Source organism: Harpia harpyja, chromosome 5, assembly GCF_026419915.1.
Source record: "Harpia harpyja isolate bHarHar1 chromosome 5, bHarHar1 primary haplotype, whole genome shotgun sequence".
NCBI lineage: Eukaryota > Metazoa > Chordata > Aves > Accipitriformes > Accipitridae > Harpia > Harpia harpyja.
The window spans coordinates 52,549,962-52,694,140 of NC_068944.1; the positions used below are offsets into that span (position 1 = coordinate 52,549,962).

Genomic DNA, 144,179 nt, shown 5'->3' on the forward strand with positions numbered 1-144,179 from the left:
TTTCAGCTCCTGTTCTGAAATACTCTGAACTTCATTCTCTGCTCAGGTGTGAATACTTCTGGAAGTTTGAGAACAAATGAAAATAAGTTGTTCCACATTTTTGAAGTGGAATCAATGTTATTTTGTAGCAAATTAAAATTAAATACTCTGAAGATATTCCTTACTTTGCCACAAACATCTTACATGACTATATTCAAGCCACTGAGTCTATTTTTCTGTGTTCCTATAGATAGCAAAAGATACTTCTATATTTGCCAACTGCAATGTTTTGTGCATGTAGTTAGTTACCATCTCACAGTTCTTCCGAAATCTATGAAAACCTGGAAAGACAGTGAATATAAAAATGTTAACTATCCATTTCCTTTTGCATTCATTTTCAAAATGGTCACAATCCGTGTCCAAAACACTTTAGCTTTGAAATAGGAGATGCTCAGGACACTAGTTTTAGAGGAACTTGTAAGTGGACCATAAACTTTATGGTATATAATAGGCAGAAGGCTGGATATACCTGCACTTACTCAGTTTAAAAGGCCAAAATTATTTTTTTTAATTTCCAAGTGTAATCCTTCACACTGCTGTGTTTACCTCCAAGAGACAGGAGTGCAACCCCTGTACCCAGCAGAACTGAGGCTTCCCTTGCACAGCAGCCATCCATCCCTACCGGCAGGGCTCGACCCGCACCAGCTGCCACCTTCAACGCAAGGGATGTGCTCTGCTTCGAAGCAGTTCACTGCCTGGATAAACAATGCTGCTGTTTGTTTCGACAGCTTAAAAAAATATCACCGTATCACTGACATGCCACTGAACATGTCAGAAGCTAGGCCATTTCACTGTGCTGAAGTGCTTTTCCTTTTATTGCCAGGTCTATAACAAGATTATTGAAATGATTCAACAATAGTCAAGCTGCAGCTATAGATACTTGTTGAAAGTAAATAATAAAAGCATTTTATCAGAATTGCTGTCATTTTCCTGTTGAGGGATACATCTGTTTCATAAGTACATTTTTATGTGTGCCTGCCTTATGTGAACCTGCTCTAATTTAGTTACACTGATAGGTACAGTTGTAGCTTTCTTTCTAACAATATTAACAGATGAATAGGGCAGTCATTTTCAGACAGCAATTTGCCACGGCTACAGTCAAAGTGGATTGGTTTGAGATTGCAGCCTAGTAAGAACAGGGTTTTTTATTATTACCGTTGCAGTTACTTTGTTGTCACATAGGGTTTTTTCTTTTTCTTTTTTTTTTTTTTTAAGCAGGCTATTGGAAACTGTTAGTTATGTAGTAATTTGAGATAAAAATTTATCGCAAAGAAAACCAAATGGGGGTCAAAAACATTCTTATGAGAAAACCAGTGATAAAGTAAAGCCTATAGATATGGAAATGTACAGAGAACATCACCTCTCTGCGTCCTGGGTACTGTCTAGAAATATAAACCCTGATCATGCGACGCAGCTGTCCGACATACATACAAACAGCAAGGGCCATTTTTAGAAGATGACAGTTAAGGAAAACTGTAAAGCAAGTGGATGCATCATTGCGTTTCTGTGTGAGGAGAGGAATCTGCCTGTGCTTGGAGATGCAGGGAAAACGTGTACTATTTTGAAAACCAAGTGCTTTTGTAGTCAGACTCAAACCTCAAAGGTATCAGCAAGATGAGTCTAGATGCTGTTGTTCAAAATAGCAATCCCATAAACCCTGCCCGAGCACTATCAGCACCTAAGGCAACTAACCTCCATCCCAGAAGCACCTGTCCACCCTTGCTGCCAAGTGAGTTTCAACCCGACCAATTTCAGCCAGTTTTAACTGACAACCAAGGGTCTCAAAATTATGAACTTCCACCTAGAAGCTGGTGACTTGACAAAGGAAAGAGACCTGAACCAACAGCCCCACCTAAAGGAAAGGTGGGGTTTAAGCTCATAGGTTCCCCTTTCTGCTTGACCTCCTGGCTATCTAACCAAAGCACTGCCACCGTCTTGGGCACTAATGGGCATCCCTGTCCCTGCCCAGCCCCCCGGGGCTCCCCCCATCCGCAGCAGGGCTGGTCTCCAGCTCCCCACAGCCCTGCCCTGCCCTGCCCGGCCATGGGCCCTCCTGAGCCAGGCCCACCTGCAGGGCCATGTCCTGGCCCAGCCTCGCCATGTCCCTGTCCCCAGGGAAGGGCCCAGGGCTGGGGCTGCCAGGATACCCTATCTCCACCTTCCAGATCCTTTATGGACTGAACTGGTGGTCCTGCAAACACATAAAGATATCTTTATATCTAATCCCGTGTGCATGTGCTAGAGGTTCTCAGACCTCTCCCTTCCAGGGGTGTAAGTAGGGAAATGCCTTACTGCTTGACCGCCCACAAGGAAAGCCCCACAGAGCTTTACACCCAGTGCTTTCATCATGGTAAGCTTGCCAGGGAGGAAAACACTTCATGCACTTTATTCCGTCATCTAACATTGTGTTAGACACCAGCATCCACCCTGCATCTATTTTCAATGGCTAATAAGTCAAGGCAATGAGTAATGATGAATAGCTCCAGATCATCTGCATTTCCTCTTCAGTGAAGCAATGGTTATAGTGGTACCCCTGCCCCACCACCCCACCCTTCTTGTGTGATAAGGCACAAGGAGAAAGATGGCCATAAACAAAATAATTTTCTTGTTAAATAAGTAATGACCTCTTCTTGGGTCAAGAGGCTCAAAAGGTTAAATATATTAAAAATGAAAATAAATCAATAAACATTAAGACAAACATTGAATTAGCAGCTTTGCAGCATACAAATTTCCACTGTTATGAGTTTACAGATGTCAGAGTGTTTAACTCAAGTTACTTTAATTTTCTACTTGCCTGTTCTCAGCTGGCAAAATTCAGGTAGTGGGGAAGACCGCCGAAGCCCTCTTTCCTTTAATTTGCAAGGAACCAGGAACAAGAGCCCAGTCATCCTCCAGAGACAGCGGGTTCTGAACAATATTGCAACCTGGCAATAATGAAATCCCTTCGTCCTCTTTAGTGTTTGCTCCTAACAGTGAAATTCAGAAACTCTCAATTGCTGGAACCTGGAAATATCAAAGTGTGCTTCAATATCGATCACCACCACCGCCCCAAGAATACCTATTGGAGGAAACACAGGCAAAGTCTGCCCATCTTGTCCCCTGCTCCTGAGCAATATGGGGCAGTGAAACCTTACAGGGTAAGGGAAAGTGCAGGATTGCAAAGGCAGCTTGGACTGTGTCAGAAATTCAGTTTTAACAACATTTTTTTCAATTCCCTTGGTTTTGCTAAAAGAAATACTACTTTCCCTCACATTTATCTCCATCCTCTTCTCCTTTTAAATAATTGCAGGAAGGAGAAGGTTAAGCAATCAACCCTGAGGGAACACCTAAATCAAAGGTTATCTTCAGGGGTATTGTCCTTAAATTTATTTCCATAAAAATAAACAATGGAAACAAGGTATCATCTGTTCCGTAACACAGAGGAATGGAGAGCTGTGGCTGTATGACCTCAGAGACCTGGTATGATGTAGGCTCCAGGGGGAACTACCCCCCTCAAACCTCACTCCAGAGCACCGAGGAAGAAATGAACCCCTCCCTGCTCCCGTGAGTGCTGCCTCCGCTGCTCGGCTTCACAGGAGCTGGCAGGAGCATCAACGTGAGCTTCCGCAGAGCCAGAACTTCTCCCCAGGATATGAGATCCAGCACGGCGCTGTTAAACACATCCTGAAAATCTGCCACTCCTCATGAAAAAAGAGTTGGAGGTGGTTTCCCCCTTCTCCTCCACAGTGGAGGGAAGCTCTTCGCATTGTTTGTAATACATCCAAATATCTTCTTCAAACAAAATATTTCCCTCATGAAGCACTTCAGCCAAAAACCTGGTACAACTTTCCCTCTGAGATGACAGTCCTTACTGAGAAAAATAAAAGAGTGTAATTTTGTGACTGGGAAAGACCTTGACATCAGAGATGTGGGATGTCAGAGTGGGGAAGGGAAATACTTAGTTTCCAACATAAAAACTGATGTCCTTGCTCGTTGACCTTTTTAAAAAGAACTGAAGAAGCACTCAGGTTTTTTATGTATACACATGTTTAGATAGATAGGTAGAAAATTTATCCAAATATATTTTGTACAGTAGGTATTAAAAGCCTAAATAAGTGTGGAAGTTTGTTTATTTTACCCAGGAAAACTAGACTAAGATCCTTGAAGGCAGAGACTTTTCTTCTGTCCTACAAATTTAGCACAGGGAGTACTGGATAATACCAGCGACTCCTGGGTAGCGCAGTGGTATAAAAGGTAGCTTACCCTTCTTGTCCCACTGCACCTTTTCCTGTCACTTGCATTCATAAAGGCTTGTCAATCCTTTTCTTCCTAGTTACTTCTCAAAGCTTTGCTGCTCTTGCATTTAAATAAAAAATTTTCATTAAACTCTTGAAGATAATTTTCAGCACTTTAGAAACTCAACTCCATTGGGCTCTCTGCTTACAGTTGTCAGACAGCTGCATATTGTCCTTTCCTAATCAAAGTGGTCAAACTGAAGAGACAAGAAAGACAAATAATGAAGCTTTCTATCCCTTCTGAAGTAAACATTTCTCTAAGAAGTGAGCTGGTCCATGTGCAGCAGAACTAGTAAAACCTTTTGTCCTAAACATACATGTCCAACAACCCACACTTACTTACACTCATAACCCCCCCAGACCTTCCCACAATAACTCCAGTTTCTCGTTCAAGTCCTCCCACTTATTACCAGGTCCCATACCCATCAGATGGGTGAACCAGAAGTAGCCTATGTGGTGGATTTTTGTGAAATAGGCATCCAGCAATTAGTTGAGGAATACATGTCTGTTACTTGGCTGGTCACCTACACAGAACAGAGCTGCTGGGCTCATGCTCCAGATGCGCTCTCAGTGGAAGTATTAATTTTGGCTATCCTCTTCTATCTGCTTGGTGATTTTCATAGATTTGGTACATTCCTATCTTTGAAGTCAGTTTTAGTAGAAATTGGTAAATGGGCTCAAAAAGTTATGGGGGGGAGAGGACTAAGATTTCATGATTGCTGAAGTCTTTTCACATAAAGCTAAAAATGCCTACTCTCAAAAAACATCTTTTAAAAGATATTTTATCCACCAAATTTTCCATCAAGTGGTTAATGTGCCACAAGGAGCAGAAAATCTGGAAAAAGATGTTTTCAGACTACTTTTCTTGGGCCCAGCATCTATTTTTTCATTTCCACATTAAACAAAAGAGCCAGTCATATGTAAGTTAATAAAGTGAACACAAGGGAGATGTACCTCCAAATTGGAGCCAGACGGTGAATAACATAGCAGGAATGTACTTAAACCTCGGTACCAGCTCGTGACAAGGTCTGCTCTCTGTCTTAGCCCTTGGATTTTGGAAAAAAGCTTCAGGAGCTAAGAGAAAAACTTTCAACCTGACAAATACTCCTTGGCTGGAAAAGGCTCCTGTTTTAATTCAGCACAGATGTGACTTTTAATGAAAGCATTATGGCTTTGCAGCTGCATGGATGATACAAACCTTTTAAAAGGAATAAATGACTCAAAATGCTTTATTTTCACTGCACCATTATACTTGACCTTTGCCGGGGTACAATCCTAAAACCAGCTACAATGCTGTTTATGGTTACCTGTCTCTTATCCAGTCTAATCCTGGGAGAAATGGGGCAGCCTGACTCCTGCTAGATGGGAAAAGAGAATAGCCCCATACCTCCCAGGTGGGTCTCAGCACTTTGCAGGATTAGGTGCCTGGTGAGTATAAATGCCAATGGTAAACAAAAAGGGAAAAATCTAAATGCACCAGCCAGCTAAGAGCAAAGAAATACTGGGTCACATTAGCACAGAGTCACTAGATAACACTGAAAACTAGGTCAATGTGAGGAACACTGGGAGCTTTTTCTACAGCAGTCATTCTCCAGAAATTAAGCTGGATCTAAGGGCTAGCTATTTGGCTCGCATTCAGACACCTGCTTCATGCAGGCACAGGGGTAAATCGTAAACTTAATTTCTTCCCTTCATTTCATGTCTTAATTCTGCTGGGCAAGAGACAAGACAGACACCTGTGTAATAAGTAGGTTTTTTATAGTTAGTTAGGTAGCATCAACTTCATCTCACCTAACTTCTGTCTGATTAGAAAGAGTCCACTTCTCTCTCTCCACACAGCGGCATCTCTGGGGGTAATTCACCACACATACCCTAGGATGGGATAAATCACCTCCTAGAGAGAGCCTGTCTCTTTCAACATAAAGAAGCCCAGACTAGACAGTTTTCAGATAGCCATTAAGGTGCAGCAAATCCCACCCTTATTATATATGACCCCAGTGAGTAATTAAAAAAAAAAAAAGCCATAAAAATAATGAAGATCAAGCAAATCTTTTCCATCTCACAGAACAAGCACTATTGTTCTAAACACACAACTTAAAGTTACTTTTAGGTAAGACTTTGTGTTCCATCTTCTTTCTTGCTATTGTTTCTGTATGCACATAATTCTCCTGATTTATTTCAGGTTCGTTCCCCTATAAGGAAAAAAAAATCAAATGCCTGTGGTCAACATTCTCTTTCACCCAACATGCCCTGTACAGGTATTGCACTCATCTGGCCCCGATTCAGCAGAGCACTTATCCATTTATTTAAGGACTGCTAAATCAAGGCCAGAGGTACCATCCTGTGCCCAGCAGTGAACTAATAAGCCAAATACTGTGGAGTCAAGTTTGACATGCTGACAAATTCACATTTCTCAACTTGGATTCCTGGAAGTCCCCACATTACTGTAAAAATTTGGACTTCCACTGATTGTACCCTTTGTACCGGAGTTGTAATATGTTACATCTTCTTATTGACTCAGTGAAGTTTTAAAAAATATTTACCAATATTCATATAAAACACTGGTACGACAGTCTCCAATAATTAACCCAGAAAATGTATATCATATGCAGAACACATGGAAAGAAAGCAAATATTGTAAGAGAAAAGTTCATTTCCAAGCGTAACAAGCAAAGGAGATAAGAGGACCCTGGACAACTGATGAGAGAGCACTAAACAATTCTGTTTAAAGGGAGAAAGTTTAAAGTTATTATTCTTTAGCAAATCATCCTGAATGAATTTCATCATTCTTGATTCAAATGTGGGGTTTTGACACTTTAATTATGAAGAAACTGTTCCTGAACCTTACAATATGAACAGAGATGCCATAAGTTTAAGTAAAATGCTATTACCTCCTCATTTTGCAAAATTCACAGTCTCAATCAAATTAAACAGCATTTCTCTGCAATAGATGAAATGAATATTGCAAAAATGAAATTGTATGCATGGGTTCAGGAACATTGTAATCATTTTATGCTTTATATATATATATGCATATGTGTGTGTATGTATATATCAAGAATGGCATGCTGGCAACTCTGCAGTTTAATGACTATATCTTTTTCCCATAGTAACATACCCTCTTATCTTCTTGGAAACGAGAAACATTCACTACAGCAGTATAACGAAGCAATGTTCATTAAAACAGGGTATGTAGGTAACAGATTTCTATTCCTACATTACACCACCCACTGAACTAAAATACAGAGCACTCTATGCATTCACCTAATTTTATTGCTTGTACCCTCCTGCTCCCCATTTATTATTGAGCTACCACATTTATAATTCATTTGGACAAGTTTGCTCCAGAATAAAGCACAACCAGTCTGCACAGTACAATGTTTACCTCTCACCCCTCCTCTTTTTTTTTTTCCCTCCCTTCCCTTTTATAGTCACAAATCATTTTTACAAGCTAAGGCTGATTAGTTGTCAGTTTGCTCCCCTTTTTAAATTTAACACAAAAAAACTTCAGCTCAATTTGTTTTTTCATTAATAAATATGTGCTTCTGAATAATGCAGGTTGAGCAGTTACTTCAGGTATTACATAATACTCTAGCTCAATTGATAACATTTTAAGCCTGTAAATCAGGTTTTAAATTTGCATGACAAGTACAGCACATATGACATTTAAGCTAATGACTTGCTTTACAAATTTATGGACCCTTCTCACTCCTATAACGCTAGAAAAACAGGAAGCTTTTGTGCTAAAGTATTTTGATTCCGAAACGTTGCAAACTCTGTGTTTCACATTTACAGGATCTGTGTTCCTCTGCCATGCAGTAAATTTTCAGGCGGTAAAAGGGCACTGCAGAGGGTGCAAAACATAAAAAGAGACAGACCATAACAAGTCCTTTTCAACACTAGCCAGAACTGAACTGAAGCAGTTTGCTCTACTATATATAAAGAAAAAAAGCTTAAAAAAAAAAAATTTCCTTAGGGAACAGGGCAGGCATTTGTAGAACTTCTTTTCTTATGAGGTATCCTCAACTCTATTTTGTCTGAGGGAGAGAAGCAAGATGATAGTTGCTGAACAGAAGCGAAGACACAGGAACAAACTAAATGTCCCACATTAGCTCACTTCTCCATTTTCACATTCAGGGTAGATGAACGTGCAAAGGAAAAAAAAAAGCAGTCTGGCAACACTGTAGGTAAATATGTAGATATTTTTGTCCCATTGGCATTAGGGCAGTTAGGTTTTCACTGAGTCACTTAGTTCCTTACTGTACCTCCTTTGTCCAGCTGTATTAAAATATAGAACATGCATAAGTGTATTAATTCAAATTACATAGTTGTATATATACCTACTAACCTAATTTATAAGAACAGTCTTCAGTAAGTACTTAACACCTTGAATCTCCAGCTCAGCTGCACTCAAATGACTTATATTGGACTCAATTCTCACCTCAGCTTGCTCAAATACAGAATTCCCTGTTGTTCAGGAAACTGGTGGCTAATCAAATACCAACCAATTAATGAAAAATAACAAGTAAGATACCAGATACACTGAAAAACACCAGCCAGCACAACAGGAAACAAAGCTTGAGTGAAACTATGATTTCAGAATGCTATTATTAATTTGCAGTTGAAGAAAGAAGACTGGTCTTGTGGCTAAGAACCTGTAATAGGACTTAGGGCCAGACACGTGATTTGCTTCTTAGCTATGTTGAAGTCTCCCTGAATAACTTTGCACTGGCCAATTTCTCTTCCATATCATTTTCCCATATATGACATTATGATGCTTATACTTGTTTCTTTTCCTGTCTTTCTGTCCTCTTTCCTCACCTTCACCCATGGAAGCACTGGAACAGCAGCTGCTCTCTCCTAAATGCCTGTTACTTAGAGTTTCTATCCTACTAGGGTTTTTCTATCTCTATCATTATCAAAATGGAGTTTCATTTCCTTTTCATTAAAAAAACCACAAGGTGTAGGTTAAGGAAATCTGAAATGCAAAATTTTACAATAATATTGTTTCAAAAAAATCTACTACCATTGCTAAAGAAAAACACTATCTGAGGACTCAGTGAAACTGTATCTATCTGCTAATCATAAAATACAAACATTAAGATATTAGCTATATATTTCAACACTACTCAACCTTACTATATCACAGGCCTTAAGGTCTACTCTGTAGAATTACTATTTTTTCAGTAGTATTGAACTGCACAAAACCTTCTGCAAAATAAATAGAAACAGATATGAATTAAACATGATTCAATCTTAAATAAGTCTGCATATATAATTTTATTATAAAATCAATAATATTTTCTATTTTCCTCTTAAACAATATAGTCAGCATTTTTCTCTAAGCAGGGCTGTCTTTTGGTGATGTTCTAGGGCTTGTATTATGCAAAACATCAAACTACAGGGCCCACTTCATGAATATATATACCTTTTCTTCCAGCAACCTCAGCAATTATAAAACTTCCCAATTTTTTTTTTTTACTCTACACTGAAATACATTAATTGAATGGACAGTATCCATGCATGTTAGACCAAAAGGGGTTGAGTGACTAGTTGACCTATACCTATACCAGTTGACCTACACCTATACCAGTTGACCTACTGAAAGACTTACTTCTCTTCACATAAATATCATTAATAAAGGCTAAATTTAATATTATTGAGACAAAAATGCAGAAATGCTTGAGTACACATAGAAAAAAAATACAAATTAAAAATTCTTTAAAAATAGTTTTTCTTTACTTTAGCAATATGTACAGCATGGCATATCTCAACACATTAAGTACATTAATATATGTGTGCGTTAATAGATCAATATCCAGAACATACTTGTTCATAATGCATTACAGATGGCTCTCCTCTAATTATTTACATATTGCTATATGGAGGCTATAATGCTTACTGCTTTGATGGTACTCTGAGTTACTGTTTTGATGACTCTGTATAACTTTGAAGAACTTCAAGGTGATGCTGCATTTCACTTACAAGTCCTCTCTTGTTCTTATATATGTGCTTAGCATACAAATTGGAAGATTTCTATTTACAGGTCAGACACTAAGTGAACAACAATCTGTACCAGATAATCTAAAGAATGTGCTAACCCATGCTTCTTATTCATAGTTTATATGTTGACCAGCCAGCTTAACAACTCAAAATTTAAGAATGATTTCTCTGATTGCAACGTTCATGTTGCTTTCTTAAGTCTTCGTGAATAATTATGCTCAACAACTTTTCCAAGTGTTTCAGGAATAAATCTCACACCAACCCTCTGATCTGCCCTATTCTACTGGAATGACTTAAAAAAACATTAGTGGAAGCATCTTCCTTTGTAAATTAGTTTTCTCCATCCAAAATCTTATTTTTTATAATGAAAGATACTTCAGAAGAGAAAATTATATTACTTAATGTAATTGGAAAGAAATAGCAATGTTATATTAATCAATAATAATATAAAGAACTGATTTAAACATTCAGAATAATCTTCCAAGCACGTACATATTTTAATATACCATTTTGATTGTTTAAATATAACTATGAAGTCAATTTAGATTTATATATGCTTTTTTGATCTTCCTGAAGGAAGAATGATATAAATCAGAAGAGCGAAGCACTTTGGAGATGGTCTTGCTCTCCACTCTTCCAGGAGCGGAAGGGGAGACTGTTTGTAGTTTAAAGGTGGAAGAAGGCTTTTGCAAAAACTCTTCCAAATTACTTTGTTCCTCTGAGTCAATTTAATCCCTTGGAGAGAATATCTTCTAGAGTGACCTGCTTGAACCTTTGTGATCAATGCAATAAAACACTAAAAGACCTGGAGATTAGAAAAGAGAGCCTTGAAACGAAAAAGAGTGTTCCTCAGGGCTATAAGTTACACCAACAGAGTGAGCATAAATCCCAGTGGGAAGGGAAGATCCTGTATCCCTACCATTAATTATCTGCTTCGTAATCTACTCCCATTATAATTGTAATACTTTCCAAATGCAGCTCTCCTTTCTCATGCCTGTAGCAATGCACATTGTTCCCTGTCTGACAAAACCCCTCTTTGTTTGGGAATCACAAGCTATGTAAACTGCATAATAGTCTTTAAGAAAAAGAATCAGATCTTTGTTGTGTTTATGCTACACATTTCTATTCCGTGTTTTATACAAATGATTTGCCCATGGAAACCGCATGGATATTCCAATAGCATAACTTAAGAAATAGTGATCTACATGTCTAAATGCTGCTTTATTCTGTGCATAGCTTTACCCACTGTATGTGTCTTCATTAATTATGTTTGTTCTTCCCTGTTATTTAAAAATAAAGAAAACCAATTTTATCCTTGGGTACAACTGAGGACACCAAAGGCTTGTTCAGAATTATCCACAAGAATCTCTTTGACCATAGACAAATACAGTGCATATGTTTAAAAGAGGAGGAATGTGTTTATTCCCACAGATCGTATCACTCGCCTCCACCTCAAACTAGGAGCATTGTCCATTGGTACAACATGAACTGCAAACTACACTCCTGCACAAGCCGGTCGCAGGCATGCCAGTCGTATCCCCTGTTTTACTGCCTGACTGTCCCATGCTGTACTCTGCCTGAAGCCAGAAGACAGGCTCTTGGGACCAGGACTAAATGCTGTGGTCTCTAGTTGCAGAAGACCTCCCTGGTCTTGCCAGGGTTGCTCTGGCTCTGTTACTGCACAGGCACTGATAACGGAGCATTTCTCACAGCTTCGTCGTCCTGGGTCTTGAAAAATACAGGACAAGGAAGTTTTCAGAGAAGGTAATAAGGCATGAAATGCACACCTGTAATTTCACAACGAAGTCAGATTGTATTTCATGCCTATATTCTACATGGCCATATATAGTGTATGGCAATTTTAGAGGTTTTCATCATTTCTTGCTCATGTTTTTTCCTTTTCCCAAGGGTGCAAAATTACTAGAGCACTAAGGCTCCCTCAGTTGGTATTGCTGAGTACAATCTTTGCTAAAGTCTAACTCCCGAGCATATCAAATGTAATTCAGCAATGGCTCAGTTGTTAATGAAATGTAAGAAAGATCCCTAAAAAAAGAATGAGGCCTATAGTTTATGAAAGGATTTGTGAGAATTGGGGAACAATTACCATTCACTAAGACACTTGCTTTGCCAGCTGCATACATGTATTCTATCTCCATGAAGACCCTAATCCACAAAGCTGAAACAATCTTTCAGGGAAGGCCAATGTTTTGAGGGGTTCATTGTTACAAAGGCAAGCAAGATAATCAAGGACTAGTCATTTATAATCAGAGCTGTTAGTAATAGAGACACTGGTCTGAATCAGGAATGTTTCTAAATTATTTCGTAGTTATTCAATATCCTTTTTCTTCTTTGCTTTGAAATGATTTTTTTTTTAAAAAATATTTGGGTCAGATTTTATCTTTAAGGTGTGCTGTTTAATTTTCTAATACTTTTAAAACACAGAAGAAAAGTGGTAATAGAGTAATCACTTCACATTAAGGAACAGCAGAAGAGTAATGAAGTGGAATCACAGTGTTCAAGTCCTTCATTTACAAAACACTCTTTTATCCCAAACACCTGCATCTTTCCCCAGGCTGAGGCAGCATTTTGACTTAAAACAGAATGTTAAAAGCTCTAGTGCATTATCGCTTCAGATCACCTACAGCCAACTGATTCTGGGTGTCAATTAATGTTATTACCACCTAATCAAATGCTACTTAATGCAAACTGTGGGCTATACCCTTGGCTTTGTATACAGCTTGGGATTCACAGTTGAAGAAAAGAAGCTGTTTGCAAAGGGCAGTTTACAGAAACTGCAAATATTACACTAGTTTCTAAGCCAGACAGAGAATTAAAAAGAATCGTGTATTTCAAGGGGGAAATTTTAGTGTAATTACTTTCAATGTATTATATGCAAAGGTCATACTTTCTAGAGTATCACAGGTTTAGAGGTCTCAAAAGCATAAAGTCTTTATATTAGGTGGGACTCTCTCCCTGGTCTGTAAAAATATTCCCCAAATTGGAGCTGGGGGCAGGGTGGACTAGATGATCTCCAGAGACCCCTTCCAACCTCAGCTGTTCTGTGATTCTCTGATAAGTAGCGTTAGCCTTCCACGTGGTGGGCATGCAATTATCATATGCAACCAGCTATGGTATGCAACCTTGCACCTTCTCACAGTCACATGAGTGATATGTCACGTACCAAGGTATCTTCCTTTTCACCTTCATCCTCCTGAGAACACACCTTAATCAACAGATTGTAATCTAAGCTGAATTCCTCCTATCTTCTTCATAAGCATCAGTGCAATATTCATAGTAAGAGACCAGACATACAGAGTGTGCTCCTCCCGTGCTCAGCAGAAAGTGCAGGCACAGAAACATTAGCATTTGCTACAATTATGATATCATGAAACACCAAAATATGCACTGCAACATGGTTTGGAACTTGGGGAATTTAGTATTTCTTCCCTGGGTGATGCCAGGACCACTAAGCCTCCTTGTTCTTTCATCCCAGTAACTGCCAACATCTCCCCTCCAGGTCTCATAAGAGCTAGCACTTACAGCTGTCTCCTGGGAGTTTGCTGGTAGAGTGTCATATCCCCACAAATGAACGAGGAAGAAGCTAAACCCAAGACCTTCTTCCCTTAGGATTGTACTCCAGTTGCTGACACCCTGAGTAAAGAAAACAGCAGCACCAGCTCTCCGCACAGGCATGAGCATTGGTGACAGCATGAGCTTTACCACCAGATCAGAGATTGCTAAACAGAACGTGAACAAACCTGTTCCTGTAAATCCTGGTGGGGCAAAAACTGCAGTAGCCATATGATACAAAGAGCTAATCCAGCTGTTTACTTCACTTTCCCAGTCCAAATTCATTAAAAAGTTCCAACAAAACTCTCTTACAACCTTAATGCCATATTCTTTGTCCTGCCAGAGGAAGAGTAAAGGCAGCATGAAAACATTAAGTCTAAACCATGTATTGCACGCTCTGGCTGATTCAACAGAAATGTTCACATACTCATTTTTGATCCAGATCAAATTTGAACTTAACAGATCGTATCCTGCACCATGCAGCCACCCCACACCTGCAAAAGGGAGTAAGTGCTTCTCACCTTCCCAGTGGAGGCCATCCTATCAACCTGCTTTGGTCAGGATTTTTTGGTTCAGTGTAACAGTACACTTCTCCACCTCTGATGCAGTATCATAACATCTTGCATACAAAAGTACCTGAATGCAGATTGAGCTCTTCCAAAACCTTCTCAACACACCATTAAATTTGGATGGGAGCTGGGCTGCGGTAGCTGGGCCTGTATAATGTGTTGGGTTAGTCCTAATCCTGTCACACAATATGCAATATCTATCTATCTGATTGATAGATTATTTGAAACCCTGCCAAAACACACTTGAGAAATAAGTTATCTTACAAATGATTTCTAAAGAATTTCTTTCCTATTATAATTAAAAGCCCACTTTATATACACTAGGCATCTTATTTCCTTAATTATTTTCAAACAGTTCCTGAATGGTTTATGCATTCATCCCCAAACACACCAGCCTGTTATTCCCCACTGGAATATAGCATATGCTGAAAATTAATTATTTGAATATCTAAATGAAATATATTCTTTTCCAATATCTGTTTGCTGACCAAACTTTCCATTACGAATTAATCATAGCTAGGGAAGTTGCCTATTATTGGAAGAAAAGAGCAATGACATAACACAAAGACTGATTTATGGTATGGACTGGTCATACTGCCAGATCTGCGCTAACTGTTGCATGCTATGCCATGGCTTGAGTACAGAAACCCTTTAGACTATATAACTGCAACAGCAGCACCTGATTTGCATTTGACATCATTGCCTAGGGTTCTCCAGCTGGAAAGGCAATGTCCACCACTAGACCTCATTGGGGCTCCAGGCCTTGCAGAATCAATCTCCAGGCTGTGTTTGATAAAGTCTGTCATGCCCAGACCTAACTGCTGCCACCCTGTCGGTCTCTGCGATCTTCTTTGCTGGCCTTTGAGAGCCACCTTGAGCAATTTCTCTCAGAGCTGGTCATAACTCTGCCTTGAGTTTTAATGCCTAGTGCTTCTATTCTTCTCTTTGGTATTATTTTCCAGTGAAATATAGATACAACCATCTATATTTAAACAAAATCATCATTATTCTCTTCTGACCAAATGCTAAAAAGCTTTAAAATTAATGGCATTCAATCCCTGAATAACACCTTTCTGCAAATTTAAACATGGCAAAGAAACACTTTGAGCTTTCAGTTTGGATTTTATTACTGTATTGCACATGACAACAAACTCAATAAAACAGGAAAACAGTTTTTTATTACATAATATCTTTGATTTTTAACAAATCAAATCCTTTTTGGTAAATCTTCATGCATCTATCAGGAATTCTAAAATACACTTCAAACTGCATAGAAATATAGGAATTATAGTTTTAACCAAGAGAAAGGAAATATAAGGCTGGGGTTTTGGTGTGCTCCAAACTCATATCTAATCCCCGATCTAGGTGCATGAGGTCAGTGCCTTGATTCTAACCTTCAAAGAAGACAACAGGTAAAGTCATTGCCATATTAATACCTGCTTTCAACTCAGAAACCACCAAGGTAGCTGCACTTCTATATACTAAAGATACTATAAATGGTTGTGACCATAATGAAGGCTTTTGAAATTTGGAAGTAAAATATTTGAAGTGGAGGAAGCTGTGAAACCAGCTCCCAGAAACAGGTCAGAAAAATGCAAACTGCAACTATTTTTGAATATGACTCTGTATACAAGGCCTTTTTGACTTGAACATGCTTTTGCTGTAATGTTTCCCAATGATTTAAGAGGTATAAGTGTAAAAAATTTGTCCCAGGAAAACACAACCAGACAGTCAGACTGAGAAAAAAGTGAGAGAGTAAAAGAGGTGTTGTATATGGCCAGTGTTTTGAATGACCAATAAGTTAGTAATGCAAACTGCAGAGCAAAGTTTCAAGCTTTCTGAAGTTTGGGGTTTTGGTTGTGGGTTTTGGGGAGGGGGGTGGGGGGGTGTTTTGTTTTGGTTTTTTGGCTCTAGTTGCAACCTATTAAGGAAGTAAGGTCTTGCTGTAATTATAGATGAAATTCTAACTGTCGCTTCTAAAAAAGAGCACAACCAGTTCTTTCTAAAAGACAAGTCCATGAAAAAAAGTCATATTTTGATGTAATAAAATGTTGGCTGCAGAGTTTCTTAAGAGAATGCTCAAAAGCAAACAAAAGTTGCTTGGGAGTTGGATTTATTTTAATGAGCTTCCAGGAACATTTAAGACATATCTACGCCAGTGACCACAGGTGGATATCCCTGCTGGGTAACACTCGGCTGCTCCTGAATAAAACAGGAAAGAACAAACAAACAGAAGAGACGAAAGAAAAAAGGAAGAGATTTATGTCAGGGTACACTTAATGAACACCTGCACTTCACAGGCCTGGGTAACTATTTACCACCTTCTTCCCTCCAGATAAATATCTGCTAAGAAATTACTCCCCTTTCTGTATCACTGACAAATTAAATGAAACCCTTGAAGAATGCTTGGAGGCAAACTACGCATAGGTTAATTTTCCTTTTTTGTATGCCAGGAAAATAATCATCATGGGAGCATCTAATTAAAAAGGACTCGACCCTTTGTGCGCGGTCATGCTTGTTGCTTCATAACAGAATGACTATTGATCTAGACATGGAGAATGCAGTTAAACAGAGCTTCCAACTTTAGTGGTCCAGCTTCTTGGGATCAGAGCACCCTAGCAGTTATCCATCAGAAAATCACCTGTGTAAACTTCAAACTGGCCACAGTGAGAGAAATCAGAAGGTATTATTACATATGGGAGAAAGGTCTCAGCATTCTTTGCTTCACTGCCAGTTTAGGAACTTCACCCATTTGTCTGGATCTGCCTGCCGCCTTCTCCTCATTTGTGATGACGATTTATGCATGGGCATGCTGGGCCCGTACAAGACATTTATAAGCCCAAAATAAGCTACCCAAAGAGGCTAGCACCCTATAATCAATCCTTAGCACTTTGCAACCTGAATTCAAGCTTTATTTGCAATCCATGTGCCACAGCTAACAGGGACCCTGATGTACAAACACCCCACCCCAAGAGTGCTCAAAAGGTAATTCCACAGAGAATGTAGAAGGGCAGCAAAATAAGCAGTACATTCTAGATACTGCTCAAAAAAAAAAAAAAAAAATCCTGATCAGAGAATGGAAAACAACCACTCTGCATTGCACACTACAAACCCACTAGCAGCAGTTCAGCAAGGTGAGGCCATAAGTTTCTCCAGAGCTGCCGAGACCAGAAGCTGAAATTCTGACATGTCCAGCACACTGTTGTTCACAGGCTGAAATCTGTCCCCAGGACAGCGTGTCATCCTGCCCATCAAATGCTTCTGTAAACCACCAGTGCCCTTGTGCTATGAAAAACATGTATGCCAACGGAGGACAACCTGTTTTTCAAAGATGGTCCCCCAAGGACTGACAGAAACCTGGACTAGCTGAAAAGTGAATTTTAAAGGCCAGAGGTAGAAGTCATCTTAATCAAATTTACTTAGGTATCATTTAATCCAAATTAGTCACCTGAGCATATCCAGGAGGTTTGTCCCACTTAGCTTGCAGTCCTGACCACAGGCTGGGATGTCAGTTCCTCTGGAGAGGACTATTCCTGCTCAACGAGCATAAATGGAGATTAAACATTAGTCTGGAATAGCCATGGAGTGTCAGACTGTTTAGACTTGGGTTAGATTAAGACACTTACATGTAGGTACCCAAATACACATATCTTAATCTCAGACTGAATCCTGCCCTGACCTTCTAGGCCAGCCTAGGAAAATATTGTCTTCATCGGTTGAGGAGAAGCTACACCTGGAATAATCTTCCCCAAGATCTGTAATCAAGCAGAAGTCTGTGCAGTAATTTTTCAGCTCCTCACTAATCCAAATTGGTCATTTTCAGATTTTCAACCTTTATGAGCAAAGAGCGAGCAACTCACTGCGCAATCATAGTGCAGACCTTTTTCAGGTGTTAAACTCCTATTGCTTTTTGTTTTTCCTTTAAAGCACCCCAGAGGAAATAATTTCTTTCTAGAAATGCCAGTGCTCCTTCCTTCACTCTTTCTATTTATCTCAGTCCCCTCTTTACTTTCTGCTACACCATAAATGATAGCATTTTTGCTTTATCTTCTCTCTCTCCTGGTATCATAGCCTCAAATGACTCCTTTTATAAGTGGTTACACAATCTTCTGCTGCACTGACCTGGATCTGAATAAAACAGATCTTGTATTCTTTATTTTAAATGCTAAACAAGGAGAAAAAGATGAAAATTCTATTTGCAAAAGATTCTTCACTCAGATTTCTGCATTCTTACTACTGAACATGCATTTTTTGCATTCACAAATTTTGGATACATAGTCAGAGCACAATACTTAGAGAAAGTAGCAGTACTGGTATTATTGCATTAATGTCAAAACAAATGTTCCATGCTCTGATGGCAAGAAAGTTGGTCCATCACCAAGGGTCAACTGCTTTTGCTAAAGGTGGCTTAGTTGTCATTAAAACAAATACACTGTTGTGACAAAAGCATCATAGGAATTATGCTCTGTGCCCCATACAAAAGGAGCCTTGACATCCTACAACAAAACTGGACCCTTAGTACAAAAGGCCAGAAGCTTCAAATACTCTGCATATGACAGAAGAGAACAGGAGAGGTCAAAGTGCACCTCCTGGTGTCTTATGTCCTCATAATAGCAGCTAGCAAAAAAATGGATTATTTTAGGAAATGGACCATATACTACAAAGGCAGAAAAAGGGCTCTCAATGTTCTTTGCCAGCCTGACCAGGGGAAATCCTGACCCCAAGTGCCCATTGTGCAAGCGGCCGTGTACCCAGGCTGCTTCACAGTCAACTTGGAACATCCCCTGTGCCCTGCCCAACATCTTGACTCTGGCTGCTGGGAAACACATTCAAGAATGTGGGATTCTGTCTCATTTGGGAAGTGTGAATTTGCAGATTCTTTCAAACATATTGCAAGATGCTTATCTCACAGTGTGTCGATACCAAAAAGATCCCCACTATGCTGTAGTCTTCATAAACAAAACAATATATTGCCTCAAACTGAAAATAAGACAGTAATTCAATAGAGAAATTTATAGACAACATACAACACCTGAATTCATTTTAAAGACTGCACTTACAGTCCCCCTTGGGTTAAAGCTTTTCTAACACATCAGGGAGAATCAAGCAAACAAAGTCTATATTTTCGCATAGAGTGTTTTATGTTCAATACTTCAATATTTATGTGTGGCATTATTTACCCTACACAAAAATAAAGTCTTTATGTCTTTCATTTATTCAACACTTCAGAATTGCTAATACCCATGGGTATATTACACCCACAGGTTTATTCCTCTGACAATCCTTACCTCAGGAAAATGAAATTTTTACATTTTAAATTAAAGCTAACTCTAATTTGCAATTGTAATGTACTGTAAGAGATTATTATACAGCATGTGTGCCAAAGGAGCTGCCTTACTCTGGTAAGGTACACTATAGTAAGGGCTGCTGTGAATGAATGTGACACATGAGAACCGGGAAAAAAATAAATCAAGTAACTCAGGTTACGAACTATAACAACTCCACCCTGCTAAAGTAATTTCGGACGTGGCTGATAATCTGTTAGAACCCACCAATCTCTCCAGCCTGGCAAGGAAACATGACTCCACACACTACCCACCTGCAAAACAAACAATGTCTTTGTATCTATGCAGAAAAAGTGATGTCCCCAGGGTATCTCCCTTTTTTAGTTGCTTTGACATTAGCTCGGCTGTTGTAGAACATTTCATCAAGGAATCTTTCTGGATATATGTGGTGGGTTGACCCTGGCTGGATGCCAGGTGCCCACCAAAGCCGTTCTATCACTCCCCCTCCTCAGCTGGACAGGGGAGAGAAAATATAACAAAGAGCTTGTGGGTCGAGATAAGGACAGGAGAGATCACTCACCAATTACCGTCATGGGCAAAACAGACTCAACTTGGGGAAAATTAACTCAATTTATTACAAATCAACCAGAGTAGGGTAATGAGAAATAAAACCAAATCTCAGAACACCTTCCCTCCACCCCTCCCTTCTTCCCAGGCACAACTTCACTCCCGGATTCTCTACCTACCCCCCCCAGCGGCACAGGGGGACATGGGGAATGGGGTTTATGGTCAGTTCATCACACGTTATTTTCTGCTGCTTCATCATCCTCAGGGGCAGGACTCATCACACTCTTCCGCTGCTCCAGCGTGGGCTCCCTCTCACGGGAGACAGTCCTCCATGAACTGCTCCAGCATGGGTCCTTTCCACAGTGTGCAGTCCTTCAGGAGCACACTGCTCCAGCGTGGGTCCCCCACGGGGTCACAACTCCTGCCAGAAAACCTGCTCCAGCGTGGGCTCCTCTCTCCACAGATCCGCAGGTCCTGCCAAGAACCTGCTCCAGCACGGGGTTCCCACAGGGTCACAGCCTCCTTTGGGCATCCACCTGCTCTGGCGTGGGGTCCTCCACGGGCTGCAGGTGGATATCTGCTCCACCGTGGACCTCCATGGGCTGCAGGGGGACAGCCTGCCTCACCATGGTCTTCACCACGGGCTGCAGGGGAATCTCTGCTCCGGTGCCTGGAGCATCTCCTCCCCCTCCTTCTTCACTGACCTTGGTGTCTGCAGGGTTGTTTCCCTTACATGTCCTCACTCCTCTCTCTGGCTGCCGTTTCCGTCCGTCCCAACTTTTTTTTCCTTCTTAAAAATGTTATCCCAGAGGCGCTACCACTATCGCTGATTGGCTCGGCCTTGGCCGGTGGTGGGTCCGTCTTAGAGCCAGCTGGTATTGGCTCTGTCGGACACAGGGGAAGCTTCCAGCAGCTTCTTACAGAAGCCACCCCCTGCCTCTACCAAAACCTGGCCACACAAAGCCAATACAATATATTGCGTAAAGAGAAAATTCTCAGTGCATCAGTTACAAATGTGCATCTTCCTATTGAGCCTAGATCTATTCTAGGTGTCGATGTCAATGATCCCTATTCCAAGAAGCCGCTCTGAAACAAAGCTGCTAATGCTCTTCTCAGATCTCTCTGAAGTGCTAGCCTGCTAAGCTACCTTTGCTTAATTCCACTCCCACACCAAGGAAGCTCCTGCTCCATCACCATCCTCTTCTTCCTTCAGAACTGGAAGAAGGATACCAGGTATAGCTTGGCTATACCATCTCCAGGACCCACTTCTATACTGTGAGTGGTGAAAAAAGGAAAGATTCACTCAGGATGATGCTGTACCTGACACACATCAAGCCTAAATTACTTGCTCCCTGCATCCCAGAGATCACTTCCCCAGCCCTGCTGCAGGACACAGAAGTTAATAAATCTTCAGAGCGTTACTATTTCTGAAGGTGTAGTTTGTTGTCCTTAATGCAGCAAGAACAACAGAGCTCATGCTCCTTGACAGCTTTAGGTGCCCTGCAGAAAGGGATTGCCCATCCCTCATGAGCAACCACAAGGGTTCATAGGATCTGTGGTCTGAAACAGACCAGACGTTCCCACGGAGCACTTCCAGGGGCCGGAGACAGAGGTGCCAAGTGTCCTCTTACACCGGTTATGTGCATTGGCTGGCCTTATATTAGAAGAGCGTCTTAAAAAGGCATGTATGAAAACAGACCCCTTTGCCATCATGCTTTGTTTGCTGCCAGTGACTGTGGCATGCGAGTTACTCTCCCTGATGTGGTCTATCAAGTGTTTCCTGCTTAAAACCAATAAGCTGTGAGAGTGTTATTTGTTCCCCCACCTCCCACTTTTTTAATTTTCACTGCAAACACAGCTTATTTACACTCTGTCTCTTTTAAAAATCAAGTGTCAACCAAGTGCTAAACTGCTGCTATTTGCCAATGTTTCATTAACACCTTATTAACTTCCAACAGCTGAAGGTGACTGGACCCTCACCTCTGTTTATTTCCTCAAAGTAACAGTTAACTGAAGCATCAGGATAAAGGCACCCCTGTAAATATGACTGAAAACAAATATGCATGCAGTATATAATCATGCACAACTTCAGCCAGATCTGCTAACAGACACCTCTAGTTAATTTTATGCACAGTCACATACTCTCCAGTTTGGAGCTTCAGATTCTTATTAGAGATGATAATAAAGATCTCTGTGTGTTTTTTTTCCCTAGTCCTTACCAGAAATTGGCTAAAACAGAAATACAAACCTTGTACAAATTATGCCACCAGTAGTTTGCTATTTCAGTTTAAATACCAGGTAGAAAGTTGTGATCCTCTTGTCATGTAAATCAGCATAGCTCCACTGATTCCCATAAAAACTGTGGTGGCTTACACAGCTGAGCCTCCAGCATGTGTATATACATTCTTCTATACTGAATCCCAGCGTATTGGGTTTGCATGGCAAGGTTTTGGTAGCAGGGGGGTATAGGACTGGCTTCTGTGAGAAGCTGCTAGAAGCTTCCTCTATTTCCAATAGAGCCAATGCCAGCTGACTCTGAGACGGACCCGCCGCTGGCCAAGGCCGAGCCCATCAGATACAGTGGTAGCGCCTCTGGGATAACAGATTGAAGAAGGGGGAAAAAAACCTACACAATAGCAACTGCAGCCAAAGAGAGGAGTGAGAATATGTGAGAGAAACAACCCTGCAGACCCCCAGGTCAGTGAAGAAGGAGGGGGAGGAGGTGCTCCAGGCACCGGAGCAGAGATTCTCCTGCAGCCCGTGGGGGAGACCATGGTGAGGCAGGCTGTCCCCCTGCGGCCCATGGAGGTCCACGGTGGAGCAGATATCCACCTGCAGCCCGTGGAGGACCCCACACCAGAGCAGGTGGGTTCCTGAAGGAGGCTGCGACCCTGTGGGAAGCCCATGCTGGAGGAGGATCCTGGCAGGACCTACGGACCCATGGAGAGAGGAGCCCACGCTGGAGCAGGTTTTCTGGCAGGAGTTGTGACCCGATGGGGGACCCACGCTGGAGCAGTCTGTGCCTGAAGGACTGCAGCCCGTGGAAGAGACCCATGCTGAAGCAGTTCATGAAGAACTGCAGCTCGTGGGAAGGGCTCACACTGGAGAAGTTTGTGGAGGACTGTCTCCGATGGGAGGGACGCCACGCTGGAACAGGGAAAGAGTGAGGAGTCCTGCCCCTGAGGAGGAAGGAGCAGCAGAAACAACATGTGACAAACTGACCCCAACCCCCATTCCCCGTCCCCCTGTGCCATTGGAGGGGAGGAGGCAGAGAAAATTGGGAGTAAAGTTAAGCCCAGGAAGAAAGGAGGGGTGGAGGGAAGGTGGTTTAAGATTTAGGTTTTTATTTCTCATTATCCTACTCTGATTTGATTGGTAATAATTTAATTATTTTCCCCAAGTTGAGTCTGTTTTGCCCGTGACGGTAATTGGTTGAGTGGTCTCTCCCTGTCCTTACCTTAACCCATGAGCCTTTTGTTATATTTTCTCTCCCCGGTCCAGTTGAGGACGGGGAGTGATAAAGCAGCTGTGTGGTGCTTAGTTGCTGGCTGGGGTTAAACCATGACACCAGTCCATGTAGATATAACTGTGAAAGAAAGAAGTTTAAAAAAAGCAAAACACGAGAAATGGGACTCCCAGAGCAGAGAGACAGGAAACATCCTCCTCCAGAGGGATCTCTGAGGTATTAAAACCTTTCTTCAGTTTTCCCCGATTCCCCTGCCCTAATCTCTCTCCCCCTTCTCCCGCCCCACCTCTCCCTTTCCCTGTTCTCATCTAATTTGAAAGGAAAGGGACAGCACAGTTTAGACATATATGTTTGCTACCTCTCTCTCTTCCTCTGTTTTCCATTTTACGAAAAATCTTTCCTGTTGTTTTTTGTCCCACACTTCCAGACCACCATTCTGCACACATGGAAAAAGGATCCAGTTTGATGGAAGGCAGTTTATAGAGATTTCTGGTCTCCTGCCCAAATGGGCAAGGTCTTTTGAGCTCCCCTATGCTGGGGGAGCTGGCGCTGTTCTGGTGGTTCTCCAGTTCATATTTCTATTTTTGATGGCATATTGGTTTCTACAACTGCATTGCACATGTATTAACACTGGGAGCTTAGCTATCAGAGTGCTAGTTACCACTTTTCATCATCCAAACAGGAAGAATTCACCGTGCTAAAAAGTGGGAAGTCTCTTCTATCATAAGAAGCATTCAAAGAGAACTTGAACCAATCTTTTCTGATTTTGGTAATCGCTCTCATATCAACCATCAAATTTTCATACTGTTCCTCATACATATAATGAAAAAAAATTTTCTTTCTGAAATATTCTCTGTAAAAGCTGATGAATCACAAAGAAGCTAAGGTGGAAAGAGTAAAAAGAAAGGAATTGGCAGGTATTTGGGAACAGAAATACAAAGAATCATACGGGTGATTAACAAAACATGACTAAAATAAAGGGGATGTTGGTGCCACTAAAACCAGTCTTTGCAAGGCTGGAACCTTGAATTATTCTCCTCATCTCAAAATATTGTGTTAAACTGGAACATTTTAAAAATAATTGCAAACTCCTAACGTGAGCATTCATGTAGTTTATCTGATATGATCAATATTTTTTTGCATCTACCCAGGAACACTCCCAGATTTTACTAGTTTTGATATAGGTTAGTGGATAAATTTTAATCTGTTATTCTTTTAGTGTTCACTCTGTTTATTGTAATTGTTACACACAGACTTGTGTTCAATGATTTTAAAAAGTCTGCAGAGCAGTATATTTTACATGAGGACTGAAATGAATGCTTTGCCTTCAGTTCTATCTCTGCAAGTACATTGGACCAGATTTTGGTCTCATTAGCACCAATATAAATCTGGAATAGTTCCACTAGTCTCTGTAATGTTACTCCCAATACATGCTGATTTAACTGAGATCACAAGCTGGTCCATTGACCTAAGTGGTGTCAGTGGGGATGTACTGAGAACAAAATTTGATCCACTAAATTCAAATCCTTGAGGTGTTGTTCTAGCAGCCAAGTTATTTAGAAAGAAAACACTGAACTTGAATGTTGACCCTCCATCCCAGCTGGATCTCCATGTAAACTGTGCTCCTGCTGTAGCCTTTTAAATAGATCAGCAATTTACATTTTAAATAGATCAGCAATTCAAATTAGTGAAATGCCAGAATGTAGGTAGCATGGAGGGGGGAGAACTTAGCGCTACCTGAAATTTCATCAGCATTCAACAGTGTAACTCTCCTTACATTTTCTGAGAGCAGGGACTGGATGGGCTGTAAGGATTCAACTACTGCATGTCTGTGCCCAGAGACAGCAGAAGTGGCTGTTATATAAAGGATGGGCAGACATAGACATGAGATCCCAGATCTTGACCGGACCTTGACTGGCCATAGCAGGTGGGCTCAGGCCTGAATCTTGCTGGGGAGAAACCTGCTAAGGAAACAGTTCAGACAACTGCAGGAGACACAACCATGTTTTGGCCTGGTGTGATTTGCTAGTTACAGATGTGTCCCACAAATCTCCTCCAGAGCGTGGGATAACCTGGGGGAGCAATGTATACAAAGCAGGGGTGTAACAACCCTGCTGCTGACACTGGGCCCCGAGCCGACACAGGCTCGCGGGTCAGAGAACCCAACCATGCATCGGTTGCCTCTTGGCTGCCACGCACGAGCACAAGATGATGGCTTTGTGCTCTGGTTCTTGCTCCTTTAAAAGCCCAAACATTTCTGAGAACGGGAGGTGTTTGTTCCCGGGAGCTCTGGGGTCTAAAATGGGTACCTCTAGGGTTAAGCTGCGATGGCCTGCAGGTTTTTAAATCACATTCTTGGATTTTAGCACCGAAGTAGGTGGTCTGAATCTCACCAAAGATAAATTATTGGCACCGAGAGCAATGCATAAATATAGGAAAATGTAAATGGAAAGGCCAGTGTAACACTGTATGACTATGTGGCGTTTTCTTCTGAAGGCTCCGGCCTAAGTCAGTCTGCATCATACAACGGCTCATCGGGCCCCGCCAGCCAGAGATCTGTCCTTATGTCTTCCTGTGGAGCCACACACACAACAACAGTCACTTGCCACTGAGGGCCCAACCTGTGCTCCTTACAACAGGCTTGTGGGATTATTTGGGAGCTAGAAGCAGCCAGTTCTTCTGAACCAGCTGCAGGAAAACGTAAGGCTGACACAGAGCGAGATTTTAATGAGATGTTTTGTTTGCTGCTTTTTCTTTGCTTCCTCATTTACTTGTCTCTCCCTTCAGGTATTTAACCATTGTTGCTGGACACTGAAAGGACTTCGAGCTACATTATTTCCACCTTTGACCTTCAGCACTGATCTTACTCTGAATGCACTGGATGATTTTGGGGTGATAAAATGCTGCTGCAGTTCTCAAGGCCAGGATCATTTCCCATGCAAGAAACAGTGAAGCCTGGGTAGTTATGTTCATCTACATCACTTGCTTCCCATGCACAAAAAGCCTTTAATTGCTGCTGCCAATTAGAGGCACGTAACGCAGGCATACACACCTCGTCCCCTCGGTACTGAGTCTGGCTGTCCTTTGCTGAAGGAATACCATTGCATTTTATCTGCCTGCCTCACGCCCTGACACACAGCATACAGCAGTGTCACGAACTTCAGTGTCTGCCTTAAAAAGCATCTGTGCCGATCACAACACAATTATTCTTAATCCCTCCAGCTCTGATATTTGTTCACCTCACGCCAAGAGGAAGAATAGGGGGCAGTTGCTCGGGATAAACACGAACAACTGTGGGAGATCCCCTCAGGAGCAGCTCTGTCACTGAGGACGTTTGCCTCATTGACAGCCCCGCGCAGCCTGTCGGCTTGGCTGCTGCTCTCTGCGAGAGAAATGGCAGCATTTCAGGCTGTTAAAGGTGTGATTGATGGGTGCTGTCGGTCCCTACCTGTCAGCCCATCGCACTGACAGGAGCGAGATCCCCCCAGGGGAGACAGCCTTACACGATACAGCCCACCTATCCTGTTCAGTAAGACGCTAATGTCCTGCTGCAGCGCTCCAGGCAGGTGGTAATCTGCTCGGCAGGGCTGGGGAAGGGCAAGTGAAGAGCTGGGAGCTCTGTTTTTCCTGGCAAGGGCAGTGCCATCTCTCTCAGAAGTCCATGGAGGTGCCGGAGCAGGGCTGTGAGTGCAGCCGAGGTGGGCTTGCTGCTGCAGAGGGCTGGTTCAGCCCGAGGTTAGGACAGATCCTGCTGCCGCAGCTGCGGCTGTGGGGACGTCAGTGGGAGAAACTTGTGGGATGCTGGCATGACTCCATGGCTTTGCATGTGCAACATTAAACACGTGCAGAGGGTTTGCAGTATCTGCTCCTGAGCCTGAGGAATGACAGAAGTGATACAACCATTTACCCCTGCTTGGAGGAATCCCCCACGGATTCACATGGCGGTGCTGGCACACGTAGGTGTGAATTCTTCACCCCACGGGAGCGAGGCTCAGCGTCGTCTGACTGTTCCTCTGATTTTGCGTCAACCTAAATAAAAGTATCCAGTCAGAATAACAAATCACCCTAGGAACCAGGGATTTTTTTTTCTATTTTGTGTTTGCTAGCAGGGGATTTAAGGTTGTTTTTCAACACTGCAGTTTAAAGAGGATCTTTTCATCCACAAGAGCATCTAAATCAAACCTCAGACCGTTCAGCCAGTGTCAACACAAGAAAGCAACAGCAAGAAAATCCAGTTACCTTTCAGCAGCCCTTTCCCTCTCTTGCTGTCCCCTTCTCCTCCCCACCCTCTGCCCCCCAGACCAGCGGTGGTTAAGCTTTGCGCAGCTTGACCTGCCTCTCCTTGCATCTGGCTCACGGCAGCACTGGGGCTCTTGGGCCAGGAAACCCCAGCAGGGCCATCCAAAGCCCACTGACGTCAGTGGAAAGACTCCCACTGACTTCAGGGAAGGCTGCATCAGGCCCAGGTTGAAGCGGAGTCATCTTGCCTTCAAACCTTTACTTGACAGTTCATAGGCCGGCACCAGCCCTGCATTAAGACTTCTGGGGACTTGCCACAGTGCCTGCAAGGCGAGCGCTGACGCCACGGCTGGATCACTCGTCTGATGCCTCAGATACGAGTGCGTCTCACAGCTTCCCTTTCCCCTCCAAATCAAAGGCAGCAACTGCAGCTGCACAGACCGTCGAGTCTGTTTAGTTTCTGTGGGCCAACAGCCACCAGCTGTAGAGGCTGCTGTGCCTTTTGCTGGATGGGAGCTTTTAATTCCAATAGACTATGTGTACAAATATTTCCCATATCAAAATTGTTCCATATCTTCCTAAGTTAATTAAATGCTAATTTTCTAATGAGGTGACAACAATGGCAACAACCTGTTATCAGCATGCTAGCTAGTGCCCCTAACCAATGGGTGAACACAGAACCCTTGTGCTGTTATTAAACTGCATTCCTATATTAATTAATTACTTTTGCAGCTGTATTATTCTGAAGCTGGACAGAAATGTGGATAGTAATTAAATGAAAAAAACATTTACATTATTTGGAGATTGCAGAGTTCCTTTGTGGTATTTATTATTTCGCAATGTTATTATAAAAACCCTTTATGCGTTTTCATGCCCAGTGCATGCTAGTTTAGCAAGAAATGCTGGAAGGAAAACTCAGGATAAAAGTGCTGTTCAGTATACATGGAGCATAAATTAAGGTATACAAGTTTCCTGAGCTGTGCAGTAAGAATGAAAAAGCCACTCGGAGTTCAGATTGAAGGGTGGCCATATATCTGTCACATCTTTGTACTCAGAAAAGGATTTAGATTCTTAAAACCTGGCAGAGGTGGAATTTACGTGCTTACATCCAAAACAGAGATTCTGTTGTCTACTTCAGGAGGTTTCCAAACTGTCTCTGACTTCAGCTGTCAGTACAAAAGCTCCCCAGACATCCTGAATTCTGGTCATACCCAAGAGCTCTTCAGTCTTAAAAAGGTCAAGTTGCCCAACATCCAGTTCAGGCACCAGCTTAGTTGGGACCCAAAAAGTATGTTCCTCTGTTTATCTTCCCCCAGGGCTGGTTTGAGCTCTCTGAAAATTCCTACCAAACAGCTCTGAAATTGGATTTTTCCTAAAACACAATGGCAGCTATCAATTTCTTTTGAAATATGGCCACTGGAGTCCTCCCCCTTTCTAAGCTACTGCAGTATTTGAATGGGATATGAGAGATATAGTCCAATGCCTCACTCTGCCCGGTCAGAGCTCATTCCTCCTGTGATACATTCTAGTCAGGAGACTTCATCTCCCTGGAAGTGCGTATGAGATTTTCTCACCCCTTCTCACAGAAAAGGAGTGGTAATTTCCATCAGGACTCTGATTTAGAGACATGATCACCACTCCACCTTTGACAGAGATGGTTTAGGCACATACCATCAAGAGAGCATTCACATGGTGGGGAAAGGACAAGCCTTCATAATGGCACAGAAATTCAAAAGCCTATTAAAGACCTGTTCAAAAGTGGGGAAGGGCATGGGATTTCTGACAGGCTCCTGACTTCCACGTCTCTGTGTCCTGTGATCAAGGTAAGGCAGCATGTTCCACCCTTGGGCACAAAAAAAAGAGAGAAATAAAACCCAAGAAAAACAAGTGATGCACAATGCATTTGCTCACCACCCGCTGGGCTGGGCATTGGTCAGCCAGTCCCTGAACAGCAATCGGCCCCTCCCAGACAACTGCCCCCAGTATATATACTGAGCATGATGTCCTATGGTATGGAATATCCCTTTGGCCAGTTTGGGTCAGCTGTCCTGGCCATGCTCCCTCACAGCTTCTTGTGCACCTCCTCACTGGCAGAGCATGGGAAACTGAAAAATCCTTGACGTAGGATAAGCACTATTCAGCAACAACTAAAACATCAGTGTGTTATCAACATTATTCTCACACTAAATCCAAAATACAGCACTGTACCAGCTACTAGGAAGAAAATTAACTCTGTCCCAGCTGAAACCAGGACAAAAGTTTTTCAGCCATTCCCTTAACGGTATGAATCTTGTCAGTATGAGTAACAGGTGAGGTGCACCTGTAAACCATTTCTCTGAGTGCTTCACACAGTCAAGTGTAATGATGTCCTACAATGGAATAATAAACCCTGCCAGGAAAATGAAGCCGTAATGTGAAATTCATGTTCAAAACTGTTCAAAGCAATTTGGTTACTGAATTCAGACAAATATCTCCAAACTGTTTTCATTACATTTAGTACTAGCTGCATCAAGGCAAAAAATACGAGGCTGATAATAAACTTGAGTCCATTCACATTAAGCAATAGGTAGACAATTATCTTTGCTGTATTCCTCTGTGTGCTTCTTTCTACTCCAAATGTGGATAAATAAATTCTTATTATTCCCTCCCAGTAGTTGACGATGATGATAATAATAATGTTAATAGTAAAATAATCTACATTTAAATAGAATGTTTCCTCTCAAATCATTCTACAAACTTTGCAAAATGATGCAGTGGGACCATTTTAACCAGTTACTGAAATGCAGCCACCTCTGGAGTGAATCGCAACATCTGCCTAAACACGGAAAATGTCAATGCTGTGTGATAGATTAGGAACAGGAGAAGGGAGAAGCGCTATAACTAAGTAATAATGAAAGCGAAATTATTTGAGTTAAGGTTTGTAGGAAAACCATGGCTAAAACCCCTTAGTTTTGGAGAAAAGTTCTACAGGGTCTTTAGTAATTATTAGGTTTTTGAGATTTGCCTCATCCTGATGGCAAAATCTTAAGCTGTACAGCTATCCCAACAGCATACTGGAAGAAGGAAAAACCTGCTTGTGACAGACCAGCACTGCAGCTTCCCTATGGCTGTGAAATGTGTTCTGAGCAAGTCTTGGGATGAAGCCTGCCAGCACCATGCAGTGAGTGAAGTGAACCGCTTTTTAAGATGCCTATTTTTGTCCCAACCTATCACTTTTATCTTAATGAATTTGGTATTATTCAGTGTGGTGGATTTAATTAAAATATTTAAAGTATTTAAATTATTAATGATTTAATAATTAGAAATAAGTATTTTAATCCATGACTGAATAATGTATACAACTATTCATTTTTTGGAAATGAGGGTTGAGGTTTATTCTTTTCCCTGTATTTTCAATTCAGAACTATTCAGAAGTTGCAACTCTGCCATATTGGCTTCCTGCAAAATATAGTGAGTGCAAAACATCTTATTTGATGCAGCCCAAGAAAACACACATGTGTGTGGGAGACAGAAAGTGATACAGCTTCCTAAAGTTCTGCTAAAATCTCGGTGGTGGTTAGAGATACAGCTGTGTGAAAAACATCAGAAAAAAACAAGTCACGAGTCATAAACAAAAAGGATATAATTATGCCGGAGCAAATGTAGAACATTTACACCAAAAGCTGAATTACTTTGAATGTGCCCACGGAGTCTTTCTCAATGCAATATGCATGCATATTCATGCACGCTTACCCTTCATACACGTAACAAACATGGGCTATCCTGGGAGCAGCTGGGGACAGCCCTTCAGAGATCACGGGCCCACAAACCCGAGCACACCCAGAAGTAAATTTAATATTGCCGCAGTGTGAAGTGGGTCAGTGTGTTACCAGACAGGTCGTTGCAAAAGTCACCTGTGGTCCCATTGTGGACAGGGAGCAGACAGCCTGGAGGGCAGCAGCCCTTTGGAGGCTTGTTCACACACCTGCAACTCCAGACTGCCTTCTGCTCTCCAGAGACTTCTGATGTGGGCAGTTGCTCACTGTACATTCAGGATCAGCCGAGAATCAACCCTAAACCAAGCCAACCTCTACATTCCCTTCATTTCTGACAGGAGTTGGATTTAGGCACCGTCCTCCTGACAATTTAGTGTATAGGCTCTGTGTCCTCTGGGGCTTCTGCTCATCCTCCCACGTGCATTCCTGCCTTGGTTTTACCTCCAGGGTATTGCTTGCTCAGGTCTACTGCACAGAGAAGCCCTGTCAATACTGAAACTGCTGGGAGGACTGATGCAGCAGGAGGGAGCACCGTCAGCAGCCCTGGCCCTGCTGGGACTCAGGACTCCCGGACCAGGCAATACCACTGGGAGAAGTGCATCATGAGGGTATAACTATGAGCAGACTTCTGCCTTCTCCAACACAAGCTGCTCTGCCGGACGCACTGGACCCATCGCTGTGAGCAAGGGTGATCTGTGCCAGCCACAGTGAATCAAGCCACTACCTGCGTGGGCTTTTTTTTTTAAAATGCAGCTGCCACATAGCCAAAAAACAAGTCATTAGGAATATTACAGTATTAGTCAAATCAGCTTTGTTTTTCAGAGGGATGGAAGCCAGTGATATAATTCACAAATAGTGGGTGTTGGTGGGTGGTAGCATTATGCAGAGGTTTTCAAGCTCTTTTCTCCTGCGTGAGCAAATTTTCATTCTTGGACAGACATCCTGTGTAATTGCTGTTGAAGAACCACACCAGGTTTGTTTTTCCCAGACTCCCAGGCAGAATGAGCTGGCCGAAGGCTTGGGCTTTGGATGGAGAGGCTGCTCCTTTGGGCCATAGCACTGCTGTGGATTTGAGGCTCTGGAAGAAGGGGCCGCACTGCTTGCTGGTTGCTGTCCTCATTTCAGGACCATCTATTCAGCCTTCCACATCACTGATTATTCCTCCACTGGGACATAGACAGCCCAAAGCTTTTTCCACTGTGCTTTCCAAAGAGGAACAAGTGTCTTTCCCGGAGTACTTTATCCCAGTTCCATCTCCAAGGATGGCTGTGATGTCTGCCTCTAAATGATTAAGACTAGCATATAGTAGAGGTTTTACAGAATATCCTCTTTTTCCTCCTCATTAGCCTGCCAACTTCAGTCTCAGCCTATGCTAAGGTCAAGGAACACCTTGTGAGAGGAGCAACATAAGACAAAATCTCTCACACATGTGACAGTCTCTGTATTCCTCAAGACTTCTGAGACATGGGAGAACTTCACAGCATGTGAACATGTTGCTGGTGGATCTGTTTTTGATATTTGGCTGTGAGGCATGTAATAGTGGGGTATCTATATAAGCTATAATTTAATGAACTGAGAGCTTGATTTCTGTAGCTCTCTAAATTGGGGCAGTTAGGTAGCCTGGTGTTTTGTAATCCTGTTTTACTTAATTAAAGTATTCCTGTTGGCTGGGTGGAAAGATGTGTTACCCTGTTACTAGCACATGATGAAAGGAGGCAGACATCATTAGTGTACACGACTCCTTCCTCAGACCCCATCGGAGCTAGGGCCTCTGTAGTTCCTTTGGAACAGAATTAACATATTTCTCATTGAAATGTTTTTTCTCTCATATTCAGCTGCATAGATTTCCCTGTTACAAGTATTAAACTGTTTGGTTATCTGTACTGTGCCTAGACTTTTGCGAAGGTTTATTTACAAATGAACCCTTGCTGTTAGGTTAAGGAAGGTTTATTTTAGTACTTGCAGTTCCTATAATCCTGAGTTGTTAATGAATTGACCAACTTTTCCTCATCCTTAGCCTGAGAGATACTTCTCATGATCTCGACTCTTACTCCTGAAGACCAAGATTGCACTGGGGTCCTCTCATAAGTTTTCTTGGGTTTGTGCCATTGGAGGAGGGAGTGCATAAGAAGCAGCATCTGGCAGTACATCTGCATCCAGTCCCTGCTGACATCCTGAGATCCGTCTGCCCAGGCTCACTCCTCCCTTCGTGCAGAGCTTGACATATCTGGTACCTCACTGCCAGACAACCTCAGCAAATACTTTTCTCTCCGAGGGAGGCTAAGTCACTTTTTCAGTGTCTTCATCTTGTGTTATCTCATTGCTGATCTGGTGGAAGAGAGTATGCAGTCTCTTTTCAAACTGCTCATGGCTCTCTGGAAGAAATCTGCCGAAGAGCCTTGATCTGAGCAAGCTGGAAGGCCTCATCTAGATGCAAAGATCAAAACCAGCCTTCTTCAGACCCTGAAGTTTTAATTCTTTACGAAGGACACAAAAACTAAGATGGTAACTGAGATAAATGTTGATGAGCGGATGTGACAGATCTGTTCCTCAAGGCTTTGCAAGGAAGCACTGAAGGCCCCCAGGCCAGCTCCATAGTTAGCTAATTAGTTGAAAGTCAGTTATAATTTTTTTCTGTTATTCTACATCACTTTGTGTTACACATTACAGTACATACCCTCTGATAGACCCTTTCAAAGTAACTGAATAACTCAATGCTTAACAAGGATACTTCTCTTCAAGTTCTGAGAAATACAAGATCATTTTTCATTCCGAGTTGGCAATGATGATCCCCAAACTAGTGGTGGAATAGGGGGAATAATAGCTTTGTGGAAACTACTTGAGATCTATACTGTAAGGAATGATGAATATATGACAGAAGAGTGAGGCCTACTTTTATCCTTTATAAATGTGCAGTGTAATGAAAACTTCCTTTCTGTATTTGTATTATCTTTAAAATTTAACATGTTTTATGCCTATGCATAACTCCTGTCCTGCAGGAATGATTCCTGTTTCCAAATGCCCTTGCTCTCAGGGAACATTTTTTCTTTCTTCTATCTATATATTTTACATGAAGATGTACAAAACAGAAGTTATCTTCTTCTGTAGGTAGGAATTCTATTAGTAAGAGACATCTTTTCTGTGTATGAGAGCATAACATAGTGTAGCAGAAACACTTGCCCCTGTGAGTTTGAGGGTGCAACAATCACAAGCAAAGTAGATGATTGTCTCAGATGCGTTGCCTCTCCATCACCCTGTAACACTGACATAGTCCAGTCACAGCAGTGTGTATACGAGAGGTTGAATAATGCATGTGAAGTGTCTGTTAAGCATCTATTTTGTTCTTTCCATTTGTCCTTCAGGCATTACCCACTCCATCATGACACCAACTTGAAAATTTCCTAATACAGAAGGTAAAACTCATTGACAAGGAAAAATTTCAAAACCATTGCTGTTGTTAGAGTCATAGATCTGATATTTCTGTAGAGAATTTACCAAATTTTAGCATCACAGTCTTTGGAAAAAGTCACACATATTACAAGTAATCCCTATTTTGAGGCAACCTTTAGCCAAAGGGAGGTAATTATCATTCTGTAACATTTCAGATGAGAAGCTACATTTGACCAAACTGTATCACCCACAAACAAAGCCACTTTTCTATTAACTAAAAACAGCTGATGACTGTTTTTTGAGAAAATTCTGACATATTCTCATCAATAACACAGTCATGTTTATAACTTGTCTTATTTTAACGTGAACTCACAAGCCTTCATGCATAAGGGCAAGGACTGTCAACTGGCATTCACAAGAACAGAGCAGCTTTTAAAGGGCTGCTCTTTGAAATAAAAATCTATATAGCGCACTGGGAAAATTCCCCCCCCATATATTGCCTAACTTTAAATGGATTTGTGGCTTTGGTAATGATCTGAAGAAGCCACTCTACTCTCTTCTCCATTCAGCACATCCCGTTATTACTGGAGCAGCAGAGACACAGTGGCACAAAGGTAAAGTACTGCCTGAGAAGAGCAGCTTGAGAATGGCTACGATTAATGAACAGATAAACACAAATATGATTGTCTGCCTTTAAGAAGGAACAGTCACGCGCTCATTAGGGCAGTGAGAACCCATGATACCACTGTTAAAACAGCCCTGCTTTAAGTAGACAACCATAGCACCTTAGCTCATCTTTTAAAAGAGAAGCTGAAGGAAGCCATCAAAAGGAAAGCAAGCAAAAACCTGACTTTCACCGTGCAGTCTGCTCTGAAGGCTCCTCAGGCAGGAAAGGCTAAATACAGCTGCCCTGAATTCAGAATTTGGTGTCCTTCTCAAACCAGAGCAGGTCTTACTATATTACACAGTAATAGTTACTTGAGGCCTCTTCAGCTTCAGCCAGGCGAGAGCAGGGGAGATGGCAGATTACTCCCCAGCCCTTCCTTGCAAAAGGATAATGTCTACAGCTTTCCTACCAAAAGCAGTGGGTATGAGTGCAGCATTCCTTGACTGGAAAGCAGTCCCACAGACACTAAGGGAAACAACTATGCAGAAACAAGTTTCAAAAGGACAACGAAAGACAATTTTTCTGGCACCTCCCTGAGAACCTAATAAATAAAAGTAAAAAGCCTGAACATCTCAGCTTCTATTTATTTGTGGCAACAAATCAGGCACCAGTGATGGCAGGAGACTCGCCCTGTAGGTTAAGATCTCCTCTGTTCTTTTTTGTAGACTGTCCAAAGCAATCCAGGACCGCCGTCAAACCAGCAGCTCCCCACTGAGCAGGGGTGATGCTTTAGGAGTGCAGAATCAGCAAAAGGGATCCCCTCCATTTCCCTCCCTGTCCCTCCTCTCTGCTGATAGTATCACAGTAGAAGAAGGTATCTCTAGAGAAATGGGGACGTTGCCAGTATCAGTACATTTACATTTAACTCAATAACAGACACACAAAGCTACTCTAGCTTGGCATAAAGCAACATTTTTTACATGAAGGCAACAGCAATTAGCCTGACTTATGCTTTGTGTAAATCCCCCAAACCCCCTTTATTCCTTACTTAAATAAATGAATCATTGAGACAATGAGAAGTTGCTTCATTTCAGACATCTTTTATCCCCTCCTGGCCCTTTTTTTGCCCTATGAAAAATAAGAAGTTGAGGCAGCTCTGATTTGATATCAGAATTATGTTTTCTTCCAACCTCTTCTTCGCAACATGGTGAGTTGCAAGGTGGCTGTCTTCTGGAAGAATTGGCCATTTTCCTTTGGTTTTCTTCCACTCATTCCTGGAAGAACTGCGATAGGAGAATGACATCAGTTTGTCCCCAAACTCCATACTCACCTCCTGTGGCTTCGCTCTTTAAAATTCCTACAATCTCTTTGTGAAATGGCAGACTCCCAAAGATCTATATGCTGCTCAGTTTTTCCAAGGTTCAGCAAAATGAAGCTCTTTGTAGCTCACATTTATAACTGTTATGACCTGAACAAACACCTTTCAGGGAGAATTTGGGCAAGGCATGAACTGTGCTGCAGGGCTGTCAGCTTTTATCCGCTCTTTCAGTGATTCAGAATAAGACAACAGAATCAAGCCTATTGGTTGATTAGTCATGTATTTATTAGTGGTTTTAACATGCAAAACTAGTATAACAATTATAGAAGTTAGAAAAAAATATAGCACTGAAAAAAGTATTCATGCAGAATGAGGCTTCTACTTGAACTATCCTCCACAATCACCAGTTAGTTGATTTGTCCCAATATTTATAGTTCATCATCATAACTGCCAAAACTGGCAACCACCAGGATTGTTGTCTCAATTAAGGACAGTAAACAGATTGCCCCATTTTTTTTTAATGAAAAAATTTAAAATGTAATACTTCACAGTTTAACATGTTTATTCATTTAAACGAGCTAAAAAATAGTGGTGTGACATCTGCTTGAGAGACACTGGTACCTAACATTTTGGCTGTCTCCCCACCGATTTGGTTGTGATTAAGAAGGGATAAAAGAAAGAGTAGAGGATTCTGTCAATTAAATGCATTGATGAACTACAAAAAATATTTTTCCACTCCTGGAAAAGTGTAGAAATACATCTACAAAAGAATGCATTACAGCAAACTAAGAGGATGATGGGGAAAAGTGTTGCAAAATATCTCTGTCGGCTCTTTCAGGGAAAAACATTTTAAGCACAAGATCACAGACATCTTTGCCAGTTTATTCATCTCATGGCTTCATTTCCCAAAGTGCAGGCATAATCCACTACAAAATCTTTTAAGAAGCAGTTCCAACATCACATTTCTACTGTCTTATTGATGTGCCATATTGTTATTTTCTTAGTCATAAGCACCACTAATTATTATGCTACCGTAAGTAAAACTTGAAATGCGATCAAGATCTGTGGTATCCTGTTTGTTGGCACCCTAACTTGCCTAGTCTGCATTTCAAGTACAGTCCTTTACTGAGAATTGTCCTGAATGCATTTGACCTTCACCAACTGGCTCTGTGTGCCTTATAGGCACAATCCCGTATCAGCAAAATGAATCATCACTCTACCGGGAGCTGCTAGCAACATTTTACTCCCTGAAAGGGCAGCATTCAAATCTTGGCCCTAAGTCAGCAGATAAGCTTCTTCCATGGTAGCAACTTTCATGGAAATGGGATGAGTGGTTTCGTAAGGCTTTCACTGTGCCTTCATTTAGTAGGGTTGTTTAAAAACTGTTTGTTTTCAAACACAACTTGTTAGGTCAACTACTCTAGATGACACCAAAACATGTGAGTTTGCTCATGTTGTGTATGTTCGCAGCTACGTGTTGCAGCATCATCTCACAGTCTACGTGTCATCCCTGCTACAGCTGCCTGATGCACGGAAGGAGCTATGACAGATCCTGAATCACATGGTGTCTGTATGATATGCAACATTGAACTTTAAATAAAGTGTTCTTCAAGAAAAGTTTAAATATATCTCTAGGGTCCATTAGGGAAATGCTTAACATGCCTCCTAAGCTTCCAGTAAAATATATTTATGGACTCTAGGAAATAGAGTTAAAGCCTTTCCTTGGCAATGTTCACCAGCTGCACTAGTAAAACTACTATACTGAGGCTTCTGTCCTGAGATGGTCTACATGCTGGTTCTGCTCTTGTAGGATCAAAGGGAAAAGGAAAAGTGCTGAGGAAAGATTTACTGAGCAAAATCACTGCTGGAAGACTGTTGTGCCTTCCTAGCCAGAGACTATTCCAGGTGGGACATCCACTCCCACCCACAGCATGAGGACTCAGTACAGGCATCTCCTCCACAACCTCTGCTGGAAAGAAATTCAGTTTACTCCACAAGCAGAGGGCAACAACAATACTGACATCTACCCTTTTCCCAGAGGTGAATATCCTTGAAAAAACCTGCCCTGTTTACACAGCAGCCCTGGCTTAACAGTTTGATCAGCAATCTTTCTTTGAAACAAGCGTACAGAAGTATTACTTTTATAATAAAGTCAATCTGTCTGAAGTTGTTGGGAGCTACACGGAACAACTTTGTCTTCACAAAGAGATCTGCTCTATTGGTATTGGGTAGGATGCCAAGGGAAGTTCTCTCTATTGTCTTTTAAGTATTCATAGGCTACACTTAGTTTTAATGTGAGTTTAGGGGCTAGAAGTGCCTAGAATAATCCAGATATTCTAAAAGTGGTGAGTATCACTGCTCACATTTGAACATTGTGGTATTCAGATTGCTTTAATGTCCTTTCAAATGTATATATAATTCAGTGTGACACATCCAACATTAATAAGAGCACAAAAATAGTAAAAATACATTTATTATTAAAATAGACACCGAGCAACTCATACAAAGATAGGTGGTCCAAAACCCAAGAAGCATTCAATCTCAGATATAATTAAAGGCAAAATAAGCCACAGGTTTGCAAGATTAAAATCAGTCTCTACTTAAAATATCAGGCATTGACAATGCAGCGCTCCAGAAAGCAGAAATAATTTCAGGTCAGATTCTGACTTTCCCCGGGAGTAAATCAGTTATAATTTCAGTGAACTCAGGGGAATCATAAATTAGTAAGCTCAGAATCGGACCTCATTGCTAATACTGTTGTGCTTGTGCCTTTTAGAAAACCAAGGATGAATAATTTGATGAAAAGTGGGAGCTTTTAGCTTTAAAAAACTATTGACATAGTCCCATTAGAAATTTTTGTACCGATAAGAGAAAAAGTGTATTTGCTGCAATATTTGCCCTGTATTCCTATGTACACTGAACAGAAGTCTATCCAGTTTATCTAAGTAAAAGGAAATTTTCTTGTTACATAAGAATATCTTTCATGTAAATGAAAAGGCCTAATCTAAACGAAGCCAACAGACAAACTGCAAACTCTGGCACTTGTGGGCAATATGGACTCATAAGCCACAAATCAGGGAAGCTGCTTCAGTCACACATATACGCGCTTTGGATTTTGTCTATGAGTCATAATTATGGGAAATGCAATCTTCCTGTTCTAGAAACTACATATTCATAAATTTGACAGTAAGAATAGCTTTCTTTTTAATGTAACTGATTCAGAAAGCAGGTTACAAAACAATCTGCACGAATGGGATAACGACACATCTTTCTCAGGCCACACATCACCCAGAGAGCTATGTGCAGACACTAAGAAAGCAATCCTTCCAGCATTTCATGGAACAAGAAAACTGCTCATGCAAAGTAACAGGAGAGGTCTGCAGCTTCTTGTGACATGTGCCGTGGCACCAGTGAAGTGAAAGGCATGTCACATCCAAGGAGACAGCTTGTGATATGCTTTTCCCTCCACTGAAAGTCAGGCCATGTGTCAGATAATGCTTCACCATAAATGCAACATGTTGCTAAGCATTCGCTCATGTGTGCAAGTATTAGTGGACTGTAAGTCATATGAATGCATAAATGTTAGGATTTTGTGTCTGTAACAGTCATAATTAGAAAATGAGAAATATTTGCACGTGTATGTTTATGCTTCTATTTCATATTCTTCTCGGAAGACTGTTGTACTCTGAATTTCTAGAGGAGTTGTTTTGCATTGCATAAAGTGAATGAGGTGTACGACAGATAAGAAGTGGATCCTTAGAGACTCATAATGTATATGGTCATAGTTACTGTATAGTTTAAAAATTAACTGTATTGATCTAAGTTCCGTAAGTGGTGATAATGGGACTGTGTCAATTTAAAATAAATATATTTTCCATTATAATATTTGCTATGATTTGTATCCCTTTGTCTTCAAAATCACTGTAAGAAATCTCAGTCAGGCATTTCCGGAACGAGTCACTAAATATTTCAGTTGCAACTAAACCTATCATTCAGCCCTGAAATTGGTATCAAAGATAAAGCCAAGCTAGTTTGATAATAGAATTTCAGAATTATGATTACTTTTCTGGAAGCCAATCTGCCTAACTTCCTTGCCACTTTCAGCACCAATGACTCTATGCTTTTCTTGGTATCAAAGTGAATCCAAACTAGAGAAAGACTGGCCACATTTTTAAAAGGATCAAAACGGAACCTTTACAACCACAAGCTCAGTTATATGCCAAACCCGAAACAGAACAGGATAAAGCTAGAATTTTACAGCTCCCTGCAGCTGCTTTGACATACCAACTTCTTCAAGTGGCTTGTGGTTATCAAAGGGATCAGAAATGTTATCTACAGTGCATATTGTGAAAGGTACATTGCAAGAACTGAAGGATGTCACAGGGCCAAGATTTGCCCAATTATTAGTATGCATGGAAAAAAAAGTTTTCTTAATACTTACAACTTCTCACATTAGTGTGATGATTAAAATGATTGTATAACTGAAAAGCAATTTTTTTACAACATCCCCCTAACAGGTAGAGCAAGTTGATATCACAACCAGCAGGAAGAGTATAATTAAAATACGATTTTGACTTTATATTAATAATAGAGCAATACACTAATTAAAACCAACATCGACTGAACTTTCTATTTACACTAGTTCAGACAGCACAGGAGGCAAAGAACTGTGTTTCAGAGGCATACGCGAATGTTAGAGCTTCTGTCATCCAGGTGCCATTTCTGACAGAACACATGTGTGCTGAACAGTTGGCAAAAGAACGAAAAAGATTACTGCAGATATATGGGCACACAGAATGTGGGATGACATAAAATTAAGTCCATATAGGAGGTGACAGACTGCTTCTAAAAAGATATTTTTTCCTACAGTTTCTTCCATCTTTGTGCGTGTGCGTGTGCACACATGCACAAGAAAGATTAAAAGGGAGGGAAAGGATGAGGGGGTTTTGATATATTTTAAATACAAATGAAGAAAAGACTTTTTATTTGGTATTTCTGCTTTCTTTTGGGAAAGGAAAAGGAACTTAATTTGGCTATTAGGAAGCTTTGATTCCTAAACTTAGTCAAGGCAGACTCTCCTCCTGTGAAGTCAGCATCAATACCCATGATAATAATAGCACCTGTCTTTTGACATCAAAGTTCTCTGCCTGAGAAAAAAATAATGTAAACAATAAACTTCATGTATTGTACTGCTGCTCCTGGCTTTGGTGGTAACCAAATACACTTGCCGGGCATGAGTGTTCTCTTATTTTGGAGATCTGGAATGTGAAAGTGACTGACGTATTGGAAAACATTTTTATGAATTTGGACTGCAAGAAATGGCATCATTTACTGTCTCACAGTGAAGAGACTGTGTGTTCCTATGTAGTCTTGTTCAAGCTGAAGAAATCTTGGTGATAGATTCATTGCATCTGCTAGTTTTCATCTGGATCCAGATCAAGGTCAACTTCATTGGAAATGTTAAGATAAAAGAAAGCGTAGAAAGCCAACAAAAATACCAGTATAGCTGCAAGGACAAGGGCAACTTCCTGTAGAAATAAGAAAAAACCAACAAAAAACAACCTGTTAGAAATAGTACCATATTTTCAGATAAATCAGGAATAAATATTATTTCCATTCTATAATGCACATCAAAATAACATCTGACATATATAATTGCATAAGGCATTGATACTTAAATGATTTCTTCTTTGTGATTACCATTTCAGAATATTATAAAATCCATTCACTTAATAAAGATTTTGGTGAGTCTGGTATACTGCCAGAAATAGGATATTTGGCTTAAAGATCTTTGGTCTGACCTAGAAATAGGAGCTTTATGTCCTTTTATTATGCTATTCCTTCTTTTTTAAAAGAAAAGACAGAATTCACAAACCACAGTTTTGAACACAAATTTAGTTACAAATTTACACTGTGAATTTTGATGTTTTCTAGCAATATGTTACTGCTTTTTGCCAACAAATTTGTAATTTTTTAATGAAGCAAACACAGTATGGTGGAAGTCAATGAAAATTGCTACCTCTACCTCCCAACCTCCTGGCACGCATTACAATATGGAGCTACAAAATCCTTCAGAATTGGACGAAACTTTTCTTCCTTTCCCTCTGCAATAAGGCAAAAAGCACAACAATTTGCACTTGCACTTGCCTCTCTTCCCATATAATATTGCAACTTGCTGCATCTTCCTTAATTAACATAAAAGAGTCTTCCAAAGTATACATGATTTATAGCAGCTTTCAGAAGCAGAAAAATGTTTTTGTACTACACGTCATACTCATTATGTGACTGCCTATCATCATATTCTATCTTAAGGCTGGACTCTGTTAAGCTCCAACTTTAGATCTCACATATAATAAATCATAGTATGATCATCCTCTTTATAACACTACTTCTTTCAAAGTCCCAGTATTTCACATTTTTAAGTTTTTATTTTCCTGGAAAGCACAGCACCCTTCCTATAGTGTTGACTTTCATTTTGCTAGACAATGAAAGAAATATAAATTTGAGAAAAATCCTTATGTTCCTTCAGCTCACAGAAAGTGCCACTTCCACAGCTAACAACATGCACTGCTTCATTCCTTATCATCATGATGTATTTTAAAAATCATGCACTGAGGTGCTCAAAAGGAACAGGTTAGTTTTTACCCCCCCAAACCATTTTCCCTCCACAAAAAGAAGCAACAACGTCCCCTCTGTATCTCAGCTTCATGTTAACCTACAAACCATCTGCATCAGAACAATCCAGCTGTATACTTAAAAGGAGAGAAGAAAAACAGTTCAGTGACTTTATAACAACTAATTTGAATTGGTACAGAAGATGCCACATCAAATCTACTCTGCCAGTGGGACTGAAAGGAGATGGCTACACTGCACCTAGACAATCAGACACCCTTTACTGTCCAAGGAGAGAACGTGACCCTCTTTGGTGTAAGATTCATTGTGTCCTCTAAAAGAGGTCAGATGGATTCTTCCTAAAAATGACTATTTCTCCCCGTAGACTAGAAGGGGAGTGGAGATGATATCTCTGGTGTGGAGACCTGCACTGTAGGACAAATTCCATCCAGTATCTCTAGATTGGTGGTGGCTTTGTGACCAACTTTGTGCGTCCACTGCCATGAAGGAGTTAAAGCTGTGTTAGCTTCATTTTTTGAAGTCTAGCCCATAATCTGGCATTCTTCTATAGAACAGCATTTCATTTGCATTTACATGAATGCATTATATAGTTTATCAGAATGTTGGATCAATAATTCAACATATGCCATCTAATAAACTTTGAAATACTACTGCCTAGTTGGCATATGCTCTATAGGAGTCTTTGTTCTATAGAAACCTTTGCTTTACATTTTATATGGATGATTGAGATGTACTTTAAATTTATTTTACCACATTAAAATTGCTCCTGTAAATTTGCTGAGGCTGTTTGCTACAGATTTCAACTACATTTTCCTCTTAGAATTATATCATCCTCTGAACCTCATCCTCCTGATTTCATATGATTTGATTAAAAAAAAGACAGTACATCTAATTCACTAATATATTAAAGGAAAGTGATTTTTGCTTTGTTGCAGTTGCAACACGTCAGTATCTCACAAAAGGGCATGGCAGCATCAGACAGGTTTCATTTATTTCCTTGTATCCACAGCTGTGCTCCCAGACCCATCTGGCCACACAGCTACTAATCTTAAAAGGATGTAATAAACAAGTGACATACAACTGCAAACTCCATCTGCTCAGGAGAGTGGACAACAAAACCGTACAATGCAGGCACCGTTCACACTTGACACAGAGAGCAAATTCATTCAAGTATTAAAAAGTTTTTTCCCTTGTTTGGACGCCACTCTTGCCACGCTTTCTGCTTTACAATAAGTTTACCTTTCCTCCCCCTTCCCCCCAGTCTCCCTTATGAAGCGCTGTGGTAGCAGCAGCAAAATCTGGAGAATGTTTGCATTAAAGATTTGTTTTCTAGAAGTGGAACTGGAAAAATCTTGATTTTTATTCTCAGGCTGCCCAGTAACCGCTTTGACGGGAAGAGTTCTTTAATTCCTCTGCTTAAGTTTTACAGTGAATAACACTGAGATAACAATACTGCTTCACTCACACAGGCATTAGGAACCGGGTGGCTGGATCAGTATTTATTAACCCTGGGAATGAAAAGCCTTATTGAAATTCCAGGTTTCAGAATTATGCAAGAACCTTAATTTTGAGTCACTGAAGAAGGCGGAGTAACAAAAATCTAAAATAAACAGCGTAACAAAGGACACCTGGCTCTCAGCTAGGGATATGCAGTCTCTTAAGAAATGCATCCAGTTTATGAACTTTTATGAACATAAATTTTGCAATATAAATAGCAAATGCGATCCTACACCACTATACCGTCTTTGCAACAACAGTATATATTGTCATTTTAATTTGTTCTATACTTATCAGACTTTGTATTTTAAGCCATGCATAGAAATGAAATGTTAAAATACTCCCCACTCGGCATATATAGCTCCCGTTCTCTTGCATTTTATGGATCATCCCCACCATCCCTCTGCGAAATCCATTTACTCAGAGGATTTCAGCATGAATAATTAACCAGTATAGAAAAAGTCCTATAGAAATAAAGTTAAAATGATCACAGGGCTTTTTCTCCTTTTTTTCTTTTATAACATGGTACAGAACGCTAGGAAATAACATCCCTGCTCTAAAATCCCAAAGTACAGTCAAAGAAGCCTTTAAAAGGAACAGAATTTTCTATTATATTTTCATATATTTAGAATAATGTCTGTAGAACCCTACTGATTTCAGCTTGGTTAAGTTTTTCAGAAACTTTTCCATAAAGGAAACACATGCCATTACAGCATAACGTAGATTTAATTCTCCTATCGGTTTTTGTCAGTTTTATGTCTCTCATGCCAAAATACTTGGATAATGTCCTCAGATTCACCCTGATGGAGCAAGTTGCAGAGTTGGGATCTAAACAAGTTTAATCAGGAAATGAAAAAATAAGGGTTAGGAAAAATGTTGGCTATAACAACACAAATCTGGACACTGTGAATGGCAGCATCGTATCCTACACATATAGAGAAATACCACACTTTCAAGAAATTCTGTATTTTGTACATATTTTTTATTGTCCTCCAAAGAGAATCGTACTATTTTTATCTGAAAACAGCTTAAAACTAGGTGAAAGAGTATCACAAATCGCTGTCTTTGAAATGCTAAACTATCCCTAGCTATTTCTGAAAAGAGATGAAAAGAAAATCATGCTGACCAAGGATACCTGTAGAAATCAAACAAACATACATGGACTTGACTACCAACCTTTTTATCCCATATAATTTCTAACTAGAAGACTTCATCTGGACATTCACTGTGACCATTTTTTAGAGTTTCAACAAAATGATATTTAAAAATGGATGTTTACTTCCTTAATGCAGGTTATTCTACATCTAATACAAGGTAACAAAAGTAATTTATTAACTTTTGTCAGTAATTTTTGTGTTATAAATTTTTTATTGTAAAAATTTCAGATGGAACAAACATCATTATTGTCTCAAATAATGAGAACAAGGTACTATTACAGAATCATCTAAAAGGCCTGGCTATATGATCACAAAGCAGCAGGATTCATTTTAATATAGCTAAATGCAAGATAATATATACAGGTATCAAAGATGTAGATAGTACTTACAAAGTGGAGGACTCTGCCTTGAAAAACTGTAACTCTGAAAAGGTCTTTGGATTTAAGGGGTAACCACTCCCTCAGTGTGATCTCTGGACGTGTAAAGGTGGAGAGATTTCCAGTAGGGAGATGACTGGTATTTATTTTATCATAGAGAAGAATGAGAGGTAGTTTGGTTACAGCGTATAACTATATATGCCATACACCTGTATTTAAGTAAGGCTCTTCACAGTGTGGCATCCTTTCAAGGTCCAGCTGTGGTTAGATAAGCTCAGTCTTGAAATAAGATGCCATTTCCTAAGAGCAAGAATGACTGAACATCCCAGTTACCTCTTGGGGAAAATATGGACTTCCGTGGCTGTGAGTCTTTTATGGTCAGATCTCTCAAAAAAAAGGACATTTTTATTTAGCTATTGGAAAGAATACTTCAACTTGGGCTGATATGAAAAGGAGGTTCTGGCTGCCAGCCTTCGAGCCGGCAAACTCAGCCCCCCAGACTGCTTCAGGAACCCAAGAAGACTGGGATTACTTACATGGTCAGTGCTATATTCTGAACCCCTGAGTTGTTAAAGGATTGTTAAAACTAATGGCACCTCATGCTTTAGTGCTTCAGACTTTTCTATATAGGATCAAAAGAAGTTTCCTTCTTTTTCAGGAATTTTTCCTCCAATTGTATTGATTTCATTTCTGGGATTTGAGGTTTTGTTATTATCAACTATCCTTTGAAGTGTTAGAGATTGGTCATAAGTAGAGACCAAAGCCTGAAAAAGATGGACTACTGCTTTGAGATGGTACAGAAAATCCTCCTAAGCTCCTGCTTGCTGCATCTTGTTCACATGCTCAAACCGCCATGACTACTGTACTTACATGTACAGGTCAGGCCAGGGTCAAATGGCAGCAATCTGATTTTGTTTTTCCCTTTGTATGTTTTTTTTCCCTTCCCTTCCATTTCAAGGTCCGGGATCAAAGTCTGACTACTGGGATCACTGGGAATATCACACTTTGTTCACTGGCGGCACATTAAGCTGCCCTGCTCTTTATGTGAGGCACATAAGCTGGTTTGAAGACCCAGTATTTTGGCCATTATAAAGTGCTTGGACTTCCAGAAAGTATTTGGATGAAATTTTATGGTCTGTAACATATAGAAGGGCAGATCAAATGATCTAATAGTCCCTTGTGGCCTTAATTTCTGCAAAGCTATGAAACTATATTCCCAACTTATCTTGGCAAATGTAGTTCACTAACTTAGCAGATTCTGAACAGCGTGAAATCAGAGACTACCCTTTGCCAAAATACATTAGGAATGTCTTGTTATCTATTCATACATAACTTGTTCCAGATGAGATGAACTCTTAATAGTGAGCTAGCTAGCTACACAATAGATTAAGTAGATATGCAAAAGAATGACAGACAGTAAGCTCTCTCTTTTTTAGGCAACATTTTTTCTTTAGCTCAATCAATGTACTACATTGCTAATAATTCTCTATGGAGTGGTATTCTGCAGTTGATTATGTCTTTGCAAGTGGGTGTAAAATACTACTGTTCAGATTTGTGTCTACCTTTCAACAAGAGAGAAAACTTCATCATCTATCCCATGGACCACTGATTTATTTGTGCAGGCTGTGAAAAAAATCTCTCCCCAAGAACTCCCATTGCTTTTGGACTCTGCATACCAAACCCCAGCTACCTGGGGCTGAGCTCCCACGTTCCTCAAACCATTTTCTGCTTGCCACCCTCCTGCTGGCACCTTTTCCTCACCCACTGCAAGCAGAGTTAGCATCGATGGTGCAGACCCCTCGCTGCTCCACCTGGTGAGGACGAGCAGGTGGGCTTCCACCAGCATGAGCCCCCCGCGGGGGGGGACAACCAACCAACTATACAGAGAAGGTTCAAAGGCTCCCTTTTTGGTACCACTACAAAGAATTTTGTCTTATCCAAACACCAGAAGACATACAGCATACTGCTTTCTCTCCGAGTTGTTTCTCCGAGACGGAGTCCTGTTTTTCCAAGAGACCCCATATATTTTGGCACTGTCTGCATTAGTGTCACATATACAAACAGAGCCAGCACAACAGCTCTGCTACAATATTTAATTTTTAAACACATTTAAAGAGCAAATATTACACACCAAATACTAGCATGGTCACCCTGCCTGAACTAACTTTTGATAGTTATTAGTGCTTAGCTGCTTCTCTGACATTATCAACACAGATAAAATCTCTCATTGGGGAAATTAAAAAGTACTAAATGCCAGTGACTGAAAGAAACTTTGTTACTTTAAACCTTGCATTAAAATGACAAGGCAATCAAAGTTTGACAAGACAAGCTAATTAGTATGCCAGCGATGAAATGTGAAGGATCTCCAGGGGATTGGTTCTGAAAAGTTTTGTCATTTATAGAGCCTTTTTTTTAAGCAAATGTTGTCAGCTCTCATGGTGAAATACACAACAGTTGAATTTCATTATCTTCATAGAAATTAAGGACTAAAATCCCTTCACTATTTTCCAGTCCTCTTCTTTTTTTTCCCCTAAATACTACACCAAGTCTTAGTTTACAGCCAGGAATATAAGCTCTTCTGGACAATAGTGCAAAACAACTCTAGAGGTATCAATGAGCACTAAAAAACCTATTGTTTTAAGTGGCAGTATGGTACTTATTGTGTTAGGTATTTCACAGAATTATAAAAATATTCCTCTTTCCCAGAGAGCTTGTACTTTTACATGTATGATAAGGACATCCTTCCTCTACAATATTTTTATTAACTGCAACTTAGCTTTTTATAAGAAAACGTTAATATATTTTGAAACGCTGCATACTGTATCATGTACTGAAACCTGGATAAAAAAGTAAAATATATTGTAAATACACATATTTATGCGTTTTCTCAAAGATTTACAAGAACTTTGGACATTTCTATTTAAAGTGCTGCCTGTTTATTACATTGCACTGTAGTTGCACCACTTTTTTCTTCCTCAACACAGACTGAAGTTAGTCAACTGTCAGAGCACAGAAGTGGGGCCTACATCTTATAAAAAGACTAAAATCCCAGCCTTTGGAAGGTGAATCAGGTCACTTATCACCATCAGAAAACTCTGTTAATATGAAGTGACAACTGTGATGATACCTTCCCAAAGGAAGAGCTCAGGCACACTCAAAAGCTCTGAATATTAGGAAACAGTTAAAGGAATGCACACTCAAGCCTCAAAATAGTTTCACCACGGTAACATAATCTGATGGGACCTCAACTCTGCTGACTATTCTGACAGCCACAGGCACGAGGAGCAGTTTAACACCCTGCTGTCAACCCGAAGCAGGAGACTTCAAGAAATTCTTATTTCAAAATTTATCCAGAAGACAACAGAGGAGTATCTGGGACAGATGTGGCGGATGAATGTAAGAAGATTGCTCTTGGACACCTGGAGGAACTTAACGGGCTGAGCAGAACAAGCCCTGCCTGAGAGAGGGGGAGAGGTTACAGGGCTTCACAGCTAAGCAGCCTCTCCCGGGGTAGGGAGGGTGATTTCCCTGCAGACGCTCCAGGCGCATCCACTGCCCATGGCAAAGCTCTGCTGAACTGGAGGGATAGAGCAGGGTGAAGAGTTGTCACTGCGAGACGGGAAGAGGTGTGCAATTTTACCCTGAGACATTAAATATGCCTCGCTTCTGTGCTGAGCGCTGCAGGGTCTGTCAGCAGAAGTGCAGAGTTTTATTCTACCGGGATTGCCCATATTCTGGTAGAAGTATTGTAACATTTAGTAAGCCTGAGGTTGTTGACATTAAGCAGGTTCAGTGAGAAGGATGCATACAAAGGCCCTGCTTTCCTTCCCCCACAAACACATTCCTGGAGGGAAAGGTGCCCAACTTACTTTCCCTTTTGCTTCAGCTCTGTCAGCTTTTCTCAGCAATTAGGGAGCAAAGCAAATGACTGTGATCTGTTTGGGGATGATCCAGAGTCATATTTTAAGGTCCAGGCATGCAAAAAATATTACAGCCGCAAGACAGTATTTTAAAGAATTTCCTTCTTTTTTTTTTTTTAAAGGCAGAGGCAGAATTGCAAACCTGAGCCATTGCATACTGCAACTAGCAGAACCCCAGAAACACAACATCCCATGACCTGGAGAGCATGTGTGCGCCTTAACGGCAAAACTCATTCTTACTTAGAAGTCAGCTGGTGTTCTGCTATAACCTTCATTATACATGTGATTACACATATGCTTTCCTATTCCCCCTCATTTTTAAGTAAGAATTACTTAAGAAAATGAGGAAAAGGTTCATTTTTTTCTCACTTGTGAAAGACATGCAAAAAACTTGCACATTTTAAAAGAACTAGGCTGTACAGTAGAAGTCTCCAAGTAGAACATCACTTCTAAAAGGTCATGTCATTGAAAGTAAAATGAAAAGTAAAATTTAATAAGAAAGGAAGGAAAAAACATTGAACTCAAAAGGTTAATAATCTATCCTTTAAACAAAAAAGACAATCTACTTTTTCTCATTAAAACCTGACACACAGCACTAACCGAGGAGATTATGTTGTGAAAACATACTGCATCGCACGGTAATGCTTGATCGAGATCAGCAATCAGGAGCAAAAAGAAAGCACTGTTTCGTGATTATAATAGCAAATTCTGGAAGACAACCAAATACATCATCTGGCAGCTCAACAGCTGTTACAGCTTGGTAGTAATACCTTGGCATTTGCTATAAGCTATAACTTGAAAAAATTGATTTCTCATCTGCCAGAAACAAGAAAATGTTCTCCTTTTAACATTTCTGAAGTTTCTTTCACTAGAATACCCAGGTATTTGACCCATTTTTTTATTTTGCTTGGTTTTTTACCCTTACTAATTCTGTATCGATCTGATTAAAAAATAAGTTTTTAGGGAAAAATACTGGATGCAACTTAAATAAACAATGTGCATTCAGATGAATCCTGTTTTGATGACACACCAGGTAGTAGACAGCACAAAATATCCCTAATTGTCCTCCTTGCTCATATTCACAGCTGTGAGCAAATAGTCGTTATTATACTTCATACCTGCCTGAAAAAGGGACATTTCCAAAATAAAGTTCCGTACCTTTCCCTGTGTTTTGCTGTTAGTTAAGACTTCTTTTTCCAAGTCAGAGGCAGTATACAAGGATGTAGACCAAGATAATAATGACAAGAATTTACAATACTTACAAACCCAGTCTTTAAATTACTCCTGGATATAGGATAGGAAGAGGAAGAAGGAAGATGTTTATTGCAATTTTTAGAACTATATGAAATTGTTAAAGCATTTGTTCTGTGTGTAGAGAGGCTCCCTGAAAATATCAATTTTCTAAGCATACAGTACTTTACTGACCTTAAAGTAAGTCTGCATCATAAGAAGAACATGGACTACTTAAAATCTTTTAGCATTCCAACTATTCTAGTTATTTTAGGGTTAAGTAAAAGCAATCCATCATAAATATTTTAGATTCTGGCATTCCACTTAGATTTTGAAGTGTCATAAACAATATCTCTCAGAAATCAATATTAACACAGTACATCTGTGGGGAAAAGAAACAACATATACACAAAGGTGGTATGAGCTATCAAATAGATCTCTACCTTTACGCCTAGTGCAGTTTTCTTGGCCTCTGCTTTTAATCTTGTAGCTCTTAACATAGGCCTGGTTTTCTTATAATCTTGTTTTCCTAGAGTAGAAAAGCACATTTAATGAAAATGATGCAAAAAGATTATAAAGAATGTCAGCAATTATTTCAGTTGAAAAGTCAGATCTAACATTTTTGAAAATATCCCACAGTCCAGCACTTTAAACAGGAGCTACTCTGTAAAACAGGGGCTTAATCCATGGAACAACGGTCCTTAACACAGACAATGATAGCAACCAGCAAGAGCTGACAAATCAGCGTAGAACCTATTACTCCAGAGGGACATCAAAATACACATACGGATAGCCATCCACTAGTACAATATTTATTAAATTTTTCAGTAAGCATCAGAAAGCAAGTAAGTAGATTAAATGTGGATGACGTTTTTCCCTCACATTTCAATCAAAACAAAATTTTCATTATAATTTTTGTTGGTTAGTCATCTCTAATGCATATATAAATGTGTAATACATGACATTATGGTGAGTGTAAATGTTTCATCATTCTGAACTGGAACATTATTTGCAAGTATCAGAACTCAGAGACATGCAGGTCAGTCCAAGTAAGCGCTAATAAAACCACTGCTTCACACCACCTGCTTGTAGAAACATGTTACACAGAATCTTCTAGAAGTGCCTTAGACGGACTTTTAAAAGTTACAGGGACTATCTCTTGCAGCCACAAAGAGTGCAGCCAAGTGCACGATTACTGTGAGTCCACATGAACTGAGTTCAGCAGGGGACATGCAAGTACTTAGAAATGGTATAAATCATTTATCTCAACTTAATAATAAAGCATAAAACACTTGATATCTCTCAGGGATATTTTTGCTGTCTGAAGGGCCCGTTACTGCTGTGCTATGTACCATTAACCATAGCTTCTTTAAGTCAACAGAAGTCGAAGTACAGATACAGTCACAAAAGGAGGAGAAGGAAAAGAGGAATCTGTGAAGAAACTACTCGGAGGGGTAAAGCCTCAGTACAACCACTTTGGCTTTTCAAAAAAGTCCACCCCCCCGCCCCCCCAACACATACATGCCTTTTTGTCCTTTTTGCCTATATCCAAAGCTGAGCTACAGTGCTTAAAGCAGAAATGTTTGGCCATTTTTAAAACACTAATTTTACCTAGTTGTACATTAGCTTTCATTATTGCTCCATTCAAATAATTTAATCTTTCCTCTAAAGCTGTGCCCAGTAGTTTTGCATATGCAACACCCCTGTTTGCTCAACCAGATGTGATCTTACATTCATAATCAATAGTATGATCTTCTCATTTTATGGTCACCTTCAAAACTGGGATATTATAGTGCAGTGGTGAAATTCTGAAACATGAATTGGAAAAGAAAGGTCTTCTCCAGTGATATACTGGATTCATGAAAACACACCTCTGCCTTTGTCTACTTTTTCTATCGCTCTGCTCATATTCAATACAAAGCTCCTCTCTGTAGCATATTGTGGATGCTGAACTCGCGTTACGAATTTGCTTTCATTGTATGATCTCTCTTCAACCCTAGGGATTATATATTGTGAAGGTCTCCGTATTACCCTTTGGTCAGATATTATTCATAAAAGACTTGAAATAACTTAGAAAATACTCAATGACAAAAGGAAAAATAACTGAAACCATGTCTATTGGAAGAAAAAAAAGTAGCATATATTCAAGGAACCTTCTTAAAGGACGGAGTGAAGAAAAGATGACAGAATGACTATTTATGTCTGATGCTCCAATATATTAATCCAGCCAATGTATCTCAGTTGCAGGACAGACCACTGCAGCATTATTCTTCAGAAGTCAATAATATCTGATAATAGGATGCATCAGGAGTACAGTAATTTTTTTGAACAGTTAGGGAAAGAATTGCAGGAACCACCAAAATAGCTAAGACATGAGACGAAGCCAGCCAGAAAGAGAACGTGTTTCTTCTCCCTGAAGTACTGCAGTCGTACTTTTGCTATGAAATAGTTAAAGAGCTGTCAGAATTTCTGTTATAAATGGCAGGAGTTTATAACTCATAAAAATTCACTCCAGGCTGAAATTTGGCATAGATATACCCCAGCCTTGAATTTTTTTGTTTGTTTGTTGGGAGCCAACTTTCAATAAAGTGATGCAGCTGTTCTTACTTACTTGCGAACAAACTATAGAAACTTATCCATCTGAGATGTTTTAAGCATGAAAAATACCTTTGTTTAGAAGTATATAACTGACAAGGACTAAGTTCAGTTTCAGTTCTCATAATTCAGGCTTGCTGCTCTCCCGTCTGGGGTAAATAAAGCAGGACAGTCAGAGGTTTCGCTTCCAGTGATGCAATGGCACTAGATAATGAAAACTAGAAAGCTTTGTAAGGCCCACCAGGAATGGGAAACAAGTCAGCTACCGAAACCCACATCCCCTTCCTCACATTGCCCATTCTCCCTCCTCCTCTGCCAGGCTCAACTGTGAGGGTGACACAAGCAGGGGTAAATATTGCACAGGAGACCCAGTCTGTGAACTACATCTATCAGCACGACCAAGTCCATTCCTAGAGAAAGGAAAGCTTATTGGTGTTCTTTCCCTTGGTTTCAGGCGCTCTGCTACTCTTCATTCCAGTATTGTGGCTACGGCTAAGACTGGATTCTACTTATCTAGAGAATACTTCCAGATTTATATTAAATCTGATATGAACAACTAACCCCCCTGTATAACAAATAGGCTATTTTAATAATTACTGTAGAGCTGGTAGTTCTCCAAATCTATGCACCTGCCATTAATTTACCACTCTCCTTGCTAGATGTGATAGCCAAAAGGGGAGAAAAAAAAAAAATGGTAGGGAAACAGTCTGAGTCCACCAAGTGCAAAAGTTTAAAAAGGGCATCTGTGGAGTTCTTTGTAATGAAAACCAGATTCAGCAATTGTACTAAAAGACTCTTAAAACATCTGAACTTTCTGAGGCCTTGGGAAAGACATCTGCACTACAGGACTATAAAGAACTATGAAATGCAAAGCCCCTACCATGTGAATACTGATCATTACCACCTGGAAAACAAGCAGAAATAAATAATACAGGTTCCTTACCTTCTTTAGGGCCTGCAAATTCAACCAGTTGGAATACATATATTCACACTCCCAATGTCTTCTAGTTTTATCTCACTTATCCTGCAAGCTTTCTTGTACATTTATCTGTCAAGAGTCATCAGCTTAAGCTATTTCTTCTTCCCAGGAAGTGACCATCAACGCCAGCTAAGACGGACTTACCAGAGCCCCATTTGCCTGCTTTACCCAATGTCTATTCAAGACACTGAGTTTTCCTGAGGGAATGTATGAAGGCGTGAAGAAGCAGCCAAAAAGACAGAATTGGAAAATTGGAAAATTTCCAGACCAAATCTTTTTGTATCACTTAAGCAAAATCCTTTCCTCTTCTACTTCTTGTTATTGTTATCAATTCATCATCTTATCTCTTACCTCAAACTCCAGTGCCAGCTTTCCTTAACTTTTTTTATAACTACCCCAATTTCCTTTTTTTTTTTTTAAACAAATTTGCCACTTCTTTCTTTACAACTTTTCCCAAGTCCATCACTTTCTTTCCATTTTTAAGGCCAAAGAACTAGTCCACGATAAGGCAACTTTTTCTTACTGACTACAGCCATCATCTCTCTGCTTGTCCTGCCTCCTGCCAGTCCCTCCCAAGACCAGCTGCAAAGATTGTCCACACTTCCATTTGAGTGCTTGAAGTTGCCTTTGCCCTTTGGAAGCTCTCCAGAGCTCACCTTTCATCCCCCCACTTCCCTCGATCCTTCTGGCACAGTTTTTTCCACTCCTTTGGTGGCAAAGGGACCTGAGTAGCAGCTGAACTGAGTTGTGCCCTGTTCACAGATCCTGCTTGGAAAACGTTCCACAAGTAGAAATGAAGACTATTCTACTAGCTGTAGGATTAGAAAAGGGTAAAGATAAGGGTGAAAAACAGGGATTTTTTGAGCCACTAAACACAGCTGTATTGTGAAAAATGCCAAAGTGTCTCCCTCAGAGCGAATATTAGGGATTCATACAATATGCAACATGAATTTGTTTCTCCTCATGTAACTAGGATTAAAAATCTACAGATTTCACAAGAATTTTTGTGATTTATCTCTACTCACAAGGGAAATTGAGATCCCATATATTTTCTGTTCAATAACTTTAATAACAGATTAGAGATGACCTGATCTTGTATATTCAGTACTCTTTTTAATTAAACCTCCAATGACACCATGATTAATGCAAAACTTAAACTAAATACATATGAGCTAGACAAGTTCATTAAGTTCTGGGTGACCATTTGCTTTTTTAGTCTACAGAAATAATGTGACTTATCAGGTAGCGTGCATAACACTGTACTTTTGCATACATACCAAACGCTGTTATACATGTAACTGAGAATGCAACATGCTGAGCACTATATTTAAGAAAACTGACTATGTTTAAGATTTTGTTTAAGGATGCTGCTATTTAAGATACAACCCGAAAAAATCTATAGAATAACTTCACGAGAAAAAAAATTAGATTCCCAACCCTTCTAGATATTTACTCTTTCATTCTAACAATAGCTCATTACTGGAATTGAATAACAGACTAAAGACTGCCTCTCTGCTTTTCAATTCATCAGGCTTAAGCAGAAACAGGACTGCATCTTTGGCCTTTGTTGATGCTGCTGTCCAAGCTTATTATCATATGAATATCTAGTTATTGTTTTATAAATGTTCACATTTCGGGAGCTCCCTGCTTTCTTTTCTCTCAGTAGACTTTACAATATCCACCTTCATTATCATCATGTGGCAGCATTGCTCTTCGCCTGCATTCGCTACTTTAAAAATTAATGCACTGCTATTTTCTGAATACTGTACTGCGTAAGCTGCTTATGAGTACATTATGCTATCAAGCAAGCACATGCAGAAAAGCTTCCTAAACTGTTATTCTTTCAATGAAAATACAGCTGGTTCTGCTTCAAAGGCACTTCTTTTCACCTGCAAATGGACTTGCTCCTACACTTATTCCTCAATTCATTGTCTTTTATTTGTGTCTGCAAATCTTTAATTGCCTTTAATTAGAAAAAAGTAAATTCAGTGCTTTAATCTTGCAAATACATTCAACCATAATTCTGTCTGGGATGAATACCAAGTTCTATTCACTGACTGATCTTTATAACAAAGGTATATAAATTTATTGTCCGTTTATATAGACCACACCAATTAAGCCACAATGGAAAAGCAAATAGATAAGAGTCAAAATATTTGAAATGAGAAATGTGCAATCTAAATTTAATTACTCAGACAAATTATTTGAAGATGAGTTATTTACAGCATGCCAAAAAACCTGACAGATAGTAAAATTTGCTAATCAACATTACAGATTTAAAATTCCTTTCAACACTTTCACTATAATTCATAACAACCAACAAATTGCTGTCCTGAATCTTTCTGTGCTGGTGTTACAGTCATAATCAAAACATTAGTAAGACATTTTCCATACAGTAGCAATCCATTTCATATGTTAAAGTATTGTTTAAGGTGTAATAAAACTACAACTACTGTGCAAATTTTAGTTACCAGTAGTACTTTAACTAAAGTACATTAATGTAACTGATGCCGAAACTCATATTAAAATATATACATAGCTAATTAGAAACTAGAGACAGACTGTGGCAAGCTTTACTGTCAAACTGGAAGTGTGAAATCACACACCTAGTTAAGCTGAAATCAATGTTCTTATGATTATTGATCTGAACTAGCGAAGGTTCCAGGAACCCTCCACAAAACCCCTCAGAACAAACACAGAACAAGTTCTCCAGTCTTTTCAGGTTTTCCACAGTCTGACTTCGAGCATCCCCTCCTTTTCCCTGCTGTAACAGGGGAAAGGGAAAAGTTAGATCTCGCTTGGCAGGGCCAATGGTCCAAGATGGAGGAAGGCTCAGTCACACCATCCTCCACAACCTCCTTACATGCAACACATAGAAGGTCACAGCCATTGCACCTGACTTCAGTTTTAGGTGATTGCTTGTTTAGGTCTCTCTTTACTTCCCATAGAGAGACTTCTCCAAAGAGTGAGTGACAGCACTCTAGGACAGCCTCAAGTGCTCCCTGGCAGTGCCTATTTTACTGTCACCAACAACAGAGAGACCCTAGAGATGTTCAGCACCCAAGTCAGGTGGGATGGTTTCACCTCTAAGGTTAAGCAGAATGAATCTGAGCCAAGGAAACTAGATCTAAACGACAAGTGGAGAAGAAGAAATGGTTTCCTACATGATTTTATCTGGAATCCTGGGACATTTGCAGATATGGCCAAATTACCTTTGAAGTAATTATCTTAAGTATTACTAGTACTATAGAGAGAACATCACAGGGCCACGAAGGGACTGTAAAATGCATCTAAAATCACAGCTTGAATTCCACCCTTGCTCAGCTGTGCCATGGTGGTTCCCAAGCTGGTTAGCTATGTCTGTACTACAGAGCCACTGTTGTGAAGGTGTACCATAATTATCACACTGGTTCTTCAGAACTGTTCCTGTGTACCAGCTGTGGTCCCTAGGGCTTTAAGCTGCAGTCTCATAGGATAGTTTAGGTTAGAAGGGATTTGTGGAGGTCATCTGGTCCAACCCTCCACTCAGAACAGAGCCAACTTCTAAACTGGATCCAACCTGAAAGTTAGCTCCAGTTGCTCAGAGCTAGTCTAGCTGAGCTTGTCTAGCTGAGTTCTGAGTATTTCCAAAGAAGGAGATTCCACAACCTCTCCAAAGCAACCTTTTCCAACATTTGACCATCCTTCTGGTAAAAAGGTTTTCTCCTACCTAATTGGAATTTCCATGTTCTAATTTGCCTCTTGTCCTATCATTGTGCACCTTTGAGAAAAGTTAGGCTTCACCCTGTCTGTAGCCTCCTATTAAACATTTGTAGACAGCAATAACATCTCAGCTGAGCCTTCTCTCCTTAGAGCTGAACAAACCAGCTCTCTCAGCCTCTCCTTGTACATCCTGTGCTTAGACGGTCATCTTGGCCCTTCACTGGACTTGCTCTAGTATGTCCATGTCCTCCTCCTAGTTTTCTTGAAGATGGGCACGGCATTTGCCTTTATCCAATCATCAGGGAACACTTCCCTGGAACCAGCTAAATGGCTGACAACTCAGGGAGAATTTGGCCATTAAATCACGTTGTCTGAAATACCTTAATGTAACTACAGTAATGTAACTAAAGTGCACAAAAGGAATTCAGCAGGGTCTGTAAACAGCAAGGCAATGGACTAAAAAGTTCAAATCAGTTTGTGCTTTCAACAATTCCATAACTTCAGAGTAGTTTGGTTTTTAATAGGAGGGAATACAAGTATTTTTTTTTCTTTGTGCCCTGGGACTCCTCAAAACTGGGCTCTACCATCTCATACACAGTAGCAGAATTTTTCTTCAAGTGACTTTATTAATGCCAGCAAGTTAGGTGTCTGGCATGGGGAAAGAAGTGTTTTCTGAAGTGCTTTGTAACATCACCCAGATCCATAAAGGCACCAAGGCACTTAGCTTCTAAGGTGCATGTACAGAAGTATATGATTAAATATCTTTGAGAGATTTTAAACCAGTCACTGTATATTAATTGAGTAACAGAATTTCAACCCAGTGAAACTCTCTGAAACTCTACTGACACATGACAAATCTTAAGCATGCATGCCTCATCCGTAACACTATAACTCTAAAACTGGAAATAACTATTTATTTAGGAAGTTAAAGGAACCTCAGGAAAACAAAATTCCACAGGAAATTTCAGGCCCAACCTCAGTTAAAATCAGACAGCAAATCACACATCAGTAACAGTGTTACGTTTAAGCATCGGCGACAGAACTCTAGCTCACATCTATGGAAACAAGACCAAGCTCTCAAGTATTTATTATGGTTTTTTGTGCTCTTAGTGTCACACAGACATATTCAATGACCATTCTTTTCCTGAGAAGCAGAAGTGAGATTTTCTTATTTTTAATTGCTGTGATTCTAAATGGAGTTTTTGGAGTCTTAGGTTAACAGAAAAATTTTGATATGTCTTATACCTACTCAAGAGTATGTCTGTACTCAGAAAAGGCATGAAAACCCCCCACAGCCTCTCTCCATTTTATTCAGGTTTAATGGCAGCTCAAATCACTGACCATTTTTCAATCTTGAGAGACGGAACAGCTTGACACTAATAATACATTTGCAAAAGACACATCATCATTTAACACAACATTAAGTGCTCAGGGACAACTTTCTACCGTAGACACAATGTGCTCTGAGCTCAGGGTTGACATTTAATGCTACAAAGATAATCCAACCAGTCATTCATGAGGGGTAAATTAATTTTCAAGCAACTGTATTTCAGCTTTAAGCCAACAAGAAGGGTGCATTAAAATGAATAAGATCCTTTTATGCTGCATGCAAGATTAAAAAAAAAAAACAACACCAAAATATAAAGCATTCTTAAGTATACCAAAATATACCCATTTAATTATTGCTATCTTTCCCTGATTCCAAAACAGAAGTCTGGTAATATTTGTTAAATATAATATTCTGACTAGAAACAGAATCCCTTAGAAAATCCCTCAGAATTTGCTATGATTTGCCATGAAAAGCAGCATTTCATTAAAGAAATGCTTTACAATTAAAAATTGTATTAGACATTCGTTGATTGTAATGAGTAATTAAGAACATATTTAAATCAGCACCTTTTCTGATACTTCTTTTAAAGAGTATTTTAAAAATCTATATAAGCAATTAAGAAAAATTCAGAAAACAGATTATCAATAATGGACAAAACAAAAAATAACATCAATACTTTAAATCAGCTAATTAGTCAGGTAATTTCATTGTTTTCAATACCTGTAGAATATACTAAATTAACTGCAAGACCATAATAAAAGATCTGAAGAACAGCACTAAAAATATTGATGCTTCCTAGATACTACTTGATGGGCAGTCCTTTTTCACACCTTTCTATGCTAAATGATCTTTTACAATCTTTTGCTCAAGCCCAACAGGTTCATGCCTACAGCCATTAAAAAGTAATAGCTCCATGTAAAAGAAGTATCTTCAACACACATGATGGCAGTTCTTCAATTAACCTTTCCAACAATCTCCTTAACATTTCCTACTCAGACAACTATGAAAACAATAAATACCTTTCTTTAAAATAAGTTAACACAACTAATTTGAAACAGATCACTGAGTGGGTGTTTTGCTTCTTTTCTTCCCCACCTACATAATGTATACATGCGTTGATGTGCACATGTAGCTTTCAGCACATTTTTATTACTTTGCTATGGAACAACTACTAGCAGTTGCACTTTCATATAAACAACCATGTTTTAGTATAAATTCTGAAAATGAGAAAAGCAAAACAAAAATACTACTGCTTAGGAGTGAAGTACCTACCATTAATGCAATTAAAAGCCATATTTTTATCAAACATTTGATTAGATGACTTTTGGACAATGGGAACAATCGTACTATTTATTTGATGATGAAAGGTATGAAAAAGGCAGCGTAAGGCATGGTAAGAGGGACACACAGCACACAAAGATTCTGCCTTTGTGAGACAGACTGCGCCCACCTCCGATTTGGCTTACGCTGATTTTATTAACTTTGTTGGCTGCAGATAGAGGAAAATGTGATATACCCCGAAATAAGTGGAAACAGACTTATGGTAAGAGCTTTCTAGGAGGAGGGAGGTAGCATGCAGCTCCATCATTCCAGAGCTGCGCAAGTCCTGAGTGTGCTCTTCTGGTCTTTGCCATCTCTGTCTCTAGAGGCCTCAGACTTTTTTTTAATATATCCCATTTTAAGGTGTACTCATACCTCACTTAATAGGGGGAAAAGCTGAACAGGAGGGGATCTGCCAGGCAGAAGCTAAGTAGCAAAGACAAGAGAAAGACAGATGATTACACTGTTGTCACAGACACTGACCTGGAGGACACATCCAGCAGCATGTTCCACACAGGGACAACAGAGTCACAGAAAAACCAGTCCTTAAAAATGGAGATGGCACAGCCTCACTAGCTTTCCCCCAGTGCTTCACTAGGTTTACTATGAAAAGTTTCCTCATGTCCAGTATCTAACTCAAATCTCCCATATTGAACTCTCAGCACATTACATGTTGCCATATCCACCACAGACTTGGAGGACAGTTGATTTATTCCTTTCTTTGCATAAGGCTTTTATATCTTTAATGACTGCCATTACATCTCTCAAGTCTTCTACCCTCCAGATTGAACCAGTCCTTCAATCCCAGTCCTTCAGTCTTTTTTTCTGGGCTCCTCTTGCTCTCCTCTGGACTTTTTTTCTGATCTTTGTACAAAATTGAACACAGCACTTCGTCTGAGGCCTTACTGATATCTTTTATGTATATACTCTCCTCACACATTCAATCACAGTCTGCCTGTGACTCTGCTCACTGTTACAAACCCTTTCTCCAAAATTATTGCCTAAGCATTTCTTAGTCATATTCAGTCTGTAAGTTGATTATTTATATCAAAGTTAAGAATCTTTCCCTTTTCCTTGTTGGATTATATTCTATTTTTCCAAGCCATTTCATGAATTTCTCAAATGTAGTCTGAATTTTAATATTAAACACTTATCTCTTTACTGCCTCCCATAGTGGTATAATGTGCAAACTAAATTCATCATCCTACTTGCAATTAAAATATTGGGTCCAGGACAGACCACTTTTACAAACAGACAATAAACCATTAATTACTACCAAGAACAGCTTTCATACCAGTTTGGTACCCATCTTGCAGTAGCTTCATATTCATGCATCTGTAGTTTGTTTACTAGAATACTTTGTCAAAAAGCCTTGACAAGGTCAAGGCATATAGCACCTTTTCCTCTTCCCCATTGATAAGGTTTGCTACTTTGTCAGAGAAGAAAATTGAATTATTTGACAAATCATGCTGGCTGTTGCTTACCTCCTTGTTGTACTGTAGGTGCTTACAAGATACTGTCTGTCCCTGTCCTGAAGAGCTTACTGTGAAGGATGAGGAAGCTGCATTCAATAATTTATGAATATTATATGTCCCATCTGTTTGCTTGTTATTGTGATGTTGGCTTTATAATTACTAGAGGTTAGCTCCAATAAAAGCTAGCCTGTGCTTAGGCAGGAAGGTAGTAAAATACTACTAATAGTTCTCCACTGAGAGCACTTAAAGACAATAAAGGAAAATACATAGACTGATGACCAGGTCACCCAATTCAGTTGCCCACAATAAAGCATATCCATGTTACACACGTTCCACAAAACATCTTCTCTGTTCTCCTTATCCCTGCAACTACTTAGCCAGAAATTTCTCTCATTTGTCTTACATAAACTACTTTCTTTTGACCTTCAGCAGAACAGGAACAATTGAGGTCACAGGAGAAGTCAAAGATTCCCTACTGGAACATTTTTTTAGGAAAAAAACCACCACACATGTAAACGATTCTAAGACTGATCAAATGGAAAACAATACCCCCTTCCCTATTTCCCCACTGAAGAAAACCCCTTCAGCAGCCCTAGCCTATCTGAACCAGCAAGAAACTCTTCCAGACACATCTCTGGCAGTAAATTTAACCTCTTGGGCATATGAACAGGACCAAAGCAACCGCTTCCTGAAAAATGTTTTCAATACCAGCAATCTCAAATTTATTCCCAATTACTCTGGTGTGTATCATGCTACTGCCAGACAACATCACTGAGTCATTCACAACAGTGGTTGCTGAGTAAGTACCACAACATCACCAAGTACTCTAATAATACTACTAAACCTTCTGGATAAAGGGTCAGTGGTGTTTCAGGAGAGGAGGATCTCTCTCCCTCTGCTGTAGTTAACCCCACACTGCGTGATGTGTCCAACCGTATTAGGTGACTGGGGCCCGTCCCAGGGAAAGTCACAGTGGGACTGTGGCACCACATGGATCTGGAGTCATCCCTCCTCCCATGCCCCTGTTCCTCCACGAGCACCCTCCCAGGAGCCACAGACCTCCCCAGCCAAACCTGACCAGCCGTTCTGCTGTGGGACTTTGCTTAGAGAAGGGATGGTGACATCTCGTCCAGGAAGGGAAGGACACAACCTGTCTCCCACAGCTTCCTTTTCCCCAGCTGGAACAGAGAGGTCTTGGGGGTGGCACGGAAAACCTGAGCAACTCCGGGAACAGATGAGGCCATACGAAACGAGTACAGGACCTCCACCGCAGATACCACATTGCATCCGTTTCTAACAGTTTCACAGTTTTCTGTTCTCACACGATAGCATGGCAGCATTTGAACAGTATTAGTACATCACCCAGCATTAAGTCATATATCCGGTTTCAAGAAAAACAAAAAAAGCCTTGCAGCAAACAGAGAACATTGACAAAGTCGCGTGATGAACCAGGGACAGAGCCTCAGAGACAGTGCAGCTCAGGAGAAGCTAGGGTCACTTCTCTCTAACACCTGCCTTGTTGAGCTGAAATTTTTGTTAAAGTTAGCCTGCGTCCTTGCTGAGAAGATTAAAAACATTCTTTGCTTCAGACTGACTCACCGTTAATTCACCACTGGTCACAATTTGCTAAAGAAAAGCTTCCCACATCTGAACCAAACAAAGCCTGGACCGGAGCTAGAACCTGTGAGTAATGGACTAAATTTATGGATTTAGTCCAAGTATGGGATTCATGGTGTTCATCTAGGAGCGGAGAAGCTGCAAGAGCTGAGGGGGATGCCCTGTGAATGAACACAGCCACATTTAAAAAGGGAAAGAGTAGGAGAAGGAATAAAAGACATCTGGGCGAAGAGACTTGCGTAAGGTCAGGGACCAGAAGAATGGGACAACCGTGATCCTGAATGCCTTAACTCCTGATCCAGTGTCTTATCCAGTGGATAATGCTTTTCTCAGAATCGAAAATAAATTGGATGCTGTCTGCCAAGATGCAGTAATTCCTTACTAGTAAGTCATATCATTCTGGACCAGCTGTGTATTACAAGACCATCCCAAAATACAAGTTGTAATTCATTAATTCTGCCTAAGTAAAAGGTTTCCAGTAATACTGTCAGCATTTGCAGTTCTCACTTCAATGAAGCATATTGCGAAGGATGCTTTGTCAGACCTATATATCACTGTCACTCCAGGAGTCAATGCACTGACAGTCTTAGCAGAGGTGGATGTTACAGGATACTGTGAAAGTCATTATGTAAGATGGAAAAGCAGGTTTTTGGAGTCTCACACCAGCAATGCAGAAATCGGAGGCTTTTAATGGAATTAGTGGAGAAGGGAACATCTCTTGTACACATCACCATTATCCCTTGGGATCCTAAAATTATTGGTGAGGAATAATCTCTCCAACTCACTCATAATTTTAGCACTCTTAAGAACTACATATCTTCAGTTCCCCCACAATTTAAACTTCTTTCCTTCAACAGAAACACCACCTGACAGGTCTTAACTAAAAGTGAATGACAGCAATAGCAGCTTACTTAAAAGTGTAAAGGAAATGCATATTTATGAGCACCCAGAGTAATGGTTTAAGGACCTCAGAACTAAAGGTGTAATAATGTCTTGAAGGCATATTAGGAGACACAATTTTACTTTCAAAAGCCAAACTGGGCTACAGTCAAGGATGAGATCTGTGTTTGTGTTAAGATAATAGGATAGAGGAGCCTGGCTAACTTTAAAATTTACCTTTATTTTTCTGGACATACCACTCCATCCTTTTCTTTTCCCTTTCTGAAGGCTCACAGAAAAGGAACTATGTGTGTGCGCATGTAGTCTATTAAAACATGTAAAATAATGGGATTTTGCTCCTGAGTTCAGGGCTGGACTTGCGGCCTTACAGGCGAATGTCTGGTATCATTCACAAATACTGCAATCTTCAATATATAATGAAGAATAGCTTTACTTCACACCTTCTCTTTAGGCATATAAATTTGTCAAGTAACTTAAATGTTTTACTCTTCCAATCACTTTGCCATCAGAGTGATAGTAATGAGTTTATCTGAGACCTTTTGATTTTATGTTGTCATTCGCACCAGCATCAGTGCTCTGTTGATGTTTTAATGAATAAAGTCAGCTGGTTTCAGTAATAATCTTATTTTGAACATGACTATATTATAAACAATTTAAATAGTGAAAGGCATGTATTAGGGCAATTTATTCAAAGAAACAAGGATTGCTCACAGCATCATTTTTTCTGAAACTTTATTCCACAGGATGATCTTTTAAGTATGCTGCCTCTTGCAGGAAACATACAAAACCTGGAGAGACTGCTGAGGAAAACAGTCTACCATCTGGAAAACTATTCGATTAGAGCAGATAAAGCACGGAGCTGTTTTCTATTCCTGAGTCTTCCACAAAATTACTGTATGACCTTGGGAAATCTCTTTTCCTTGCAAGACTTTGGTACTCATCAAAAACTCCGAGATCCTGGTCGAATGGTGGAATAGAAGTGAAAAACACTCATGAGTGTTATGTATTAGAGATGATTCTCTGATGGCCTATATTAATTTCTTTTTAAAGATTTTAAAATTACATTTACAAATATAATGAGAAACAATTTTAAAAAGTACCTGAAAAAGTAACCAAGTCTGCTACTGACCCTTAAAGTCAATTTCTTATTCATTAAAAATGCATGTTAAATATTTATAAACCCATGCACAAAGCAATTTCAGTTTCTGGAATTAAAAGCATACAAAATTAAACAGAATTAAACAGAAAACTAACTTCTAGCTATGTTTGTTTCCTCACAAACTGTTTATATGGACACTGCACTGATCACAAAGGTCCTACGTAACCCTATGCCCCCCTCTCTCTTCCCTTGCTGAAGAAGTCCCTCTGTGTAGAGTCACCTAGCATGGTCTAGCATGCAATGCAAGACACAGAACTTCAGCCATGCACCATTAGGTGACCAGTGACTTGGTCCTAGTTCAAGGGCATCTCCTGCGGGAGAGTGCTGATGTGCAGCATCGGCAGAGAGAACCCCCCACCTCCCACGGCAGCGGGCTCCCAGCAGACAGGACAGGCATTGCTCAGGACAGATGAGACAGGTTATTTGTAAACTACCTGAACAGTCCTCTATTGACATTTCCCTCTCTGATTGATTCCGTTCTTTAAACATACCAGAAAGAATGCATTTATTATACATAGCATGCAGAGTGAAAAACAGTCAATGCATTTCTTTTTCAGAGTCATTTTTCAGTTCCTCACAACCTAGAGGTTTGTCTCACATTCACAGTGAACTGTTTTTCTGAATGTCTCATTTTGTAGATAGATAGATGTAGAAACACAGAAAAAAACAAAACCACACACCCTCCCTATGGCCTGTGTTTCAACAGTTCAGTTCCTCAGAAGTGAGACACAACTTCACTTTCAGTAACAAAACAGTCCTTATGACAGACATACTTTTCATAGATCCAAGAAAAAGCCAGTGGATCTGATTATGCTAAGTTCTAAGAATTTAGCAAAAGGATGTTGCATATGCAGAACAGAGGACACTAAATTATTAAAACAAAATTACTGCAATTAACATTTGAGTGACACATGCATGCAATGAAGATTTACACTGAGTTACTTCTTAGTTCTTTCGGTGCAAAATCCAAACGTGTGGCAGAAGTACAATGCTAATTTAATACTCATGTTCTAATCGGTAATTTTTTTTCTTACGATAAAAGGGCTACAGAGTGTGGCAAAAGGACTTGCCGACAGTTCACTCCGTGGTGTGCTAGTGCTTTATTTTTTTACCGGTTTTCTCCACAGAAATACCATAAGGAAAATCTTCAGGCATCCACCTGTATTTTTAATACAGATATGGTTAGTAGCAAGTTCAACGGCAGGCACTGAAAAGTCAAGGAATAAATATATAGTTGTCTGCTCCTAACATATATAGTGGGATACAGAATTTTATGAATTTTTATCATTTTATGATAACGAATGCTGCTCACAAGCCCCTTCCTCTTTCAATAGCTAAATATGGACAATAAGACTCATTGATCAAGTTGTATGATGTGTAGTAAATGAGGCAAGTGACCAATGGAAGATGACAAATGCATTTATGGTTAGGGTAATAGATGAGGACCAGAATATCTTTTCCTCATTCAGCCACATGTTTTGGGTATGACCTTGGACAAGACATTCATGTTTTGATTCATCAAATGTGCAAGGAGTCCTAGGTAACAGTATTCCTTCTTCTGGGTTAGGAAAAGTGCAGAGATTTGATGAGGTAAAACATGGCAATAGTCTTACCTCATTCTCCTCCGAGGCCAGCATCTCATGCCATGATCAAATGGCAGCCTTAGTTGGTATGTCCCTGTCACATGTTAGTGACCAACAGTCCACATAAACACATGTGCCTTGATCACTTTCTAGTCCAGGTGTTTACCCAACTATAACCCACTCTAGCTCATGTATCAACCTATTCCAAGATTTACGGAGAACGAAGTTCTTTCAATATCCCCCATACTGGTGTGCACTTCCAAGACCCAAGCAATTTTATGCCAAAGATTTCAGTAATGCTTAGTGCTGCACACCCACATGAATTTCTTTCAAAATGTGCTAAGCTAGGTTAAAATAAGTCTTGGGAAATGACTGATTTTGCATATGCTGTTCAATAAATAAATAAATAGGTGGAGAAGGAAAACTCCACCCAAAGAAAGCACTTCAGTCACTGACATATGCAGTGGAGACAGCCCGTATTACCATGCCCTTATTCCACAACCTTTGGCACCTGCTGTAAACTGTTTCCAAACTCCACCTATTTACTTACCGAATGAAGTATGTTCCCAGGTTCCTTGACAACCTACAAATACTATGCATTCCTCTTTTCTGCTCCCCTGGAGATGAGGCAATTGCTAGAAGAATTTGGTATGAACCATTTTTTAGTTTGCCAATGACATTTTTTGATGACAAGAATGTCTGAGTCACATCCTATTCCTACCAGTGGGACATGCTGCAACAGCTATGGCCAAAGGGTGACATAGGAAAGTCCTGTCACAGATGTATAACTCGGGATCCTCTGAGAAACTGCACACTATACTTACTGCTAGACTGTTAGTACTGCACTTCTGTAATATAAAGAACAAAAAGAGCAGCAACACCAAATGTACACCCAGCAGTTTATTTAAAACCCCCCAAAACAAACAGGAAAAGATGATGCCATGGAAATGTTTTGATAGTTTCACAACATTATGTTGAAAGCACAGGCACTGAAAAACAAATGTTAGTGTTACGATCAAAATGTGCCCCTTTTCTTTCATCTGTCTCCTTTCAGCCTGGACTTTCAGCATGAATTTCATATTCTCCTCAACAAAAAGGACAAAGCCTGTGAAAGTCAAGATTATGTTTTCAGTTCTCCTGAAATCTTGATTTTGGTGAAAATACTCAGTATTAATTTTTCCACAAGTAAAACTACAGTCAGAAAGTTATGGTAATCCTTCCAAATGCATTTTCTAGCTATAAATATCTTGGAAAGCTGCTCCACTTCACAGTGAAACTTTGTCCATATGGAATGTATGACTAGGAAGGACTTGGTGAACTACTGAAATCCAGTACTCTGTGAGTGAAGGCACCCATACCATTAAGTTTTGTTCAAAACTGATCATAGAAAACAATCAGTTGGAAAACAGGTTAGAGCTTTGGGGTTTTTTTGTCTTTAGCCCTACCAGTAGGACATTACTCAAGAAGATCAATCTCCTGTTGGTAAGAAACTGCCTTCTAATTTCCAGCTATGTTTCTTTATGGACAATACACAGTTACAGACTGGATATAGATGGACTATTGTATTTCCCAAGTGTTTATTCCCAAAACATTCACTGAGGGGAACAATATTTGTCTTAGTTTGTGTTCAGCTGTGCTAAACAAGGCTCTTCGTGGTCACCCTAGTAGTTCTTTCAGCATCTCTTTCACTTTTGATTCATCTTTCTTAAACATGGATGAGCACAGCAGTACTCAGGACTTCAAACGCACTCTCTCCAGTACCCTATATAATGGCTTTATTATTTCTTATCTCTACTTTAAATACATACGAGGATAAAACACACTTTTTTTCATGACCATGGGTGATCATCAGAAACAAGGGGACCTTTCCCCTAAGATTTCCAGCTGATGAATTGACAGCATTGGTAGCGAGTTAGCTAGTCATCAAAGTAAAGATATAAGCTATGTTTTAAGATGCTGATGCAACCCACCCGGACATTCCCATATAGCGATGTATGACAAGTACCGTATCATTAGTTTTCTGTTTCTTCATCTGCCCATGCACAGGAGTGTACTGAGCAGCCGTGAGAACCTTTTCTGTGGTAGGACTCTATGCTGGTACCACTCTAAGCAAATATTCCTAGCATTTCAGAAACAAATGAGAATAATGGCACAGAATGTCGGAATAATTCAGGATGGAAGGGACCTCTGGAGGTTACCTACTCTAACGAGAAGCTAGGCCACGCTAACTTCAAAGTTAGATCACGTGGTTCAGGTCTTTGTACAACTTGGTTTCAAAAAATTTCCAGAGATGGAAATTCCACAATTTCTCTGGGCAACCTGTACTGGTGTTTAGCCTCCTTTGTCGTGAAACTTTTCCAAAATTATTACCACGTTAGCAACATGCACAGTTCTTTGATAGTATTTTGACAACAGACAACAAACAAATCGTGAAGAAACATAATAAGCCTTTCCAGTATGAAAATGTTATTCATTTTATCTTCACACTTATGGATTGGATTTTGCTCCCAGTTACAAGGAAGAGCATCTGAAATAACTTGCTAAATTCAGTAGTGTGATTCCTGTCCCAAATCTCCACCACCGTAAAATCCAACCTTCCTACTCATGGCCTCTTGACTGTAGGAAGTGTTTCTCTTCAGACTAAAAATTACCTGAAAGGTAGCTTGATAAAGCAAAAAAGTTAACACTGAACTATGATTTTTAATTTCTCTTTTTGCATCAGTGAGAGAAGTAAGATGAGGAAGACAACCCTCTGTGGACTACACTTTTTCTGCTTTTGCCACAGCCAAAATATTTTATTCTCCCTCTCTGAAGAGTACGTGAAAACACTTCCCTTTTTGTCCTTTTCGTGATGATTACTCATTAGAATTTGATAGTTTCTCTACACAAACACAACAGGTCATATTTACTTTTTCCATTAAGCCATTCGGACGGAAACTCTTCCATGGAATATATGCTATGGGGTCTGTGGTTTTCCAAGCTGCCTATCAAGATACACGGAGCCTCCTGTGTTACAGACATGAGTCTGATTTTCTTGTAACTCTACCAATCGTTTCCATCTGGTATTGTACTTAACAGGTTGATTTTCTGAGACACTTCACACTATGAAGTATGTTAAGGATTGTACCTTCAGTTCTATTTGATTTGCAATTTATTCAATGTTTCTCCCTGTGCAGTTCATTCTAGTTTGCACAGTCCCCATCTATTCCAGAAAAGACACAGCGCACTGCAGCCTATTTTTTCTGATAAAGTATTTCTTCAGAGATAATCCCACTAGTCACTTCACTCCATTTCCTTCTAATGTTCAGTAGGCAAAATACACTTTACTATACCTGAACATTATGGAAAAGGCTGTGCCAAAAAAAGAACTCCATTTAGGTTTTGTTGTGCCTTCCACATCTATGGAAGACAACATCATCATCCACTGCAAACAGTGTAAAATACCTCTAAAAATGCATGGATTTAAACTATCATAGTTATTATTCATAAAGTAATTCAGCCAGTAGGACTGATCTGACCTACAGAGGCTGCTGGACTGAAATCAAAAGTGATTCTAAGAAGCTGGGGGAAGCCTACACAGGAAGCGAATCCTTCTTACACTTCCTAATCTATTCAATCTGCATGTTATACGGAATAAAGAGTCTTCCTAGACTCACTCACTCGAGGTGTGGCTTGGCTTTGCAATATGTTCGACAGCAATACTGGCTTATGGCACTTGTTGGCCTGAGTTTTGCCACACACTTCAGTCCCTGCAGTGTGCTGTCCTGCTCTTCGATGCATATTAGCTCAGTTTGTGCATGCAGCCAGATGATGAAGTAGATCAGGGAATTGATTCAACTGAAAAACTGCCCAGCACACTTTTTTTCTTCAAGCTGGATCAAAATGGCACACAAACAGCTGTGCCATCCCAGAGGATGGTATAGTATACACTGTGACATAGGGACAGGAACAAGTAGAGAGAGGTCGGTGTTGCTAAAGGTCACTTTGTAATGTCAAACTGTACCCTCTGGCTATCTGGTTGTAGGTGTACCAATATATTATGCAATGCCAACAGGAACTGGAATTCAAGGGTCTGCACACTCCAATTGTTACAACAGTCCCTGGCACAGTTTGTGCCCAGACTAGCCCTCTCCCAAGGAATTCCTACAGATGGCTCAAGACTTAACATGGGCCTGGAGCAATTTTCAATGAGCAGTTTGCCAGCAGACACTCTGTTTTAGGGACAAAAGAGTTTAACAATATGGTCAGGGTCATCTCATGCCAGTTGGCCTCTGTGCCAGAAAGCAGTACCAGACTTGCTTAACCTACAAGCGCAGACATGAATCACCAGCCCAAACTCAGACCTTTCACCCGTTAGAATAGAAGCCTACAGAGATGATTCTTACACATCCCCACTCAATGCCTGCAAAACCCCTAGGAGGCCCCACCTGCATTCTACTTTAACTTAAAACTTCTTCCAGCTCTTCAGTGACAGTGGCTGAAGGCCCCCCAGGCCAGGCCTACACAAACAGTTGCATGCTCGTTTTGCCTCTCATGTGAACCGGTTATGTGCAAGCCAACTTCAAACCAGGGGATGCACTGCCATAATACACAGCATCGTGGCCAAGTTAATTAGCGCTGCTAAGAGGCACGTCAACACAAGCACTATGCTCAAGAGGTCCAAAGCTGAGGGATTTAACACACCCTCCGAGTTCAGACTTACTCACAACAGCTTCAGTGAATCTGGGCCACGCTTTCATCAGTATGCTGTAACCTTGAGCTGAAGGGACCATGTCTAATGCTGAGACACTGTTTCACTCCATATGCTAGTTCATTATCCAGCTCCTCTCTGTTTTGACTGCCAACAAATAATGATGTTTTTCAACACTTCTCCACTAGGAACTGAATGCACAAACATCGCATCATAAATGCCACCCAACATCTGCCAGGCAGTTACCATCTTCCCATGACTATCACCTAGGCTGAACCTGAGCAAGTGATTTAGTGACAAGCTGTGTCACATCCTCTTACCTATCACACCCTAGATCATCCAAACGCCAGTTCATATGAACAAGAACACCCACAGGTATTTGGTTAAAATACCACAGGAAAATTAATTCTAACAAAAAACCCCATGCATTCTAAAATTACTGTTACTTTGTTAATGAAAAATCAAATATCACAATCAAGCATATCAATATTGCTGCAAATCTTACAGCACCAATGCAGCTATGCTGATAAGATATTCACAGAAAATAAACTAAGGAAAAGGCAGGCTTTTTCCACCTTTCCTATTTAACAGGCAGTCGAACCTCTTGAAAATATTATTATTTAATATATGACTTATTTTACAACAGTATCAATAGCTTAGCAGAGCAAAACTCACTCAGTCGGTCCCAGGGTAAATAGGGTATCTATGTAGCTAGGATGATGACAAGGACTTCGATGACAAGGATGATTTCAAGTAAAGTATTTCAGAGATTAAATAACAGATTAATGATTTGTCTTACATTATCTGTAAATTTATTAACTGCAACCAGAGCACTCAATCTGGGCAGAGTATTTGATTTCCCACATTCCACTTCTTATTGTGGAGATCTTTGTTCACTTCATGGTGCTTTGCTGTACTGATCCAACTGCTACACAAATGAAAAATCTCAAAATAACTTTGAATGTGTGAATACTCTCAATAGTGCTTATTTTTAATCAGCCTTTACCATCGAGTAAAAGCAAAAGCTAGTCACATGATGTTTGTGATTTCTATAACTGTAATTCAAATTAAGCAACTGCCTTCTTATATTTTCATTCTAGCAGTTTGAGCTTACTAAGATCATTCGCCTGCTGCCCTGTTATTTCATTTCCCATCCAACACTTAAAGCCTGCAAGTAATATGCAGAGCCTAGCAGACAATCCCGTGAATAGTTCAAGACCTTGAAAACCACAATGTAGCCAGTTCCTAACTTTCTTCCAAAATAAGGTGTAACAGAAGCAAAAGCTTCCACTGAAAAAATATTAATACAAACCAGTTACAGAAATCCCTGACAACGTGCAATTAATGGACCGCATGATAGCAATCACCAACGTGAACAAATTCATTACAACAGCCAGATGACTGCTCTATGGTCATGCTCCCCCTGAACACAGATATCTAACACATTTTTTTAAGGCCATAAATAGGTGCAATACCTGCTGAACTACATAATGCACATGGTTACATCCTGAAGCATGAAATACAAAAGTCCCTTCAGTTAAACCTCTTGAATTGAGCCAAGGGGACTCTACGTCTTTCTTCTTAGGCCAGTGCCCCCTGCAATGCTTGCCAGTCTCCTTGCTGCCTTCCTTTCTGCAAGTCCAGACAATGGAGGAGCAGCGGAGGTTTAACAAACTGCCACCCTCCACTGCAGGACGACAGCTGGACAAAACTTAACTGCACCAAAAAAAGTAGCACTACATCTCATAGCATTGTAACTGAAGAAATGCAGTTACAACTATGCATTATGTCCACCTTAAACATCTATCAAGCGCATCTTGATAGATGCATGTGCACTGGGCGTTTCATTCTTAAGCCTTCTACACTGCTGCCTTATGATGAAATAAGAGGAAATCAGATCTGTAGTTCACTGCCCAACTCTACTTGCATTTATATTGACATATTACCTACAAATATAAGCACACGCACCACACACAGAGAATGCATATATATGAATGCTGTATACATAGAAAAATTATGCCCGAGATTTTTTAGAAATGGGTGTCTAAAGTTAGATTTACAGATTCACATTGAGATATGAGTACTCTGAAGTCCACCCTTCACACATACGAGCTAGGATTTTTCAAAGCCTGGTGAAAGAATTTCTAAAAATGTTAAACTGCTCTGCCTCTGAATGTACTATATACGTGCTTATGTGTCTATAGTGAAATTTTTATGTATTTGGAGAGGGTGCAAAGAGGTTGTTTTAGGTTGATTTTTTGGACTGCAGAAATGAATCTATTGAAGAATGGATCAGAAGCTGAGAGTAAGTACAAGCACAAATATGTATCATTGCAAGAGCCCTGTAGACACCAGATACCTTACAGGAATTGCAAGTGCTTGAAATAACACCATGCTGAAATGCAGTTCAGCAACTGGAAACAGCGTGTCAAATTTCACTCTCATTTACACCCATACAAAAATTCGTTGCGACTCCACCGAGTGAAATGGTGATACTGTTGATGAGATTAAAATAAGAGCAGACTATGAGCATCCATCTGTATAAAAGTACTAAACAAGTATAGTATAAACATACAGTAAAAGTAGTATAACCAAACAAGTTCAAAGAAACTCCAGGCTTCTGCTGTGGAGAAGGGGTGGGAGCCAAGGGTTAGATACACCACATTCCTCCTTAGCACCTCTGCACGGTGTGCGGACACGCTCCCACAGCCCCCGGCCTCTGCAGTTGCCCCTCCTGCCCCTGCTCAGGCTGGGGCTGCGTCTGCCCGGCAAATGAAAACTAAGTAATACCCACGCAAGCACAAGTACATATCCAGATCTACCATCACCTTTTATGCTCTAAGCCAAAGCAATAAAACATAGCTTTACTGCTTTGGACTGTAAAAAATAAGTGATCCCATACTATATGTGCTTAAAATCCATCATCAGCCTTCACAGAACATATTTAAAAACATCCCAATCGTCACAAAATGTGGATTAAATTAGTACAGCCAGACTACGCTTCACTTCACAGGAGTGTTTTCCTCAGCTGCTCCTGCTTTAGTTTCCAAGAAGTGATGCCACTGGCACAAAACTGAAATCAAAACAGCAATCACTGACCAAAAGATCTAGTTCAATTTTTGCTACAAAGAAATTCATTCTTCATAAAACCTCCTTCCAAACAAAAGAAAAGGGACTACACGTGGTATCCGTGGCATATCCCTGTGAAGTACGAAACTCAGCATAGGAGAAGATTCCAAAACTTGCCAACAGTCACACATAATAGCAAAAGGTGGGGGTTTTTTCGAGTTCTCTTTATTATGTGCTTAATAGTACATTTTTATTAGAAAAATTCAAGAGAGTAAATGTAATGCTCCACATGCAAAGAAAAAGGCACACCGTGCACTGGAACTGCCTATCTCTTGGGTTGTTTTTACTCTCTAAATAAATAGTAGGAGAGGTCTCTCCCCTTTCTGTCTCAACTTAGAATAACAAGTATTTGTTTCTGTACTTTTCCCCTCCCTACCTTTCCCTCAATAAATAGGTGACTGACATCAAATGTGGGGGAAAAAAAAAAGATGATTAATTAAAAAAATAAGTTGGAGAATTTTAATACCATTGACATCAGTCCTGCTACATCTTTGCTTGTGACAGCGGAGAGCAATCTCGATGATGCAAATGCTGCCTTCTGGTCCTGTGCCTTTTCTTAACAGACAAAAGATATAGGAATTCCTGTTTTGTGACAAATGGTGTGATTTTGAAATTTTCAGCACAAATTCAGTCCAAACATTTTTTGCTGTTGCTGCTGTTGCTGTTATTTCAGAAATGAAATCTAAAATTTTGATGCTGATAACAAACATTTCCTGATCCAAAACAAAACAAAAGAAATCACATTTCACTTCAAAGTATGTAATATATTTCAGAAGAAAGTATCAAAATGTAACACTTCCCTTTTTTGTGAGCTGAAAAGGAAGACTGCTAGTGGCAAGTTGATTTGAGTATGTAATGGCACTACTCAGGATACAGAAGGTGGAGGGACATTAACTCTGTAAAAAAATAGAGAAGGTGAACAATAACAGAAAACAGAGAAAAAGATGAGGTGGTAGAGAGTAAAGACACTTCTTTTAGCAGTAGGGCAAGTGGAGATGGCAATCTGCCACAAGAAGGGCTTCCCTCTGGAGACAGGGGGGCAACAGGTCCATGCTCATGACTGAGCTGGTAGCTGGAGGTGGGAACCCCAGAGACGTTCTTGCTGCTGCTAGTCGCCATCCATCCATCCATCCATCTCACCAAGGTCTATTCTTCCATATTGTCAGTGCAACCGTATTATCACAAACGACTCCTGCTTTGGAGGACTGGGACTGCTTTCCTTCGCAATCACCCAGCTGACAGCTGAGCTGCTCTGTGCAGGAGGCTGGGAGGGAACAGAGCCAGCTCTGTCCACCATGCTCACGCTGAGATACAAGCTCTTCTCCATCTCATCAGGGCTACACTGGGACCGTAAACCTTGGCACTTGGATGAGGTACCTTTCTTCTGGATGAGTCACCAATTCCCCACACTGAGGAGTTTTAAAAAAGGGGTGACTTTACCCACTGAGTTTTATCTGTTGGTTCAGGTGGGCAGTTCACTTGCCCCTCCTGTGCTGCTACAGCCGAGGTCTCAGGACTCCCACCCAGTCCCCCTCACCGCCCCATTGCTCTGCATGTGCTATGCCAACAAGCACCACCACCACCACTGAGCCATCGCTCTCAGCCTAGCACCTTGTGCTTTCCAAAACAAAAAGAGAATTTATTTTCATTCATAACTTGTACTCCTTCCCGGGGGATGTGAGGAGCCTTGTTTACTCCAGAGATCCTCTGGGCTATGCCTATATAAGCTCCAGACCCTAAAGGATCAAGCCAGCAAGTCAGAAGATACAGAGCAGACAATAAGCAGACCTTTGAGTCTACAAATTGGAGGTTGAATGATTGGCAAACAACCTCTCCTCATGAAAAATTATGCTACAGCAACAATAGTAATGGGAGCCAAAAGTATGTCTATTCCCGATTTGTAGACCAGGTTTTAGTTATGCTATAATCCTCTCAGTATGCCTGCTTAGGATCCCACAATCACACGAGTCATGAACACTACCCACAAATCCTGCGGCTTCCATGCCGAGCAAGCGACACACCAGATGAAGAAGGATGGAAAATATACATGTGGAATTGTTCTGGGAACTTAAAGCACACATAACAGTAAACAAAGCAAATATGGTGCAAAACCTGTTGCTATTTTCACAGCATTTGCGGAGCAAAGCTGCATAAATGCAGAAAGATGCATACTGCCTCACACCTCTCCGATCCCAGCAAATTAAGCACAGCAGCACAAACAGCAGCAGTGAGAAAGAAATGCTATGCAGAAGAGTTGCCCCATTTGCTGCTGCACTACAGGTATATGTTTGAGTATGTGAGAGAAAGCTGAATAAAGAGCGTTAAAATTACTTTTCCTCATGCCTCCTCCAGAGCCTCAGCTGCTCATGAGGAACTGAACGTGAAGAGATTCCCTCGGTGCCGTCCTCCCTCCTCCAGGCACAGTCTAAGCCAGTTTGAAAAGGTTGCTGCTGTTGTTCCCTGTCCCACTTGCGGACAGTCTTCATGAAGCCAGTGCCAGTTTAGTCTGATAACTAAAAGGCTGCCTCTGCTCCCTACGGAAAAGGCAGCGCTGCTGTCGGATACCAGAGCACTTGCTGAACGAAAGGCACTGAAGACAAATTTTGGCTGGTGGCAGGAGACATGGCTGAAAGCCAGCTGACAGAGAAGAGCAATATCAATCTCTATGCCGCGGGAATCCTCTGAAAATGCTACTCAAGCAAACAGCAACCGCTAACGGCACAGTGGCAAACAAGATACAAGCGATCCTCCGCTCACGGAGGAGAGAAAAAGGCAAACGGCTGATCTGAAGTGATCAACATGAACTTGAACCGTGGCACAGGGCAAACATGTGGCATGCCGTATGGAAACTCAGAACAAAACAGAAAGCTTGGAACAAAATTCAATTAAAAATCTGCTTTTATTTCAAATTACTCCACTAAACATCTAACTGAAAATTGTGTTGAGTTGAAGTCGACATGACTTTGTGACATGTTGCTCCTTGAAGACTGCCATTTTCCATCAAAAAAAAGGTAATAAAACCGTTTCAATCTGGTTACCTTCTATCCAGCAAGGCTAGAAAACAATAAATTGTGAGCTAAAAAATCAACACCACTGTTAGTCAGGAAGAGATAGCTGTTCAGCCAGCATCCATCATAATATTTTCAAGAATCCATAGATATCAAATGCCTGGAAAGTAAGGATGGCAATCACTCCAAGCATGGATTTAGAACTTTAAATGAGTTTGATAAATTAATTTTTTTAAAGACAGGCCCCATGCAGCCTCCCTTCACCCACTGTTTCTAGATATAACCTATCTGGGAAAGGGTGATCAAACGTCCATCTCCAAAACAGATAAGCCTGGAGCATGACAGCGTTCTGTATTCTGTGGGGTCTTCTACTGAACAGCCTCACATTAAAGCATCCCTGCAAAAGTACCTAAGCTGCCAAATCTAGGGCTTATTTGATAAACAGATTTTAAGAAAAAAATTGAAATTCCTTCTGTATAATTTCTAATAAGTATCTGAATGAAATCAGATCATGAAGAATTAGATCAAGAGGAGTTAAAATTAAGGATCTGGAGCATCTCTCCTGTGAGGAAAGCCTGAGCGACTTAGGACTGTTTACCCAGGAGAAGAGCAGGCTCAAGGGGGACCTCATCAATGTATATAAATACCTGAAGGGAGAATGCAAAGAGGATGGAGCCAGGCTCTTCTCAGTGGTGCCCAGTGACAGGACCAGAGGCAATGGGCACACCCTAAAACACATAAGAAAAATACTTTTTACTTTGAGGGTGGTCAAACACAGGAACAGGCTGTCCAGAGAGGTTGTGGAGCTCCCCTCCTGGGAGATACTCAAAAGCCATCGGGACGCTGTCCTGGGCAACCAGCTCTCAGTGGCCCTGCTTGAGCAGGGGGGTTGGACCATATGACCTGCAGAGGTCCTGCCAACCTCAGCCATCCTGTGACTCTGTGATAAACAGATGAATTATCATCACTTACGCAAAAATATATAAGAAGAAAAAATCAAGAAGTAATGGCAAAAAAATGAAAGATTCCATTATGGCAAGAAAAGTTCTTTACTGGACAATATTTGTCAATAATACACCTATTTGTCCCATAATACACCTAAAGGCATAATTAGACTAGAGGGATCACTCCACTAAGCTCAGCTACCAGGCCTAAAACTAGCCCAAAATGCTTATACATAAACACGCCCACAACATTAAAGTATAAAACCATATCCATAAATTTTCAACCCCCACCTCTCACATTCATTAACTTCAGAGAACTAATTTCCATTGGCAAACTCTATGGCTATATCAGTGAATGACCAGAGCAGGAGCTGAAACAACCATCATCAGAGCAAAAGGCAGTGGATAGTCTATTTTAGTTCTTGCTCTCTGTCCTCTAAGGAATACTACAATCACAGAAACACCTCACAGGTTATATAGTTTATTTGCCTGCCGGTGTGAGATTCTTCCCTACGATAATTTTTAATGCTGCTTTTGCCAAGTTAACAGCAACGTGTCATATCTAAGGAAAATGAGCTTATTATGAGCCCGCTCAGACACTGTATTTTGGAGTACCCAATGGATCACGGTGCTGCATCATATAACAGGGAAGGTGCCAAATTGTTCAGACAACACGCTAGCCCAAAACTGGAGAGTCAGCAACACAACAGGATCCTTCTGCGTGCTGGGCCCCAATCAAATACTCTCACCCCCTTGCTACAGCACAGCATCCTCTCCCCTGCTCAAGGCACAGCTGATCAGTCCTGGCATCTCACACGTGTGAGATGTGCAACTGCGGTGCTGCGTGGTAGTCATGTGCCAGAAATAGCCCAAGCTGTGGAAAAGGGGGAGGTAATTTTGTGAGTCTCATACTTAGATGCAGCTTTACATCCCCCTAGTCCTCCAGCAGCTCAGCCTGCTCTCCGGGGATCCCTCTGGAGATCACCAGTGTCTTTCAGCCTGCAGAGGACTTCAAAAAACAACTCCAACTGTGGTCAACTGAAGGTGTTCACAAAGGGAAGAAAAGCAACCCTAAAGCAGGTGGCTGAAAAAGAAGTGACTGCAATGAAAAAGATGCAGAGAAAATGCCAGAAAGCTGATGCAGTCATCCTCTCACCAAACACCCAGTTACATGAGACGAGTTGTCCCAAATATGAGCTGCAGGGCTCCCACTTCTCACCAAAGCCATTTGGGTGAAATATTTGTGGTGTCATCCTATGCTGGGTAATAGTTTCCTTGTAAGGTTTTCTATGCGAAACCTAAATTGCACAAAAGCAGAGAGCCCATCTATTTAAACATTTTTCCAGTATATCTGCTTCCCATCCGTAAAGGTACTCAGAAGATTTCAGCCGCATTTCTAACTATCTCAGAGAATGAACCAAGGAAGCCAGTCATGCAAATTGCCCACAATTAGGACATATAGAGCATTCCACAGCTATCTAAAACAAATAAAATACAAAATGGTCCCTTACTTTCAACTTTAAATGCAGACAAGACCATTAAAACAGTTATATTAAAATACTAAGGCAGCACTAAAAAAATTAAGACATGTTAAAAATAAGGTCATTCACATACCCCTACCTCTTTCACCATGAGAATGTATATTATAAACAGCCTTTTCTTCCCAGACACTTGCTATTTTTCTGCATATTTAAACACAGATGTGGGTGCTTAGCAACTGTAAAACAAAGTCATTCACTTAAATAACTGAGTATAGATTAAGGTACTTCATTTTATATACATACTTTTAAAATATTGTGCCTGTTTTACAATATCATTTAACACCTAGAGAGACAGAGTCCTCATATATGGATTCCAAAAATAAGTCAGTTACCTTTGCATTTAAGCAAAGAAATAGGGATTTGAGTCTGCTATGTAGGTATCTCTGCGAGTGTACCTGTGTGCATGTGCATACTTTGTATACAAGTTACCTACATATACAACGGGTAAGAGCAGAAAAAGACCTAGGAAAATAAATGATTAAAATGTTAAAAGTATTGCATTATGGTGAGAATAAATGCAGTTATAAAATGTAAAGGTCTGTATCACTCAGTGTATCAAAAATTGTTATGAAGCAGGAAGAGTATTTTGCTAGAAATGCCCATATTTTAAACTGGAGATAAACAGGAAAATCAGGAAAGTTCCAACAGTTCAGAAACATCGTGGAGCTGCTGCACTGCAATATTTCATTTTATTTCCAAACACAGAACATGGACTTTTATTAAGTTACTCGAAACACTGTCTTCATAAAAGGTTTTGCTGAATCAATTAGTCAACAGCATATAAAAAACGTTTCCCTAGACTGCGCATTATTTTGCACCACTCACAAGCAAAATGAAGCTTTTGAAGAGGAATAATACATTTGTTATACTAACTGGTCTGGGTGAAAAAAACAGATTTTTTTTAAGTACACAAACTTTCCTTCAAATCTCTTACCTATTTGTTTCCTGTACTGGTCAACAGGAGTCCTTGCTGTAGAGGCATCTTTTTTACCCATCGTTTTCAATCCAAAAATCACTGTCAGTATCAGAAAAAAAAATAAATGCATTATTCCTAAATAAGTTACTAAGGAAATCAATGACTTACAACATCAGAAAAAACTCTAACAAGCAACATTTACATGATTATACACAAAGACATAAGCCTTTCCAGTGTACAATGAGACACTGGAGTTAATCATCACTATTCTGAAGACTATGAAATAAATTCTAAACATACCTTTTTCCCTATTGCATGGGTTATTAACATTACAGAATGCCTGTTAGTTTGAATAAATAAAGAAAAAAAAAGGATTTAAACTGATTGCACTGTAATTCAGCATTTGGTACCACTGAATTACATTCCTATATAATTTTTTTCTTTAGTAAACCAGGGAGTGAATGTAGTATTGTGAGCTGCTTCTGTTGTTGGCAAACTCATTTATACCACGCCCAGGAGTATGAAGCAGAACTAGGCACGTGTGCATCCACAGGTGTAACTGCTCGGGACACCCACCTGCGGACGCAGCCCTCCAGCCACCTTGAGCAAAAGAGGAACAGATACTTAAAACACAGCAACCCCACACTCCCCTACCTTCCTGCCATGGGCTCTAGAGATATGCAAATGAAAGCGGAGGATAAAAATGAGAGCTGGGGCTGTGCCCATTTTATACCTCTCAGCCAAGGTATTGAGAGTTTAAATCACCTTCAGTGCATTTAGGTAACAACCAACCTGACTCTTGAATGGGCTTCTCACGTTGCACAGCACAAGCAGGTGACACTAGGACTGCACAGGGAACTGCACTATCATTCATATGAAGATGCTCTTTTTGGTACTTTGGTGCTCCCACACCACCCATGTAACGGAACAAGCATCATCTGAGCAGTGTTCTAGCAAACTCCCAATATACCCATTTAATGTGCAAAACCTTATGGTCTCTTATTCATCCCCTCACAGGGCTGCCACTCAAATGATACAGTAAGATTCTACAAACATGCTCATTTCACTTCTTTTTCCATAGTCAAAAAATACCTGGCTTTTATAGTCACACTTGTTGCTCAAAACACTGGTTTTCAACCATTTTGGCTGGGCTGAAGACCACTCATCACAGCGATGATAAGCCCCACTGTTTGAGCATCTTTATGACAAAACCGTCCCAACGTCAATCCCTGCACTCACAAGAGGACTGACATTTTCCAGAAGTGTCAGATTTACTGTTCGAGCGCAGAAGATGCACAACAGCCAACACTTGCCTTTTCACAACCGGCTTTGGCGAGCACAGTGCCAAGGGCAAACTTTGGCTGAACCGCCTGGGGTAGCCACAAACCATCTGCAGATTGTGCACATATGGCCTTGGAGTATCTGTAAGAGCTTTACTTTTCTGTTAGGCATAACCAGCTGCATTACAGCAAGACGAGTTTCCCCAGGCTCTGCCAAGGCACGCTGTTTGGGAAGCACAGCCCTGGAAGGCACTGTGATGCCAAACCATGGGCCAAAAAGCATGCCAAGGCACTGCTGAATGGGCTGCTGTCAGCATCCCAGCCTTAAACATCCACCATTATTTCCTTCATAGCTTCAAACAAGGTTTAAAGTATAGCTGCAGGAATGATCCCACCAGTTATTTGTGCATTTTAAAACCACACAGTTTCTTCTTTTGTATTTATCTATTCTACAACGATTATTGGCATTTAATGTCAAGTGACAAACCCAGGCTCCTTAATTTAAAGTGTGGCACACGGCATAAAATGAACTTCGGTGCTCAAAAGCTAGCAACCTTTTTTAAAGGTATTGAGGAATAATAACAAGGTATAAAAGACTGCCATTATTTTTTAATCTGAACTGAAAACTCAATGACAGTGTTCTAATGTTTCCATACATTACTTTGGTTTAATTCAGAGAATACTCCCATTTCATGTAAAACACATAAGCAGTGAACTGTAATCCACTGGGGTTTTTTTTCCCCTCTATTATGCTTCCCAGCTATTCTCTTGACTGAGTTGTATTTCTCACATAACGTTCACATCATAATAACGACAATGGAAAATAAAAGTACCATTTGAACTTCCAGCTAGTTGAGGAGGTAACAGATACATTTTTACAGTGCAAAACTAGTTCTTGGCTTTATTATGCCACTATTAGAGACTGTTTTGACTTGCCTTTTGCAATCTCAATAGCCTAATAATGTTTTGTAACAAAACATCAGCTGTGAAAGATGTTTGCAGTTTTAGCAGTGCCAATAAAACACAAGAAGAAAACACAGGCAAAAATTATTTCCTGACTTAATACGAGCCACAGAGATGCTCTCATTTGCCCGCATGGCTCGGTGTCACTGACTCCCGCATCTAGAACCTCGACTCCTCTTTGTTCTTCAAAGGGATGCAGTAATCATCATTCATTTCCACCGCTTTGATGGTTAGATAGCAAACGCCCGAGAAACCCATGGAGACATTAGCACATACAGCCGCAATGTCTAATAAGACAGCTATTTGCATAAAAGATCAGCCACAATTTAGAATGTGTTGTGATAGATGTGGAAAGGGAATAACAGATCTATATTAGCATGTATAAAACCGAGATTGTTTTCACAATTTAATTCCTTGGGGACTGTGGCTCATCACCTTCTCTTGTAAAGAATCCTCCGCTCCCTGAGGAAGCAACTTGCCACAAGCCAGAGTTAAACTAAAATATGGATTAATAAGAGATAATATTTATTATTTATGAACCTTGCTGTAGGAGTGGTTTCCAACATAACTTTCTGATCAGATTTCCATAAAGGAAAAGCCTGGAACCTTTACGAGTCACAAAATTACTTGAAAAGTGCCTTCTCCCCATTTAAAATAGCAGTGGACATCCTACAATAATTGGTCATCTTAATTTTACTGTAAACAAAATTTGCACTCAAGTCTTTCCCAGGTATCTCTGGCTGCTCCGCTGCCTCCGACGTCAGCGAGCGGAGGATCCGTCCTTTCCTCCATTTCCTTGCCGAACCAAAGGGATCGGCAGCGTGCCATGCTGCATGCACCTGTCATGGTGTAACCCCAGCTGGCAGCTCAGCCCCACACAGCCGCTCGCTCACTCCCCCACAGTGGGATGGTGTAGAGAATCAGAAGGGTAAAAGTGAGAAAACTCGTGGGTTGAGATAAAGACAGCTTAATAGGTAAAGCAAAAGCCGCGCATGCAAGCAAATCAAAACAAGGAATTCATTCACCACTTCCCATGGGCAGGCAGGTGTTCAGCCATCTCCAGGAAAGCAGGGCTCCGTCACCCGTAATGGTTACTTGGGAAGACAAACGCCATCACTCTGAATGTGTCCCTCTTCCTTCTTCTTCCCCCAGCTATATATGCTGGGCATGACGTCATATGATAAGGAGTATCCCTGTGGTCAGCTGGGGTCAGCTGTCCCAGCTGTGTCCCCTCCCAACTCCTTGTGCCCCCCCAGCCTCCTCGCTGGTGGGGTGGGGTGAGGAGCAGAAAAGGCCTTGGCTCTGTGTAAGCACTGCTCAGCAGTAACGAAAACATCCCTGTGTTATCAACACTGTTTTCAGCACAGATCCAAAACACAGTCCCATACTAGCTTCTATGAAGAAAACTAATGCTATCCCAGCCAAAACCAGCACAACCCTGAGCAGCCTTCAGGTCCCTGGAATTTTAATGACTGCATAACCATTTAAAAAACATAAAGGAGCTTGCCACTGCTCTTTTTACAGGCTACCAAAAATACTTCAAGAGTAATTTCAGATCATTTGAAGGCAACATGAGCCCTCCTCAACTTTCAAGCTTTTACAAAAGATGGTTTTAAGAAAATGAAGCGAGGCCTAATGGAACGATTTTTTGTTTATTGCTATTTCAGAGATACTACAAGGTCAAAAAGACATCTTTGTTTTTGTGGTTCCCGTCACTGTTTTTTCACCCTCTTTCTCTTCCTCTCTAGTAATTCACCTTTGAACACTTACAGCCTCGGAAGAACACATAATTTTTCTTTTCCTCCTCTTTTATTCATAAGCAATGACTGATAATAATTAATACACACAATAAATTGCCTATTATCACCTCTAACTGTGAATAGCGTTTTGTGAGATGAAAACCATTTCTGAATGTCCATTGAAGGTCTGGCCACAGGAGTGTTTAAATCCCAACTCACTATTCTTGATGCATACACAGCCTGTATGAACCAAAAAAAAATTTAAAGCAATTACTTTAATGAAATAGACATAACATGAATGACTTTAGAAATACTAATAAAGAATAAGTGCAGGGACTATATAGCACAAAGATTGCACTTTGTGCATTTATGGTGCAATACAAATGATTAATAACAGTGATGCTGCTTAAAGTGTGAACCAGTGAACACTCAAAGATCTACATATGTTCATGTGTACAAACTTTCTTAGCAGTGAAATTTGATAGTATGTCTGTGTTCTTCAACAATAAGCTGCCTAAATATTAATAGAGGGCACGTTAAAGACATAAAAAAAATAATCAGTGAAATGACTGGTTTTGTAGCTGAAATATAGCTAGTCAGTTGAGAGAAAAGCAAGTAAAACTTCAGAATAGAAAAGAACCATCACAGAATGTAAAAGTACTAGACCAAATCTTCGGCTGTAATTGAAAATGCAGGTGAATGCACAGTGAATACCTGCATATATGCAGAAGTACCTTATTGCAAATGGATATCTAACTTAAAAATCCTTTTTTGTTGTTGTTGTTGTTGTTGTTGGATGCAATGCAGGTTGAGAATTTGAACTCATAACCCAAATCATTCTTTAATACAATTCAAAGCTTACTGATGTCACTGAAAGAACTGGTCTTTTACCAGTCAATTCCATAGTTCATAGTTTAATAAGTAATGGATATTAAAACCCTTACAGGTTACAGCAGAGCTAAAATAACCTTTTATCCTCCTCTGGTAAAATCCAAGGAGCACATTGGATCTGCGAACATCAAGTTATTCCAAAGAACTGGCAGCACTGCACTTAAAGTGGGAAGCCATCTCCATGCAGGTATTTTGGAAATCATTGCTGTTGGGTTATTTTAACTGGCTTTTTTGGGTGTACTGCTGAAGTACAGTAACTAAGGTCTGTCTGTACAGCAGTGGAAGAAATGCAGCGGAAGTAACCTACAGCCAAAATGGCAAGAATAATGCAGCTGAATACTTTTAACCACACTGTAGCCAAGAGAAAGAATTTTAAAACCTTTACTACTACTATTTAAAAAAAGCATACAAGCAAACAAAAAAAAACCTGAAAAAAAATGCATTCACATTCTATTGATAAGTCTTACAGTAGTCTTCACCATTCCTCTGGAAAGTCACTCTCAAAGGATGAGACTATTATTTCAAAGGAATGAGTACCTGCCCATGGTGCTTCTTGCAGAATCTAGCTCTGCTTTCTTTAGGGATTTATTTCATTTTCTTTTAATAAAAGGAATTTAACATTTCTTTACTTAATTTAACCTTGAAAGGAGCAGGTGATCTAAATTCAGTTAAATTTGGGAAAATGAATCAAAAAACCAGGATCCATTACTCCAGTTAGAACAAATATTGCTAAAATAATCTTAACTTTCTACACAAGGACAACAAACACTGTACCATATCCCAAGATTAAAACCATCTAGGAATCACAACTTTTATTCTGGCATATATCAGGCTGTTTCACAGCTTCATGTAAGCACTAGGAACAAAATACACATTGTTACTTCCAGTAAGTGGCCTTTGCACTCTAGGGAAAGGAGCTGCTCTGTTGTTAGTTATACAGTGCCTAAAAAACCCATGAAATTAGCTCTAAATTTAACAAAAGTAGTACGCAGGTAATAGTCCATATGAATACTCAGCATATTCTCCTGGATGTTTCAAAATCCTGAGGCAATATATTATGAAAAATAAATTTCATCAACAACCCAGATTAGTTCCACCTAATTTCAGGAAGGTAAGTGAGACACCCGAGTTATGCAGGAGGCCACCTCTGCTCCCTTTACAGTGAATGAAGAAAGAGATGCAATGGTAAGGAATCCAAACAGCCTCCAGCAATCTTGCTTTCTTGCTACACTCCTAAACCTCCCCTAAGTACTCAAAATTTGGTGGGGTTATTTAGGCCCAAATATTTGCATTTGCTCCTCTAGCAACAAGTCTACTTACTTTTGCTAGATGTAAAATGTTTTTAAACATCTGAAGAGTTGAAAAGATTATCATTATATGTATTCATGACAGCCAGGAAAAAAGTGAAAATTTCAAGGATTGCAAAACCTGACTAAGATTTTTTTTAAAAGACTTCATACTTACGTAAATTTGGTTTTTTAAGCAAAAAGAGGCTATTAAAAATGTCAAAAGTTCCTTCCATTCCCAGTAGAGTACAGTTTGTCACAGCTTCCATGGGAAGAAGAATCAAAATGTACTAGGCCAAAACTCACTTATAAAAACATTACTTATACAGAAGCTATCTGTTTAGCAATTGGTGTTATACTTGTTATAAAAACAGTATGACATTTTGCAGAAGAATATTCCTATTTGTAGTGATTCTATGCACCTTACATTTACTTTTCATTATTAGGATTTGTTAGTCTTCAGAACCAAATTCCCTACTCAATTCAGAGCCAAGTAGAGCTATACCATATGTGAAACATATATTCATTTTAATATGAAGACAGATCTTCATCTGAACAAATTTAAAATTCCAAACGTTCAAAGATTTTTTTTTTTCATTTTTATGAATATATGACAGCATTGGTGTGTCAAGAAAATATCCTTAAAGAAGTTCATGAAGGAAAAAAGCATACAAGTGGTTCGATTCTGCCTTGCCAGACAGTTCAAAATGTAGTATTTCCCAGAGGAAAGAGAAATCTCTGCTAAAGGGAAAATTACATGATAAATTACACCATATGCAGTATTTCAGAATAACATTCTTGAAAATAACAGAATCTGTTTAAACGTTTTTTGGGGGTGGACTGTGGTAGAAATCAGAGCGAAAAAGGGTGGGAAGAGAACGGGCATCCAGACCACCCTGATGCCCAGAGGCACATCCACCAAGGATGGACACAGCCTCCATGGGAGCGACTGCAGATGCTGTACAGCCACCTCTGTGGTCTGAGGGTAAGTGCGCAGGACAGAAACAAAGCACGCGCTCTCTGCCTCGTGAGTTAAAAGTTCATCGAGTCAAGAGCAACGACGAGAAACAATTATTGCTCCGTCTCAGTAATTGAAGCGTCAGCAGCGAACGTTTTGCGGTTCAGTTAAATCCACGCGGTTTTATTCCCTCTTTGATCCCCACCACACCCCCCTTCAGCACTCATTTCCTTTGATGAAGTAGGGAATAATTTAAATCACAGGTATAAAGCTAGAGGTCACAGACCTTAAATTTCAAAATCGGCTAAGTCTGCCTAAGCACTTCACTTCTAATATGTTATGATGTTACAATTCTTGAATAGAGCACCACCTGGTTTCACTGAGATATTATTCCAAAACCTCAGAAACTTTGTTTCGCCCTGCTAGGTGTTACACCAGGGGAAGAGTGACTTCTTTCCCTTCTTTAAATGAGAAAATAATCCTTCTATTCTCCCCTCTCTTTAGTTTTCGGAAGCAACAAAAATTCCATTTTTTCCAGATGTTACTCCTTTGCTGGGACTGCCACAAGTCATAGCTTGCTATAAGTCTGGGTGCTTTAATTATATACACTTGTTAATTCCTCATTTGTAGATTTTAAGCTTAGGCTCATTTTTGGTGGAAATGAAATTCTTCTTTCTTCCTTAAGTGAGAAGAAATATTTAGGGAGTAATCACACTTCCCTTTAGTATATCCATCTTAATCTACAGTTCACAACCATCCAAAGGACAGAAAGTCTGTTTCGCGACATTTTCAATATTGCAAAATGGGATAACGACCTTCAGTGAGAATAAATCTTGTAACTTTTGAAGTTATTCACACAAAAAAAATTTTGCAACAATAAGTAATTCCATACTGGTCATTTTTTTTTTGTTTCTATTGTGCCTTTTTTTTTTTGCTTCCATTATCTTGGACCATTAAAATACAAAATTTCTGAGTGAATTATTTAAAAATTGAAATAGTTTCCTTGAAGTAACATACCAAAACAAGACAATTTGAAACTGCTGGAATTTTTCCTTTCCTCTCACCCTGTTTTTAAAAAAATGCTTTTTAAAGTATGTTAGGCAAAGTTTCAGCTTAATTCTTTCCCCATTAATTCTAATATTGATATCCCATCTATTTTGACTCCATTTTCATTGAAATTTGTCTATCATTCAAGAAGAAAACCAGCTCTCAGCAAATAGTCCATTCCTGCTTGACAATCAACCTAATAACTGAAAAACAGAAGAAGAGAAAACAGCCACAAATAAGCCACAGAGGCACAAAGCCGGGAACACACAAATATGCCTTTCTGTTATATATTTCACTGTAGTATAAACAATGTCCCATCACACATGACTTCAAGTCACAGTAATTGCTAAAACTGGTCACCATGTTTATAGCCTAATGATTGCCTCACTTCTTACCTTCAGCAAGCATGCAAAAGTTGAAAGCAGCTACAAATGACAGCAGCAAATAACACTTCAGTACACGTAGACCTAATCGTAACACTTCAGCAAAACTGAATTATTAGTGCCATTACTAAACCTGGTGTTTGAAAGGACTTAAAAGGTAATCTTTCCATCCAGCTTTCAGAATGAATGTGGTTTTTTTCCTTCTATGAAGCTACTGCAGCTCGATAAGTATTAAATAGACTGATCTATGAATGAAGAAAAATAGTTTTATGCCACTTTTGTTGTCTCATATGCTGTATTAGGCGTTCACGAAAGCAACTCAACTTAAAAAAAATAAATCTATTCTAGTCACCAGGCAAAAGAAACTTGAAATGTAAAGGGTTTTAATTTGGTGGGTTTGGCATTTATGTTTTCCTCTATTTTTCAATAACTGATTAAAGACAGAGTAACCTGTTAATCATCCCCACAAAGATCAGAAGATGAAGCTGATATGCATTTCTTTAGCCTTAACACAATATATAATTTTTTGTATTTTTTTTCTTTAAAATTGTCTGAGGTGAAAACCAGTAGATAAACCAGTAGATAACAGTGTTAACATATCAAATGTAAAGTTCAGCCCTACAGCACTTAATAATGAGCTTAATAGTCAGGCTTAGTGAACAGACCCAGAGATGTTAGCGGCAGCATTTTCAAAACCAAGTCCTACTCTATTGGTTTTGAAGGATTAGGCCATAATTGGGTGAAGAGTTTATTACGGCTCAAGTAACATCGGCTCAGTAGTTTCCAAAGTAGTTCAAAACAATAGGCCAAGCACACTCTCTGCAGATTATATCTAAATTGCTCAAGACTTGGCTCTCCTGAAACCTACCTAGAGATCCCATTAAAGGCAATGATTTTTAAGATAAAGAATAAAGTAATAGTGTACATGATACCATCTCTTGAGGAGCTTTATGTTCTCTTTGGGCAGAAAGTGAATATAAGATCATTGATATCTACCAAAAGTCTGAATCTTGAACAAAAATTGAATTAAAGGAATGGATCAAAATCAGGCTAAAGCCTTTATATGCACCAAATGAAAAAATAAGCTTTGATAGCCATCAGAAAATGTGGTAAACTGTTTACTTGCCTCATTTTAAGGCAGAGGAGACAACTGTGGAGTGCAGCTGGGACGAAGAGGCAGCAAAAAGAAAAATCGTCAACCAGCAGAAAAGTGTAAGTTGAAATAGCAGAAAGTCATGTGAATGCCTGAAGGTCCCGGATGCAACCATTTGTGCAAATGTCTGCTTGAGCTCTTTTCATGGCTTTCCCCAAAGACCACAGGATGGGAGGAGACTGCATCCCCGCCTATTCTCACTGTTCTTGAACAGTGTGCATGTGTCACAAGGAAGAAATTTTGCTGCACGGTTCATTGTCCAGGAGAATGCCAAAGGAAAGGATGACACCAACTGTGACTAACACATTGGAAAAAAGTACTCCTTTGGATGCTTCAAGTCACACAGTACACGTGAAATTCTATTTACTGTAAAAATATTAGTGAAATACAAAATTGAACACTTTTTCATGGGTTGCTGCTTTTGGAGACGGTATATTTTTAAGATCCTGGGTTCTGACGTGTGAAAGGTTGGCCTGCTCTGGCCTAAAAGATACCTCTGATGAGAGATTCCTACACCTCAAACCAGTTAGGAATGGAGTGGAATAGTTATGAGACTCCTAAAAGAGATCATTTAATGAGTAGCTATCACCTTGCAACCATTTCTTCAGAAACCCTAGCCTGAGATAAAATGGCAGACAACAATCCACTCCATTCGCTCTAATTTCCTGAGTGCATCTCTCTAAGCACTAGGAGTTTGCACATGCTCTTGGCTAGTCTCAAAGGAGAATGTATGCTTCAGCACTGCCACAAAGTTTTATTAGGAGGAGGGGGATATATATACTGCCTGAAATCTAGCCTTGTAGACTGCATACAACAAAAAAAAACCTGCTAGAGCATACAGTAATGAGTTCAGACTGGTTTTCGTAAGAACGTTCAACACCAACACCACAAGATGCTGTGGCTTCCTGCTACAATTGCTCAGTCTGGCCACCACTGTACCAAAAGCTGTACAACCCTGTAACCAAGCCTAAGAAGTTTAAGGAGAGCTGGGTCAACTCTGAAAAGGATTTAGCTAAGTTGCTTCTGCTTTTAACTTCTGAAATACTCTATCCCACACACTCAGCTTTACAGCCATTCCAGTTGTTTCCGTACTGATGTATTTATTTTTTTTAATAAGGTGAGTTAATGAAAATGTATACCAGTATAGCACAGGGGAAACACCTTTCCAGCTCTTCACTACTTCCAGCACTGACAGTGCTTAAGTCTGAAGGCTCAAAAACAGACAAGAATCAAGTTTCGTCAGAGAGCCATTGCCCCAAGCTTTTTCCTATACACACCATTCCCTCCCCTTGAAGGTCTCAAGGTACAGCACATATTCTATAGAGTCCTTCTATGGTCAGGATACAGATTTGAGCCGACCCTATAAAACATACATTACTTGTGTGCAATAAGTGACAGAATGCATTCTTTACTCTGCATATATGGCTACATTTTAGTATGGTACCCACATCTAGATCATAATTTCCATGGGTCTATATAAACATGCATGAAGATAAACAGACTCTCTTCCCATGCAGAACTGGAAGAATTCATCCAGAAGCTTTGCTTTGTAAATAATTTCAGATGTATTTTACTGAAGCTATAAAGGATATTAGCAAGTGCGCTGGGACCTTTTGTTTTATATTATTATGATCTGTTACTGTAACAGAAGTTACTAATATTATTTAACCCCACTGGTGTACTTAAAATGAAAATAGTTTGAAGCTTTTTTAAATAGGTTTTGTCTCTATAATAATCATTTTTCCAGAATACCCTCTTCCTACTTAGCCTGTTGGGCTGCTGCTTCATATACCCAGAAAGATACCAAAATAATCCAGGTTTTCAAATTATCCTATCTTTCAGAATACAAAAGTAAACAGCAATCTAAGAATGCTTTGCTAACCTTTTCACTCCAAATTATGGAAAGATTCATTCATAAATTAAATAGCATATGTCAAAAAATTCCAAAGAAAGGAACATCCATCCTTGCTCCAACCATTTTATGATTGCAGAATCAAAAAAAACCCAAATTATTAGCTGCTGCAATTCTTTGTGGTTCCATTAAAACCATACCTAAGTTTAATCACACCAAAGTCCAAAGTTGAAAAAACATATTACAGAAAGCTTTCCATGATGCATATATACAACAAAAAAGAAAGAATGCCTTCCACACACTCTGTAATGGGAAGAAATGACAAATTCACACAGATGCAGCATAGCCTTGCCTAGGACACTCAACACTATGTATGTAGGAGGGCCTCTGCAGCAGCCAGGTGGGATAGATAGCTAATAGAGCTTGTTGAGGTCCAGCAGGGGTGAGGTAAGGCAGACATGTGGTCAGAAACATCACAGCAAGCTTGAACTTACTCTCAAGCCCACCTACCAAAGGTAGGACCATTATCAGAAGTAAGCCTGTGTCTTCCAGGACTTTTATCATGCTTTCAAATTCTTCAGGACATGTTTTTCACAGAAATAGAACCAGATGCAACATTCCAGCACTGGTCTTATTAAAGGGATTTAAACAACCCTCCTACCTCTCCCCTCATCTCTACTAGGCAGCACCAGCCCTTCTTGACACTGCCCTGCACTTGAATCCCCTTTGGCTACAGGGGCTTCCTCACAAACCCCAAGTCTTCCCACAGTCACAGCTTTACAAGATAAAAATCTTTCCATTTTGCACACACATCCAGAATTCCTTCTTCCTCGACTCATTTGCAGACAAACTGCATTTTAACAGACTCGTGTTACTATGATCTCAGCCATGCTTTACAATTCATCCCTTCTCCATCAATCCAGCAATCACTGAACCATCCATCGTTTGTCATTACTGTCTATGTTTGCACACAGACAACTGACTAAAACAGCAAAAAGTATCACACCCAACACAAACACTGGGGAAAGTCCCCACAAGCTCTTATCCATTGACAGTGGCCTCCAGCCATTACTTCTAAGTGCTGGCAGCTCACCAGCTCTTTATCCATTTTATTGTTACTGTACAGTCCTAATTTTTAAATTAATTTTAGTTGAGTAACAGTAAATCAAGGGCCTAATCAAATTTAAATGTCAGCTATACAAATAGTGTACTTTCAGTCTGACAGCCAAGACACAAGAACAAAACAAGTAATACATTGCTTCAGGTTAACTGCTTCCTTTTGGCAAGAACGTAAGTAATACCAAACTGGTCTAGCAGTAAAGTAAGTGATGTAATCTTAATTGGAGGCAGCATAATCAGCTCCACACACAATAAGTGCCACACTAAAACCGCCCACTGCACAATTTCTATGGCATACATACTACATGAAAGAAAGATCTGTTTTTTAATATCAGCTTTTAGGCACGATCGCCTTTAAGAGCAAACAAAACTTTAATGTCCTCCACACTGACTTGGTACAGTAACAAGTTGAAAACATAGGTAATTTAAAACAGAAAGTTTAAAACATGTTCAACTTGAAACTACAGGGGAATCTCATAAACAAGCTTTGGGTATCTGAGAGGCTTAGGATGTTGCTGACCCCAGCTGTTTAACCACCTCTCTGCCAGGGGTGAGCAGCCTGTAAGAAAGGGCAACAAGAGGGGGTACATTCTGTCCCCAGGACCAGGGCCCCATTCCCAGCCTATGCATCAGCACAAGCCACCCAAAAAGAAATGTGAATTAAGGTGAGGGAAGCTAACTGAAGTGCAGGTATTGCTGGCTTTTCCATACAGACTGCAACCTGAGGGGTGGGGAGACCAGCTGGCAGCATCTTAAACCACAGCATCTAAGGCTTCCAGAGCACATCTGTCAGAGCCATTCATGAATAAATTTGAGCATAAGAGTTTGTAGAATTGAGAACTTCATACGTAAAGATTACAATGAAAACACAATAGATAAAAGCACAAAAAGCTACAAAGGCTGATTGATAATGTAAATGTGAGAGGGAATTATCATGGGTAAACTTAACCTTTTCTTCATTTACACCACACAGCACAGCCGGAGAGAAAACAATTGAAACTTTGAAACCTACTACATTTCCAACCCAATCTGTTTCCGCACTATAAAAACCAGTTCATAACATAAAAGGTTATTTTGTTCCATTATTTATTTTATTTCAGTGGAAATACATGAGGATAAATTTGGCTTTCTGGCTAGAGGCAACCAACTACAGGCGATATAACCCCATCTTTTATTTTGTTGTCTTACTTAAGAATAGAAATAACAGCATTAGTAGCTGATAACAAACTCGTGTACAAAATGGTGTGCTTCAGTTTGCCCTCTGGATTTTAACTTCCCAATACCATTCTCAACATTAACCTAGTGCTAACCTTTGCTCTTTCCCTCTCTCATACTTGCCCTTTCTGGTATAAGTGACTTGGCCGCCATAAGCTTCTGCTGTCAGAACAGTCTTTCCCCATTTATTCACTTCACTACCTCAACATCTATTCCTGGATTTCTATTTCACCCTTCCTCTCCTGACTATCTCCCATCTTTCTTTACACCTGCTATTGGGTTTACATTGGCTAATTCATCACACTGTGTCTTTCCAATTGTCTCATTTTTTATGGTAAAACATACTGGATGAAGGACAATGCCAAGAACAATCACAACACATGAATAAACAATATTTTGTTGAGGTATGAATTATATATTTAACACTGCAAAAAGTCCTGAGACACGATAAACTGTATTGTATAAAGCTCCATTGTACCATTGCAGTATGTGGTTAGAGAGGCAAAATCAAAATTAAAAATAACTAACGCTGATTTTTAGCCTTGCTGCTAAAAAAATGCAGAAGAAATGGGAAACAAAGGGATTAGCACCGTCCAGGTCAAGAGTGCCTGGAGTAAGTGTTTACTCAACCCACTGAATTACAGGGGTATCTATGCACAGCTAGTGATACAAAAGCACCTGGGGTGCCTTGACATTTTCTCATGACCTTCAAACATAATTCTAATGAATAAAAATTTATTAGGAATCATAGGCTGTTGCAAATAATTTGGGGATATTAAAGCTGCATTAATGCAAGTCCTACTTGGAAAAACACATGCAAGTGCTTTTTCTTCTTCTGTAGCAGTACCAGTGACCATCTATGTTTGCCATTACACGTAACCAGAGTTCTTTGCTAAATGGCAACCACCACTGTTTTTCTGGAACTATCTTTCCTTCTTATCTTCTTTCCAAAGGGAAAAAAAAAAAAATCTTACCTGCTTATCCTGTGTGTCAAAAAATACTTCAGGACTAAAACTGATTATTAAAGAGCCGTAACATAAATTGTGTTTCTTCATCTCCTCTACCAACGACACCATGATGTTTATGTTGTGCATAATACTGCAATGATATATGAGATCATCAGCTTGATAACTAAAACCAGTTTCACTGTGCCTGTGATTGATAAACTATGGAAGTATTAAAACATTAAAAATGTTAATCTTTGTAATAATCTCCTGAAAACTTTTTATATTAATTTAAACCATCGATCATTTTAATATTTAATCATTGCAGATTTCATTTGAAATGAGGATAGCCATTCACTGAAAAGCACTTCATTTTTTATTTTAAAAAATGATCAGCTTATGTATTCTGTAAATCTCTTCATATTTTTTCCTCAATAAAGTAAACCTGAAAGCAAATGAAAAAGATCTACAAGAACAGAAAAATTTAAAGCAGAGTTTGTGTCAGAAAACACATACTTTTGCAGTCCTGTTCCCCAGCAGTAACTGTATTACCACAGTAGTATCATAAGACAGAGGATTCAGGCAGGCTTCTACTGTAAATGAAAATCATTAGCTTCTTTGTGTACACCTTGCAACCATCTATGTTTCATTCTCTTTATATATCTCATAACATGTAAATGTAACAATTTACTTATGAAGAATAAATACTTAATATAGTGACTTGGCTCTCCAAGATGATATTGAATTGGTTCAGGTTTTTTAACATGTAACCCCATTTTGTAACATTAGCCTGCTTTAGCAACATATAAAGACTGTCCAAAGTATCCCACCCTCCTCTATAATTCACAGCTTGTCTTGCCTAATGAAAAATTTAGCTTAATATGGAAACATCCCAAACTAAAACAAATCCAAGAACTTCCTAGTTATGAGAAAAATCTCACAGGAACTCTAAAATTCCAACTGCAATTAACTATAACTAAACTTGATGGTATTTGGTTTCTTTTGAAAGACTTTTAAAACCATACAAGAAACAAAAACTAATTCATGGTCTCAAGAAACAAATTTCACAGAAAAATCCAAAGAAAAGGTCTTCATTGCACTGCAAAAGAAACCCCACGTCTTTTTTTCTATGCAGAGTCTCCTAAAATTGGATGTCTCCTGGAGCTACTGCCATGAAGTACACTGAGCTTAAGTTGTCCTTTAAGACTGGGCTACAGGATTTGGCCGAAATATTTGAAGGAAGTAAATCCTAGATATACAGTGGACAATATCACAGGTTAATACATTAGCTTACATGACTAGTCTTCGTTCTGTATTTGCGACCAATAGTGAGTCAGAGGATTTTCCTGTACCTGCTATAAAACCGGCACACAAACTGGCTTCCTTTCTTGAAGAGGCTGCAGAGTGTAACAGCAAGAGCTATGAAGTTAGGGAACTGGCAGAAGTGCACGTGGAATCTTCCAGTGCATATAAACTTACTCTGTATAGTTCAAGTTTATGAAAATTAAAAAAAAACACTAATAAAAGCACTACCTTTATTCTTGATTTTATGAGGAAAAGTATGTGTCTTTTTGCATGTCACCTTTTGCTAAAGTCTGTTTTTAAGGAAAGATGTATGGAAAAATCCTGTTCATTCAATGTGATGCAGTAACTGAATTCAGGAACTCAGCTGCTTGCATCTGAAATGGAAGGGATAGTCCTGTTTTTATGGAACTTAATAGAAACACATGTATGTGTTTCTATGTGTATCAATACAAGATTTAAATTTAATTATAAGAGGAGTTTTACCAATGCTAACAGGAATCTCTGTTTTAGTCATGCGAAGTAATCTTTCAAAACATAGATAATTGAAGAGCTTCCACATCTGTGTTGAAACAACTGAGTATCTTCTATATTGCTTTTGCAGATACAAAATACTATTAGACAGACTAAGAGGTCAATCGTAGAACATTGTTGTAATCTCTACTTGGTTAAATTAATAAATCAAGCTCACAGAATTACAGGATTGTTGATATTGGAAAGGACCTCGAGGTCATCTACTTGGGCTCATCTACCCCTGCTCAAACAGGTTCAGCTAGAGGACTATACATAAATTATAGAATTATAGATTATAAAATAAATTACACAAAGGATTTACATATTGAAGCAAGAATAACAGAAGAAAGTGAGCAATTGCCTTTTTGCAAAAAAATGTGTCAACTGTTTGTAATGGTGGGATTACTTTACTTCAAAGTCAACACTTCTTGTTTTCTCTATGCTCACACTTACAGTACTGACCTGAAGTAGGCTTACATCTTCACAGCTTCCATGAAGACAGAAAACAAGTCCTAGAAGGGTAAATTGTAGTAATTCGTGATCAAAGATAATCATGCCAACAAAAGTATCTGCCAAATTTTTCCTTAGTGAGCAGACAAGCTATTTTCTGAACAATGAAGTTTATCCCTAGCCCGTTTTGTACCAAGAGGTGAAGTGATTCAGCCAAGGAAGACATGCCAAATAGCACTACTTCAGAAACGGTTCAATTTTCCCCATACTTGTAGATTTTTGTGTATCCCTTAAACATCACTTTCTACAGTTTTCCACTATGGAAGTCACACATCAGTAGCAAAGGCTGGAAGAAAGTCAACATATCTTTAGTAACAGGTGCCCTTCCCTTCTGATTAGCTCTTTAGGAACAAGCCTGGTCCCCAACAGCAAAGAACTTGAGCCCTCTATGACATGTAATTGAATTACTGTGTGTGAACGTGTGTGCTGTATGTACAGCCCAGTTATACCATAAGCTCTTTCAAAGGGGCTTTCTGGTACTATGCTCTGTCCTCCTAATTACGTAGGCTGATGTAAGGCAGAGCAGTTGAGAGCCACACAAATACGCTGGCAGAAATCCCTGCCAACATTTCACACTTCGAAATGTTGTGGCTCCCATATTTCTGTCCAGCATTTTCTGAGGGTAAGCATGGCCAGTGCACTCTGCAGAAAACACAAATGAGTCCAACGTACCCGGAACACATCACACCTGCAAGGTAAACACAGCCAGCTCAACAAGCCTGGGTTGTATCAGATTTACTGCATACACAGAGCCATCCGACCGCATACAGACCCATTACGCACCGCACGTGCAGCAGCTCTAACACGTCCTGGTCTCCTTGCACGTGGAGGGTCAGCCTACACACACGCATGCACCCACACACACGCACCCACAGAAAGCAGCTGTTTGTCCAGCTCCCAGACACCCAGAAACCCCACACAGACGGGGTTTCACACACACACACACAACGACACTGCGCTGGCGGGCAGCACGTGAGAAGTTGAGCTCATGAGGGAAAGCCGTGGGGTGTCCTCACACGGACGCATCGCAGGCTTCTGTCAGCTCAGCCAGCCTGACAGCCTCCAGGCCAGGCCTCAAACACAGCCCTCGCCGAAGAGACGCCCTGGTAAGAGAGTTATTTCCCTCCAAATCAGCCAGTCGCAGCCTGGTGAGGGACCCAGCCTGGCATCACCTGGGGGCACGGGGGAAACAGGCCCGGCAGCCGAGGAGCGCTCGGTGCGGCGTGAGGTGGAACCACCAGCCCCGGCCCCGCGGGGAGCCGCCCGCTCTCACCTCCCCGGCACAGCGCATGCCGCCGGGGGCGGGGGTAGAGAAGTGAGACGGGTCTTTTCCCGCCCACACCCAACATGGCCGCGCCGGCCGCGGCCGCTGACCCCTCCCGGCCCCTCAGCCCACGTTTCGAGGGCGGCACCCGGCCGCCCGCGGCACCGCCCCGATTGGCAGCGCTCTCCGGCCAATCGCGGAGGCGAGCGCCTTCTCCCGGCCAATGGCAGCGGAGGCCCGCGGCGGACAGCGGGCCGGCCGAGCGCGTCGCCAGTGCGGACGCTCCCTGCCCGCAGGCCAATGGCGGCGCCGGAGGAGCGGCGGGGCAGCGCGCGCCCCCCCACCCCCCCCGCCCCGAGGGGGGGCGGTTGCCGTGACAACCGCAGGCCCGCCGGTGCCGGCCGGCCCTGGCGCCCGCGGCCCCTCGCCCACCCCGGGAAGCGGCGCGGTACCTCGGGCCGAGCGGCAGAGCTCCGCCTCCTGCCTCCCTCCTCTCTCGGCGGGGCGACTTCCTGTGCTGGCGGGGCTGCCGCCGCCTCCTGCCCGAGCGTCCCCGCCGCCCCGCCTCCCGCTCCCACCCGCCCTTCGGGGCAGCGGCCTGCGCGGGGCCGGGGCGCCGAGCCCGCCGGGGTGGGGACTGCCGCGGCCCCGCGGCACCTGCGGCGGCGGGAGCGCTGCCCGGCCCCCGCCCTCCCGCGGCGCCCGGCAGCTGCGGCCGCAGGTGGGTCGGGGAGGGTCCTCGGGCAGCGGCGGCCTCGGCCCTCGCCTCCGGCCTCGGCCCCGCAGCGCCAGCTCCCGCCTGCCTGCGCCTCTCGGGCGTCTCGCTGGGTCTCCGCGCGGAGATGCTTTGGGGGAGGCTGAAAGTTCAGTCGTGGAGTGTATCAGCATTCCCCACCCCCCCGCTTCACACCCGCCGCTCGGTGTTTACCGCTCTGCTGCCTACCTGTATCGGAATTGTTGCTCCAGACGTGTAGAATGGAAAGCAGTTGACCACCTTCACGTCACTACCATCACAACCCCGCTTCAGTGGGAACTTAGGTTTAAGGTCGTAAAAAAATAACGAATGGGAAATTACTAACCCTGTCAGGTAGTTTTTCACCACCTTGAGATGACACTAGGTCCTTCGCAACAGCTAATTCATTTACTTCGGTGCAAGAAGTAAGCCGCTGACTCTTGGAATAGTTTACTGATCAGTATTGCGTGTGCACGCTCTGCTTCCTGCAAAATGGCGGTTGGTAACCAAGTATTAATGTTCCTCTGTAAGGAAAGATACACAAAAAAGAAATACTTGCATTTGTTTACCTCTGCAACTTAGGAAGTGAAAGCCATACCCGGCTGAACTTTCCAATCTTTCTAGATGACACGTGTATAGAGTCAGAATGAGCCTACAGAAAAGTTGATTCATCAGAGCTTCTGTCTGGCACGTGTACCAAACCGCAGAGTTTTCTCCAGTCATTTCTGTAGCACACTTAATGGATGGCTGAAATGAAACAAATTTGTCAGAAATACAGCCTGTCCTGATTTCGAGTGGTGAGACACAAAGCTTTTTTGTACCTTTTCTGCCAAGAAATCTCACACTAAGGGTATTCAGCTGTTTTGAACATGGCAGCTCACTGGACCCAACCTTATGTTTTCTTCTCAGGGTATCTTGTCCCCTGTGGGACCCACCATGGGCACCACATCTGATTTTTCTGACTACTGTGTGCTCAGAATTTTCAACAATATTTTATTTCATTCGTACTCCTAATGGTAAACCAGGAACCATATACATGTAAAATATTTTAATACTTTATTTTGATTCCTTGATTATTTTGATATGATTCAGTTAAACCCAAGTCATGATTATGCTCATGGATATTCGAATATAGTATTATGTGCAAAACAGCAATCACGTTCAAATAGCTGTTACACGTGATTTTTGACTGCGTAATCACAACCAAAATAAACATGAAGGAATATAAGAATCAGTGTACCCGGCTACATGATTTTGTGTTATCTGAACCACTGCTGAGGAGTTTGTCCTTGTGAGTCCTTGTAGCAAAATACATCTAGTTCTAGTTCAGTTTCACCTAATTTCACCTAATCACGATATTCATTTCACCACCAAGTTATTCTTCTAGGTAATAAACCTTATTAATAAACCTTATCGAGTATGCCCAGCAGCCTCGATACTGAATCCATAAAGAAGTCATAAGGAATTACGACTTCATGAAAAGGAGCTGTACAACCACTGAGAAATTTTCACCATTTTTAGTTTCACTGTCTTTAATTTCTTCATTCTTAATCCTCTTTTTATGGGAAAAATGTTTGTTTCCCATTGCAAGGTTTCTTCTGCAGACAAGGTGTGCATACTGGTAGAATGGTCAGAAGGGTGGTTGACATTTAGATGACAGAAAGTACTGCTGACAGGCTTGCTGTGTTTGGTAGGATAAGAAGCAGCCTGGGTGGAGTATATGTGTCATAGGATATTTATAATCTGTCTCTTACAGGTATAAATACACAAGGGATACAATTACTAAATCTGTAACTATAACTGAAATGTATATCGATCAGAGAGGAATATTTTATTGATTTTGCCACACCCATCAATTTGGTGCCATATGCCTTGAGCAGATGAATTGAAAGATCCAAAAGTGTTTTTTAAACTTCCATGGTTTAATTTTATCTGACAAAATTTTGAAGAAAATGTATTGGCCGTTGTTTTCAGTGACTGTCTTTTCCTGGTTTTCCTCCTGTTTTTCATTTCTTCACAAGATCTTCAACTTACTCTGACAATTTGACAAGAATGTGTCTCTTTTTGTTCTCTTCCTTTACAGTGGTTTTCAACTTGATGATTTGTGAAAATTTTTTGAATAGAAGTTAAGTTAAGCCTACTGAAAATAGGCTTCCTTTTCTTATTTATCTTTTGCAGAGCTCCTAGAAGCAGTCCCTGAGCTTTTAGAGTTCAGTAGATAAAAGGTTGGAAATGATGCTCAACATTTTTGTTCCAAGTTGACAACACAGATTAAATTAACATACAGAAAACTAACTCCCCAAAATGGAACAACTTGTCTGCTGTCTAACCTGATGTCTCCTCATCTATGTCTAACCACCAGGTAAAGCTCAAAGATGTGAAAGAATGTTCTTAGTTATTTTTGTTCTAGTCATTTTGCCATCACTATAAGTAAGAGTTTTGCCCTGTCTCTCATCCAGAACTGTAGCCTGAGTATTGCCAATAAAACAACAACTATGGGGCTACTATTCAGGCTGTTATTAAATCTTTTAAGTAATACCTTAGTCCGGAACTTCTAAAAGGTACATTATTCCCCATCCAACACATACAGTCTTGGTCTGCTCATATCCAACCAGAACTGCTGCTGAAAGAAATAATGCCCTTAGCTCATCCCTTTGTCCATGTCATTGCTCACTCTGCATCTCTCCAGTGTCTCCTGTCTTTATGCCAGCTCTGTATGCACTTTGCCTTCATTTTAAAATCCTTTGTTCCTATCCTGTCTTGTTTTCACTTAGCTTTAATATGTTGCTTCTTGCCTCTAACTTACCTAGGATACTGGCTTCCATTGTGCTTTTATTCATGGGGTTTTATTAACAAACCCAGTTTTGCTTTTCCCATGTAACACTCTTACTCTCCAATCCATCCAAAAGACAAGTATGGCAGGATAGCTACCATTAAGACATTGAGCTGCTTGAGCGTGTCCAGAGAAGGGCAACCAAGTTGGTGAGGGGCCTTGAGCACAAGTCTTATGAGGAGCGGCTGAGGGAACTGGGGTTGTTCAGTCTAGAAAAGAGGAGGCTGAGGGGAGACCTTATCGCTCTCTACAACTACCTGAAAGGGGGTTGTAGTGAGGTGGGTGTTGGTCTCTTCTGTCAGGTGTCTGGAGATAGGACAAGAGGAAATGGCCTCAAGTTGAGGCAAGGGAGATTTAGGTTAGATATTAGGAAAAATTTCTTTACTGAGAGGGTTGTCAAACATTGGAATGGGCTGCCCAGGGAAGTGGTTGAGTCACCATCCCTGGAGGTATTCAAAAAGCGAGTGGACAGGGTACTCCAGGGCATGGTTTAGGGGGCATGGTTAATGGTTGGACTTGATGATCTTGAAGGTCTTTTCCAACCGAAATGATTCTATGATTCTATGATTCTATGATTACTTGATGCCACTGGTGTGCTGAGCTGATTCCTACTGTGCTTCTCCCATATTTACTATTTCTATCTGTTAGTTCATGTCTTGTCTTACATTTCAGTTGCAATTTCTCTAGCACAGGTACCTTCCTGTTGCGCTTTGCTTGGTTAGTATTTAGCACCAGTGTCCCTAAAATCAGACGTTCCTAAAACCTTTGCAGCATAGCCTGTAGCAGAGCAGCCCTGGACAACTGTCCTTACCCCTGCGCCCTGCCAGGGTACAAGGGATGTGGAGACTGTCGTCTCTCCTTCCAGCCTTCCAGCTGAATATCTCAATGTAGTGTCAGTCATGATAGATGGTGTGTTTTGTGACACAGACAGCCTGCCATTAGGACAAACTCATTTCACTGAAGAACCATCTGATGATAATGACTTTCAGTCACAGACTGACCTAGGCTCACGCGAGTCAGTGTGCTGGAGGTGAAAGGCTCCATATTCCATTACCAGTACTCTGAGCCATCAAGTCTGCTCCATCCCACCCCTACTTAATCTGTATTGATAGACTTGGTAGCATTTTCCTAACTGCTATCATCCATACAGATGTCTGCCGTCATTTTGTTGATACAGTCGATCAATACTACATTAAATGTTACCTTCAGTTTACCCTTAATTGTCTAAAGTAGATGTGGTATTTTCATTATTTATACAACTATGCCATTAAATTATGCATTCCAGATTAAAAGAATAAAAGACTTGTTTACATTATTATTATTGCTCTGGCATCAACTTTTGGATTTCTGTGTAAAGAAATTAATCTCCTATCGGAGGGGGAAATGGGGACTGACAAGCACTAGCTCCTGTTGCCTCTGGGACATAATTATGCTTGCAAATACAAAACCAGAAAAATCATAAGCTTAACACAGTAGACACTCTTGAAAGTTTCATCTCAGCATGAAGCTATGTTTTAATTATTATTTTTGTCTGCATTGTTCAGATCGACAGTGCACCAACTAGAATAAGTGCTTATCCTAGTTAATTCTTCATGAGGCTTATGTCACTGGAAGATGCATTTAATTTATTTCCTTTTTCTTTTCTTAAGCCAGCACTGACTAGGTGGTTATCTATAAACATTCAACAAAGGTTTTACTACTTTAGGGCCAGATCCAAATCCTGTTGAGTCAATTGGAAACTTCAAAGGTCCTTGGAACAGGCCCTATTACAAGACAGAGCTAAGCTGTGATTTGTTTGGGGACCTTGCAGAATAAAAAAACCCAAACTTATTTATATTCTGCAATATTAACAGATTTCCTATATGGTAGAGATTGTCTGTTCTTATGAACTGAATCTGGACACTCTAACATCCACACGCAGCTCAATAATAATTTTATATACATATGTGCCTGTCCTGATTCCAACCGAAGATTAATAACATTATAATAGATGATGTTTTTTCTAATACAGTCCTTGGAAATATGATTCTATGTAATACATACAGTTCTTACACCTAAACAACTGTTGTCTGTGTTGTGAGAGAAGGTTTTCATACTTACTGATTTAATTAGATAATTATAGTGCTGCATTTCATATTGGGAAAAATCACATATTTTGAAAATTACTGTGATGCTATTTTGGTTCATTCTTTTAGAAAAGGTAACCTGTTAAGTATGAACATAATAGTTATCTATTATAGAATCAGAGAAAAAGCTCAGCTTCCGAGAATGAATGTGGGTTTTGCCATGCCAAAATTAACCAAAGAAATGCTCTGCCTCCAAATATTGGTGTGGTCATCCGGGAAACAAAAACCTATTTACAGTTTTATAAATTATTTGTAATATAGTTTGGGAGCCAGGTTCTCCATATTGCAGGATAGTGCCCCAAATTACTGGGTTGATACAGTTCTCCTCAGTTTCCCTCAGGAATTTCCATTTTGTATGAATAAAATATTCTATTAAGTCTGGACTTGAACTTCTCTCCCATCCCAGATGTGTGCCTTAACTGAATTATGCACTGTCCTCCTTTCTACACTACTGTTCCTTTAAGTAATACACAGTTGAACACATCAGTAGGAGAAACAGAGTGCTTTTCCTCATACACCCAGTTACCCAACAGCAGAATCCTTAGGGCCCTCTCCTAGCAAGTGTGGGACCTGAAATCTAGTCTTTGTTTTGAATCAAGTAGAAAGAGGGGTTGAAAACAATTCCCACCAGATAAATACCCTTTCCTCTGGACTGCAAGGTAAAACAGGAATTTCTTTTCCATGAAAAGTCCTTTCCTTGGATAACTTTTTGTAAGGTGTGATCTGAGAAGTGCCACCAGACCAAATGCTATCATGCCAATGAAATGGGCACAGTGATGCAGCAACTCTCTGAGAGTCTAGTGTCTAAGGGACAACTAAATGTTGGACTTCATTTTTATGCAAATGTCACCTAAAGCGGCAGTTAGAATCTGCCCAAGTCCCTTTGCATATCCAGCCAAAGGGACTCTGTAAGACCCAGCCTCATGAACCTCAATCTGTTTAATGCAACAATGGAAATTTACTGGATGCTCTGATCACCATCTATGAAAAGCTATCTAAGCAATCAAAATCTGGTAACAAAGAACTCCTTAAACTTTATATACCATTAGAAAGAATATATATGTAAAGAGCTAATAGCTGGGAGTTCAAGCTCGACAAAGTGAGAATACAAAGAAGACATACACTTTTTCTAAGCATTATACTGGATTCTCCATTGTTTTACTGAATAGGTGCTTTTTTTCCTCCCAGAAGAGGAAACCTTTTTCAGTAAGGATGTCTCCTGGCTTTCGAGAAGCTGTAAAACAAACTAGGGGATGATAATCATCCCTCTCAGCTTTACAGTCTATGCTTCTACTCAGCACACTACAAATAATAAGTTGTTCAGTATTTTATTTCTTATTGCTGTTTTTTGTGTGCTCTCCCTTTTTTATTTGCTACTTAGTAGACTTCTCTCAATAGTTTAAATGCCCTATAGTCATTGATATCACTCACATTTGAGTGATTCAGAAATAAAAATTACTTAATCTTCATTGCAGGTCTATAAGATAAAGGGGTAGCAACATCACAGTTTTACAGATGGGGAAGCGAGGCACAAAGACCAGCTAGGAGGAGCCAGGAAACTACAGACGAGCACATCTGACTTCTGTACCAGGGAAAATGGTTGAAACTACAATAGCAAATAGAACTGGATGGATGCCACATATGGGGGCAGATACCCCATAATTTTTGAGTTTGAGGGTCATGCCTCCTGCATCTGTTAGAGTTCTTTGAAAGAGTCACCTAAAAATGTGGGTAAGGATGACTGGTGAAAATATTGTAACTGAAAAGCAAAAACAGCTAAGTTGCTGTGGGATAAAAGGAAAGTTACTTCTCTTGTTTAAAGCCTAGAAAAAATAAATAGAAATAATAGCTCTGGTTTTGTACCAACGGGATAGTGGCATATTCACAATGATCTGTCTGGGATCCATGCTGCTCAATACAGTCCTAAATGACTCAATAGTAAAGCAACAAAATTTTCTGATTATACAAAATAATTAAAAACAATCAAAATTAAAACTGGCTTCAATGATTAGCAGAAACATACCATGATATTCAGGAACTGCATTTTAAAATGGCTGATGAAATCCAGCAATAAGAACTGCACATACACCATGGGAGAAATAACTATCCATACAAATAATGGACAATAACACTGTCATCTGCGAACTTGCTGAGGGTACTTGCTGTGCCCCATCATCCAGATCATTAATGACGATGTTAAACAGGACTGGACACAGTATTGACCCCTGGGGTACACTGCTAGTTACTGGCCTCCAACTAGACTTTGTGCCACTGATCACCACCCTCTGGGCCTGGCCATTCAGCCAGTTTTCAGCCCACCTCACTGCTCATCCAGCCCATACATCAACAGGTTGTCTGTGAGGATCTTCTGGGAGATGGTGTCAAAGGCGTAACTGAAGTCCAAGTAGACAATATCCACTGCTCTCCCCTTGTCTTCCAGGCCAGTCATTTCATCGTAGCAGTTTATCAAGTTGGACTTCCCCTTGGTGAAGCCATGCTGACTACTCCTGATGATTTTCCTGTGAATGTGCTTGGAAATGGTTTCCCGGATTAGCTGCTCCATCACGTCCCCAGGGATCAAGGTGAGGCTGACTGGCCTGTAGTTCCCTGGGTCCTCCTTCTTGCCCTTCTTGACGATAGGAGTGGCATTTGCCTTCCTCCAGTCTTCAGGCACTTCTCCCAGTCGCCATGATCGATCAGAGTTTATTGAGAGTGGCCTCGCAATGACATCTCCCTCAGCACTTGTGGGCGCATCCCGTCAGGGCCCATGGACATATATATGTCCAGTTTGCTTAAGTATTCCCTGACCTGATCCTCTTCCACCAAGGGTACATCTTCCTTGCTCCGGCCTTTCCCCCTGGTCTCTGGGACCTGGGAATCTGAAGGCCCTTCTTGCTAGTAAAGACTGAGGCAAGGAAGGCCTTCAGTACCTCAGCCTTTACCATGTCCTGCATAACCAGGGGCCCCGTCTCATTGAGCAATGGGCCCACATTTTCCATAGTCTTCCTTTTGTCACCTGAACATACTTGTACGTTGTTTACCCAGGACTGTTCTTTGACACTGAGGTCATGGCACATGCTCATAATATTATCCCTCTAACCATCTACAACAGTGTGGCTACATGCAGGCTACCTTTAGTAACCATTCCTGGTAGACAATGGCTCATGCTTCAGGAAGCTTAAACCATGCTTGGAAATAGTTTGGGAGAGAGCTAGCTGACATAGGCCAATACTGTGTTGGTGACTGTTCTAGCTATTTAGTAGCACAGGTGATCCAATGCAAGTGCCCAGGATCAGCCTCTGGCAGAGTTCATTGTACTGCTATAGACACAGCCTTAGCTGTGTCTGTATTAGCATTCAAGAAAGAAATCCTGAAGTCACTGTAGTTATTGGAAAATATCAGCTCAGTGCTTAGCACAGGTCAAAAAAATCAAACTAGAACAATCAGAGTTGCTTAGAAAGGAACAGAGACCAAAACAGAAGTCCTCATTATACCACAGTATGCAACAATGTGTTTGCATCTTGAATACTCCGTCTTGTCACCCTGTCTCACAAAAGACACATAAAACCAGAAAACATTACGGAGGTGGGTAACAAGGATGATCAGATTTGGATACTGTACAAGAGGAGATTAAACTGATTAAAGCTCTTCATCCTGGAAAAGAGATAACATGAGAAAGGGACACAAAGTCATTGCTTGTAGAGAGTGTAAATGAGGAGCAATTATTTGCTACCAAAAATAAAAAAGAAGAGGGCACCAAATGAAAAAATCAGGCAACAGGTTTAAAACAGAGGTCCTTGCTGGACCATGGACCTGCTTCCTTGCTTTGCCTTATCTGGGGTGGTCAGTGGACCCGGTCATCTCCCCCTCTCTGCCCATCACGTACAGATGCTGTGGGTTTGGTTCCTGCTGGTGAGGGCAATGCCTGCCCTGCAGCTGCCGGCAGCTCTTGGCCAACCTGCCTTCTGGAGGAGCCCTGCTTTTGGTCCTTCCTCACAGTAAATTTGTAATTTAGCCAGAAATTCCATACCTTACTGTATGGTAAAACTCTGTATATGTGTAGATTTGCATGTCAAGTGGATAAATATGACATTCATCTCTTTTTTAAAAAAAAATTTTGTGTTATTTTAAGGTTACTGCCATCAGAGTAGCATTTACATTATAGTTAGTGGTTAAGGCTATTTAGAAATATTTCTTCTCAATTAATGTTTGTTTTATGTGGGCAGTGTTAGACTTTTATATATTTCATATATTTTATGGATGGGTAACAAGATTATTCAATTAAATGATTACATGATTCAGACCAAAGTAAGTATGGCTCCTGCAGAGTTTTGTCTCACTCATTGTGACAGGTTATATGTATTTCAGCGAAAGTATAGTTCATCATGGACACCTGTAAAATGGTGCCTACGTTCCCCAGATTCATAGTTTACAGTCAGAAGAGGAGGTTAGATCATCTGATCTCACAGTATGTATATCCTGTCCTATTAAAACTTGCCTGCTTACTGTTGTGCAGAGGTTTGCTGAGCACAGGGACATGAGTCTGCTGTGGTTTGTTCCCATAATTAATCACCTTAGAATCATGGAATCATAGAATCATTTAGGTTGGAAAAGACCTTTAAGATCATCAAGTGCAACTGTCAACCATGCCCACTAAACCATGTCCCGAAGTGCCTTTTCTACGCGCTTTTTTAATACCTCCAGGGATGGTGACTCCACCACTTCCCTGGGCAGTGACAAACCTTTCAGTAAAGAAATTTTTCCTAATACTCAATCTAAACCTCCCCTGGCATAACTTGAGGCCATCTCCTTTCATCCTATCACTAGTCACTTGATAGAAGAGACCAGCACCCACCTCACTACAACCTCCTTTCAGGTAGTTGTAGAGAGCGATAAGGTCTCCCCTCAGCCTCCTTTTCTCCAGGCTAAACAACCCCAGTTCTCTCAGCTGCTCCTCATAATACTTGTTCTCTAGACCCTTCACCAGCTTCGTTGCCCTTCTCTGGACACGCTCCAGCACCTCAATGTCTTTCCTGTAGTGAGGGGCCCAAAACTGAACACAGTACTCGAGGTGCGGCCTCACCAGTGCCAAATACAGGGGGACGATCACCTCCCTGCTCCTGCTGGCCACACTATTTCTTTTACAGGCCAGGATGCTGTTGGCCTTCTTGGCCACCTGGGCACACCGCTGGCCACACCTTCATAGTTAAGATCAAAAACCCAATAAATAACAGCCAAAGAAAGTTGTTCCTAATTTCTCATTTGAATCTGTTTGATACCCTCCTTCAGCCATTGGCTCTTGTTCTGTCTTTATCTAACAGAGAAGTCTTGAGCATCTTTTCACTGCGAAGGTGCTTATACACTGTAATCAGAACACAGTCTAGCCCTCCTTTTAATAAACTGTACTTACTGAGATTTGGGAAGTTTTACTGAGATTTCTTATTGTTAGGCATTTCCTTCAGCTCTCACATAATTTTTACAGCTGTCTGCTGTGGTCTATCTAATTTTTCAAAACACTTTTAAAAGTACAGATGATAGAAGTGCATGAGTTATTCCAAAAATGATCCCATCAGTGACAAGTTCAGAATTAAAGCATGTCATTAACCCTGTCCATTACTTTTATTACATAACTTTATATCCAACAACTGAGTGTGTACTTTTTCAAAGCTTTGTTTTGGCAAACTGCATTGAATCATTTGGGATCAGTGACCGTAACAGTTTCAAATCGTTGTTTTTCAGGATAAAGCCTTCCACCCTTGTAGGTATCGCTTACAATTCTTTGTTTGGCTTTATTTAAAAATGGTTTAATTGTTCCAGATTAGCAACAGATTCTTATCACTGTATTAATTCCATCCTCAATGTTGTTTACTACCTGCCAAACTTTTTCTTCTCATTTTTTATTAAAATGAATTTATATTTCTAGCTGGAGCTTTGGCAAAAATCTTAAAGCATGTGTGGCCTGCTGTCATTCCCTGCAAAATCTCGGTAAAAGTGTATCTTCAATAACAGCTACTTTTTTGGTTCACCGTCTATTTCTTAATATCTTTAATGCGTGCTCTATTGTTTTGTTATTAGGAAAGTCACGCTTTACCATTTCTTCCCACAAACACAAGTGGACTGCCAAAATTTCCTAATTAGCTCAATAACAAATTCACAATTAGAAAGCAGGTCTTTCGGTTTGACAGCCTTTGCCTAATTGATGGGATGCATCGTGGCTACAGGCCACCATAGTGCAGGAGCTACCTCAAAGCTGTCCTCTGGACCACATTTGTGGCCAGCCCGTTTTTGCTGTCGGGAGGGAAGACAGCAGCAGCGGTGGCAAGTGCTCTGCAGCTGCACGGGCACCAGCTCCCTCGCTGTGTGGCTGGCATGTTGTGCCTGGTGGGCCTGCCCCCCCGAACACCTTTTCCCTTTGGTAATGATTGACACAAGGCAGAAGGATGCTTCCTAGAAAGATCCTGGCATCACCTGCTAGGAAAAGCAGATGGGATTTTTACATAGCCTGAATTCAAGGATTATGTGGATGCTTTCTCTGTCAGCACTTCAAACCACTTAAGTAAGTACAGACATAACCTGTGTTTCCTGGCTGGCCACAAGTCCAAAGGCGTGAGGTAATTAGTTCCTTAATTCCCCTTGACTGCAATACGGCATTGTGAGTTTCATTCTCCCCAGTGAAAACTGTATCTAAATGTTATCAGACCCAGAGTTTGGACACTTAATCTTAAGCTCATAATGGTGGACAGCATTCATGGAGAGCATCCCTGTTCTCCTTGTTTTGCAGGGGTAGAATAAGAATAGAGTGGTAACAAGCTGGAACTCCTCAAACCTGACAAATAATTGCCAAGCACTGCTCCAGTTAACTGAGAAAATACTGAACCAAAATGATGCAGCTTTGCGCTGTAATGTTTTATCCTAGCTTCTGCATGTTGTGGTTCTTCTTGATGCTGCCGTGCTTTAATGGCTGCGTGGATTCTATTTTTTTTTTATTAAATGAGATTTATATCAGAATGATCTAAATATAAGCTAAAATTACCTAAAAAGAAGATTTTCAGGGTTAGTATAGCCAAAGTGAGCTGTCTTTTCATTTTCATCTGCTTAGAGCATCCACTGACTCAGTATCTTTATTCCAATAAACCATTTACCCAAATGAAGGGCAGCCAGATCTGACTGGAATTCCTTTGACATATTTTGTAAATCTATTATTACTAATACTGGTAATACTAATGATATTTTGAACTATGCACCATATAAATGTACAACAAAAAGGTATTCTTTGCCTGAAAATTTCTGAAAATGAGCTTTGTGTAACACTAATGAGCTACCCTGCAACAACAAAATAGTGGACACAGTTTGAAAGGGGGGTCATTAGCTTCCAAGGAGCTGTTAAAAAATGTCAACACCAGTTTAGGATAAGGTATAAAAAATACCCAATAACATAATGAGAAGCTATTTCTTCAACGTCATGCATAAAACAACATTTGAGTAGATGGAAAGAACTGGAACGTTCTTGGTTCAAGCCCAACCTGTATTTATAAATAAAAAGCTGGTTTCTCAAAAGATCAGGAATTAGGATTAACTTTCTACAGGGAAATCTGTTCCAGGATAATAGAATTCTGTAGTGACAAAGAGGAAGTACATGCAAATATTTAATTAGCAATAATTCAGCATGGAGAATTAATACTTACCCTATATAACAAGGCAAAAGGTAGCATATCTGAAAGACAATATTATTCTTAGTTATGAATATTTTTGTATATATTTTTATTTCATCCAGTATCTAATCTCTTCATTCTTACTGAAAATGTTATTCATTCCAGAGTTATATGCAAAAATCCTCATCCTGCAAACAGTTATGTATATGCTTTATATTATACAATCCAGTGCTAAGTTAAGAAAAGTTCTGTCTTCTAGGGACTTCAGTTCTCAAACACTTCATTTAAAAATCAGCTTAAAATTAAAAACATTTTTTTGTCCTTAACAGACTGTACATTTTCAAGTTAGCAGAATAAATAATAAATTAATGTGACAGGAGGTAGGATAAGTATGAGGACTGAAATGCTGCATTTACAACTCTAAAGTGTTTTGAGAAAAATCTGATCAAAGGCATTTTATGAACAGAAATTTTCTATTTCCCTTTTGGGGTAAATTGTCTTTACTGTGCGAAGAGGAGTACTACTGGGAGCAGAGAATCTTGTTTTGAAATCTGTTTTCCTAGAATGGGTGCTTTACTTTTGCAGTTTCATAGCCGTTAGTCTTTTTCCAGCACTAATCATGCAAGTGATATCATAAAAAGTAACTTTTATAAGTTTTAATCACATATATTTCAAATCTCAAATAGGCTGTTCAGACAATACACTGTTTAGAAGACCCTATTATACCATGCAGTAGTGTGTGATGAGGAGATGCTACATTTATTTTAGGAGAGAAAGAAATCTGTATTTCATTTGTTACACTGCTAACTTCACTTTAGGTAATTGCATTCAGCTTTATTATTGCCCAGAGCAATAACTGATTGTTAGTTATTGAAGTCTGAAATGATTTTCTCATTTCCCAGGGGAATCTGGAGATTTACATGGTGCACAGCAGTAACTAATAGATATAATCTGGTCATAATGTAGCCCTATAATGTGTTATTTACTTGTTGAGAACACGGATGTTGAACATTTTAACATTTCCTCAAGAAGTGTGGCAGATTTTACTCATGATATGTGAGCTATAAGTGTGTACTACTCTTAGTTTCACAATGGTTGAAATGCCAGCAACCACTAAAACATATATAAAACACTGGAGATCACACACCTGTACTTACCCAGCTGCACTGGAACTTGGACAGATTTTATCGTTGATTTCTAGAATGTATGCACATGCATTAAAAATAATGTACAATAAGTAAAATTTCATCAACAATAGATACTCATTAGTTTGACTTGGAATATTCTTATTATACAAAGATAATTACAGCAGGACAGAGAAAGGTTTTTATGGAGCAGAGCTTACTTTTCTTGCTCTCCTCTGAATTGTTTGTATCTATTTCTGTACCAGTGTATATGCAACCCTGAGTATTTTCAGTAGCTGTGTGCCTTGTTTTATGAATGTCCTGGGCCATTCTGTAGTCAAAGGACATTAAGGGTGTGCAGTCACAAGCAAAACATCCCTGGATGTATTCTGGAAGCAGCAGACATTTTAAAGATGGGATTAAGTTGCCTGAACATAGGCATCTAATGCCATTTTGCGTGTCGTGGTGTATTAAGAGCCTCCCCACAGGACTGGCACGTAAGGCATGGAGCCTGTGGGATATTTTGGCCTTCTGAAGCAGCCAGGTGAAATACCTTAGGGCACATCAGGTGTCTCGTGACCCCACTTTTTAGTCAACAAACTACCCCTCCGAAAGTCTGCTGCATTTATTCAGTGCCCAGAACAAGGGACCCCAACCTAACTGTGACCTTCTTTAAGGCAGTAAAATAGACCTTAAATAACAATCGCTTCAAACTCAGCAGTTTTGTGGTATAGATGTCTGCCTTTGAAGCCACATTCAGAAATAGGCTCTTAGAGAAAGAAAAAAGAAACTGTTCTGTAAACCTGGATTCATTCTGGCTTACTTAGTTAAAATACTTCATTTTGAGGTTACAGTAAAATGAACTGTTAATGTTAGATAAACAAACCAATAATATGAAGTAAAGTGATCTCAGCCTTATAATGTATACTGGCAATGCAAGTATGTTATACATGATACTCAAGTAGATAAAATACCAACTGCTGATTGTGTAACAGTGGTAAAATGTTTTATTAAAGTAGGTTTTCCTTTCCATCAAATATGAATGTTTTATGAAGGTTTCAAAGTATTCCTTATGGAGACATTAAGGTATCTGTTCTTCTCTCAGTCCCCAGGCGATCTGTGACTGTTATTCACATTAAACCTAATGAGAATTACTGACATAAATACCTGGTGCATCAAGAGGCAACCAGGCTCTTAATCCTTAGCATCTTCATCATCCTTTCTGCACAGGCTCCACTTCTTCCCAGGCTGCTGCTTCTTCCATTCCTAGTGCTCATTTCCTTATACAAAAACATTACTGCTAATGTAGGAGTGCCTTCTTTAGTGTGGAAGATTGCTCGAGGAAAATCCTCCTCCTTGACTAATCATGCTGTGTTGCTTTCTTCTTCACTAGAGACAGACCCTATACCACATGGCTAAGATCTGGATGCCATTTAAAAGTTTTATTGGGATCCTTATTGGGTGGGGAGGGAATCAGAGCCGTTTCTGCTCTCTGGATTCAGCTCCAGACTGTTTATTGTCAGGGTGGAAGATGAAAGGAAAGAGAGAAGGAAGAAAGCAGTAAAGTGAGGACTGCAGGAGAAAAGGGGCCGGCGGGGGGGATGGGGGGGTGGGGGTGAGAAAGGACAGGACAGGTCTGTGCTCTGATAAAAACAAAATATACAATTAAGAGTTCAAAGCCATTCCTTCCCAAACAGCAATCAGAAGGAGCAAAATGAATGAAATCCAAACAACACCATCCTCCCTTGAAACACCAACCCTTACTATTCTCCCTCCCTCCCAAAACCCAGAGCAAACAGCCAGACCTGTGTCCTGGAGTTAAGTGTCCCTTTAAAGCCTGCCATAGATTTTCAACATGAGATGCTAAACTGACAGTTCCTCCTCTGTCTCAAAGCACGATCCAGAAGGAAGGTGCTTCGTTTATTCTACTCCTCCTATGCTAGCCTAGATTCACTGCCTCATCTGCTCCTGCACAAACTATAAATAAGATCACCTGAAGCAAAAAGACTGGGTTCCAGTGGGTAATCTTACATATTATGCTGTGATGGATCACTGCCGATAACATGTACTAAAAATGTCACATTTCACACTAAAGCCATACATCAGGTAGCTCCTGCACTGGACCGTCAGCCAAGGCCACATATATAATCACTAACAGATTATGGCTTGAAATTTTTTTTAGGGATTTTAGTCAATATTAAAATGACTCGGTCTCTCCAAATCTTGTGGTGCCGTTCATTTTCCTGTATCTTTGTTCTGATCTCCTGTGCCTCCAGCTGTGCTACGTTCTCTGCTAGTTCTTTTTTCCCACCTCAGTCACCTCCAAGAAGCTCTTTCCCTCCCTTTTGTTCCTGCATGTGCATATTACAGAGAGGTCCTGTATTACAGAACCTTTCAAGCTTTTTAGTTAGCTTCTAATGATAGCTCTCACTCCAGTACTTCTGCCTTTTTGCTAATCCTGACTCCCTCACATTGGCCCTTTAAAATTATATCAGGGTTTTTTTCCATAGGACTTTTTCTGATAAATAAAAAATCTATACAGAACTAGAAGATAAGCTTTTGAAAACTCATCATACGATAGCTTACTTTGTGAGTTTACTTTCTCTAACTGCCATCCTCGTACAATTTCTGCTATAGCCACACATATGTGCATCTGGCTAGTTCAGAACAGCAGCTCTCAGTCTTTTAATATCTGAATCCTTTTTTCTATACTAATTATAACTCCACCACTCCCCTGTGTGTTTGTCATAGCTCTCTGCACCCCAATATTAGGTTCTCTTCTGATGGGACCACTTCTGCAAGACTCATCAGCCATATTCCAGAAGAATTAGATGAATCTGGAAGAGACAATGAAAAGCTTTGGATGCCCAGGTAAATAAGAAATATTTCATATGGCAGTGAATTAGAAAACTTGGAGTTTGGTGGGATATATGCCAAGGGAATGGGAATGCCTGGTAGGAAAATATTTAAGCTAGATGATAATGCTAGTCAAATAGCAAAAAGAGTATGGTAATACTTTTATAAAAGAGTAATACAGTGACAAAACTCACCTTGGATGATTTTTATTTGATTATTAAGAAGATTTCTAACCATTTGAGAGCAGAAAGGCTGGAGTAGCTTTCAATGGAAGCAATTTGTAGCAAGAAATCCAACCCTTTTCAAGACAGACATTAAGGAGAGTCCCTGGTGTGGTGCTTGTGGTAGCCAGGATGTAGACTTAGTGATCCAGGGGTGTTTACTGTTCCTTGCTTTTTTTCACTGAACTTGAAAACATATCTGGGAATGCTACATCCCTTTCTTGGGTGCTATATAAACAATCACCTCTGCTGTGTGGCTTTACATTGCTGCCTTCCAGTCTATCCAAAATGATGCTAACATTTCCTCCTCTGAACACGTCTATCTGATAAGACCAAAGTCATCTTTCTGTATTTTAAATGTATTAGAAAACCAGACTTAATTTAGTGGTCTTTGTTATCTTCATTATTAAACAAAGTAGGAATCAAAATGCATGATCCTTGCTAATGTCTTAAAGAACTGACTTTCTAACTTGGTAAACCTAATTTTATTGAAGCCCCAACAACCTATTGGATAAATATGTCAATACCGTACATATCCTCTCTGGCTTGCTACCGTTTTCCTGTTTTGGACAGATTAACTCAGCAAATAAACTAAGTACACATTAACAGTATTGACTGTCAGGTGAATAACTTATCAATTATATATACCTAAGTTAGATTGCATTATCGATAAAGAAACCAAGACCTATTAAAGTCAACTTTTAAATTAACTGTTTCAATGCTTACTGCTGTTTGGCATTCTCAAGGCTGTGTGTTAGAGCTACGAGCAATTATTGGCTCCTTCATTTCCGGAATATACTTTATTAGAAAAAGTGCTTTCTTTTGGAAGCAATGGAAGTTTCCACCATTTTGCTGTCCATCAAAGGCTGACAAGCAAGTCTTCAGCTGCTGAACCAACTTGTGCAACTAGAAGGGGAAAGCTCCTTCTTCTACTGAATTCAGTTTACAGCTCTTTATGATATTAGTAAGTGTTGCTGCTGTTTTAATTTCTCAGAATTTTTTTTAATATCTCCTCACATCCCGTGCCCACACCTTTCTTCTTACTAACTTTCTGAACAAAAGAAAAGAAATATTCAAGGGGTTGGTTGTTTATCTGCCCTTGCAAAGGATTCAACTTTCCTTTAAACCATACCTAGACCTCTTCAAGATTTGCACTGAATATGACTGTGTGTTTCCTAACATATTCCATAAGGACACCTAAGGTCAAGACTTTTAGAAGGATGGTTATAAAATTTCCATAGAATTTGAGACACAAATTCTAACACCATATCTCCTCACTCTCTAAAAGGGCATGTGATAGCAGAATTGTCACTGATTTTTCAAAGGACAAGGTGACAAAGCATTTGGTATTATTTATATTGTCTTCCATTAAGCTACTCAGGAAAACAAGATATTTTGAAAGAAGAGAACAACATTTTTTGTGATGGCAGGGAAGCCACTGCAATATTCTTGAAATGCCTCACATATTAGTAAGCTTTATTAGTAATTATTCAGCAAAGTGAGAGCCATCAGCATGGAATACAAGTGTTTTCAGGGAGGAAACATCACTGTCCCTGGGTACCTGGGGTAGATATTCTGAATGGTAACACCCAATCGTACATAGGCTATTACTTAATCTTCCTCTCATATTTTACATCTTAGGCTGCCACTGTTAAAGGATGGCAGTTCTTCTGACTGTATAATTTTTAATTGACCAATTTACGAATAAAGCTGAACTACACAAAAATGTTGTTTTTCCAGGCTTTGGGGGATTATTAAATGACCTTGTCAACTCCTGGAGGATAACAAAAAACAATGCTTTGCAGCTAAAGTGAGAATTTTTCCCTGTCGAAAATTGCCTGTTGTTTTTATTATTGTAAGAACTGGTCCACTGAACTTAGCACAGCCTCTGAGGTCTCAGTGAGAATCCTGTGATTAATGAGGTAGCCATTAATGTCAGTAGATTGAACAACTGAAATCTGATTATATTAAAGTGCTTCCCAAACATTAGGGTCACATTAACAGTTTATTGAAACAAGCTGATAAAATTTAAAATGGTCATCTAATTCCCTAGGGTTCCTAATTGTTGCATGATAAATCACTCTGTAGAGAAATCTATTACAATGTTCCAAATGAGAAAATGTAATTTACTGTACCATTAGTGGGGTGTTTGAAGCACATCAGTTCTTTCATGGGGGAGTTTTGCCAGAATAAGACAAAACTCTGTATATGGAGATTTTTTTTTCTTTTAGGTCAAGATAATGCTCATGCCTTGAGCTGCCTAAATTACATAAGAAAAATGAGGCATCTTGTGGAAACAAATCATCTGACAGTGACTTGCAAGTCTATTACTAAAGGTCCAGCATGAGTGAGCATTCATCTATGTTTATGGTATTACTCTACTTACAAGCACATTTTTGCAGAGATTAAAAAGTTTTCATGACTCAATTATGGTGGCTTCTTAAAGGGAAAGAATCAGCTGAAAATTCACGTTTCTGGTTTCAGAACCTCAGACGCTGAACCAAATCTCTGCACAGAGTACCTAAGTTACTCAAATCAACGTCAGCAGGACCAGGGTCAGTCTTTGTATTTTTTTCTCCTTTTGGTGTCAAAAATTCCCACATACTCACCTGTATTTACATCTTTCTTTTCCCCAATTTACTCATTGTATAATTTTATTACTCTCATTCTGTGCCTAGGTAGAATTTGAGCTTCGGAGATTAATATATGTATTTCATTTTGTGTGTGTAAATAATGTGGTTCTAATACTTAATAGTTTATGAGATTTATTTCTGTTTGGGGGCAAAGCTAATCATTGATGTTGTATTTGGATCTTTCCCAAATACACAGAAAACTAAAAAAAGTCATTACAAGTAGAAAGGCCTGTCACAATCACAGCTGACATGGACAGATAGGCAGATATCCCTTTGTCTCAAAACTAGGCATCAGACAAAAAAATGAAACTGAGACATTCTAGAAACTAAGATATTTGCCCACAGAACAGTGGAAAAGAGTTGCTGAAGGACTGGAGACCCACTGTTGACTTAAGCACCCTTATTTTTCTTCAGTCACACTGGAGTAGAAATGGCACATGTGTGATGGGTTAACCCTGGCTGGATGCCAGGTGCCCACCAGAGCTGTTCTATCACTCCCCCTCCTTCTCAACTGGACAGGGGAGAGAAAATATAACAAAGAGCTTGTGGGTCGAGATAAGGATAGGAGAGATCACTCACCAATTACCGTCACGGGCAAAACAGACTCAGTTTGGGGAAAAATTAACTTGATTTATTACAAATCAACCGGAGTAGGGTAATGAGAAATAAAACCAAATCTCAGAACACCTTCCCTCCACCCCTCCCTTCTTCCCGGGCACAACTTCACTCCCGGATTCTCTACCACCCCCCCCCAGCGGCACAGGGGGACGGGGATGGGGTTTACGGTCAGTTCATCACACGTTATTTTCTGCCGCTTCATCCTCCTCAGGGGGAGGACTCATCACACTCTTCCCCTGCTCCAGCGTGGGGTCCCACCCACGGGAGACAGTCCTCCACGAACTTCTCCAACGTGGGTCCTTCCCACGGGCTGCAGTTCTTCACGAACTGCTCCAGCATGGGTCCTTTCCACAGTGTGCAGTCCTTCAGGCACAGACTGCTCCAGCGTGAGCCCCCCACGGGGTCACAAGTCCTGCCAGAAAACCTGCTCTGTGGGCTCCTCTCTCCACAGATCCGCAGGTCCTGCCAGGAGCCTGCTCCAGCGCGGGGTTCCCACGGGGTCACAGCCTCCTTCGGGAACCCACCTGCTCCGGCGTGGGGTCCTCCACGGGCTGCAGGTGGATATCTGCTCCACTGTGGACCTCCATGGACTGCAGGGGGACAGCCTGCCTCACCATGGTCTTCACCACGGGCTGCAGGGGAATCTCTGCTCCGGCGCCTGGAGCATCTCCTCCCCCTCCTTCTTCACTGACCTTGGTGTCCGCAGGGTTGTTTCTCTTACATGTTCTCACTCCTCTCTCCGGCTGCCGAATACCGCCGTCCCAACTTTTTTTCCTTCTTAAAAATGTTATCACAGAGGCGTTACCACTATCGCTGATTGGCTTGGCCTTGGCCGGCGGCGGGTCTGTCTTAGAGCCGGCTGGTATGGGCTCTGTCGAACACAGGGGAAGCTTCCAGCAGCTTCTTACAGAAGCCACCCCTGTAACCCCACCCGCTACCAAAACCTTGCCACACAAAACCAATACAACATGGTAAGGGATGACAGTTCTGTGATGTAAAAACAAGTGATTGAATGGGATAAAATGCTGACATTTATACCTGGCATCCTACCAATAGGTACCTGGGTTTTCTTGAAGTGTGTCATTCTACCTGTGACAAAATTTTATTCACATTGCATATGAAGAGGAAATTTGTACATGTTCCACATTCAAAAAAATGGGTGCGTGGTGTGGAGTTAGTACTGCTTGCAGCTTCATAGCATCTGGGAATCTCAGCTGCACAGCAGAGTTCTGTGTACAAGGAGAGGCACAACCACAGGACAAAAAGACATGTTTCAGTAAGTTTCAGAGGATAAAAGAAGATATGGCAGATGGATATATGGAAGTTAAAGGGAACATTAAAACAAGCAGCAGTCTCAGCATTGTTTGCTGTAGGTTTCACAGAAAAGGAGAAGTCTAGGCTAGCTGTGCAGAGAATAATAGGTGCAGCTTTGTGAAAATTTGTTGTTACCAGCAAAAACACATCTGGAAGAGGAATTACTGCCACTGCTTCTGTTTTATACAGTGCCTCAGTGGTCAGAATAGTCTCATTGGAGACTCAGGTGCAATTTGCCAGCTTTAGTGGTGTGGAAGTCAGGTTGCAGAGGATGCAGAATAATTTTTGAACACAAAAATCTCTAGATTTTTGAAATGGAAGAGACAAGAAAGAAATAGGGTGGCAGTTGAAAAGCATTCTTTTTTTAAGATGGGAAAAATATTTAGGTTTATAGTGATAGGAAGGAGGAAGATGAGATTGAACAAAAGCAGAGAGTAAGAGTGACTCTAAAGTCAGTATCTTGATGGGGCTCAGGGGATATCAGGCAGCAGACTTAAAACAAAGTACATATTTCAGCTGTGGAACTCATTGCTACAAGACTGTGAAGGTAAAAAGTGGGGGTTTGGTTGGGTTTTTTTTCCCCAAAGAGATTAGACTTTTATGTAAGATAGATTCATTAGTACCTATTAAACATGACTGACCCAAAGTAACCTTCAGCTTAAGAAGTCACTAAACAGTGGTGGGTTTTATCTTCCTTTCCTTACCACCTGCTTATTACTTTGCTTTCAGATATTAAACACTAAGTCCTGTGCAAAAAGAGTCACTAAAGATGATGAACATACCAGTCTTTGTATGATGCTGATGAAAATACCAGACTTTCATGGGCCCTTTTGAAACCACTGGAATGGGTCTGCCTGATCATTCTGAGAGATTGAAGCCTGCCTGGACTTTGAGTTGGGTCTGACAGTACAAAGTACAGTTCCTTTTTAACCTGTCATATCTTCCTATGTCCTGATGGGGCTCAGGCATCCAGCTGCCTTTCCCAATTCACTAAGCTCAAGGCTGAAACTGTGTGACATCCAGACCACTAGATGAGATCTGCTTTCTCTTCTCTGGGCTGCACAGCTCTTTGTTGTGATCTCCACTCATTTTTGGCCCTCCTGTTAACTTTGTTCTTTTCAGTTGATCAATCATCTGGCTACACTGCAAAATGGGGAAGAAAGAAGAGTCCCAGGGACCAGTAAATTTTGCTGAGGAATACTTATTAGAATAATGCACTTCTTTGGGGTTTTTTTTTTCTGAGATTAAGAGATAGGGTGGAAAAGTGAACGAAAACATGTAGAGATGAGATGAAGAACGTCACTCGAGGAAGGAGAAAGCAAAGGCAAGCCAAGAAAAGGAGACAAATCAAGGGATATGAATTAGCATGCTTCTGGTTCAAGTTCGGCTGTGAATGAAGTCATTCCAGTGTAGTTCTGACTCAGGTCAACCTTTATTATTCAGTTTGGAAAGCCCAGCATAGTTTGAATGAGTTTGGAAAATTAATAACTGAAAAATGTAGACAGGTGTGTGACAGGGACTGGGCTATGTGGCAGGGCTTCTGACAGAGAGAAGCTTCTGCTTTTCTTTTCTCACCCTTGTGCATTGCTTCTCTTTGTCTTCTGAAGTCTGATGCATGGGATGGAGGATTTAAGAAAGAAGTAAAGCAGCACAACATGTAACAATCATCTGGTGCCATCACCATACCAGCACCAGCACTGGGAGTAGGGAAGGAAGAAGGGAGAACGTTCAAGTCTCCACTGAGTGTGTCAATATAGTGAATAGGAGGGCTTCTTTTGGGTGCAATTTTGCCTTATGCCTATACATGCAGTAATGCAGCATGCATTCAGACACATCATTACACTTGAAGTTTCCCTCTTACTGGAAGCAAAGGTGAAGACACACACTGAGACACCATCTGGGTGGTCCACCTACAGTGTGGCTGCAGGATCCTTGTCCTCTGTGCACAGATGGTGTGTGCCTGGGACTGGTACCTCATCCAAACCTCCTTGCCATTGAAGTCATAATGTAGACTTACAGTACTGGAGCCATACAAGGCCCCAGCAAATCAAACCTCTGTCCTTCCTTCTTGTGCCATACTGATGTATGGTAATGTAGACCTACCCTTCGTGTCCTCTCTTTTCTTGTCTTTGTAAAGCCACATTGGTCAAAACACAACACAGAGGGACAGAAAAAATGCATCAATGAAATACACTGATAGAAGTGCTGAGCCCAAGCGGTCACCGATGGAAGTAACAGCACACAGCTCTGTCTGGAGGACAGGTTTGAAGATCCAGCCACCACCCCCATCATCTCTGTCCAATTTTCTCTCCTATACAGAGTGAACAAGAAGTAGGAAGAGGGCGCAAAAGGGCTGAGGAGCTGCCCATTTAGCACAAACATAGGGTTTCATTACGCTAGGTTGTCATGCTGGTTAGCTAATAAGGCCTGCCTCAACCCAAAGGGACACTGCTGGGATTTGCATTATACTCACTGCCTTACTGGGCATCCTGAAGAATTGCTAAGAAATAAATAAATAAGAAAATAGAGTAATAACAAACTAATAAATTAGCAGACTGTTTCCCTGACAGTGACTGATTTCCTAGACTATGTGATGTTAATTCACTGCACAGCTATTGGTTTGGGAGGCACAAAACTACATCACTCGCACGCCTTCTCTCCCCTTTTTCGTTCTTTAGGACTTGGCTGACTTTGAATTGAAGACCGCAGAGTCACAGTGGCTGTGGATATGCCCCCACAGAGTTTTTTAATACACTATTTTACTGGGGAAAGGTTCTTCAGATGTAACTTGTCTCTCAATTTTTCTCTAATTATTATTATTACTGCAATCTATCAATGATATTTATGAATTTCTGTGGATCTATGATAGCTATGGATTTCTAGGTTTTGGCATTAGAAACATGAATATTGCCTAATGTGCAATTCAGTTCCTCTGAAGCTGCTGAAGGGTTCCATGCTGGTTTGCAGGGACTGCTTGCACAAAACACATTACAAATTGGCCCTTTGAATGGTTGGCAGTAGAGTTTTTTGTGATACCATTTGTGTGAAATTGCCTTCCTGGTTTTGGTAAAACCTGACTGAAGTCAATAGAACTACTGCAGAGATGAATTTGGACCTTTGTATTTTGTTTATTCTAAAAAAGAAAAAAGAAAATAAATTGGCTTTATGTAATAAGAAAACATACATAGTATTTACCTGAAAGCTCTCAAAAGCTTGTTCATAAATACATGTCGTATTTCCGTTCATGTAAATGTGTATTTGTATTTTTACAAAAAACCTACTTATTAGTAGCACAGTTAAATAAGTGTTTTGGATGTGTAGTAGGAGTTTCTTAACTCAAGCATGATTTACCTTATCGGCTATAATGACTGCCAGGATAAATGCATATTTTGCTGTAACTAGAAATGCATATTATTAATATTTTTATAATAGTTTACATTTATATAGCACCTTTCATCCCAAATACCATAGGGTATTATGTACGTGAATAATCCCATTGAACTGGTGTGAATAGTCCATTGAAACCGATGGGACTATTCACACAAGCAAGACTATTCACATGAATTAGAGCTATAGAGTCTGGCCCTCATTCTATAATGTATTTTTTCTCCACAAAATTGACACTTGCCATACATGTTAGTTTTAAATAAATTAATTGGAGAGGAGATGAAATTGCAAATGCTGTTCCTTTCAATATATTTTCAGAAATTCACATTTATGAATAAGGGTAGGAGGCCAAATAATTTAATCTCTCTCTCTCTCTCTCTCTCTCGTATATTAACATGATAGTTTAGTGCTGATTTAAAATGAAGATGTCTCTTGTTAATGGCTTATCCCAAAACAACTTACTACAAATAAGGAGCTTAACCCTAGAAATTTTTACTTAAGGAATCAAGTTTTAATCATGTTAAGAATCTTATTTCATTCAGTGGGATTACTCACATGAGTTATGATTCCAGGATCAAGATTAAGGCTAGATAAACCAGTGACTAATATAATTGATTGCTTTTTGGTCTATATTAAATAAATATTCTACGCTGAAAGAGCCACTTGAGGAATCAGATTTGGGTGACAAACACTTTGCAGTGCTACTTTTAATTTCTGTGTGTTAGAGATGCTCAGGAAGCAAACTTTTTGCAAGATTCAGGGTATGTTATTTCTTAGTTCACCAGCTCTAACTGAATAATGTACCCCCAGTAAAATTCCATGAAAGAATAATTTAATTTAGCGCTATTCCTCGTGAAAGGATTCTTGCTCTGCTCTGCTCCACGTTGCTTGTTCCCGCCTTCTCAGCCCACCCTGGCCTATGTCCACCCAAGCAGATGTGGAGCCATACATTGGTCATGTCAAGGACTGATCTGGCTGAAAACTAGCCAACTATTTTTTGGCCAGTTTAGCTTTAACCCCTACTATTTGCCCAGCTGAAGTCCATGACTGCACAAATAGCTGTGCCAGCGCCACAGAGACGGTGATGCTGCTCTTAAACTATGAAATGGTGGATCCACTTCCTTCAAAATTGCCCATAAAACTACAGCATTAGTGTGCAAGGGCTGAGGTCACCAGGGACCTGAGCATTGGAAAGGCTTAACAATCAGTGACAGCTGGCTTTCCTAAAGGTGGAGAGTTAGGTGCCTTAGAAAGATATCACAGCACACAAAGGTAGCAGTGGTGGTATTCAGGAGAAAATGGCAACGTAAGGGTTGTGTGGGCTCTTGAGAGGCTCTTATCCACCTCTCTGTACATTGCACAGTCAGGATTAAAAAAGAATTTAATAGACTCTCTGGTAAAGTGGGAAGATCAAAAAAAGAGATGCAGCATGGTTCTTCATAGCTGTATTGGGTTTGTGTGGCAAGGTTTTGGTAGTGGGCGGGTTACAGGGGTGGCTTCTGGGAGAAGCTGCTAGAAGCTTCCCCTGTGTCCAACAGAGCCAATGCCAGCCGGCTCCAAGACGGACCCGCCGCTGGCCATCAGCGACGGTGGTAGTGCCTGTGGGATAACATATTTAAGAAGGGAAAAAAAAGTTGCTGCACAACAGCAACTGCAACTAAGAGAAGAGTGAGAATATGTGAGAGAAACCACCCTGCAGACACCAAGGTCAGTGAAGAAGGAAGGGGAGGAGATGCTCCAGGCGCCAGAGCAGAGATTCCCCTGCAGCCCATGGTGAAGACCATGGTGAGGCAGATATCCACCTGCAGCGCATGGAGGACCCCACCCTGGAGCAGGTGGATGCCCGAAGGAGGCTGCGACCCTGTGGGAAGCCCATGCTGGAGCAGGCTCCTGACAGGACCTGTGGACCCATGGAGAGAGGAGCCCACGCTGGAGCAGGTCTTCTGGCAGGAGTTGTGACCCCACAGGGGACCCACGCTGGAGCAGTCTGTGCCTGGAGGACTGCAGCCCGTGGAAGGGACTCATGCTGGAACAGTTCATGAACAACTGCAGCCCATGGAAAGGACTCACATTGGAGAAGTTTGTGGAGGACTGTCTCCCGTGGGAGGGACCCCGCGGTGGAGCAGGGGAAGAGTGAGGAGTCCTGCCCCTGAGGAGGAAGGAGCAGCAGAAACAACATGTGACAAACTGACCCCAACCCCCATTCCCCGTCCCCCTGTGCCATTGGAGGGGAGGAGGCAGAGAAAATTGGGAGTAAAGTTAAGCCCAGGAAGAAAGGAGGGGTGGAGGGAAGGTGGTTTAAGATTTAGGTTTTTATTTCTCATTATCCTACTCTGATTTGATTGGTAATAATTTAATTATTTTCCCCAAGTTGAGTCTGTTTTGCCCGTGACGGTAATTGGTGAGTGATCTCTCCCGTCCTTATCTCGACCCACGAGCCTCTTGTTGTATTTTCTCTCCCCTGTCCAGCTGAGGGGGGGGGGGGGGATTGATAGAATGGCTTTGGTGGGCACTTGGCATCCAGCCAGGGTCAACCCACCACAATAGCATAATGGCTGAAAGAGTCACTGGGGATGCAGAAACCTCCCTTCACACCCCCATAGTGCCTGATTTGGAACATTGACCACATCTTTTTACTCTTACACGAGGTGCCTGCACACTGGCTTAGGCAGCCAGCCTCTTGCTTTTCTTATTTGCCTTTACAGTGCAATGCAAAGCAAAAGGCCTCCCACGGGGACACTAGAGGAGACCTACCCCAGAGGAGAGCACACCCTGGCAGATGGGGGACTCCCTTGTGGATGTGTGAGACCAGGGCTTATATTCGTGCTCTAAAGCAGGCAGAGTGATGATGAGAAAAAAGAGGAGAGCCCCATTCACCTACCAATTCAGTAAAACTGAGCATGTCACTCAGCTAGACCCTAACATCTTAAGTCATGTCGAGTGAGGAGGCAGGTCTGGGAATGAGCCCTAGATAAGGGTTTGCAGGAGTGATCAGTGTGGGCTTGGTGATCTCCGGATTACCCAGGGGTTAGGCATGCAACAGCTCAGTAAGGTTAGCTTGGACTGTCACATTGGCAGGCGTATTGGCAATTCCTTGGTGTCTAAGAAAATGTAGGCATCTGGGCATTTAGTTGCTTTTGAGGACCTCAGTTTTTCCTGCTATTGAAGTTAAGTACTTCACATGGCTGAAGAGTGCCTGAGTCCCTTTGCAGATTAGTCCTAAATTGTTAGAGAAAGTGTAATTTTTTCAATATATATATTATATTCCATGTAAAGCTTCCTATGCCCTGGCCTAGAGGTTGTATTACCCCACCTTGAGGAAAGGTCACAGCCATAGGAGGAATATGAGGACAAAAATTCACTTTTCAGTTTTGTATCCATTATATGAGGTTGTTTATTAGTTCTGAATATTGCATGGCCAAAAAGGGCCTTACTATCTCTCAAAAAGCAAAGATGCTCTCAAGGGCATTTCAGAATCTCTGTTTGAATGTCTCATATGAAAATGTGGCAAAGGATTTTTCAGCAAAATTTTTAAGAAAGCATATTTAATACTTTGTTTTCTTAAGTATTTATTTCAAATACTTCAGATTCACTATGCTTTTAATACTAATGTCATACTTAAAATAAATCACAGTGTGTACTTCCTGTGATCTTTTCAGAACGCAATAAAACAGATTGTTTTTAATGGCTGTTCCAGCAATGAAAAATATCTGTGTTAGGTGGAAACAACAAATTGATGCTTTTTCAATTCCTTTTAATGGCATGAGGATCTTTGCAACATGCTGTGAAAAATATTCTCTTAATGATAGGCCTGTGGCACAACTTAAGGAGTCATCAAGAAATAAATGCTCTGCTGTCTGGCTGGCAGCTTGGTGTCCCTTAATTGAAGTATTATAAGATTCTGTGCAGAGTAAAGCCTCCAGGGTTTTGTAGCTAAATGGCACGGACACCTCTGATGAAACATGCAGATGAAGATGTGTCAATACAATCTTCACCAATTTGCTGTAATAGCAGAGACTGATTAATTTTATAACCACGGGTGCTTCTATTAGCTAACCTAAGGAATGATTTAGACTTTATTAAGCGACTTATTTCTATCTTTTTCGAGAGACTTCTACAAGATACAAGTGCTAGACAGCAATGCTTTTTCTAGTAAGGATTCTAAATTTATTATTTAAGGAGGGATCATGAGCGTGACTCAGTTACGTGCAGCTTAGTGGGGACGAATCTTTGTGACTTGGCAAATCAACTGTACTTAGATTGGTGTTTCTCAAAAAATAAAGTGGCTTGATATCCTATGCAACTGAAATGGCAGCTCCTATATACATTTTTAATGTACAAAAAGGGAAATTGAAGCAGCTAAATCGAAAGTATGTGGCTCTATATTTTTATCTTTTTTTGCTAGACTATAAAACTCTTTTAATATTTTATTATAATTGCTTATGGACATCTAACATGATTTGGTTACCCATAATCAACCAACACTTTATATTTTAGGGTTTTCTTCAATAAAATATGAATTACCACATGGACAATGCATTTCTTGATTGTTCTGCACAGTGCTGGCTGTGCAGTCATGCTGTGCTTTCTCTTAGGAATAAGGAACCCAAAATTACTCTTGTACATTCTGGACACAGCAGACAGTCAGGAAAATGATCTTTCTTGCCTGGATGGAAAAAACATGAATTGATCGCTGTCATCAGGTTCCTTACCCATTCAGCAGGAAGACCGATGGCCATGTTTTTTCCACCGCAGATGCCAGCATGCCTCCAACTGTGGAAACTGTACGTCCCACATTGTGCCCTACTGCCTCCTGACATGGGACTGCATCTTTATTGCCAAGGGAGAATGTTTTACCATTGAGTGGAGACAAGCCTCCCTCCTTACGAATATGAAAGTCTTACCAAAATACTGGAGACATACTGATCTTGTCTTTTTATTTTTTCTGTTATTTTCTTGTTTTATTTTGTTTGTTTTCCAGCTAGCCAGCTCTCATACAAACTAATAAAGAATACGCTGTTCACAAAAGCCAAGTCCACACATCACAAATTATAGCCATCAGCATGGGTATGGAGTAAACCACTTCCAGACTATGGCAGAGAAAGCAGTTACTCTTCACTCATGTGGTCACAGGAACTGGACACAATGTAATTCAGTCTTGTGGTTTTTTATTTCCAGTCTCATTCTGGGATGGACATTTACTGCATGAACTCATCTGTTGCAAGGTAGGAGAGCTGCACATACAATCTGAAGTTTGTGTTTTCCCACCACCAGCAGAAATGTGAATGTGGGAGGGTGTTTCTTTGGGTAAGGGCTTTTTTCTCCCTTCCCCGCTCCCCTACTGTTTTTGTGTTTTGATTTTTCTGTGTGTGTGTGTGATTCACCATTTTTATATATTCATTTCTCAATTGTGGCTAAATTTGTAAATGTATTTCAACATTTATTTGTTTGAAAATTGTTCTTATTACTTGTTTCATACAGTTTCTTCTCTTTGACCAACTGTTGAAATTATGAAACAGTAATAAAAAATTCCTCAGTAGTGAACAACAAATTTCACTTGTTCTGATGGATATATGCCATTCACATTAATAGCAAGATTCTTCAGAATCACAGTATTTCAATACTTCATTCTTGCAGGCACCTGAAAGTTCAGCCTATAAAATTGTAGGAATCCCTACTTTTTGACTCGCCTGAGATCTTCTGAAGGTGAAATTATTTCTGACTTTGCCTCCTGTAGGCTCCATATACATTTTTCTCAAGTATGTGGTGCAAGCTATGCGCCAGCGGTTGTCTGATGTAGCATGGCAGGTCCAAATGGTTGTCACTGCAGACACATTCAAAGAAATCATTATCCAAAGGTTTGTGGGAGCTGAAGGCAACTTGCTTGTGAAGAACAGAAACAGCATCCCTTTGGAATTCAAGCAAACATTGGTGATCACTTTTTATCACACTTGCTTTGCTTTTTTCTCTTTCCTGCACCTGTAGGCTTGATTTTTACCCCTCTCCTAACTAGGCTCACTATCATCCCCACAATTTCAGAGTAGCAGGTCAGAACTGGAGTAGCATGTGAAATCTGGCTGCTTTATCTCAAGCAGGTACATGCCAGCTATACCTAGACTGCTTCTCTCGGTATTTCAGGCTTGTTCCTCCTGCAAAGATGAAGAATAGTGCTGCTGATTCAGGTTGCATTTGTGTTAAAGTGAGTTAGAACCTGCTCTGATGCTTACGTTTCTCATTGAACGCTGCTGTGGCAGCTCCATGATATCCTACCTACCAATTAGTTTTGCCTTTGAGACCTTCTGTCGTGGTTTAACCCCAGCCAGCAACTAAACACCACGCAGCCGCTCACTCACTCCCCCCCACCCAGTGGGATGGGGGAGAAAATCAGGAAAAGAAGCAAAACCCGCGGGTTGAGATAAGAACGGTTTAATAGAACAGAAAAGAAGAAACTAATAATGATAATGATAACACTAATAAAATGACAACAGAAATAATGAAAGGATTGGAATGTACAAATGATGCGCAGTGCAATTGCTCACCACCCACCGACCGACACCCCGCCAGTCCCCGAGCGGCGAATCCCTGCCCCCACTTCCCCGTTCCTATACTAGATGGGACGTCACATGGTATGGAATACACCGTTGGCCAGTTTGGGTCAGGTGCCCTGGCTGTGTCCTGTGCCAACTTCTTGTGCCCCTCCAGCTTTCTCACTGGCTGGGCATGAGAAGCTGAAAAATCCTTGACATTAGTCTAAACACTACTGAGCAACAACTGAAAACATCAGTGTTATCAACATTCTTCACATACTGAACTCAAAACACAGCACTGTACCAGCTACTAGGAAGACAGTTAACTCTATCCCAGCTGAAACCAGGACACCTTCACAGGGAAGTCAGATTGCGGCTGCTGAGAAAAGGTACTGTGGCATTTACTGAAGATCCATTCCCTTGTGCTTGAATTGGGAGCACAGAGACACTGGTCAGGGGAGATGTTGCTGAGAAATGTCTTTAAAAAGTATATTTATATATGGGTGTCTGTGTATGTTTGCATTTACACATTAATCACCAGAAATATGCCTTAAAAAAGAATTATGTATGGCTAGACAACTTTCCAAATTAAAACACAGGCTATTACTTCAGCTTATACTTGTAATTCAAGCAGTGCCCCTAGCACCCTGCCCTCTGCATCCTCATGGAGAGACAGGAAGGAGAGCTAAGCTCAGATAGGCTCCTTGGCGCCATGTTACCCTGTCCAACGAGGCTCCCTAACCCTTGAATCGGCACTGCACCTAACACTGATTGAATCACTAAGCACTATTGATTTCAGCTTTCTAGAGGAGCCATTCATACAGCCTACAGTGTATAAAAGAGCTTCTATTCTCCTTGAAAATGATTTAATATAAATAACTAAAATAAATGTCAGTGGGAGATCTGTGAACTTATTAAGAAGAGGTAGACCTCTTGATGTGTTGCACATAGACTGAATGTGTATGCGTATAGATTTAAATAACGATACATGTATTTTCAGTCCAAGCCTGGCACAGCAGCAGAATGGACCTCAGAGTGAGTGCAAATACACCGGACAAATTACATAATGTGCATCTGCATAGGGAAACCCAGAGCCCAGGGGCACCATGTTGATTAATCCTACCCCAGAGACTCCTAAAGGTTGGAGAATGCATACCTGTAAATGTGGACTGCGTCCCCTAGTCACACAGGCAGTCCCTGGAGACCTATTTGCACCCGCCTTGGCGAGGTGTTTTTGTGTCTTCGAGGGTGACCAGAGCGAGGGAAGAAATCCTGCCTTACAGCCAGAAAGCACCGACTTGGGTCCATCCTGCTTGTCCGCTGCATGGACGTGCTGCTTTCTTTAGCCATTTAATTTGGGTACAGTCTCCTAACGATCCAAGCAGGTTTCCATTGCACCAGAAGACTTTTTACCCCTCTGCTCCCTTCTCACTGAAGCTTGAGCATAAGCAGGTTGGCAGATGCCGGGAAGGAGGGACCCTGCGCCTTCCCCAGCTTCCGTCTCTGCCCACCTTGGGAAGAGGACGGCGGTGGCCGTGCAGTGCCTGCTCTGCATCCATGTGGGCTGGGAGGAAACAAAGAGCTCCTACTTTGCAAAGAAGCAGTACACTGCCGCGGGTTTTTCCCAACATCTCCCAGTCTTTAAATAGTCTTGTTTGTTTATGCTTTCTGGAGGTGAAGCACAGAAAATACAATACCATGCCAGATCCAGGCATTTCAAGTTAACTCTGATTCATAGTCTGCTGCAGGCAGTAAAAATCTCTCTATCACATCTGATAAAGACTCTGGATCAGGCAGATACTGAGGCACTAACAAAATCTAAAACTCTACGTACGTGTGCGCACACACACACATAGAATTCGTACCATATATACATCTATGCATTGCTTTAAATTTTCATACTAATATAGCATAATGCTGAATTATAAAGTGGGCCCATTGCTCTGTTAGCTTTTGAAAAATAAAAATAAAAAATATCTTCCCTAAAAATGGACAAGATTTTTTGTTCCATGTTCTTAAGGCATGACAGCCATCGAAAGAGCTATTTAGTATGTTACATGGTTTAATAAAAATAACTTGTCTGGCAATGTCTGAAAGCTTTTGCAGCTGCAGGGGTACTTCTTGGAAATAAATTTGTGTTTACACAGGTGCAGCCATATTTAACAAAATTTTTATATGCAATGCAAACAGCTGCCTGTCTGTTTTCTTTGGCAGAGCTCTTTCCAACTGAAACAATTTGTATCAAATATATCTCTCTGTGATACCTACATAAACAATAGACAAAATTCCTGTGAAAGGAACAGGTTTTCAATAGTGTGTCTTTTAGATAAACTAGAAAGCAAAAGCAGCCTGATTAGAAAAGCCTGGCCCTTCATGAAATATTTTACATTTGAGAAGACCTCGGGAATCCACTGGGGAAGTATTAAGCACTCTGTAGGATACCTCAGAGAGTTTTATCAAGTTACAGTCAAGCTGAAGGATTCTATGATCAGTAAAAGATGCTTGGCAAATTGGATATTTTCCTTAACAACAGTACCGTAGGTACTGAGGTACACTGTATTATTCAACTTTTGCCATATTTTTGTACAGAATGAAGCCTTTGCCAAAATATTTAGCCGTAAGTCAATTATCATTTTTTGACTATACTATAAATATTTTGTTATATTTTTTCCATTGTATGAAATTCTAGTTCATTCAGAAAACTATAATTTATAGGAGCCTTAATAACCCTGCACTTTTCCAATTCTTTGCAAATACTCATGCTTTTTAAAGGCTGCCCTATCGCCAGATTTCTTTCTGTCAGTCAAAATTCAGTAGATGAAAAGTCTGTGGATTTTAAATTGCAGCCTGGAATATGGGTTTCATAGACACTTTCCTCGGCCTTCCCTGTTCCCAGCCAAAAAAGCAAATAGGAAAGAAACATTTTTCCACTTATCTACATGTTCACAATTCCTTCTAGGCTTTGTTCATGTACAAAGGTTTTCTGTTTCATTTGCAGCAAAAAAGTTAGCATTAATATTTGCTGCTTGATTCAAATTACATTCAAAGATTATTGTACACATACACAAAATACAGCTCTAACATTACATATCAGTTTTTAATTATTTTAGCATCGATAAGGAATAATTTTCTGTCCACAGAGGAAGAGCAAACTCTCCAACAACATTATCTTCTCATGAATGGTTTTTTTTTTTTTCTTTTGTAACCATGCAGTATAGCATGTGAACCCATGCATGTGATATGTTTGATCAGTCCTTTTACTTCATCAGAAGGTGAAGTGGAGAAGGTAGCAATGCTTCTGGCATCCTCACTACAACAGAAACCATGTGTCTAGATAAAGATTTTAATAAATTATATATTTGTATAACTTCACTGACTTCAACAGAGGATCCAGTGGGCTTTGTGCTTTGCTTGCATTTGTGTGGAGCTGACACAGCTCCTGAGTGTTCAGAATGACAAATCTGAGCTCTGTTTGTTAGCATCGCTGCAGCTCTGCAGAAAGCTCTTCCACAAAATGCAGCTTTGTGTGCCAGCATTGAGGGGGCTTGTCACACCCTCTCCTAGGCAGTGTATTTTTAGTGTGGTGGATCGTTTGTTCTTTCCTTGTGGATTTTCCTCTCAGTATAAATACAGTCCAATAAATGACCTTTTCTTAAGGCTATTCTGCACATGACATATTCACATATCTCCACAAGATGTATTTACATATACATATTATATCCCATACATATTATATCCCTATATAGAATGAGGGAGTACATTACCGCTGGTTGGAATTATGGCCACAGCAGAAGATTCTGTGATTGTGCATCTTCTACACTTTCTGAATTGTTCTGGCCTTCTGTTTGAACTTCAGTCTGATGAGCTAAGAACCCAAAAGACATGTTAAAGAAAGTGTGCTCCACTTGTAAAGGCTGCTTTATGTTTATATGACTGCATTAGCTGTGAAAAGCAGTTAGAAAATGAAAATTCTTTGTGGGTATTTAGCTTCTTTTTCCCATCTAAATAATAGCATTTAAAGCATTAACTATGGTGTGATTATTTGTTTCTAAGTTTAAGAGACACACTTCTATCATCAGGCGTGCCTGCACATTTGGTATTTGTGTAAGCTTTGTGGTTTTGGTAGGAACAGATTTACTAAGTGAATGAGGACTCCACATACCCCTTAAGCTCTTAAATTTTCAGACTGAAAGATTTCGCTCCAGTGCTTTTAGCTGAACTGGACCTTAGGCTAAATTAGGAACACTACTCACTGACAACCAAGGAGTTGGAAAATCCAGTATGTAAGTTTGCGATAGCAATCTTTTTCATAATAAATGAACAATTAGATAAAAGAGGGTATTACATTCAAGTGAAATTAAAAACATTAATAAAAAAGAGATGGAGAAAATTTCACCTTGATGGATAAAATTTATTTACACATTAACTTGGGACCATGTGCTCAAGAGTGATGATCTCACCAGACGTTACAACAGAAACAGACCTCAGCCTGGGGCAGCTAACCAAAAGTGTTGAAAATGGCACTCCTTTATGTCAGTAAGTACTAACCAGTGGTTCTTAGCGCTGCTGGAGACTCTTTTAAGCAGGTTGCCTAACTGACTGCTGGCCCATGACACCTTTATAAACAACCCATTCCAGTATCTCTTTCAGATCCTAGCTTGCATTCCACCAGAATTCCCTGTTAAAATGCACGACCACCACCTTTCTGTTCAACATCAGAGTAAAAAATATTTACAGGAACACATAATGGTATAAAGTCTTTGAAGACTTTAAGAACCTCCTAGACAAAAAGGTGCATTACAGAAGCAATGATTATTATTTGGGTAAGTAATATCTTTGTTTAAGTTACTTTAAATATACCTTATCTAAACCACTCTCATAAGACTTGTGTTCTTTCCTGTATGGGCTGTTATTTTAATATGCTGTCTTTACGTGATATAGCCCAGGTTTGTGTAGGGACCCTAAAAGGTGAACTGAAATGCTACAGAAGCTGAATCCTTAGTCTTAGATCTGACTATGAGGAAGCACAAAGAAGCTGAAGATGTACTTTAAAGGGATAGCCAAGTTCTTGTTTAAGTCATGCAAAGTCTCTGAGAAAATCATGTCTTTGACATAGATATGTCTGATGAGGACTTACTACTGCGATCCTCCCCTTGAAATGAATTCTAGGGCAACCACCCTAGAATAAATAAAGAATAAGACTTGTAAGTCAGTAATAACTGACTACAAGTTTAGCAAGGCTGAGATAACATGCAGATACATTAAATCAGGCACTAATATTAAAAAGATGGTACTAAAAGCTATCTCAAACCCATCAGATAACTATGTTAAAGATGAATATGAACACAACTATGAAGCTTAACTGCATTCTTTGGTATAAACTGTATCTTGAATTATGTCTCCAGAACAAAGACTCGTGCTGCCCTATAGTGGGCGATGGATGAGGGGGCCTTGTTCATTCCTTTATCATTAGCTTATAAATCACCCTTCTTCCCTTTCATGCTTTCCTCTTACTTCCTCTCCTTGAAGGTCCAACATTAATTTAGGTTGTACTGCTGTGTGACTGCCCTGAGAAACTTCATGTATGTCTATGCATTAGCACCTAGGCTGGACATTCTTGGCGGAGCAGCCCAGACAGTACTCTCAGGACACACGCTTCCTTTACAGGTAGATGGTTTGTCCTACTCCGGTCTGATGCAGTCAATAATAGTGTCATTCATTTACAAACACAAGCAAGCGTTGTTACCCCAGCTGCATAAACATGAAGTTAAGTCACTGGGAATTAATCCTCCCAAGATAATGTGGTGAAGCAGTGGTGCAAATATATTATTGCATCATTCAAATTAATCAACTACACAGTAAAATTCCGTTGCTTGTGATAATGCTAGCTGAAATAAATTATCATACAGATACTAGGAAATAAAATGGGCCAAGGACTATTTTCTAGCTTTCAAAGCAAGCGGCACATCTCATATCCATATCATTAAATTTAATTCGTATCTCCTTCTATTCCCCAAAAATAAAACAAAAGTGGTTTTGTCCTTGCATAATCCCTACTGGGAGCAATCCTAGTCCTGTTCAGTCTCCCTCAGCACACCTGCGTATTAGCTGCTGACTGGCATGTGCCAAAACTAGACTGGAGAGTGTGCTAACAACAAATAGTATGGGCAGCCCTTGCCATAATTATGCCATGGCCATAGTTTTGACACGGTTGCCCTGCTTAGCTTCCTGGCACTGTGCTTCATCAGCTCAAAGGCATTTTGAAGGCAGTGGGATATTTTAATTTTGCTTGAGCTAAGGACTTAAATAAATCCCAGAATTCTCCCTGCTATATAGCAAAAGTGCTTAGGTCCCAGAAGACTCCGAAGGAGTTTGGTGATTTTCAGAAGAATGTTATATCATATCACAAAGTCAATTCAGAAGTAATAATAAATTAATTTTTTTTATTAAAATGTTTTTTAAAAGAGTACTGACCAGCATGATAGTGGTTTTTTATGTTTCATTCTTGGCTGCTTCTCAAAAAAGTGAGAGGCAAAAAAATATAACACCTTTTTATTAATCATCTCTGGATTTTTTTTAGGGTGAGAATAAAGATTTCTGTTCAGTACATGGCAACATTTCAAGTTCACGTTGGTGATTAAAAAAAGATCTATATCCTAGGGCTTGAATCTGAAGTCCTGCAAAGCAAAAAACCTTTGATAGCAAGGATAAACTTTGTTTGCTAAACAATACAGTCTCATTGGTCAAGTGCTTTTTGGTTATACAAAGCTCTTGAGAAATCTGCCATCTTTCATTCCTGGAGGTGTTCAAAGCTGTTCTCCAGAGCACAGAATTTATTTGGCTTTGTAACCAGCAGGTGCTGTAGTAAAAGCAAACTTTTTAAGGGGCATTTGACCATATTTTGTCCTTACTCTGGATTGGAGTCACATAGTTAGATGGCAGACACAACCCTCTCAGCACTCCAGTCTATTGACTTCAGACCACAAACCAGTAACTGCAGTTATAAACCTCTGTCGCCATCGCCTTTTATTATGTAACCCAAGTTATAATATTATTGTGTCCCCGATCTGCCTGTGATCACCATGCCACTTCATTGTTCTGGCCTTTTCTGTTTGAAACAGATGTTTAAAAACATTTGAATAAGATATTTCAGTTTGTAGACTTCTTGTCATCATCCTGCAAATTTACAACAGTCAGCAATGTAAACATGTACTTGACAGACTCCAGCAGCTTGTAGTCTTCAGAGTTCATCCACTCATTTCAGTGAGGCAGATGTTTCATTTTAATACTCTTCATACTATAGATTAGGATTATGTTTTTTCTTTCTTTTTCTTTCTTTCTTTCTTTCTTTTTTTTTTTTTGAAAAGGGAATAAACCTGACATGCTACTAATGTCGTTTCACACTGCGGGCCAGATGGCGAAAAATGCAAAGGCTGCAACTCTGTTTATGTATGGGGAAAAAAGGAATTTTGTTCCTGAAAGACTTTCAGCTCAATCATTTGTTACTTTAAACTAAACACTAGATGATGAATAAAGTAGGACTATCTGAACTTCAAAAAGGTCCTTGAGATTAAGTGCTTAACAATGTAATGCATCTGGAGGAAGAGTATTACATTATTCCTGCTTGCTGCGTTGGAAAGATGTTGAGAACGTTTTCACTATAGTGGCTGCCTAAGAGCAGGGTGCTTCAAGACAACATTTGGCAGTCCCTTGGAAATTTCTGGAGATATAAATCATATTTCCATCATTTTTTTTATTATTATCAGTGAAAGACAGTACTTGAGCCAAGGATTGGCAGACTGTCTGTGCTAAAATAGCTTGTTTTATCTGTCATTTCAAAGCAACAAAATGGTATTTTTACCAAGAATTGTATAAAATGTTTGCAAAGAAATTCAGCATTATTCCAGGTAACCTCAATTTAGACTCTGAAACTTAGAAAGGGGAATATTTTCACTTCTTCTCCCCTCCCCAGCAGGTTTATATTAATTTGCAGATTATCACAGAATTCATCTAAATTTTGTGATTCTATATGATTTCTAGAGAAAGGCTGAGAAAACTCTAACTGTGCTTTGATTTGTTTATTCGTAAAGCAAATGTTCCAGAAGAGATTTCAATTTGGAGATCAAACTGTTTTGCTTTGTTTTTTCCCCCAGTTCTGTAGTACAATTGCAGTACATCTTGGATGTTGTGGTCCAGTTGCCTCATTATGGTGTGTGGGTGGACAGGGCGGTATTTTCCATGAAATACTATTGCTCTTCAAGAATAGAAGTGGTTCTCATGCATCACTGGAGACTCCAGTTTGCCAGGGAAAGTCAGCCCTCAGACAATGATGGGAACAGAAGGGAAGCAAATCCCAGGTAGCAGTGCAGCATCATATTCGACTCTAATTCTTTGCATTTAGGACAAAGTATTTCGGTTCTTGAGTTTTTACTTATTTTTTATCAAAATAGTGGTGAGTGTTTGTTGGTTTGGGTTTGTTTTTTTTTTACATGGGAATTTTACTTCCCCAGCTAGCTCCAGTAATTTCCAAACAAACATGAGAGTGAAGTTTGGACTAAGTAAGAGAAAATATTTTGTTCCTCTGTGAGGTTTTTTTCATGAGTTTCCCTGTGATCGTGTCATCATAGCCTCTGCATGACACCAGACTGGAAGAAGAAACTCCTATGTAGCTTTCCTCAAATGAGTTATGTCAGATTTGTAGAGGAAGGAATTAACTATGTAAAGAAGGGGAACAACCTTTTGAGATGAAAATTGTCTGGATGAACCCAAGAAAAACTCAAACAGAAGAGCATTGACCATCCTACGACCTCACAAAATTGCTTCCTTCACTCTTGGCTGAACACAGTGATGATATATCACAGTATGCATGAGAATCTGCCCAGATTTGTTAGCATATTAGGTCCTAGTTAAGACTGAAAGGCAAAGTTAGGATATGCACAGGCTGCATCTTTCCCTGAAACATTTGCTGGTGCTGTAAGTGCTACTCACATGAATATTCTCCAGCATCAAAGTGCTCAGGAATAAAAAGGAAATACATAAGAACTCTTAAAATAAGTTCTCAGCAGTATTTCTGACAGTTCTACTGAGTACAAAGGTAGCATCAAAGGAAATTAGTATAAATGTTTGGTTAAGTTAGGTAAATACATGCATTAAAGGGAAACAACGTCAAGTGTGTGTCAACAAGATGAGATTTCAATTTAGGGTAATAATACAAACTGTACCTATTGTGGATGTAGTCCTAGAGGTCACAGTCATAATACTAAAACACTCCTGTTACTTAAGAAAACTATTCTGTCCAGATATTAATATCTAAGAGATCCAAAGTAAAAATTAATTTTAATACAGCTTATATTTTTGTCATTCAAAATACAGCTTAACGCTTTTAATTATAATGCAGACCAGGAGTAGGCAAGGACTGAAAGCTCTGACTGAACCTCTTCGAATGCCTGAACTGTTTGAATGTGTCTGAATCTAACCCATCCCCATACATTTTTGGTTCTTGGCCAAACCCAAATTAAAAAAGGGACTGACTTACTTATCATTTTAGATACAACTGAACTTTTCATGTGAGCGACTGACCTCACAAATTTTCCAGCACTCACACTGCTAGAAATTTCTGAAGAATAAATTATCACAAAAGTTTTCTCCTATTGCAAACTACCAAATCCTAATATAGACTCTAACATTGTTATAGCCTCCAGTCTACACCTAAACTCCAGTCTACACCCAAACTCCAGTCTACACCCAAAAAAAATTCAAGTATGTGCTGGACTAAGTGTGGCTAATATTTTTGAAATGTCTGAAATAATACATTTTGGAATAAATCCACTGTCAATCTTCTTTTGGTCTTTTACATTAAGTCTATCAAAACTGAAATGGAGGTATTTTGATACATAGAGACTCCCTTACAGAAACAATACTCTGCAGTGTGACTAGGAAAGTCTTATAAAATGTCTCTCTGTTACTTAATTAAAAGATGATGGGCAGAAGGGATAATAGGTTGTTTCTCAAATTTTAATGAATTTTATCATCATAATGATGATTACCAAATGTCTATATTTGCGAAAGAACAGCAGTTCATAAATATCAAATTTGTGCTATTATTAACATGCAGAATGTGCCAGTTTTTATCAATATAGGAATCTGGTAATTATCACTAAAGTTATTCATTAAAATTAAGAACTAAATAAGGAATAGGAATGTCGCTTATTTCTTAACATCCGAAGAGCAGAAAAATCTACCTATTGCCCTTTTCAGGCATCTGACACTGTGACAGTGGAATAGAAGGTTGTCACGGTATATTAGTCCCCAGCTGCTGGGTGGATGTGAGCCGAAACTGAGGCATTTATCAAAAATAAACATGGGGGGAAGCTGGGGGGCAGCACTCTGTTAAATCAGTGGCGCTTCTGTTCCAGCGAGTGACTGACGGGTGCGCAACCACTCGGTCCCAGGGCTGTCGGCATGACACAACAGTCCCCCTGTGCTGATTGGCCAGAGGGAGCAGGCGCCCGCACGGCGTGTCCAGTCAGAAGAACGATTCCGCGGGGCTTCGTCAGGTGTCGCGCGGTGTCGCCCCTCCGTTGCCCCAGTCCACCTCGCTCCCCGCCTCCGGGTGGCGGTCTCCAGCCCTGTTGCTTATCCGATGGCCGGAGCTGGCGGGGGGACCGTGTACGGATTGCCCAGCGCTGGAGGGGCTAGGGGGGCTGCACCCCTGCCCTGGGGAGACCCGTGGCTGAGGGCTCGGCACAGCCCCCCAGGAGAATGGCGCTGGACAGGGAAGTCGCTGCCTCGCCCCTGGTGCGGGCCCATGCTCGCCTCAAGCCTCACGGGCCCCTTGGAAGGTTGTGCCTAGCGGGGCCAACACCCGTGGGCGTGAGAGGCCTGAGGGGTGAGGCTGACCCGCCACGAGGCAGCCCTAGTTTCTTCATCGTCGCATTGGAAAAAAGTATGGG

The 144,179-nt window shown here is 40.4% G+C and overlaps 1 protein-coding gene across 12 annotated transcripts; it reads right to left on the minus strand.

The window, feature by feature from the left end:
- Nucleotides 1-37,345: 37,345 nt before the first annotated feature.
- Nucleotides 37,346-102,168, minus strand: TRIQK (triple QxxK/R motif containing). 12 transcript variants are annotated; one of them, XM_052787712.1, is made up of 5 exons: nt 101,656-102,116; nt 82,803-82,883; nt 80,031-80,111; nt 52,340-52,425; nt 37,346-42,610 (listed from the first exon to the last, which is right to left on the minus strand). In XM_052787712.1, exons 1-5 carry the CDS (start codon nt 102,089-102,091, stop codon nt 42,497-42,499), a joined length of 798 nt encoding a protein of 265 aa, XP_052643672.1. In that variant the 5' UTR covers nt 102,092-102,116; the 3' UTR covers nt 37,346-42,496. The 12 variants fall into 12 exon arrangements, with proteins under 12 accessions (XP_052643672.1, XP_052643683.1, XP_052643681.1 ...); XM_052787723.1 differs by lacking the exon at nt 80,031-80,111 and adding an exon at nt 99,892-99,941 and having other exon boundaries at nt 101,656-101,732; XM_052787721.1 differs by lacking the exon at nt 101,656-102,116 and adding an exon at nt 100,884-101,204.
- Nucleotides 102,169-144,179: the final 42,011 nt, after the last annotated feature.

Excerpts from the sequence above, each read along its gene's own strand:
- TRIQK (XM_052787712.1), bottom strand. The coding sequence starts at position 102,091 with ATGCTGATACACTCCACGACTGAACTTTCAGCCTCCCCCAAAGCATCT. Across the intron at positions 52,426-80,030 it reads TCTTTGCATTCTCCCTTCAG|GAAAACAAGATTATAAGAAA; the intron begins GTATTTATATAC and ends TTTCTACTCTAG. Across the intron at positions 42,611-52,339 it reads AAACTGCACTAGGCGTAAAG|GAAGTTGCCCTTGTCCTTGC; the intron begins GTAGAGATCTAT and ends TTATTTCTACAG.